Below are 144,179 nucleotides of genomic sequence, written 5' to 3' on the forward strand. Positions count from 1 at the left end.
GATTATCTTTAATATTTTTCTCTAAGCCACAGAAAATAAAAATATAGCTGCTTTCTCTAATTTAATTCCTCCAAATAGGATAATTTCTGTTCTTGAATTTAGTATGTACCAAAGCATCAAACTTCATCTATAATCACAGCTTAAGTCTAGTTACACTAAATAACTTGAAATCGTTTAATATAGTTTTCCTATGAAACCACGGCTACATACTAGCAGCAAGTATGTCACTATCAGGAGAAAAAAAATTATTTCTCACATAGAGTTCTCCACAGAAACTGGAATATATATATTCACACACAAATACGTATACATACACATATATTGTTGAAAACACACATACAAATAGCAATATTTACATTTAAATGAAGAAATATCACACAATTATCTGTGCCTCTGAATATATAAGGTTTGCATATATAGTGTACATATAATAAAGTGTTAATTCAACTGATGTAGTAAGTAAATGCAGTTCCTGCCAGTGTTCAAAGCCTCATTTCTGAGGGGGTTAAAAAAACAAAGCTCTTCTTTAAACTTGAATTTCAAAAGATCCTCTTGGTGTCTTTGTCAAATCTTTTCTTCTAGTGGCAAACAATTAATACTTCCTGACTAAGTCTGTTTATCGACATTTGTTCAAATATATCTGGTGTGAATCATACGGTATTTGGTCAAGGTTTTATAGTAGAATATTAATTTCCTTAGTTGTGATTCTTGACTTTCCAATGAAATTTAACTTGCTGTTTGTACCCATGAGAACACTATTATGCTTTCTTGTTGCTGCAATCAACGTTTCTTGTTATTTCACAAACCTTTCTTTAAAGGAATATATCCCTTCCACTTACCTATAGTGATTTTTAAAAGGTTGTCAATTTAAATGTTTGGATACAGTTTGAAAGATGAAATAATTTGATTGTGCCAGACCTACCCTTCAGTTCTAAGCAAGTCAAATGTAATCAACATTTAAAATGAAAACGTAAATTTAACTATGTGGGATATTTCTCTTTAAGTTTCTATTTTAGTACACATTGTAATTACCTTAAAAGCATTCTTAGGAATTGCTTACCTGGTTCACGAATAAGGTATACACACACACACAAGTACCCTTTTGTTTTGCTATGATATGCACATACAACTTCAAACAACAAATATAGTTAGATAAAACTCTATCATTGCTACTACATTATTTTATTAAGACAGTTGAATATTGTTTAGATTTGAGCAGACCTATCATTCTTTTGTTAATATTTAATCACTTCCTGACATGGGAGATCTGACAGATTACTTTTCAACTCATATTTATAGGAGTAAGCTACAGTTTAGATCAAACTCTTCCGGGAGAAAGACAACAGTCTGAATGATTAGCAAAGTATCCTCAGATACTCAGCATATCGTAAGACCTTGAACATGTCTGTTCAAAAAATATCTCATCTAATGAAAGAAGTCTTTTACATATTTTGGAAGTCTTACAGTATTTTGGTTTTGTTTGGCTGCAGATTAGTTAATGATATCAATTTTGCTAACAATAATGGATATTTATTACATTCCATTTACTACCAATTGACCAAAATATACCTATCAAAATGTAACACAATTTATTGTACACTTATATTTTTCCTTTTCTATATACAAGAAGTTCCCTTAAGAATGACTGTCATTAGCCATTAATATCAAGCGCTGTATTCTTCTTGTTGCTATTAAAGTTTTTTTATTTGTTCATTTCCAGAGGCTATTTTTAGCATTAGCAGACCCATTATTTGCTTCCAAAAACATTACCTCCAAACAAAAATAATTACTAAGTTTGTCATCTCAAATGAAAACCAAACGGTCTCTCAAATGAAACCAGAACTTTAGGAAAGATTGCAATGTTGAATTGTTTGAATGCTTGAAATGTTAAATTGAAACCTATAATCCCATAGTAACTTAACTGAAAAACACTCTCATCAAATTTACGTATCACATATCGTTGACAGGGAGTTTTGCTTCAAATAGTTCATCTGATGAGAAGGAAGCATTGTAAAGCTGATATTTTAAATTTAACAGCATGTTCTCATATGCATGAAGCTACAGTAAATAAAACAGTTACTGATGATATGCATCAATGGTGAGAATTGTAGTGATAGTTTTAAATGTCAAATGTAAATTTGAAGATTGAAAACAATTTTCCTACAGAGAAATTTAGCAAGCATTTTCCAACCAAAAGCATTGCAAAATGTACAAATCTGGTAGAAAACAGCAAAAGAGAAGACAATGTTATTTTTGTTGAAGAGTTTGATAGGATTATATGATCTTGTTATTAAATGTTCTTTTTCTCTAACATTTTTATGGTTGTCAGTTTTTCAAGCAAATTTTTTTAGCAAATAAATGTTTAGGTTTCAGGCTTCAATGGCTTTTCATTTTTTGTTGAAAATGAATATGGCAACTTTACTAAACCTTAAGTATAAAAAGTCTCCTCTTTTAGAATCTGAAGAAAGGAAGATCATGATTAGGTACTTCTATGCTGCAAACTGTTTTTATATTTATGGCATACTATGATTTTTATATTGAGAGGATAAAGAAAACATCTAATCACACATAGTGTCATGGAATGTAGAGTCTTGGTTTTAGTCAACATTTTTGTTATGGGGAAAATGTTTGGTTTTTAAGATGATCAAGAGGAGAGGAAGAGGAAGGTAAGTCTTCTATTCTTTTGCATCCACAAAAACCAGCTATATTGAATTCAACTGTTTCTAATGTAATTCTTCTTTGATTTGGCATTTCTGTATCATAGTCTAAAAATGGGAAACTACTCTGATCATATTGTTAATAAACAGTACTGCTATGTTAACCTCCTGTTAATCTATTGTTTACTAACACTACTCTTTAAATCTTTCAGCAGATAAATAAAAGACCAGCATAGACAAATTTGTGATGTCCTCCATAATTCACTTTGATTGAATACCTTTCCAATATATATTATTCACATAAACATTTGTTAGGGAGATTGACTACATAATTACCCTGTGTCAGCTGGAAATTTATTATTCATATATAAATTTGTTAGGGGGATTAGCTATATAATTATCATGTGTTAACTGGGTGACTACATTTTTTAGTTTACAAACATGGATTGTGTTCAAATTCCAGCTATGTGATCTTTGGCAAGTAATTTAACCATTCTTACAGATGAGTTTCCTTATCTGTAAAGTGGGAACAGAGATAGTACCTTCCCACAGGCATAAGTAGATCAATATATGTAAATTAATTGGTTCTTTTGTCATTAAACTAGTAAGAAATTTACTGTATAAGTTAATTAATATGAGAAAAATGACACCTAATAATTTCCTCTAGAAATTATCTGGGGTGATATAATATAGAGATACAGTTAAATCTGGTTGAAAATTACTGTTTTATTTTGGGTTTTGTTTTATGTTTTAATATAAAGTAAGCCTGTGAAATCAGAATGTTTGTGTTATTCACAAATCTGAAAATTTTCTTAGGAATAATAAAATGCAATTATTTCAAATGTTTTATAATAAGTGAAAAGATAATTTTCCATAGATTTAAGGCAAAATTTATCTTCAACCTCTATAAGAAATAGAAATAATGTTTAAGACATACCAAATAATGTGAATAATGTCAAATTGATCTTGTTGCTGGGCAAATAGGGCCTGAAATCTTCCTTTGTTGTTTATATTTTATTCTTAATTCTCCAGGTTTTTTTAGGGTTGTCTTCCTAGTATAAGTAGCTTTTAGAGTTAGTGACAGATTGCTGCAGATGGAGAGGCAAATTACTGCCACACTGTTGTTATCTCTTAATTGACCAGTAACAGGGGCTATATCGTCATGTTTCTAGACACATGGCTTCTTCTGTGACCAGAATACAGTTAGCAATTGCAGCAGTGCCCATACATGGAACATATCCAATTAACTTTTTCCATTCCATATCAGTTGTAAATTCTCTCTTCTGTTTGAATGCTTTTGTTTCAGTCCTACTTGACAATACTAGGGGGGAGAGGGGAGGTTGGGCAGGGCAAATGACAGGAATAACTGGGAAGCCTGCATCCTTGCTGAGATTGAAGCAGGCACTTAAAGGCACCTGGATTGCATGGTAATAGTCACCTTCTACACTGCACAATGGCTCAGGTTTCTTTCTAGATTAACAAAGCAAATAAAATTACTATTGGTTCTCTGATGCAGTTGAGAGGCTAAACTTGTGGAAATGATAATCTCACTAAGGTTCAGCTTTTTCTTCTACCTTTAGGCAGTGTCTTATCAATTTCCAAGGCTTTATTCCTCAGGCCCATAAGAAGGAGCATTTTCATTAAATTAGTTAAAAGGTCCTTTACTGAGAGCTCTAGGAATATGGTTTTAAATTTCACATTCATGAAACTTTTAATCTATTTTTCCAAAACAGGGCTGCAGTGATGGAATAATCATGCAGAGACTGTCAAGCCTCCACACTGGAGTCCCTGTTCTGAACTTGATTTATCAATCATTCATTTATAATTAACACAACTAATAACATTTAAATTGACAATTACAGGCTCACAATGATATTTTTGTATCTTTGATGCAATTTTTTTCTGAGAAGGGCTACAGTTGATCCACATATTGATGAAGCTAAAAACTGGTTCTTCTCTGGAATATCCAATTAAAAGAACAGCCAAAATAAGTCTCAAGCTGTCTGAAGTCTCTGGCATTAAGTCATGGGATAGTATTAAGGACTGTAAATCAACTTCATTCAGTAAAATGGAAAGCTATTTTTATATATGTTGCATTTTTTTGTTAGAACCAATGACACAATTTTAGTGAAATGGAGAACAAAATTGATTTGTTTCACAGGTATGATGACTAAGTTCCCAGGCAAAAACATTATTTATATTTGATTCTTTACTTCCATCAATTCATTAGATTATTTTCTATATTAGATTATACATAACTTTGAAAAAAATTTGAAAATACTGTTTAATGATTTTTATGATACAAAGTCCAAAATACATTTAATGAAAGTTTTGTATGCTAGTACCTATATTATGATAATATGTTAATTAATTTTAGGAAGAAAAAAGTGATCTCTGACATCTATGAGCTGTCCTGGTTATTGTATCAGCTAGGCTTTGGTGTGACTATGAAGTATTCTGGCACTCATAGCTAAGTGAATGTTTTCCTATTGAATGTAACTAATTTCAAAGAACATCAACATCAGACAGGTTACTCTGACTATGATGAATCAAAACAAAAACAATATCACTATGTAATCATGTCTGAATACAAATAAAATAAGAATATTATCAAGGCACATTTCCCAGTGCTTCCTGTTGATAAATTATACCATTACCCCCTTTCTGGTCTTCCCTGCCAATACTCAACATTCTAAAATACCCAATTATAGATTTATTTGGATTCTTGATAACATACAATCTGGAACAAGTTCCCGCTTCCTTAAACTTTCCCTTAATTCACCTAACATGCTCTTACTGAGACTTCCCACAGCTTCCCAGGAAGTATCTTGCTTGCTGCAGTGAATAATGAACCTGACTTGTTAATCTATAGGTGTGTTCCAGGTGGTCTTTGGCTGGAAGGCATTGCTATGATGTTATTTGGAACTTTGTATTTGTAACAGGATACCTATGTGGCACTACAACTTTTATCTGATCAAATAAACCTATGGATAAAACTGAAAGACTGAATTCAATAAGACAGTTTTCTGGGAGAAATAGTGATCTTAGATATTGCATAATTGGATTATTTTTTTGAAATGTGTTTTGAATTGGTTCTATATTTCCTGGGCCAAGCTGGATTATGCTCTAAGTGTCATGATCCACAGAAAACTTTCCCACATATAGTTTATTTACACTATAGTAAATTAAACAGGTGTACACAGATAGCACTATGATGATCAGCACAGTGTGAGCACTATATGAAAGTTTAAAGGAACATAGAGATGGTAAGAGTGAAATGAATGTGTTAAATCCATGAATCAAGATTTGCTAATATACATTCTGGCAATCATCACCACTCTCATTCCCTTAATCAAATACAAACTACTAGGTACTAAAGAATTGTGGAAAACCATAAAGTTCCAATGTAGTTTTTAAATTAAAAGATTCACAGTACAAAAAGAATATAAACAAAACAAATAAATATAATTTAGAATCAATTTCATAGAAGATTAAAAGTCCATCTGAAGATTTGTATGTAGTGAGGAAGAAATAAAATAACTAAAAGATTCAAGAAAAATAGGTATTTTTAGTCATTTCATTAATATCATCAATTTCCATTTTGTGATCTATTACAAAAACAAAACACAGAGATGAATAATTTTTGTGATTTTTTTTCCCCCAAATTTATGGAACCAAATTTTTGTATTTTTTCCAAAGTCATTAATGCATAACTCTTTTTAAATTTTATCTTCTAAATTACATTTTTTTTCCATTTAATTATGCAGCAAGTATACAAGAAAATTTTTTGGACAACCAGCACTGATCAGTAAGTATCCCAAAGTAGCTATTTTATAAGAGAATATAAAAATCCTCAATGAGCGAGCCAAATTTTAAGAATTTCCTTTTTCCAAATAATACAGAAATCCTGCGAAGGATAAGCCAACCTACTGAAAACTAGTTTGAGTATGTGTGTATTATAAAATCTGTTAATTGTGGCCAGTTTATGTTACATTTTAGTTACAAACAAAACAACTGTAGTGAATTTACATTAGTAAAACTGAAAGGGAAGTTAAGAATAACAATTACTTTGTCTACCAAGGACTGGAGAAAAGTAAACATTTTTCCTATTCTTTCTTATTTTTCACATATATATATATATATTTCATATATATTCAATGTTATATTTATATAAAATAAGAGTAATACATGAAATTTTATCTGTCACAACTGATACATTCCATATATACGAGACACACATACACACTCGGTAGACTTTACTTTTTGCTGGAGACTTTGTAAAGCTAGAAATAACATGTTGCAAGTACTTCGTTATCATTTTTTTCTGTAAATATTACTATTAGTAATTTTCAGAGTCTGTTCTTAGCAAGATAATCTATTGAAAATTAGGGGGTTTTTTTCCAGAGGAAGTTAAGATTTTGCAATTTCTACTCTTACCAATGAGCAGGCGTCACTGAAAGAGAAATACCTGAAAATGAAATATGAGAAGCTTCAAATAGATCAGCTGAATAAACTGTATTATTGATTTTTTTCAGCTTTTTTATTACCATTTTGGTCAGTTTATATGGTATTCTGAAACTCTGTTTTTGCTAATACTATAAAAATTCACTTCAAGAGCATGATAGAAAGTCAGTAATACTTTAAGACTTTTATTATATTAGTAACTTTATGATATTAGAAATTCAATAAAGGACAGAAAAGTCACTGTTCCTATAGCTAAATTGCTAATATAATGCAGCACTTACCACAACGACATGAAATATGCATTTTATTCTGATGTTTTAAAGCTTTCAGTTTTTTCTTTTCTAGTCCTTTGAGGGACCTTTCTTTTGTTGCATTTTTTTAACAATAAATATACAATAATGTGTAAAAGTTCACAAATAGTAAAACAGCAGGACATTGATTGTACTAAAAAGAAGAAAAAGGTCATCTAAGAATGAACTGTGCCTCTGGATTCATATAGCAGACAACTCATGTTATCTTAGAATACTTAAAAAGACAAAAAAAAAACCCATCAAAACATTAAAAACTAAAGTTGTGACAAGGTCATGTTTAAGGATATTATATTCACTAATTGAAGTAGGAAGTATTTACTAATTGAAACTCAGATGGGTATTTTGACTATAACTTAAACAATTATTATCACATTGTCAAAACTCTGAACACTTATCACGATTTCTGATACACACAGGTTTTGCTTATTAGAAAAATGGTGCATAATAGAGAAAATTCCACCTGGAGTGACAGTTGGAAATTTTCCATTTCTATTAAACCAATATTTTATTAAGTGCCTAATCTGTGCTGAGGTGGATACAAGTAATATGGCTTGTGCCAATAATCTATCCTTTTGTAATCACTCTTTAGTAACAAAAATCCTCAATATACAGAATGTCTCATGCATTCCTTTATTATTTCATTCATCAAATACCTATGGTACACTTACTGTATACCTTCAAACAGGCATTTTTCAATGTGTTTGGTATACAGTTTTGAGCAAGATCAATAAAAGAAATAAAATGTGTGAGATATAATGAATTGCTTTAGATACATTCTAGGAAATCAGTGTAAAAGCACAATACAATAGTAAGTGGTGGGGCTGGTGACATGATCAGGGAAGAGATCACTGAAAAAGTGACATTTGAATGGAGATCTGAAAGATGAGGAAGAGTCATTTATAAAGTAAAAGAAAACAATTAAGCAAACAAAAAATAAAACTTTGAAATTATGTCTTTTGCTACAAAGATACAATGTAAGTGCTGTTAAAAAAATTATTTTAAAATAGTTTGTGTCCACATGGTTATCAGAACCCTTCTTCATGGGTCCCTTTTAATATAATAGTCAATAATAAAAAAGCTTTAAACTGTGCCTGCAACATAAATACCCAAAGAAAGAATGCCAGCAAGAAGCAAACTGATCAGAGCAACAAAGCCAGGCACTGAAAACAACCTGAATAAGACTACAGGTTTAACATAAAAAAAAAAAATTTCAAAGTACAGAGTGGGACTGAGAGAAGATAATTGGTTGAAAGTGATTTTATGAAGCTGTTAGACCATAAGATTCTTTATCCTGCCCCCAAATCAGGTGAACCTCCCTCATTTCAGGAGAAGATTGAGGGTTTGCTCTCTGGCGAGGATGAACCAAAAACAATGTGGCCTTGGTGACACCTAGTATGGCTGAGGAAGGTGCAATGTAGTGAAAAGAATGGCACCAAAAGAAATATCTACACAAGGAACAGTAAGAGAAAATGTTACAAAGGAGTGACGCTTTGAGGATAAAAATAATATTTAGCCAGGGTGACACACAGGGAAAACTACCTATCAAGGGTAAGAGCACAATAAAACTTTTTTTCCAGATATTGAATATAAAAAAAAATTAGTTCCATGCATTTTTTCCCAAGAACTACTGGCTGCTATACTTCACAAACAGGAGACAGTAGATGAACAATCAGACAACTGAACAATAGCACTAACAATAAGAACGACAACACCAAGAAGAACAAAATTAAACATGAGAGGCAGAATGCATGATATCCAATTTGTACGGGTGGGGAAGAAATTTACCAGAAGAACTGAAAAGTAGAGTGATGGGTAAGTTACATGTGAAGCTTTAATAATGAGCAGGGAAGGTTAGTGAAGAATACCAATCCCCAGCTGGATGTCTTTAAGTAAAGGTAACTATTGGAAATATAAGACGCCTTATTTTTAAAGTTTATGTGATACTTTAACAAGAAATAAAACAAATAAAAAAGGTTAGAAAATATGACAAACTTTTTTCTCAAGAATATCAACAAGACTTTTCAAATGGGCAAAAATGATAAAATTCAAATGGTAAGCAGATCATATAAGAATAGCCTGGAAGCATTTTAAAAGAATAGTAGTGTCAGGACTAATGAGACAAACTTCAACTTTTTTATAATGATATGTTACATAAAATAAATTGAAATCAATGCAAGAATAAGTAGCAAATCCATGTAAAGAAAGGAACATTCAGAAATTTAGCCAAAGAAGGTAATAAATGATATACAGAAGTTAATATATGATAAAGAAGGCATATCAAAGCAATGGAGGAAAAAATACAGTGAAATAAAATGGAATAGTTTGCCAATTTGCTAGAAAAATATCTTCACCAAAAATTTTGAAGTCCACAGAATTTAAATAAAAAAATTAAACATAGGCAATTTAAAACATTTTAAAGAAAATAATGGAAATCTGAAAACAATTGAACTGTTTCTTGAATGTGTCAAATTCTATTAATATTCTATAAATAAATGAAAATAACTTTTAGTTAAAAAGATTTTAAAAATATAATTTCAGGCAAACAAAAATATGTAGTCTCATCACTGGTGAAATAAAAATGGATACTCTTTTGGCTATAAAAATTATGAAAAGTGAAAGCTCAGTTTTGTATGAAGCAGGTAGATATGTGGGTATATCTAAATATTAATATATACAAAACTTTAAAATTATTATTGTGAACTTTATATATACAGAAGTAAGTACACTAATCTTGCAGGTATATCAGGAATAGGGTAAATATATAAATATGTAATAACATGTTCAAATTTAAATTAGACTTTGGTAAGTCAAGAATGCATATTATAGTCTCTGAATTTCACTAAAGAAATAAAAGGGAAAGGCATTTAAAAAGTAAAATCAATTCAAAACAAGAAACAAAAATGTAAACAAAGTGGGCATAAAAAGAAAGTAAACAGTAAGATAATAAATTTAAAATTAAATATGTTAATGACGAGGTCCAGTGTAAATGAAGTACATGCTTCAACTAAAAGGGAAAGACTAGTGCTGGAAACAAAAAATGAACTTAATTATATATGTTTTTGAGACATACAGATAAAATGTTAAAATGCAGAAAGGTTACCATATGAAAGAAAGGAATAAATCATATTAAGCAAAACAAAGTTTGAAGATCACATTCGTATTATACAAACAGACTTTAAGGTGAAAAACACTATCAATGATAGAGACATTTCAAAATGATGACTGTCTGCCGGAAGGGTAAGACAGCTCTCTAAGGTGATGTCTACTACTGTATAGTCTGAAAATACATGAAGCAAAAAAAAAAAAAAAAGATTTATTTATGTGTAGAAGGAGAAATGCTCTAGATTACCCAAAATCTGTAGAGATTTTGATCTGAATCTATAGAGATAGTAATAAACATGTCTCAGTTTTTTAAAAGAACTTAAATTTTAGTAAGCATATAAGTGATTTGAACAATGTGCATGTCCATATTGACGTATGTGACATACTACACCAAAAGCTGCAGGATACACATTCTTTTCAAATTCACAGGTAATATCTCTTAAAATTCTATTTCAGAAAACTTTTTGCAAGTTGTTTTATTTACAATGTCAACTTTTAAAAGTCACTAAACTAAAGTTAACTGGACAATAAACTAGGCAGAAATCACTTTACAAAAAGAGAAAGCCCCAAATGCCACTTTCTATAGAGAACCCACAGTTGAAGGTAACTGAGAGCAAAGAAAAAAAAAAAAACAAACTTTTGATCATAGTAGAAAAAACTCAGCCATAGGTGTGGAATCTGTACTCAAGCTACACATGCAATAAGGACAATATTCTGCTAAAACAATTGATTTGCTGCTGCATTTGTCTACTGTTTTTCTATTATTAGCAATTATAAACAGAGCAGTGCAACTAGAATTTGAAATAATCCTTACAGTGTTACAGCATTAGGTACAATCACTGGCATTATACTGGGCGAAAAATAACTCTGTTTTCCATGAACATAAAGGAATTAAATTAAAAATCATAACCAAAAATCAATGTAGACAAAACTGAGCTATCATTTCCACTTAGGTATTTAAAGGGTTTGGAAGTTGTCACTCACGGTCTCACAAAAGGAAAAAAGCTGAAGAAATGAATACTAACAACTCTTTTCTGATCCATCAGAGAACTTAAGTGGTGGCAAACAACTGCCCCCAAATCTGGAAAGACAGGTAAATACAGACGTCTCAGCATAACAGGAACAGAGGCTGCTGAAGCTGGCAACTGGGTAGGAATGCTTAAATAGCAATTAATTAGTTGCTACAAGTTAAGTGAGAGCTAGCTTCAGAATTAAAACACCTGAGGTCCCAGGTATGTTCTCTCCCTTTATGTTAATTTTACCTCCAGGAGCTCCACCAGGTTCCCTCAGTGAAGGTCAGAGAGAAATTTCCTACTGCTTCTGGCAGGAGAAAGGGAAAAAGCAGCCACTTTGAAATATGCCCAGAGCATTCATACAAAGGCCTGCCCTCCAAGGGAACTATTTAACCAGGGTCTTAACCTACCCGAGGGAAAGGCAATTAGTAAACTCCATTCTCCTTTAGACTTCTTTGTATTACTAATGGGGAATGGGGGAAAAAAGTCTAAGAAGTGTTCTTGAAGGTCACATCCAAAGCACTCTAACTCACTGAGAAAAAAAAAGTCCTAATCATAAAATTATAGATTAATCGTTTACAACCACATCAGCTGGACTACAGTATAATGATATAAAAATACTGGATTAAAACTGAGGGAGCTGCTTGTCTCAGACTCCATTTAAAAAAGAGTTTCTAGGGAAACACAAAGGCAATAGGGGAGACAAAAATAAGGACATTAAAGGAAATTGAAACGTCTAACATATACAATGATAGCAAATCTTAAACATAGTATAATGCTTAGATAGAAAACAGAAAAACCTCACACTAAATGCACATTTACCTCATTTCTTATTACTCAATACATCATATCTGACTTTCAGCAAAAAATTATAAGACATACTAAAAGGTAAGTAAAACAGGGTATGAAGAAACAAAGGAAGAATCAAAAATCAGATATGGTAGAGATTTTGAAAATATTAGACAAGGAATTTAAAATAGCTGTGATAAATATGCCAAGGGCTCTGATGAAAGAAATAAACATGCAACAACAGATAAGAAGTGTAAGCAGAGAGCTGGGCAGTGTAGGAAAGAATCAAAAGAAAATGCTAGAAATTAGAATATATCTTACAGGTAATTTGAATTTTCTACAAGGACTAGTGAAATAAAATCTTATAAACAGCAACATGAAAACCTAACTAGCCACAATTCCCAGAATAACATACAAATCTGAAAACTAGTTCACATCTTTATCTACAACAACAACAAAAAATTACTATCAAGTACTTTTGTGAAAATTTACAAATGGATTCAACTTAACATACATTATAATTTTCCCAACTGTAGCAATTTACCTAAGAATTGGAGACACACTTTAAGCTGTATAATGTATTTAAAATAGTTTCCATTAAAGAAACTTGTTAAATTGAATTAACAATGTACAAGTATTTCCATAACTTGCAATGGTTGCATGTTTTTTGCCAAAGTTCATTAAGAAGTGGTTCACATTTTTGCTATGCAAATGTTATAAATATTATTTAAATTCCAATAACTCATGAGAATTTAGCTCATCAACGAGAGAATAAGCTTTAAGAGAATATGCGTGTTACCATTCAACCTATAGCTCCTGAGTGAGTGTTAAGCAGCTACATTGGAAGCCATCGCAGAAATGCTCCCCAACACCTTGAAACCCACCCCTGGCCTGGATTCTCAAAAGAGTAATTTTCAACCTTGGAAGCACATTAGACTCATCTGAGGTGATATTTTCCTTTTAAATCCGATAGCCATAATTTCAGACCAATTAGAACAAAATCTCTGGAGGAAAGACTGGGAATCAGATTTTTGTTTTTTAAATCCTTGTTGATTCCAATGTGCAATCAAGTTTGAAAGTGATGATCCTAAAAGGCATTCCTGTTTCACATGATTCCCTTCCTCACTTTCAGAAATCATTGATCTTCTGAAGACTAGTATTATTTTTTTTAACACACAGTATTCATAGAAAGAGACTCCCTGCTGTGATGACACAGTATACATTGTATGTATAAGTCTATGATTATTATTTTTAATCAATTGTACCTATAGGTCAATAGCTACATTTAACTATTGTACTTCAAAGGAATAAAACTGTTTGCAACAGTAATCTTAGCCTTGATAATAGTTAAATTAAGTTGTATTTCCCTTCAAACATGAAAATCATAGCATCAGAATATTCAAAACATGATCATAGTTGAAAAAAAGCATCTGCTTTATCTTGTGTTTGTCATGCTTTACAATAGTGGAGAACAGAATAGAAGAATAGAATTGGATCTAATAAACTAGGTCCAATTTTTGCACTAGCCTTCTTCTACTGATTTGTAAGGTCAAACTAGAATCTACACTTATTCATACAATTTGCACATTCCCACTCTGATAATACTCAGTAAGTCCTTTCACTTACATTATTTAAAAGTAATTACAGGCCTTTAATTCTCTACTAATATTAAAAGTGTTTAATCACTTTTCTTTATATCTTCCTATCATGTCACCTTTCCAACTTCTTTTGTCTCTATTAAATATCTTACATTCACACTGTCTAGCCTATATATCATTCCTCTACTTGTTTCTCTTGCTCATCTGATTGTTCCCTTTTCTCCACAGTTAAAACCACACTAAACATAATATGTTGATAAGGATCAGATTAAAGTAGAGTAACTATCAAACAAACTTCATGCTTGTTTCCTTCTAGAGATAAAGAGGAATCTGTGGAAAATCTGCCTCACAATAATATCTTTGTGATCATCTTTACAAAATATGAACATCGGCACCTGGAGGGGGGAAATCAAACTTTCAATAGTGCATAGAATAAATTAATTATAATTCATTTTGGTTGCAAATGATGAAGAAACTAAAGTCAGTTTGCTATATGTTAGATTATTGGCTACCATAAGCAAGATGTGTCAAAAAAAACCAAAGATGAACAGTAGTTAAAACAGTAAGGACAGATACTAATCACTAATACACTATTGCAATAGGGAAAATATTATAGAGTGAACTGAACTGAACTTTGATTTGTACAAAGTTGGCTGGGGGTTTTAAAGGGAGAATGAGAGAATAGGAAAGAGAGCCAGCAGAGCTCAGTAGAGTTAGGGAAATAAAAAATGACAAAAAGCAAGAAGAAACAGGAGGGGTCCATGTGAAATATAACTGGATTTGCTAACTGGTGTTATCTACACTAGGCTCCTATCCTCCCACAGAAACAAGAAGATAGGGACCCTGTTTTCAGGTGTTGGTTGGTTCTTTTGGCAACTTTGGGTTTTCTCAGAATACACTTTAAGGGGAACTAGGATCATCCTAGGGATGTGAGAAACTGAGCTGAGCTGTTAGACTGTTAATGTCTGTGTAAGTCTTCATAGACCTAGTTGAGAAAGGGATCATAGGAACCCGGCTATAGTTTGGTGAAGAGGAGAATCTGTCACAAAATAGGGAAAGAATTATCACCCATGCCTGGATCCAGTAGCTCAAGTGACTTCATCAATATTTATCTTTCTCCACCTCACAACTCTGTTTCCTTGTTTTGACTTTGCTCCTTCCCTAAGCAAAATGATTCCTCTTGGTGATGATTCCTTGCGCTCCAAGCTTTCCTAGTCCCTTCAGTAATTCCAATGCAAAAGAGCATCTGCATCCCTCCTAATCACTCAGATAAATGTTCCAAGAGTTTGACAATGCCTGAAACATGTTACTATGAGCCAAAATACTCTGGGTACGGAATGTAATGTTCTTGCCGGCCGGATCTCTGTCACATGACTATCCCTGGATTCATAAATGCAATCACCGTAGTAAACTATATGAGCTAAGAGTAGTGAGTAGTTGATCACCAAGAAAATGTGTTCTGTTTTCAAATCAAAGGGGAATTGATGCCTGTTAGCTAACAGAGAATGCCCTGTAAACCAAAAAGGTGCACCTTGATATTTTTTGACTCTTACATATTCAGTAAGCAGATTGTCTACTATGCACAAGACTCTGTGAGGCACTAGCCAGAGTCACAGAGACACTGCTTCATATATGACAGTGGCATAAATCTTACTAAGGAATTGTAACTAGGCTGCTGATGTTTTATAAAAATTATATTTTGATAGATTTTAAAGAACATGAGTGTAGTGAATTTTTTTCCTAAGTAATGTTCTTCGGTCCTGTGATTCATACTGCTTTTCATTCTTAAACTTAGATCTGAATGGCTATTAGTCTATAATCTTACCTAATTGCTTTTCTAGACTTGAAAAGAAATATTTATAAATGGTTGAGAAATCAAAATCCACATGACATCTGTTGCTCACAGCCAGAACATTACTCATTCACTTTTATTGTTCAAAATCATTTACATTTGATGTACGGACAATTAACTACACACATCATGAAAGATAATCACATAATTAAATATTCTTCACAGCACCAGACACTTTAAAATATTACTTCAGGAAGTTGGTTCACATTGGGAGGGTAATTTTAACAAAGTAGTACAAAAGACGGTTTTAATTTTTTTAAAAATGACTTTTTCCCCCAGATATGAGAATAAGATTAAAGTTAGAAGGAAAATAACAATATATTCTTAATTCCAACATCAGAATGTATTTTAAAATCTTATTTCCTATTTCTAAAGAATGTTTTTGAAAGAAAAATGTATTCTTGTTGAAATCCTAATGTGTGGAGGAATAAGGACAACATAAGTTATAGCCATGAATTGTATTAGTTCAACTTCTATGCTGTTTAGAAGCTTGATGTTCTGCTAGGAGACTGACATTCCAATGTGCTTTACAACATAGCTGTCATAAGAGACTATTTGGAAGAAAAATTTAAGACTCTTAGAGTGAATAGGATTGTGACTGTGGATAGGAGTGGGTGGGAGTGGTAGCAGTGTTCAAGGGGATAGTCATTGGACTGGTGACCATTGACATTGGCAGCATCAGTTTTGGAACAATCAAGGGCATCTGGTTTAATTTTCTGCTTGCAGTTAGAATTTTTCTCCATTTTATGCAAAAAAAAGAATGTTTTTATTAAAAAAAATCTTTAGAGAAAGTGACCCCATACTCTATACTGACAATATAACATCAGCATAGACTGTTTAACACCAGCATTTTCAAATATAAACCATATTCACTGTGGTCTTCAGAGGGAAAGGACAGAAGCCCAAAGAGTTTCAATCAATATTTATTATGAAGTTCGGCAACTATAATTAACTTACCGCTTCTCTTTTCTCTTAGTCCTTTTCCTTTCCTAATAAGACTTATTTCCAAGGCTTTTAACCATGGACCATGTTATTTTTCTTTGGATCTCCTTCAAGATTGTTATATCATATTTCAATTGTGGAGAGATAACAAAAACACCACATCATAATGTAAGCCTAAGGAGTCTCAAATATGGTTTTCAATAGTCAATAAATCACTGAAAATTTACTTCATAAGGAAGAAACATCCTATTTTTAATCTATAACAAAATACAGAGGAAGATACAGAGATTTCCCTTATACATCCTGTCAGCACACATGTGTAGTCTCCCCCATTATCAACAGTACTTACCAGAATGGTACTTTTACTTTTTTAACTAAGGATGAACCCATATTAACACATCATAATGACCCAAAACCCATAGTTTACCTTAGAGCTCACTATTGGTGCTACACATTTTATGGGTTTAAAAAACTGTGTAATGACATCCATCATTATAATATCATACAGAGTATTTTCACTGCCCTAAAAAACCCTCTGTGCTCTGTTTGGGTCTGTTGCTTTCAGTTTTGGAAGGTTACTAATTACTGACTCAATTCCTCTAATAGATGTAAGACTACTCATATCTTCTATTTCTCATTGTGTGAGTTTTGGCAGATCTTCTCTCTCAAGGATTTGGTGTACTTCATTTATATTATCAAATTTCTGGGCATAGAGTTGTTCATTGTATTTTTTCATTATCTTCTTCATTTCCATAGGATCTGTAGTGATATCCTCTCTTTCATTTCTAATATTAGTAATTTGTGTCCTCTCTCTTTTTCCTTAGTCTGGCTAGAGGCTTATCAACTTTTTCTTTTCAAAGAACCACCTTTCGATTTTGTTGGTTTTCTCTGTTGATTACCTGTTTTCAACTTTTACTGTTTCTACTCTAATTCTTATAATTTATTTTTCTTCTGCTTACTTTTAATTTAATTTGCTCTTCTTTTTCAAGTTTCCTAAGGTAGAAACTTAGGTGATCAATTTTAGATTGTTCTTCTTTTTCTAGTATATGCATTCAATGCTATAAATTTCCGGGATAGGTTTTTTTCACTTCAACCCACAAATTTTCATTTGGATAAAAATATTATTACAGTTTCTTGAGATTTCTTCTTTTATCTAAGTATAATTTAGAAGCGTTTGTATAATCTCCATGTATTTTGGAATTTTCCAGTTATCTTTCTGTTATCAATTTCTAGTTTAATTCCATAGTGATTTGAGAGTGTGCATTGTATAATTTCTGTTCTTTTAGATATGTTAAGGTGTGTTTTATGATCCAGAATGTGGTCTCTCTTAGTGAATGTTCCATGTGAGCTTGTAAAAAATGTGAATTCTGCAGTTGTTAGATGAAGTAGTCTATAGTTGACTGATGTTGTTGTAATTTTCCCACAGGGAATTTTTTAGGGCAAACTATTCCATATGACATTAGAATGATGAATATATGTCATACATTTATTAAAATCCATAGACTATATGAAAATGAGAATGAGCCCTAATATAAGTTATGCACTTCAGTTAATATAGCAATCATTACTCATCAACTGTAACAAATGTATCATGCTAGTGTAAGATATTAATGGGGAAGTTGGGGTGGTGTGAGGATGTATATGAGAACTCTATTTTCTGCTGAATTTTCCCCTAACTCTATTACTGCACAAAAAGTCTATTAATTTAAGAAATTATATTAAAAATATTTAAGAAAGAAAAAAATACATAGTTATATAAATTTACATGCTATTGAATCTCTTTATTTTGAAATTTAAGAGTCTAGATATGAAATTCCAATGTATAAAATTTGCAGATAATGGAATTTTTACATGTGAAATATGTTGCTTGGGGCTAAAAAAAAAAACTCTTAGTGTTAACATGTATTTCCAAATATTTGTTTTTAAATGCCTTTTCTTTTGAAAATGATTACTTTTTTGTATTTTTAAAACTGACTTTAAAATGCTGTATTTCAAGTTTATTTATTTTTAAAATGTTTTGTAGTTATCATTTTATTGGTCTACACATTCTATCATAGAAAACACTGGTAATTATGGGAGACTTCTCTTATAGTAGAAGAAGAATTCATCAAACCATAAGGTTGAAATTTATTAAATACTTTACCAAATATATCTTGGTTTTCCTGGAATAGTCTCAATTTGCACCTGTTGTCTCAAAATCTTGTCCACTTAGGGCCATCTTTTATGCTCAAATATGTTCCTTTTGGACAATAAATTATATGGTCATCCTCAATAAGAAGGAATAACAGAGTGACACATGAGAGATAATATCATCATTGATTATCATTAAGAAAAGCCTTGTCAACGGCCCTGGCTTGTATTTGACCCATGGTACTGTGGAAGGATATTCTGTGACTTAACATAGGATATATATGATTTTGTCATAAATAAGTTATATAAAATCTTTAGGAAATGTGATAGAAAGTTTGATTTTAACAAAGAGTATACTTAATTAATATGTTTGTCAGAATTTCTTATACTGCTTTCTAAATAGTATGTACCTTCTCACCTAGTTTCTCACTTTCTTGTGAGGGTTTTATGTGGGTCCAAACTTGAGACTAGGGAATCTCACAGATAAGAATCTGTGGGGTTGTTGGGGGTGGGAATGGATAAATTGGGAGTTTGAGGTTTGCAGATACTAACTGATATATATTAAATAGATAAACAGGTTCATACTGCATAGCACAGGGAACTATATTCCTTATCTTGTAGTAATTTATGGTGAAAAAGAATATGAAAATGAAGTCATATATGTATGTTCATGTATGACTGAAGTATTGTGCTGTACACCAGAAACTGATACAACACTGTTAACTGACTATACTTCAATAAACATATATACATATATAAGAATCTGGTATCTTGTGAAATAACAAGGTTCTGAATATTAACATGAATATATGTGATGAATGCAGGAATAATTATACACACACTTTTGCAGATTAACTTCTCGTTGTAATGGTAAGAAATTAAGAAATTGTTGAGAGTTGATTGACTAATCCAAGTGCCCCTAATAACGCTAAAGCCCAAAATTTCTGGGTCACCATGTGAACCACAGTTTTGCTAAGACAGTCGAATTTCTCTATTTAGATGAGTTTTAGATAAGGATCAATAAGCACGTAGGCAATTTAATGCAACTACTTGGCTATAAACTGCCTCAGCAGACATATGTTTCTTTAATGCATTCACTTTAATGTAGTGAGAGTAATTCTATTTGCATTCGTATGTATTAGATGCTGTTTTTATTTAGCAACAAATTTTAAGTATTGGGAATACTTTTATTTGGCCCTGGCTTTCCTCCATTCCCTGAACTTGTAACTACTTATTCATAAACACACAGGGAAGACAGCAGGTGAACAATGATCCATCCTCGATTAAACATTATACTTTTACATCAAGGATAAAGAGGGTCCAGGGAAATTAATCCTTTGCCCTAGGAAGTTTATTAAAAATGCTAAATCTGGATGTGGTGGCAGCTTAAATAGCTTGAAGTAATTCTCTAAGGGAAATCTTCTAAAATCCTATGTTAAGGTAGATTTGGTTCAAGAAGAGGCAAAGATCAAGTTAAGAAAATTATCGTTGTTATCAAACACTTCCAACCTTAAATGTTGAAGTTAAGAAACTGAAGAGAATATTTACACAATAAACATTATATGTCAATAAAACCCTATCTATTGAAGTCTTGAATTATTCTTGTTTACCTTATGTAGAGCTTAAGTATCTGAAACTACCTCTGAACAGAAAAAAAAAGTATCAAGATCAAAAAATTGGAGCTTAGTTAAACATTTATACTCAGGCATGATTGGAGCAAGCCTCCTACAAATGTCACGGCAAAAATTACACAGATTAAAATGCTTCTGTTAATATGACATGATCTCAGCTTTAGAACTTATTTATTAAGGAGTAAGGAGACGGCAAAAATAATCTTATCCATATATTGCAACTAATTCAGGTGTGCAGCAAGTGTCACAAAGTGTGATAAAAACAAAAATATATTGTACTCTGCAGTGAGTTTTAAATAAGGATCAGTTAATAAGCATTTCAAGACTAATATGAAGAGTAGGTTTTAAAAACTCTAAACTTTAAAAAGTTCAGTTTCTGCTACTTACAATAAAAAACAAATTAAACGAACTGATAATCAACAACTCTTATTGGATCCACCAGAGAACAGAGTTCATATTACAAACCACCGCACTGAAAACTGCAGACACAGACAAATAAAGAGAATTACAGCTTACAGGGAGCAGAAATCACTGGAGCAAATCTTAGTTGGAAACATTTAGCCAGTGTTTGGCAAATGACTGTAAACTGAATGTGGACTAGTTTGAGACTTAAAAAATCTCCTGGGGCCCAGTCTCAGGAAGGCCCTTGAACTTTCTTGAGTTTTACCTCTAGGACCTCTACCAGGTTCCCTTGATGAAGTTCAGGGAAAAATTACATACTACTTTCGGTGCGGGGTGGGGTGGGAAAACAATTTTGAAATATGTCGTGACCATTATGTTTTCCATAACAAACAGCCCTCAGGGCAAAATACTTTACCAGAGCCTTATCCAACCAAGGGGAAGAGGAATTAGAGAACTCCAGCACCCAGTAGCCTTTTGCTCTCACACAGAAAAGAAAAACTATAGTTAAAAAATGCTGCTAAGAGCCCCCAAAATGGATAATTAGTTATAAAATTATGAAATGGTTTTTCTCTCCCAATACTATACAACCACAGCAACAGTCCAGTATAGAACAGTAAATTATATCAGAGAGCTTCCAGACAGACTCCATTTGAGAGGAAGTTTCTAGGAATACTCAGACATCAGTGGAGGAAAAAAAAATAAGGGCTAAGAGGAAATTGAAGCCTCTGATGTTTTTAGGTACAGCAAATATTAAATGCAGCATAACCCCCTAGCCAAATAAACATATAGCCTCCCACAAAAGGCCTATTGACGTCAGTTCTTATTTCCTTATACATCACATTCAGGCTTCAAAAAAATTACAAGACACAGTAAAAAGGCAAGAAAATGCATAGTCTGGAGAGACAAAACAAGCATCAAGAAGCAGATAAGGGAGAGATTTTTGAATTATTAAACAGGGAATTTAAAATGATTCTGATCAATGTGATAAGGGCTTTAATGAAAAGAACTGACAACATGCAAGAACAGATGAGTAATGCAAAGATATGGAAACCTGAAGAAGGAATCAAAAAGAAATGGAAGGAATCAAAGATTCAATGAAAGAATTAAAGAATGCCTTTGAGGGATTCATCATTAAATTGGGCATAGCTGAGGAAAGAACCAGTGAACTTGAAGATATGTAAATATAAACTTTCCAAACTAAAAAGTAAAGAAAAATAAATTAAAAAAAATAGTACTCAGCCATAAAAAATAATAATGTAATTTGCCACAACATAGATGGACCTAGAGAATGTCATTCTAAGTGAAGTAAGCCCAAAAGAGAAAGAAAAATACCATATGATATCACTTATATGTGGAATCTTAAAAATAAAAAGACAAACAAACTTATTTACAAAACAGAATCAGACTCACAGATATAGAAAACAAACTTACGGTTACTGGGGGGAAGGGTGTGGGAAGGGATAAATTGGGAGTTCAAGTTTTGCAGATACTAATATATATAAAATAGATAAACAAGTTTATACTGTATAGCAGGGAAACTATATTCAATATCTTGTAGTAACTTATGGTGAAAAAGAATATGAAAACAAATCTATGTATGTTCATGTATTACTGAAGCATTATGCTGTACACCAGAAACTGACATAACATTGTAAACTGATTATACTTCAATTAAAATATACATACAAAAAAAAAAAAAAAACAGCAGGAAAAAAAAACAAAAACAGAATAGCCCCAAACCATGGAACTATTATAAAATTATAACATATACATAATGAGGAATACCAGAAGGAGAAGAAAAAGAGAAAATAGCAAGATAAATATTTAAACTAATAATTGCTGATAATTTTTCAAAATAAACAATTACATCAAGAAGCTTGAAGAATAGCAAACAGGGTAAATGCTATAATATCTACACCTAATCATATTATAGTCAAACTGCAGAAAATAAAAGATAAACTCTTGAAAGAAGTCAAAGAAATTGTTTTACTTATAGAAAAGCAAAGATGAGAATTACATCAGACTTCTCTTCAAAAACTACAAAAGCAAGAAGAAAGTGGAATAAATGTTTAAAGTATTGAAAACACAACAATGATCTAGAATTCTGTATCCTTTCAAATTATGCTCAAAAGTGAAGGACAAATTTAAAAAAAATGTTATCATGCAAACAAAAACTGAGGGAATTTGTTGCTGGCACATCTGCCTTGCAAGAATAATAAACAAATATTATATATTTCTTATTCTTAATTGATTTAATAGAGCTATTTGTTCAAAACAATCGCATCAACAATACTTTGGGTGACTGCAGCTTATGGCTAACTAAAATGAATGACAGCAGTGTTACAAAACATGGAGTGAGGAATTGGGAATACTCAGTTACAAGGAGAAAGATCAAACACAAATAAATAAGAATGTTAATTTGTGAAATCTAGGACTATGTCAAGGGAATAGGTTTGTATTTGGAGAGGAATTTTTTTCAGGCAGAAGAAGAAGGAAGCAAAGATGTGTGAATACTAGGGTAAACTACATTTGAAGAATGGTGAAATTGAGGAAGCTCCATCCTCAGTAAATTAGATGGGATGCCTTTCTGTTGAAAGAAAAGAATGACAGTGAAAATTGCACTAAAATAGGGTTCTGGGAAAGGATAGATAAATTTAAAATACTTCTACTTGGAGAGTATCAATATGAGTTAAATAAGCAGATGGCTACGTAGAGATTAAAGCCTAGGGGGGATTAAATGTCATATATTATACTGGATACTGCCACATGTTTCTATGAGCATTTCCAGCCATATCAGGCTGAACAGGAGCAAGAAATGAAGTAAATACACAGGCAGAATATTGGCTTAAAGAGCACTGTTTGTTTTTTTTAACCTGCCTAATTTGAATTTCTAAATTTCTTCTCTCTTTATTGGCACTTCTTCCTAACTATTTGTTTTCAGTGGTTACAATAAAATCAACAATCCTGTCTCTAGCCCCCTGGATGATGGATAGAAAACAAAGAAAAAAAAAAGTAGGGTCATAATGTGTCTAAATTTTGTTTGAGCTTTTAATGGTCTTTCTCTACTAAGCATGTAGGAGCTGCAAGAGAATACTGCCTCCACTCTAACCATGAGTAAACGCCAACTAATCTGCAAAATCAAAATTTTTCTGAAACTATCAGACACAAGATGGCATAAGGCAACCAAATAAATTGAACTCCAAACTGTGACAAGGCCCTCCTGTAAGAGATGAGGCATAGGAAGTATTTTACCTTTGACAGAACATGGAAAGGATTGGTTACTCTACAAAAGTATAAGAAGAAATTAGTGAAAATATTAACTGGTTCTTAAAGGCCAAATGTGAAACATTTGATTAGAAAATCTGGGACCTCCAAACCCGAGGCGAATTTATAGCCCTCTAAAGGGTGTTCATAAGAAGGATTAAGGGCAAGGCAAAAAACCAAAGAGAACCATTATCCATGATACAAGATGCAGAAGGTTGTTAGCTCCTGCTTGAGAAAGACACAAAGTCACACCTGTTACCCACAGAACCATCTCTCATTGAAGCAAAAATCTTAGGCTACTGGTGAAGAACAGCAAACTCTCCAGTTCTCAGAGACTAGGAAAAATCTATTGCTTCTGGGAGATTGGGTTTGGAAGAAGGAAAACACATCTGTATCTAGGGAAATATAAGAAAACCCTCACAATAGTATGCAAGTAAAGATCTAGTGTAGCTGGGAAAAGGATAGATGTGGGGTTGCTGGATTCAGCAAATAAAAATACAAGACTGCCAGTTATATTTAAATTTCAAATACAAAACAAATAATTTTTAGTATAAGTATTTTTTTTTTTAGTTACAAGGGACATACTTGCAGGGACAGTATATTCTATAAGACATACACTACAAAAGATTTAATGTTTTTCTGAAATTCATATTTAACAGTAAATTCTGTATTTTATCTGTCAGTCCTAGATAGAAGCAGAAGACCTCTCTTCATGAGGGAAGAGCAAGAAATCCTCTTGTGCTTAGATTTTATTTACTCTAGAGTCAAAATGCATGTAGTATCTAACCTGTTTAAGCAGCTAATCTGCCACTGTCATGTCTCACCTGAATTATTGGGAAAGGACTTTAACTAGTGTAACTGCTTTTTCCCTTGTCCACACATAGTCAGTTCTCAGTACAGCGGTCAGAATGTTGCTATTAAAATCTAAGTCACATCATGTTATCCTTAGCTCAAGTCCTCCAGTGGCTTCCAATAAGAAGAAAATCTCAGAATAAAAGCCAAACTTCCTGTGGCCGACAAGGTCTTAGAAAGTCTAACCTCTTCTCTGTTCTTTTTTTTTTCCACCCCAGCAATAGGACCTCTTGCTGTTTGTTGAATTTGCCAATCATATTCCCATTTTAGGGCTTTGTGCTTGCTCTTTTCTCTCCGTTGAAGGCTTTCCTCCCAGTTGTCAACATGTGTCTCTCTTCTCATCTTTCATAACTTTCCTGAAACAGTCTTCTGTAACAGTGCTTTCCAAATTACACCTCACATTCTCACCATCACTCTCTAGTCCCAACATGCTTTACTGTTAATCATCAAAGACATCATATATTTTATTTATTTTGCTTGTTTTCTATCTTCCCTCACTAAAGGGGATTGGAGGAACCTGTTTTATTCACAGCTGTGTCCCAGGACTTAGAAGAGTTCCTAGAAACATAACTGATGATCAATAAGTACGTATGCAATAAATAAAGAACACACAAATTAATGAATGAGTGAATTAGAGCATAAATGAGCAAATGTTGCTATCAAAATAAAAATACATTCCTTTAGAACATATAATACTGTTCTAGAGATGTTGATTAAAATATGGTACCTTTATACGTTGATTCTTCTGAATATTCATCACATTAGTGTATGACTTTTCTTGAGTTCTTAGGATACTGCAGGAACTCTCAATCTCATACTAAGTTTCTACGTTGATATAAAGTGCTGCCTCAAAAGGGATATACTGTAGCCTTTTAATACCGATGTTCACCATGCTAAAATATATGCATGGCCTATAACTTCTTTAGAATAGCCTACAATGTGGAATAGGAGTGATCCCGAGGCAGAGCTTAAAATAAGCAAATAGGTCAAATGTTCAACTTATCTGCAATATTTTTAATTACTTGGCATATCTTTTTAAATGAATGTTCAGGCCCTATCAAACCATCATGACACTAAACTTAAATGAGAGGAATACCAGGAGCCCCATGTGTTTCATCTTTTTTAATGCTCCAAGTAAAATGAATCTTTTGATTTTTTTTCATCCTGAAAATGTCTCTAAAGAGCCAATGGTTTAAATGCAAAGTTCTTCCCTTAAGGAAAAGGTTCGAAGTTTTCATTTTCCAAGAGTAAAATATTACTTTCTCACATGAAAGTTTTGTCTATTTTATTGCTGGAGTTGAAAAAAGAAAAAGTCTCAGAACTTCTTTAATATAGCCTAATTCATCAAACTGATTCTTTCTTGCTCTAGGTTATTTCTCATTGATATTCCCTTTGGTTGCTAGAAATTTCTAAATTAGTGTTTCATACATTTACGTGGCACACATTATTTAGCTAACTATTACCTTTCATTTGTATTCATTATGTGTGTATATGACTTTATCATTGCTCAGCATTATAATAACCATAAAGGAGTGATTTATATTGCTATAGATACAGAGATAAAAGTATTTCATTTAAAAATCAGCATCTTTTCTTATTTTAATCTGTTAAAGAAAAGTTCATCAAACATAAAATGTCACCATTTTAGTATTATATGAGTGTGTTTGTTTTATTATAATGTCAATGAACAACAGCTTTCAGCACCTTTTTGTTCAGTTGTTTGTTTAGATTATTTAAATCTGTATATCTTTTAAACCTTAAAATATTTTCATCATAGTTGAAAGAAAAATAAAGTAATAATGACAGTAATACCTGCATAGTCTAGATAAAAAAGTTTATTCTCTGCATAAATTAAATATGCTGCCAAATTAATTAAAGTGGGAATTTAGACCCTAGAATGGAAAATTTTTTCTTTTTCCTTTTTTTTTTTTTTTTTGGAGAATGTACATAATTGCTTTGAATTTTATCCAGTTATAAAGTATAAACATTCCCTAATCTTGTATCCATCTCTTTGGACCACAGATTCACTTTAAGAAGTATTTAAGAAGTAACTACAAGGCTCAGTTTAAGAAATATTTTCAATTCTGATTAATTTTTATGTGACTACATATTCCATATATATATATTGAAGGAACAATGGACTTAATCTCTATTGATTCTGCAGGTGACAGTTTGTAATCATTAAATAACATAAATCATTAGCATATAAATAATACGTCACTTATTATTAAAAACAACTGGAACTAAATTTCAAAAAGGTAATTGGTTAATTTTGTCTCCTATTTTTTACTTTGCAAAATTTAACTATATAAATGCTCTTATGCAATGATACCATTGCTTACTTTAAAACAAAAGTAATTATATTTACATTTAAATATTTAAGCCACAAACATTATTTTTACAGTTCTGGCAGGCAGTCTGTGATGGTAATTTTATGTGCCAACTTGACTAGGTTGAGATACCTATATATTTGGTCAGGCACTATCTAGTTATTACTGTTAAAGTATTTTTTTAAATGAGATTAACATTATACCAGTAGATTTTGAGTAAAACAGATTAACCTCCATAACCTCCAACCTCATCCAATCAGTTAAAGGCCTCAAGAGAATAAGACTGAGGTTCCTCAAAGAAGAAGGAATTCTGACTCCAGTTATGACATCAGTTCTTCCTTGGTCATATAGCCTGCCTTCCTGCCTTAAGATTTTGGATTTATCAGTCTTTCTGATTACATAAGCCAATTACTTAAAGTCTATCTCTCATATACCACCACCCCACCCACCACACACATAGACACAGGCATCTTATTGACTGTTTCTCTGGAGAACCCTGACTAAAACACCCTCTTACAATGATCTTTGTTGCAAACACCCTTCACTATGGACTGATACCAACTTTCCTATAGCTCTTTCCCTGGACTTCATTCCTCCTATCCTTCCCAAGCCACCACAGCTCACTGCTTTGGCTACAGAGGCTTCTGTGGAAGAGAAATATAAGACTTGGAATTGTGCTGGTCTTATAAGTTTAGAGGTGGAATAGTGGAAAAAACAGGAATGTTAAAACAAATAATACTCACACTAACCTAGAAAATAATCAGCTTTGGTGGAGATAAATTCAGGGACCAATTTCAAGAGAGGACTGCCTTCAGCTAGTCTGACTTTGGACTACGACACTCTTTGGAGCAGGAGGATGGATTGAGTTGACTGGAGATTACATGGAGATTACATCATAGAGGAAGGAAATTGGGTAAGAAAAGAGGACTGAAAACGAGAATAGCAGATAATAATAAATTATAATAAATAACACTTTTTTTGTTTAATGTTTAACGTATTCTCAGAAAAATAAGGAATCTCTGCTTGTTCCTTTTGATATTTCATTGTCTTCTCATTCTAGGATTCAGAATTGAGGCCAACAGTATCTGCATTTCATTTTTGCTACATTAGATTTTGTAGTTATTTAAGGACTAAGCTGAGAACTGAACAAATTTATTATTTTTTTCATTGAAGTATGTGCTCTGTGTTATAAGTAATCAACTTAAAACTCAACTCTAAAAACACAATGTATTTGTACTTTTGAGCCCTGCCAATATTATTGCATGTGTCATCAGTCATTCTTAAGACAATACAAAGTTTGAAATATTTTTTCAACATTTTTGTTTATCTTTTATGGATCTGGGTTCATAAAGACTTTCCATGATGATTTAATTATTCCAAACCATAAAAAGCTCTGCCAATATTTACCAATGGGGTTGTAAAACTGAAGAGTATTGCTTCTGCTTTGCGTTATTGAACGTTTAATTGCTATGGGAACACATTTTTCAGTTAGTTGATTGATGTGAGAAATTTTGAAATATGGTAACATTCCATTTAGACCACAAATTATTTCAAATTTTCCATTTATAAAGCAAATACAATTAAATATTTTTCAAAACAAGAAAGCATCTGGGGAAATTTTAAACTTTTTGAATGTACATAATTGAATGAAATAAATTACCAGTACTGAAGTACTAAATATCTATTCAGGAGAGGGGAATGAACACTGATAGGATAAAATATGAGAACAAAATGAAGAACCTTCATTTAAAAGCCAAGACACAGTATAAAAAAAGAAGGATTTAGGAATTAGCAGAATTGTTAGAATTTAGCATGTTCCACAAATTAGGTCCTCTTATTATCACTTTCTCATTTTTTATCACTTGGTAATTTCATTGTTATTAAATTAATATCTCCATTTAAATCTAATAATGCCTGTAATAACTACCAATTTTAGCTTCATCCTAGATAATAACGTCCTTGAAATCAGATTCATATGTTAACTGTATTTTACTACATATTAGCCTGATTGTTTTTTATGTACCACCTAAAGTTACCCTGTATATCTATTGTATACATGCCACACATTTTGAGAAAATATTTTGTAGGAATCCTGTCTGAAAAAAATTAAGGAGATAGCATCAAGCTTCTAGAATGTAAAATTTCATTGCCTAACATAATATTTTTTCCAATAGAACAGCTTTAGTTTTTTTAAAGCTCTTCCTTAATTTGAAGTAAAATCTGTCTCCTGATGATGCCACATGGAAACTATAGATACAAATTGGATTGTGCTACCTTATTTGGGAAATTATACTCAGAGTAAAATGACAAGGAATTTCAAGCAATTAAAATGACTTCTAACTTGGAAAAATTTTATTATTAATTACTTTGTAGATGTTGCTTTTTAATAAATTTATACAAATTTATAGTGATCATTGTTTTATTAATTTTCTTGACTTATATAATTAATCACATAGTCTAGAATTTTTTCATCATGTGTTTTGGAGCTTATCAGTTTTCCTTCCCTCTTAAAATGAGACTCCAAAAAGAACATATGAACCAGCAATTTTCTGAATTGTTTATACTTCTCTGTAATTTCACAAAGCTCTATAGTTTTACCTTTTATCTTACTGATTCTAGAATTTTATCTTGAAATACTCTTGCTATTTTCAGATAAAGGATAAGGAGACTTAATTTCATTCCTAGAAGCTGTCCTGCCCTTCCATGAGTGCAGGTTAGCAGGAAAACAAAAGAACCATTAGAAGAAATTTTCTTTAAAACATCATTCAGAGACAAGTAAAATGAAATTGGTAAAATCAAAAGATTATATTAGATTAGATTTGTTTAAATTGTCCTGGCTGAAAACATTCATAGTCTTAGTAAATATTCTATAATACATGTTGATGACCATGACTTTTAAACACATCTCATGATTGATCCTATGATTCTCCATAGACCGAAAGACATAAATTAATTCAGTGCAACAATATATGTATGTATACAGTATATGTAACCTTCCAAAGATAGGAAAATATGTACATGTGTATTTCCATCCATGGGAATTATAACACTTTCCAATTATAATTACCTAGGTCAAACAATATCCATTCAATGAATTAGCAGATATGGAAACTTGATTTAATAAGATGATAGATGTCAAGGACAATGTTTGGATGAAACCTCCTGGTTATAATGACTTTTCAGTTAATCAGAACTACATTCAAAATTACTTTTATTCAGAAATATTATATTAATTTGTCATAGGAAATTTCTGAATTTATATTTATGAGTTAATGTTCTCATTGACTTTTTAATTTTAGCAGTTTATATATATGTTTTAAACTGAAATATAGTTGACATACAATATTATGGTACTTTCAGGTATAAAACATAGTGATTCAAAATTTAAATATATTATGATAAGATCACCACAAGTCTAGAAACCATCTGTCACCATACAAAGTTATTATAGTATTATTGTCTATGTTCTCTATGCTGTATATTAATCCCCTGATTTACCTATTTTGTAACTTCAAGTTTGTACCTTTGAACCTTTTCACCAATTTTACCCAATGTTTCACTCTCATTGGGTAATCACCAGTTGGTTCTATGTATCTATGACTCTGTTTCTGTTTTATTTTTTAGTTTCCACATATAAATGAAATCATACAGTATTTGTCTTTCTCAGTCTGACTTATTTCACTGCTTAGCTTAATGCCATCGAGATCAATTCATTTTGCAGGGAATGGCAAGATCTCGTTGTTTTTCATGGCTGAGTAATTATCTATATATATATATTATTTTTTCTTTTTCTATTCATCTGTCAATGGATACGTGAACACTTAGGTTATTTCCTTATCTTGGCTATTGTAAATAGTGCTGTAACAAACATAGAGGTGCATATTCCTTTTCAATTTAGTTTTTTGGGTTTTTTTGTGTGTGAAAATACTCAAAATTGGAATTGCTTTATTAGCTGGTAGTTCTATATTTAGTTTTTGAAGGAATCTCCATACTGTTCTTCATAGTGACTTCATCAATTTACATTCCCATCAGCAGTGCACAAGAGTTCCATTTTCTCCACGTCTGTGCCAACACTTGTTCTATTTTGTGATTTTAACAGTCGTCATTCTAAGAGGTGTGAGGTGAGATCTCACTGTGTTTTTTTCTCACTTTCCTGATGATTAGTGATGTTGAACATCTTTTCATGTGCATGATGGTCTTCTGTAAGTCTTCCTTGGAAAAATGTCTATTCAGGTTCTTTGCTAGGTTTTAATAGGATTGTTTGTTTTTTTGATACTGAGTTGTATGAATTCTTTATATATTTTGGATATTGACCCCTTAAGGAGTATATGATTTGCAAATGTCTCCTACCATTCAGTAGGTTGCCTTTTTTTTTTTTTAGTTTAATGAATTCTCATTTGTTTATTTTTGCTTCTGTTGACCTTCTCTGTGAAAACAGATCCGAAAAAAAAATTAAGATGGACGCCCAAGAGTTTACTGCCTGTTTTCTTCCAGAAGTTTAATGATTTTAGATCTTACATTTAATCCTTTAATCCATGTTTTAGTTTATTTATGCATATGGTGTAAGAAAGTGGTCCAGTTTCACTCTTTTGCATGCGACTATCCAGTTTTCCCAACAGCATTTATTGAAGTGGCTATCCTTTCTCCACTGTATATTCTTGCCTCCTTTGTCATTAATTGACCATATGAACATGAGTTAAGTTTTGGACCCTTATATCATTTCATTGATCTATATGTCTATTTTTGTGACAGGGCAATGCTGTTTTGAATACTGTATCTTTGTAATATTGTTTGAAATCAGGGTACCTGATACCTCCATCTTTGTTCTTCTTTTTCAGGATTGCTTTGGCTATTTGGGGACTTTTGTAGGTCCATACAAATTTTAGGATTATTTGTTCCAGTTCTGTAAAGACAGTCAATGATATTTTTATATGGATTGCATTTTAATTACAGTGTGTCTTGGTATGAATCTCTTTGAGTTCATCATGTTTGGGACTTTTGTGCTTCCTTAACTTGGATGTTTGTCTCTGTCACCAGATTATTGAAGTCATAGCCATTATTTTTTCAAATGAGTTTTCTGTTCCTTTATCTATTTTTCTGTGACCCCTATGATGTAAATGTTAGTACACTCAATATTGTTTCAGAAGTCCTTAAACTATTTTTATTGTTTTTTAATTCTCTTTTTCTTTTTGCTGTTCCAATTGGATGATTTTCACTACCGGTCTTCCAGATGGCTAATTTGTTCTTCTTCATCATCTAATCTGCTATTGATTCCTTCTACTGTATTTTTCATTTCTTTTACTGTATTTTTCAGTTCTGATTGGTTCTTTTTTATGTTTTCTATCTCTTTGGTAAACTCTCACTCTGTTCCTCTATTCTTCTCCCAAGTTTGATGAGCATATTTACCACTTTAAACACTTTATTTGCTAAGTTGTTTATCTCTGTTCATTTAACTTTTTTCCTGAAGTTCTGTCTTGTTCTTTTGTGCAGAACATATTCCGTTTTCTCCTCTTTTGCCTTACTCTCTGTTTCTGTTTTTATGCATTAGGTAAATCAGCTACGTCTTCCAGTCTTGAAGGAGTGGCTTTATGTAGAAGCCTAGTAGCTTCTAGGGCCTAGTAGCATGGTTCCCCCAGTCATCAGAGCCAGGTGCTCCAGGAGTCTTCCTGGTGTGCTACATTTGTGCTCTGCTGTTGTGGCTAGCCTTCAATTATTACAGGCATGCTAGTTGAAGGACTGGCCTGATGTGGACTGATGCCATCTGCTGATGTGGGTGGGCAGGAGTCTGCTTTGGAGGGTCTCTGGTGCTGGCTAAGGCCACCTGCCAGATGTAGGGTGGCAGAAAGCAACTCTGGAGGAGTGTGGCCCTGGCAGTTTTGCAGTTTAGCATAATGGTGGGACAAGTCATGCTAATAACTCAGATGAGAAGAGTGAGAAATGGCACCCACCAGTGCTAGGTCAGCAAGGCAGGAGGTGAAAAAAAGAAATGTCACGTACCAGCACCTCCCCACCTGGAGAAAGTTCCAACAGATCCCTGACCTTCCAGTTCATGCTCTAAAAGTAGTCAATGAACTTCCTTTATTTATGACCCAGATGCTTTTGAAACTGCTGTTTCTGCACTGGGACTCACAGCAAGTGAGTTTTTGCACTTACACTTTTAAGAGCAGAGTCTTGGTTTCCTATCACCCTCCAGCTCTTCAGGATGTAAGTCCCACTGGCTTTCAAAATCAGAGGTTATGGGTGCTTGTCTTCTTGTGCAGGTCCCCCAGGCTGGGGAGCCCAATGTAGAGTTCTCATTCCTTGCTACTCAGGGAAGATATCTGCCACTGTGATATCCCTTCTGCCTGTGGGTCACCATGATGGATTCTTGCCAGATGGTGTCTCTGCCCTTCCTATCTGTCTTGATGTGGCTTTTTATTTATACCCCTAGTTATGGAAAATCTTTTTGGCTAATCTTCAGGTCATTCTCAGAGATAGTTGCTCTATACATAATTGTAGTTTTGGTGTGTCCTGAGAGGAGACAAGCCCAGGATTGTCCTACTCTGCCTTTTTCTCTCTTTCCTTCTTAAAAGTTAAGATGATTTTCAGAAAGATACTTACAGATTCATAAATCTCAAAAAAAGTTATTTACCATAGTATCATATAAGAATTATGATTACCTGGTATTATTTCTGAAATATGTATAGGAAAAGTGTCATTGTTGATCAGTTTAACAGGCCATTGAAGAATAAAAGCTTTATATCTATATCTCCTTTAGAAGCCATGATTTTTAATTGACTGTGTATATAGGGGAAAAAATACAAGAAGTGTTCTCATCACAGTGCCTCACTTAGATTGGGCTATCTTATATCTTATGACTTTCCAAAGAAAAGAGAGGCCTTTACGTGTAAACTTTTTAAGAGCTAGTATTACTAGTATCAAGTATGCTCACATTCTTAATTTCTTTGCTCCTGGTTTGTTTTTCCCAAGTCTCCTTTCTATGTAATTTGAATTCCATTTTATCTTCCTGCCTGTAGAATTTAGTCATTTTCCTCTTTCCTTAGTTTACTGCACATAATTTAAAACACAAACAAAAAGAAAACTAAAGCAAAACAAACATTAAAAACACTTTATCACTTAATATTTTTTATTTCTTTTCTTTCATTCTGTCATAATATGAGTTTTCCAAGGGCCTAGAGAGTACTGGTGATCAATAGTTGTGTGTTTAATGAACAAATAGGTGCTTTTCTTTAAGGTAATCTGTTTATCTTAGTAATGTCTTACATTAGAATTTCTAATAATTTAACCATACATATATGTCTAAATAGCATATGCAAAATAACTAATGTAAAATATTGATAAATTTATTATTAGAATATTAAAACAAATGCAATCAAAAGGGAATAAAAATTGCCTAAATAAGAAGAAAATATTTTACCATTTTACCCCACTATCCTCTCTTAACAGTGATAAGAATTCACCAGTGTTCATTTACTCATGTCTCTCCTGTCACTTGCAACAATTAAGAATAGAAAAAATGTTAAATTTAAAATGCTACTACATCTGTGAGATTTAGAGAAAAAACTCATTCCTGGTTGAAATTAAACTGTTCATATAAGAAAGAAATCACAAAATTGAAGGTACTATATGAATTATACTTAAAGCATTATATAATTTAACATGGTATCATATTTCTGAAAGTAATTTATATATATTTTTTACTGATGTATCATTATAATAAAATAAAATAACACAGAAATAAGAAGTTCAGTTTAAGAGTTTTGCCAGTTTTACATAGGTATATAACCACCACCTAAAGTATGATAAAAAATTTCCATTACCCCAAAAAGTTACTTCATGTATTTTTCAATAAATTCTCTCTCTGCCCCCAAATTATACTTGCATTTCGAATGCTATGGATAGATTTTGGCTGACTTTACATTTTATAAGTAGAACTACATAATATGTATTTTGTTGTGTCTGGCTATTTTCACTCACCATAAAGTGAGATTCATCACATTGCTATTGCATGTATTGTGATATTATTATTATTTTGTTAGTGCTGAGTAGCATTCAGCACTAACACATATCAGTTGTTTCCAGTTTTGGCTACTATAAATAAAGTTGCTATTAAGATATCTGTATGAGTCTTAAGATATCTGTATACATTTTTATTGGTGGTGGTAGTGGTGAATATCTAGCAATATAATTACTCTGCCACAAGGTAGATATATTTTTAACTTTATTAGAAGTTACCAAACACTATTCCAAAGATTATACAAGTTTGCAAACCTGCTTTACATTATACACTCACATACTCTGTGAGAGTTCCAGTTGCTTCACATTGATACCAAAATTTGGTATTGTCAATATATGCATTTTAAAATTTAGCTACTCTGCTGGGTGTAAGATTGTATATTTTTAGTATTTTACCTAGGATTTCCCTGAAAAATAATAATTTTGTGCCTTTCCTTATGAAGTATTCATTCAAGTTTTTGACCATATTTAACTGGGTTGTTTGGTATATGTTATTGTTTATTTGTAGAAGTTCCTTATACAAATACATTATTTGTCATACACATTCTTTTTCCAAATTGTAGCCTGACTATTCAATGTGTTAATGGTGACTTTTAGGGAGCAGACATTTTTAATTTTAACAAAGTCTAATTTATCATTTTTTCCTTTTATAGCAGATGCAGTTGAAATCTCTTCAAGTAGTCTTTCCCTATGCTAAGTTCCCATAGATATTTTAAAAATCTATTTTTCTCTACCTCAAATTAATTTTGCATAGGGATTGAGACAGTGAAGTTATTTTATTTCCATATAGATATCTAATTTTCTATTAGTTTTTGTTAAAAAGTTTCTTTTCTCTGTTGGATTGGCTTGGCACCTTACTTGAAAATCAATTGGCCATAAAAATGTGAATCTATTTTTAAACTTTATTATTCCTACTTGTTCTTGTTTTACAAGATCCTTCTGGATTCTCTAGAACCTTTAAATTATTATGTAAATTTTAGAGTCAGTCTGTCTATTTTTTCCAATAAACTGGCTGTAATTTTGGTAGGGATTGCATTGAATCCATAATCCATTTAGGGAAATCTACATCTGAAAATTGTGGAGTCTTCCAATCCATGAGCATAACATATTTTCCATTTTATTTAGTTATTCTTTATTTACGCTAATTATGGTTTTCAAAATTTAAAGTTAGTTGATGCTGTTGTGAAATTATTTAATATAATTTTTTAAACTGTTAAATTTTTGGTCAACAATATAGACTTGTCATTTCATTATCCTCCTTTTTACTTTATTTTGAATAGAAAGTCAACAACACTCATATTTTTGTTCGTATGATACAATTTGTTTTCTTTGACACCATTTAATATCTGCCTTATCTATTTACTTTTCACTAGTTTGAAATTATATTCTTTGGTGTACTTTTTCTTTATTAACCCTGCCTGGAATTTATTGAATTTATTAAATTTGCTTTCATCCTTTATCAGTTTTGGAAAGTTCTTAGCCATTTCCTTTGCAATAACGTTTTCTTCCCCATATTCTTCTCTTCTCTTTCTGGGACTTCAATTATAGTATGCTAAACTGATACTATTGCAAGGATCTAAGACTCTCTGGATTGTTTCTATAAATAGTTTGTCCTGTTTTTCTATTTATATATTTTTTTATTTCCTATCTTCAAGCTCTCTCATCTTCAGCTATGTGGAACCTGAATTTAAGTCTATCAAAGAAGTTTTATGCCCTCTGACATTACATTTTTTATTTTTAGTATTTCATTTATTTTACTTCTATAGTATCTATATTTCTGCTGAAAGTGTGTATCTCTTGACACATTTTTTGAACTGTTTCAAATACATAATTTTTTATACAAAATTACTTGAAACTCCCTGTTTGATAATTCTAATATTTGGACCATTTCTCAGACTGCTTCTATTGATCATTTTCTCTCTTGAATTTGAGTAATACTTTCTTGATTTCTTAAATATATTTTATAATATTTTATTTTTCTACTGAAAGTTGTTTTAAAAATAATAGTGGAGACTTGAGTAAATTATGTTAGTGTCAATCAAAAAACAGATCTCTTTCTTGTTGTCCCAAAACAATAGACTGAGTTGATCTAACCTCTACTTAATCTGGATCTGAATTTTGCTGCAGCCTTAATATGGTTCAGATCAAAGCTGTTTTTAAACATTTTGAGGGTAGAACCAGGACCAGAAATATGAAAACTAGAGAGATTCCAATGGTCTTCCTTGTTTCATAGTTAAAATAGTTATCAAATATGTGGAAAATCTTATGCTTCTTTACAGCTTCACTTCCAGGTTTTTGTCTTTCTGGGAAAGTCTTTGAATGTTAGTTCTGCCCTCTGTTTTATTGTTAGAGTACATTTCTTCCAGGCTAGTTATCCCTTCCTAGCATCTGTAAGATTAGAGCATTATGCTAAGAGAGTTCTTTTTCTTTCTCCACTTTTACTGAGATATAACTGACACATAACATTGTATGAGTTTGAGGTATACAATATTTTGTAGAAATATGTCTCTTAGTTTACTTGCCATCATCTAAGTATTTTGTCATTGAAAGCCCGGAGAGCTCAAGGTATTTCTCTCTGCTCCCTTACCCTGACTTACTCAGAACCTTTTTACAGCTGAAGATTTACATGGCTTTTTATGGATTTCTGTCAGTACTCCTGCCTCCTTCAACACCACCACATATACTGAAGAACAACAAGTGAGGAATAAATTATGCAATTTATTTTGTGCAGGATGCTTTGCATTTCATTCTGCCACACCAGTCTAGATACCATTGTTAAATGGGTGTTAAAATCCAACTAGTGTCTCTTCATCAATTTCTCTTACGGTTACCTCTTCCTGATGAGCTCTACAAAGGATAGGAAAAGTTACAAGTCTGTTCTTGCCTATGTAAAACCAGAGAATTTCTAGAATGTATTTGTATTTACTTGTATTTGTGTGTGCAATTAATTTTATAATGAATTTTTCAAAGTCTTAATTTTGTAGCTTATTTGGGTTATTTTTGGTTCTTAGTGTAGGAATGACCATCTCATGTGACCTCTTCATATTTCTCAAAGCTTACTGATGAAAAATACTTTATCCAAAATATAGTCACTACTATTACTGTTAATAAAATAAATAGAATGGAATAAAATACATAAAAACTATATATGATTCTATATTTAGGTGGATACATAAATAAAGGTGTATTTAGAAATACTGGTTCGATGTTGAATGGAAGAACTGTATATTTGACAACTATCCTACTTATCCTTTTGCAGATATCAGTATTTTTATCAATATATCTATTAAAATATTGATCTATGCATGATTAAACGTAATTGCCAGAATGGCAGAGTAGAAGGTCACAGCTCATCCTCTCCCATAAATACACCAAAAATTACACTTACAGACCAAACAATTCACACAGAAAACCTCTAAACTTTGGCAGTTATCTCTTACTTTGGAAATACAAGAAGATTACTCACAAAAATAGTTAAGAGAAAAAAAAAAGGAAATCAATGCTGGACCTGTCCCATGGGGATGGAGCTACAAAGAAGGAAAAGAGCCCTCACTCTGGGATACCCCATCTCTAGCAAGGAGGTCAGCAGGGACAGAAAGGGAGGTTCCAAGGCTCAGAGGAGAACGCAGCAGGTGTTTGGAAGACAGAACTGAAAGAAACCAGCACAGACATTCCCTGTGATCCCAAGCCTTAGTTGTGAGCTGGGGCAGGGGCAGGCTGGACTGGCTGATGGAGCTCAGGCTTCCATGGACAAGTCCAGGGAGAGAATATTTGCAAATGATGTGACTGACAAAGGCTTAATTTCCTGAATATATTAACAGCTCGTACAACTTAATAACAAAACAAACAAACAACTCAATCCAAAAACTAGACAGAAGACTTAAACAAGCAATTCGTCAATGAAGACATGCAAACGGCCAATAGGAACATGAAAAAATGCTCAATATTGCTAATTATCAGAGAAATGCAAATCAAAATTACTATGAGGTATCACTTCACACCAGTCAGAATGGCCATTATTAAAAAGTCCACAAATGATAAATGCTGGAGAGGGTGTGGAAAAAAAGGAACCCTCGTACACTGTTGGTTGGAATGTATTTTGGTGCAGCCATTATGGAAAACAGTATGGAGATTCCTCAGAAAACTGAAAATAGACTTATCATATGATCCAGCAATCCACTCCTGGGCATATCTGGAGGTAACCCAAGTTCAAAAAGATATATGCACCCCAATGTTCATAGCAGCACTATATATAATAGTCAAGAAATAGAAACCACCTAAAAGTCCATTGACAGAGGACTGGATAAAGAAGTTGTGGTATATTTATACAAAGCAATACTACTCAGCCATAAAAAAGAATAAACTAATGCCATTTGGAGTAACGTGGATGGACCTGGAGATCATCATTCTAAGTGAAATAAGCCAGAAAGAGAAATAAAAATACCATACGATTTCACTCATATGTGGAATCTAAAAAAAGAAAAAAAGAAGATACAAATGAACTTACCTACAAAACAGAAACAGACTCACAGACATAGTAAACAAACTTATGGTTACTAGGGAGAAAGGGGATGGGAAGGGATAAATTGGGAGTTTGAGATTTGCAAATATTAACTACTAAATATAAAATAGATAAACAAGTTTTTTCAGTATAGCACATGGAACTATATTAAATATCTTGTAGTAACCTATAATGAAAAATAACATGAAATTGAATATATGTATGGAAATGTATAACTGATGCATTATTCTTTACATAAGAAATTGACACATTGTAAACCAGCTATACTTCAATAAAAATAATAATAATGCTCAGAGTACTGAGGTATATTGGCTTAACATAGAATATCCCCATTGATAGTATATATAGTTATATGTCATTTGTATTTATTATTATATTTAAATCTCATGAAATTATATGAGATATGTACAATTGTTATTTTGATTTTTACAACTTAGAAAACTGAGAGAATTAGGAAAGCAATATTTAACATCTGATTTTATTACTGATCTTTCTCTTAAGTAGAATGCAGTATTTCCTCTAACACTAAGAAATAATTCTTCAGTGCATGATATAGTTAATTTAAAATAGATATACTTCAAAGAATAATAACAAATTGACTTGTCTAAATATAACATAGACATGAACAAAATTGTTCTTGGTAATTTTTTCTAGAAAATCATACATTAGATTAGAAGCATGGCCATTGTCATACAACATAATTTAGTAAACCGATTATGTTAAAAGATAATATGCTTATATCTACTCTGTCCCACTTTTCCAAAGGTTTATTTTCCACATCAAAGAATTATATTGAGCCACTAAGTATATTTCTTCTACCAGAACACTGACAGCACTGTGAAATTATAAGATCAGTTAAATTTCCTTTACACTTCAAATAAACTTGTATGTTTTAAAGACATAGACAAAGAATAAAATGTCTGGGAAACTCTGTATCAGTCATTATGTGAGTTAAATTTCAGTTGGGGAAGTCAATTGCCTCTTTAATGTTCTACATATATGTGTAGGCTTATAATACACAAAGTCACAGCTAGATTTGAAGCAAAAAAATGACTTCAATGATAGTCTAATGAGATGGAAAATTTATTAATCAGAATAATAAATTATTAATTTATTTCCATCATGGGATGGAAAATTTATTAATCAGAAATGTTCCACTTTTAATAATATAACATGCTATACAAATTTATATCTTCCCTTTTCCACCAGTTCACTTGGATCAGTGTTTCTAAAAATTTTGCAGCTGAGGCCAACACAATGTTTCTTATTATGGACTTGGAGCTCAACCACACTGCAGGTAAGTTTTAGTGCTAGAAAAATAGTTTTCCAGTCAAATGGATAAAATTATTTCTGTTAATATAATAATAAATATAATGATAAAACTAATTTTTTAATCTCTGGGAGAGATTATATAGCTGATTCAGTGAACTCTCAGGGATCACTTTGAGTCCTGGTGATTGACCCAGAATTTCAGTTCAGATTTTTCATCCAGTTAGTTTCTTTTCTTTCCCTATTTATAATTATTTTAAACTCTCAATTCACAGCTATAGGTTGGGAAATGGCAGCAAGTGCTTGGTGGCTTTACCATGTGAATCTGAATATTTGATATGGATTCAGAAAATAAGGAGAAGTTTATCCTTGAAATTCTTTAACAATCTTATGTAACATACCAACAATGTGCATATCAGATTTAAAATTTTTAATGTTGAGTATTTCAATTTGCAAGCCAGAGCCTAAAGAAGCATTAATCAATATTTAAACAGTGAAAACACTCTCCTCATTACTCTGGCATATTTAGAGTTTTTAAAAAATATACCCAATAATGCACCACTAATGTACTGTCTAATAAAAAAAAAGAAAGAATGAGCCAAACTCCTATTTTTCAAATTATTCATATCAGAGTTTATGCTTTAAAACAACTGGATATCTTATCTTCAATGTTAAAATGAATAATTTTTATCTGGGAAATTATAGGTTCTTTCTATATAATACATTAAATGTACTCCTGACTACACAATATAGCAGGCCATCTAAAATAACTGAAATGAACTTTCTTTTTGTATTATCAATATTAGTAGGACGAATTATGTTTGTTTTTTTTTTTTTAGCTTTGGGTTCTTGCCTGACATTAGTGACAAAAATTTACCAATTTTGTGCTGGAAAACATTTCATAATTTTTCAATAAAACACTCACAGAAAACAATTGATAATTTTAACAATGATTGCTGTGCTTTGTTCTAAAATGATGGGAATAGATAGTTGGTCTAATGCATACAACTTTAAAATACACTGTTTTCTCTTTTTACAACTTCTGATTGCTTGTGTAGAAATATTTCTTTCATATATTTCCTTATCCCAGGACATACACATTTACATTCTGCATTTCCTGAGTTTAATTTACTATTTTCCTCTATATTTTTCCATGAAATATTTTAAAAATATGATTATTAACATTATCATTTCAGCACAGCTTATGCTTTAATGAATAGTTTTGCAGTGATCTATACATTTTATAGATTACAACTACAACATAATATTTTTAAGAACCCACAAATTGAATGAAATGTGAGTAATGGCAAATGGTAAATAATATCAACTTAAATAGTCTCTTAATTGAATGTTAGTCATGACAAAATGACCTATATATAATTTGTACTGAGACTTAAATTAGAAAAAAAATAACTAAGCAAATAGTAGAATTTCTATAAAAATTAATCATTTACTAGCATTTCAAATTTGTTTAATAAATATGGAAAATAGTATTGTTTTCCTAACTGAGATGTATGTAAATCAAAGGTCCATTAATGACTTAGGAAAACACATGATTTTTATTGTTATTTTAACAATGAATTATTACTGGGAATTACTAACACATTTAATACTTTCTTCAAGTCTCCACATTTCCTCTACAACTTGATTCAAAACTGCTATTAACTGATTTGCTTCCAATTTTTGTTGCATTTATTTTAATCAATTCTCACTAATATTTTCCAAATTGTCTTGGTCATTTTATAGCATATTATTTTCAATCATGATTTAGCTGCATTAAATTCAAGAGTCTGTCAGGGAATCTTGTCTCTCATATTGCCAATAGTGGAAATTGACAGCATGCACAAGTTTATGTTAAATATTTTTATCTTATTTCATTCAAATGATTTCAGATATACAAAACAGAATATGTTAACATAGTTCACATTTTAGAAAGTTGTATATAATGTGGAATGACCTAGATATACCAGAAAAATGTAAAACTAAAATATATAAAACTAGTAATTAATAGAAAGCACTAGACATTTCTAAAGTCATATATGTCTGTGATGTAATCTAGTTAAGTCTTAATCTTGATAAATCCATCTGTAATTAGAAACAAATAATGCACATTACATTTTTCTTTTTTAAGAGTTTTCAACATCTTAAACATGAAAATAAAAAGCCAAATACTAAATATTAATACAAGTGAAAACATCAGTTTAATTTGTTTATTTAATTACTGGCAAAATGGCCAATTCTCAGGATACATTATTAACATTGTTCCAGTTCAAGATTATTTATCTCGAATTGTGTTATATACACATATAGCATTCATTAATATAAAATCTCCAGGGTCACTATGTAGGAGAGTAATGATAAAAAAGTGGATGAGAAAAAAGTGATAAAAAGCAATACTGTATTCAGTCAAATGACACTGTAAGTATATGCCTGCTTTCATTTACTTTCTTTATTCAAAACACTTTATTCAAAGTATAGTTTCTATACAACTGCCCGTCCAATTTTTATCCAAAAGAATACATTTCAATAAAAGCTCTTGCACAAGCATTTTGCACAAAGTTATACTTTAGTTTTCTTTTTCAAGATTACTCTTCATGTGCAACTGTATAGGAACAGATATTTGTGTAATGGCAGGCATTAAGCAACAAACCTTCCAGGTATAAACTCCCATTTCTCCTAAAATTCAGTTCAGTAAATTGTACTGAATGACTAATATGAGCAAGGCTGTTAGGACATTCCCTGTTCTCATGGCTTTTATGGTATTGTGGTTTCCATGGCAGCTTTCCTCCTACCTAAACAAATAGAGAACCAATCCTCGTGTTTCATTCCCAAGGAAAGCTACTTAATACCACATACTGAGCTTGATTTCTATGTAGGACTTTGGCCTAAGAAAAATAAAGCAAAGTTCTTCCTACAATCATGTCCCATAAATGAAATATCATTAAGCCAATAAAAGGTGCAATATTTTAAAATTTTGAAATCTAGTATGAAAGCTAAGATGTGGGCTGAAAGCCAACTTATTTTCCTACAATCGTTTTGTAAATAAAGTTAAATATGCTAGAAGACACACTAGAATTCTATTATTTTTTATAATTTAACAGTTACATGCACTTGTTAGTTTAGATATAGTTGTCTTTAGTCAGCTATCATTGTTTTCATTTAACAATCTAGTTTATAGTTTGTATGTTTAGCATGGCTTATAGAAACATCAATATTTTCTTGATACTAAATATTACAGAAAGGCAGACATCCTTACCTACATTCTAGAAATATGTAAAATAAAGCATAGGTTGTTGGTTTAGCTCTTTATTATGCAATAAACAAATTAAATAAAAAGAAATAAATAGTAATTGATTATACTTGAGACATACCTGTTGAAACAGTTGAACTAAAACACCATGGCTTACTTTTTATCTCTGCATGTGGTTGAGGATAGTAGACTACATACAAAAATATTGTCCTTTCTTTGATTACAAGGTGAATTTGTAGCAAAACAAAATCATATCTACAATTATTAAAGGGGAAATGTCTTCAGGTAAACTTGGCCCACCCCATTCCCAATATAGGAGGAAGAGAGGAAATATTCTTCCCTCTTATCCTTTCTACTCTAGCCAGATTCTCTTTGTATTATTTAGTATTGCTAGATATCTGTTTTTAAATTTAGATCCCCCATTTTATCTCAAAGTTCTTCTTTGTTCCTATTTTTATTTTACCTCATTATTTTTTGACACATTTTAATGCCCTAACAGGAGATTCGCTTTGGCCTTTTTTTTCCTTCTTTGTTCAATTAGCTCAAAGCAGCTAAGTTCCCAGTCACTTCCCCTATTCTGTAAGTGACTCAGTGGATGATATTTCGATTGAGAACATTCACATCTTTCACAATGGCAGTTTCTTCCTCTGTATAGTATCAGTGTGTGTGAGTGTTGTTATCCATTTAAAGCTTATCAAATAGGCCCCTTTGAAAGATTGCTTTCTGCTGCAATTGATGTTTCTCAGAAAGTATATTCAATGGAACTTTAAAGGAATTAGAGCATTTGAAGTAGCAATAGCTTTTCTTGTAAAAGATGATCCAGTATTGCCTATAATAAAATGTTCTAGGATTAAGTTTCTGAACAATTTCTATTTATTTTTTAATTTCTTATACTAAAAGAGAATCATCTTGCTATTTCTACCAAACAAGGGAAGAAAAATAAAATAATTTGCCAAGCTGACAAAACTATCTCAGCATTCATTTTGTAAGTTGGCTCCATTGTCAGAGGATTGCAGCAGGGAAAGCAGACGGGCTGAAATTGTAACAGAAATTAACAAAACATGTTGTTGCTTGAAGCACTGTGATGTTAATTTACTGCTCAATAAATACAACAAGCTTCCACTGAGGCTTACAAGCCTAGAGAGGGAGGCAACATGAAGGTACCTATGTGAATAGTTGCTTAGCTAATTACGAACAGTGGCTGATCAGAGATGTGCAGGATGATTCTTCTACCAAAGTTTTATTCCCAACACCTGTACCTCTGAGTCCAAATGTTGTCAGTGGTATAAAAACCCAATGATTTACAAGATAACTTCTGAATATATAATACATTCAAACTATGATTAGTGCCCATTAAAATGATAAATATATTACAATTTGACAGATGGGACTTTAATAAGCTGTGCTCTCATGCTCTCATAGGGTTTCTGATATTCTGCTATTAGTAGCTATGGATAGCATAAATCTCATGACACACTCCTCTTCTTAGAATTCTCCAGTGGCTTCCCATTGCAATGAGAATAAATATATCAATTTATATTCTGCTCTGCAAGGTACTACGCTTTCTGACCAATGCCTGTATCTCTGATCTCTTTTCTTTCCTTTTTTTCACTCAGTCATTACATTTCATTTTCACTGACCTTTACTGTGTCACTTAAACATGGTCAAGTATTTTCCCTGTGATATCTTCATCTTGGATTGACCTTTTTCTACTGGATCTTCCCAAACCTGGCTTCCTCTCATCTTTCAGGTCCCCACAGAGGCCTTCTCTAATCACTATGACTAAAACAATTCCTACATAAACTTCTTTCCTCATGCTATTCTTTGCTGCATTGCTCAGCTTTTATTTTATAGCACATAGCAATATCTAAAACTTTGTTTGTTAATATTTTTACTGTCTGTATTCCCCTTACCAGAATGTTAGCCTTAAGACCTAGGGAATCTATTTTGTTTACAAAGTAGATACACAAAAAATTTGTTCACATTTGATGGAAAATAAGCTACTACTAATTAATGTATCAATTTATAAAATTATCAAAAGTCTCATATATACTTAAGAAAATTCCCACTATTAAAATGAAAATTAGGGTGGAGGGTAGGACCATAGATAATAATAATGCCACTAAAAATTTTAATGGACTTATAGTTTATAAAAATGTTAACAATCTCTTATTTAATAGATTATATATTAAAAACACTAGTATAATAATTCTAATTCTTAAATATATTTTGTATCCTTTTTTTAACCACATTACAAGTGACAAGATGAAATGTGGTTTTGCTGGACAATTTTCGCAAGAGTTAGAGATTTCATCTCACAAAAAAAAAGTGCATTTAAATTTGAAACAAGTGATTTTCTTAAAGGTGATTAAATTATGTATTTATTTTTAATTGAAGTATAGTTTCTGAACGACTTTATGTTACAGGTGTAAAATATAGTGATTCACAACTTTTAAAGCTTATACTCCATTTATAGTTTTTATAAAATATTGGCTGTATTTCCTATGTTGTACAATATGTCCTTATAGCTTATTTTATACCTAATAGTTTGTACCCCTTACCTCTATATTGCCCCTCCTCCCTTCCCACTACTTATTGGTAACCACTAGTTTGTTCTATGTATCTGCAAGTCTGCTTCTTTTTTGCTATATTCACTAATGTGTTGTGTCTGCAGATTAAACATATTGATATTATATGATACTTGTCTTTCTCTGAAAGATTTCACATAACATCATGCCCTCCATGTTGTTACAAATGGCAAAACTTCATTCTTTTATATGGCTGAGTAGTATTCCACTGCATATATATAACACATCTTCTTTATCCATTCATCACTTGATGGACATTTAGGCTGCTTTCATATCTTGGCAATTGTAAATAATGCTGCTATGAACATTGGGATGCATGTTTCTTTTCAATTAGTATTCCTGTGTTTTTTAGACTTAAATCCAGGAGTGGAATTGTTGGGTCATTTACAGAATAGTCAACACCTATCCTTCTCAAACTATTCCAAAAAATAGCAGAGGATGGAACACTTCTGACCTCATTTTATGAGGCCAGCATCACCCTAATACTGAAATCAGACAAAGACATCACAAAAAAAGAAACTATAGGTCAGTATCATTGATGAACATAGGTGCTAAAATCCTCAACAAAATACCCCAACAATACATTAAAAGATCATACACCATGATCAAATTGGATTCATTGCAGAAAAACAAGGACTCTTCAATATTCCTAATTCAATCAGTGTAATACAAATTGAAGAATTAAAAATATGATCATCTCAATAGATGCAGAAAAGGCTTTTGATAAAATTCAACATCCATTTTTGATAAAAACTCTCCAGAAAGTGGAGTGGACAAAGAGGAAACATTCCTCAGCATTATAAAGGCCACATATGACAAACCCACAGCTAACGTTATACTCAATGGTGAAAAGCTGAAAGCATTTCCTCTAAGATCAGGAACAAGACAAGTATGTCTGCTCTCGCCAGTTTGACTCAATATAGTTTTGGAAGTCCTAGCCACAGCAATCACATAAGAAACAGAAAAGTCATCCAAATTGGAAAGGAAGAAGAAAAACTGTCACTGTTTACAGATGACATGACACTGTACATAGAAAATCCTAAGGATGCCACCAGAAAACTACTGAAGCTCATCAATGAATTCAGTGAAGTTGCAGTATACAAAATTAATATATAGAAATCTGTTGCCTTTCTATATACTAACAACAAAGTATCAAAAAGAGAAATTAAGGAAACAATCCTATTTACCACTGCAGCAAAAATATTTACTTAGGAATAAAACTACCCAAGGAGGCAAAAGACCTATATACACTCTGAAAGCTCTAAGACACTGATGAAAGAAACTGAAGACAACACAAACAGATGGAAAAATATACCGTGGTTTTTGATTGGAAGAATTAATATTGTTAAAATTACCATACTACCCAATGCAATCTACAGATTCAATGCAATCCCTATCAAAATACTAATGGCATTTTTCACAGAACTAGACTAAATAATTTTAGAATTTGTATGAAAACACAAAAGAACCCAAATAACCAAAACAATCATGAGAATGAAGAACAGAGCTGGAGGTATCATGCTCCCTGAAATAAGTGCTTTTGATGACATTCAAATGACAAAAAATAAAAAGACCTGGAATATGTGTACTTATGGGCAATAGTAATAAACACATACACATCTGCTGAGCTATGTGACAGGCACTCACTGTTCAACACTCATTGCAGATACAAATTTAGTTAATCATCACAGCAATTATGAGGCTAGTATTCTGTTTCCTATTTTATAGTATATAAAACCAAGACATTGTAAAGTAACATACTCATCTTTAAAAAGGCAATATGTGTTAGAACTGGTATCTGAAACTATGCAGGCTGATTTCAGAGGGTAAAATCTAATTTGAGAATAAGAAAAGTAAGAGAAAGTACCCCCCATGTCCTTGAAAGAATAAAAACTTTAAAAAGTTAGTTTACAGGCACTTAAATCCTAAAAAATCTCTGCTGTCTTTTTTTAATTCAAAATGCATGAAGTAATGCTTGCAATTAAGTAAAAAACAAAACTTAGCTTCTGTAGAACTTAAACACAATATAACCATAAACTCCTCTTCACTGATGGCATGTTTGGTGAACAGATCACTTTTCCTTTCTATAAGTCCCTTGAGTTTTTTTCACTTGTTGCACTGAGATGTTTAAATTAGACTAAATTAAAATCCTACATAAACAAGTAATAGATCAATGTCTATAATTAATAAATTATTGGTGGGTAACAGAGTTTATTCCAGCTCTAATTCTTCATCAGTTCTATAGCAATATCATACTTAAATGCATTATTTCTTCTAAATATTTTCCCTGATATGGAGCTGTGAATAAAGTTTAGCAACATAATTTACTCTTTATGTAATCATAAAATATTTTATTTTACAACATGCATTTCTAAATCCATAATTCACAGGGGCACATAACCATATAAAACTTGGATGTGTGTGTGTGTGTATTTCCTGTTCCTTTAGTTCAGTGGAAGCCACGAGTATGTACATTAGTGGACAGAAGTGTAACCACATCACAAGTAATTCTTTCTCTCCTATAATTCACTACACCTTATGTTTATTACATTTATTTAACAGAAGTCCCTCACTGATCTCTCAAAATGATTCCTTCCAATTTCCTTGAGAAGCTGCCTGAAAACAAAAACAAGAGGACCTCATTGTATGACAATTTATTTAAATTAATCCTAAATGCTTGTCTGTTAGATGAACAGTGATGACACTACTTCTGCCAAAAAATTACCAGAATAAAGAAAATTACAGATAAATACGTAAATATTTGAACACCAAATTTGCTCCAAGTATGTAATTTGTGCAGTAGATGAAAGTATAATGCAAGTAGACTAATCTAAATCATATACTCTCTCTCTCCCCTATTTATTACTCTATATGTTTTATTCCTAGACCTATGGCTAGAAAATATATTCAGTATCAAGCGTACATAGATGTATTCTATAGATTATATCTTCATTAAGTCAAGCTGATTTATTTTGAAAATATGAGCTTTAGCTTGTCTTACTTGCAAGATCTGTCAATAGAACTTACCTTTCAGTTCAACCTTGGGTAGGAAGAGAGGGGGTAGGTAGGGAAACAAAAAAGTCCAATAACAGAGGTTTTTCTCTGGCTCATTGGTAAACAGGTCTGAGCATCTGCTAATCCAAAATGTCAGCATTGATCCCAAAATAACAGTGGATTTATATTCTGGCCTCAATTTAACAAATCTGACAAGTCAAGGTAAGAATACTAACATGAAATCAAGACAATTTGGTTACAAAAACTGTTTAATTACTTTGAAGAAAAATAATTCTCTTGGTCTTTCTTAGGTTCATTTTGTAGAGACAGAGTCTGAGTCTGACTTCTAGCATATGATTTTTTGGGAGAGCGTGTTTTTGGAAAGTGAAGGAAGCAGTACAGTGAAGGGAAAAGAGTTGAACAAGATTGTGAAGACTTTTCTTGGTCTGATCCAAAGAGCCTTTTGAGCAAAAATCGTACTCAAGAATTGTTCTACATTTTTACCACCTGGGCCATTCCCTTATAGGAAGGCAAAGTGACCCAGGAATTTAATTTCCTTAAGGCTAGTACCTCTGATCAGCACAACCAGCAACGCAGGGAACTTGTTAGAAATGCAAATTCTAATTCCTCACTTAAGATCTAGAAGTGGAATGCGGCTCAGCAAACTGTGTTTTTTACACTCCCTCCAGAATCTTATGACATCCCCTAAAGGTTGAAAATCTTTGGCTTAGAGCAATTCCTGGGTAATTTTGCAGAAAAATAAAAGCTATTTTTGAGGCAGTAGCAACTCAATTTATAGCAAATATAGGAGAGATTAACTTGTCTGGTGAAAAGGATTTGCATGAGGCATCAAAAGCAGCCACTAAACTTTCTTCATACTGTCACCTATTTTTTTAACTAAAAGGAAAAAAATATTGAGGGAAGTGTGGATAAAGACAAGAAAAGAGAACTTCACAGAATAAGAACTGTATTATCAATAAGAACTACATCAACTGTATGGCATCTATATCAGCCACCATTGTCTATTACACTATTGTTTTTCTAAGAATGTTTAAAACATTTAACTGTTGAATTAGCCATTGGAGGAGAGACAAACTGCATTCAGTGATTACAGCGAAACATTTTTAAATTGAGAAGGAGTAATTGAAAATCAATTTTAGGCATAGGTAAACATCAACTAAAACGCTGTCTCCAGCCAGAACTAAGCTTTAGCCATATATATCCACATAAGGGCCTTACAAAATTGTAATCATTTGTGACTTTATTTATATAATGGGCTTAAAGAAAATAACTCTTAATTAATAACTCTCAGACTAATATTCTCCTTGAAATCAATACAAAGTTAGTTTGCTATACTAGCAGAAGGAAGGAAGGAAAGAGGGAGAGAGGAGGGAGAGATGGAGAGAGAGAGAGAATGAGAGAGAGAGAGAGAGTGAGTGAGAGAGAAAGAGAAAGGAAAGAAGGAAGGAAGGAAGGAAGGAAGGAAGGAAGGAAGGAAGAGAAATCAGTTTATCCTAGCTAATATTTTTACTCACACAGTAAACAGGATGGGCCTCACTACCTTGGCAATTTTCTTGATTGCTACGATATAATTAGTGTTAAGTAAGAAAACTTTAAAAGTTGGATATTCTTCCGGAAGATTTAAGATAAGCGTACACACACACACACACACAAAAGTGTGTTTCCTTCTTCCAAAGGGTCTTTGTACATGTTCTCTAGCTCATCTCAAGCATTATCTTTTGCCCACAACACTGTCATCTATTAATTCAGATCTCTCTTTAAGCAGTAATTCCACATGGAAGACATAACTCACCCTCCAGACTAAGCTAGGTCTCTTAAAGCTTGTGCTCACGGCACTATGGACCATTCATCTGGAGCATTTATATTTCCTAAATTTTAAATCAATTTGTGTGAATATTTTATTAACATCTACATTGTCTATTAGACACTAAACTCCAGGATGATAACAAGTATGACTCTTTTTGGCTCACGATTGTGTACCTAGTAAGGTCAGATTAAAGTTTATATATAATAAGTATGAAATCAGGAGTAAAAAGTAAACACAAACATTTTAAATTTTAAAAATAGAAAAAATAAGTACAAACATTTACTAGAGCATCACAAAATGAAAAGAAAAAAATCCACACCAGCTTCTGACACCATATATTTAAAGTCATGTTTACCTACCACTGACCATCAAATACATTCATATCAATGGCATGAATTGTGGGTAATTGATACCGGTTGTGAGAATTTTCCCAGGAAGCTATTCTTATACAAGTACAGCTAGAAATAACTTAACTGTGTATAGAAATGACAATGTATCACTTCAACTTTTGCCTTAGTTAATCCCAAAATGTTCCAGACCAATCCAATGTCACTCATAAAGAGAAGTATAATGAACAGAAAATCAGAGTGGTAAAAAGACAGCAGTCTTTACTGAGTGGAAATCAGAATGGAAAAATACAGCAGTCTTATCTCTGCAAAATTAACAAAGAATAATATGACCAAGTGAATCCATTGTTGGACCCACTCTCAGGGTCTTGGATAAGGTCTTGGACAGGTGAGGGACCCCAGTCATGTGAGAGGCCTGGAGACTTAAGCTTCTTTCTCTTCCCAATTAATCTGCCTCTCATCATCATCTCCATGTACAGTGCCCACTCCATAATAGATGATCAATAAATCTTTGCTAAATAAAAGTCAAGTGATAGCAATGTCTTCTTGCTCCATTCCTTCTCTAAAGCACCAATCAAATAATACAGACAGGGTTTAAGCACTAAAATTAAATTCACAACAATTATTATTTTGGATGCTATATTGTTTCCCAGTAGGGGTTTTATATTTCCTAGTGGGTAGTTTTAGAGTCTAATGACTCATGCAAAAATAGAAACAAACTCTGGAAAATATTTCTTTCTACCATAAGATTATTCAAGAATTCCGAGCAGTTGGTGCTATCTCTTTTTGAGAAATAAGAAAATTATGTAATTAGCTTTAAAAACTAATTAGGGTCTTTTGCCTCATAAAGCTTATATTATCAACTTATTCTGATATGTTTCATATTCTTATAACTTCCATATGTTAACAACCTGAAAATTAACCCAATATAGTTTCCTGTCATTACAAAAAAATGGAGCTGGCATCCATGTAAGGCTTCCTTAGCACTCATATTGAGGGACTTTTAACCTAGGCTCTATTTTAAGAGCTCCCACATAACAAACTAACTCAAATTATGTTTTTGAAGGGGGAAAATAAAGGAAGTAAATTTTGGAAAATGATACATGTGAATCTTATGTTTATTCATTTACTGTGAGTGAAGCACCAATTGGAATTTTTGTTCCAGATTACATTTTCAAGGATCTTTTTATAGCAAAGAACCTTGAAAGATAGAGATCATGACTCCTACCAAAGTAAATAACAGGCATGTTTACAGTCAATTATAAAAGATTCAGCCTCTCCATAAGCAGGGCTCTTTTACAATAATATAACCCAGGGTGTGGAGATCTAATGTAGCCTGGGTCACTTTGTCAAAGGAATCAAAGTGTCTTTTTTTTAATTTCAAAATAAGTCTTTTAATTGTTTAAAATGGCACAAAACAACATTGCACTATGGTAATATTAAGTCACAGGGGTTATTCTATAACAGATGAACAGGTATACTTCTAGGCTCTGACCTACAAGTCTTGAGTCCTCTAGCAACATATATGAAGCTGTGGCAAGCTAACATGCTCAGGCACTTCATAGTTTCTGACAGCAAATCAAAACCAAATTTTGAATAAGAGGATAATAGACACATATGTATAAACTTCAAGAACCCACTTATCTTATGGGATATGATTTCTATTAACTATAAAGAGTAGGGGTCAAGTGGTGGATAATCCTGAGCAAGAACATAATGAGTTCTCAAAGATCTGAATCCAGTGTTTCTAGAACAGTCATAAATTGGATTCCAGATGATAACATTTGCTAAGTTAAATAAGAGCGAAAATAACCTTCAAAATATAGTACTTATGAATGTTATTGAGAAGCCTGTATTCAACAAAGAGTTTAAATGAGAAAAATTAATTGTTTTCCCTCTAAGCCCCACACAATCAGAGAAACTGATATTTCATCATCATCATGTTGTTATGAGCTCAAGGAAAAGGAGAAGAAAGTAGCAGAGACTTTTACTTGTAAGATTTTACAAGGTCCTTGCAAAAATTCAATACATGCCAATGAACGTAAACATGCATATACACACATACGTGGACATGTGCACCCATGTGCGAACACATACACAGAGGGTGGAATCAGCCACTATGAACTTCTGGGCAGCCTGTTTCACTTCCGTTGATAATCAAGGCAATTCTCTACATTCTCAAGCAAAAGATAATAAACAACAACAACAACAACAGACTTTTCCATAAACTCATAAATACTTTTTTAATTTAAACATTTTAATTTCCATGTTTCTACTCCCACTCCCATTTGTGATGATAAGACGTATGCAGACAAACCAATACTATTCTATGTGCCAAAGTGTAGGTAATGGCTGATAACACTACGTGATTCTTGCTTACTGGCTACTGTGGTAATAATACATATGTTTAATTTAACAAGTGTTTGGACCTATGTGTCATGACAGCATTCTAGTTTTACAGAAATTATCACGTCATCTTAGGCAATTATACTGGGCTAGGAGGTCTGCATAAGCCAAGGAGTCTACTTTTCATTTGACCAGAAGATTCCCTACTTACTCAATCCATTGATTGGCTTTGTCTGGCACAGATATGCCAGATGACCAAATGGGAGCCCTTACACAGGAAAAGAGTGTGTACTAGAGCTACCATATGCTGGGCCCTATCTTTGATAACAAGTGTGTTCCTAGTCGAAAAGCATTCTTTGGTTATAAGGAATCAATATCTAATATCCCTCTTTTACGTAGCAGTTGTTTGAGCTCATTATTGTTGCATTTTGCTAAACTATAACAGGATAGAGAGTCGAGGTGGCTGGGGGGCAGGAAGCATGTAAAAAATTAAGAGTTAGGCCTATTCAATTAGCAAACAGACTGAATGAGGCAACTATTCTAGGACAAAAGAGATTTTTCCATATAAACCATAACAATAGAAATAGTATGTTTGCTTGTCCTTGACCTCTGTGCATATGTCTCCTCAAGAACATGTGCAAGTTATAAACATCTGTTCCTCACTTCATTATCTATATCCTGGCCATTTTGTTTTTAACCTCCTACCCTCAGCTATTCTAGGTAAAATCAACACAAAGAAAAAGATATGAGAGTGTCAAAAGAACAAATGGAGGAAGTTACCCAGTAAATCTTACCATCTTGATTTTCTGGTGGTTCCCTTCAGAGATGAAACAAATCGTAGATTAGATTTCTCTCTTCCCACTTTATTATTTTAAAGTGACATCTGTGTCCATGACATCTGTAGTAAGAAATGCTATAGAGAATTTAGACTAGGGAATGTAACTGAGCCTGTATATTTGATAACAGTAAAGTAATTCAATCTTCTTATTTTTGATTGAGTAGTTTGCAATTTGGGGACACTAGGGACTAAATCATTCCCAACTGAGAACTTCATCTTAATCAGAAATAATTCCATCAGGACATTTACTCACAATATGTCAAGTCTATCTTCGTGAATGCCAGCTAAAGAATGTCATTCACCATCTGGTTCTACAAGAATGAAGTCACTAGTCACTGCAGACATTGACACAATCTGAATTGAGTAGAGGGAGGAGATCAGGAAGGAGGCACTCCGTGTTTTGGGAAAAACTGGCAGAGCAGGACTTCATACAGGTAGATATTTTGAGGAGAAAATTTTATGAACCCATTTTTTTTAATCTTCTCATACCTAGAAAAGCACTAAAATCATTAATGGAGACATCTGCTCCTCATGACTAACAGTAACATCCTACAGAGATATGCACTCACTGGCATATACTCTCTTCATTAAAATCATATATATATTAACTCCCACCCCTGCTCACCTCTTGGGAGCAGTCCCTTAGAGCTATTTAAGAGGCTGTCTCCTAAGCTACAGTCCTCAGTAAACCCCAAACAATTGAACTCACAGCTCTGTTGTTGTGCTATTTTTTTTTTTTTAGTTGACATGTAATATCCCAGTAACCAAATTAAACTGCATGCCAGAACACATATTTAGAAAGAGAGAACACAAAAAATTGCATGGCAAAGAGATGTAAATAAGAAAATTTCTGTGGTTATGTTTCTAATCCACCACAGTAGGACACAGTGGACACAGGTTATGAGGTGGCTGCTAAAGACCAGTTAAATGACTCGTATTGGAGAGTGCCTAGTAGTTTTTCTCCTAGTCCTGAGAGATACTTAGAAAAAAAAGTAGTAGACAGAACTTGATGATTGGATTGAGAAGAGGGAGTAAGAGTAAATGAATATTAAGAAAAAATCCTACATTTATCTTTTGCACAACCAGAGACTTCATTGTACTACTCATGTGATGGAAAGATCTAGAAGACCATGTTTGTGATTGTAAATGCTTATTGAAATGAGGTGGCTTGATACTTCAAGGAGGACATATTAAATAAGCCTCTGGAGATCATTAAATATAGGTCTAAAACCCTTATTAAATGTCAGGCTTTTGACAAAAATGTTGTAATCCTTTAGTAGATAGGCTGTAATTGAAGCTTTCAGTGTGCTTGGCATCACTTAAGTTGCTAAGAGAGACAGAAAATAAGAGTGCCGAGGCTTTCGTCTTGCAGAAATTTCATGACAAGTAGGAAAGTTAATGCCAAACAAAGACTCAGAAAGACAGGAGGAAATCCAGGTGTTTTTGTTTTGGGAATCTCCTAAATAGAATATTGCAGAAGGAAAAGTGATCAACATCCTGAAAACTGCTGAAGAGATCAAATAAATGATAAATTTAAATTTCCTATTGGATTTAAGACTTGGAATCTGCTGGTGACTTTAGCACAAGCTGCTTTTGGTGAATTTGGAGGGAAGAAGTTAGATTGGAGAGCATTAAGAAATAGGGAAGTAAAGAAAGAGACAGTAACTTACAGGAAAATTTGGTTTATATGTATACAAACACATATCACATACAATATGGGATTTTACGGTTTTGTAGGATTACCGTAATGAGCATAAGGTTCAAGGGATATGATGAGAATGGATTCAGAGAGGTGATAAAAGAAGGGACCTAATAATAATAGATCATATTAACAGAGCTTTTAACATTTATAATGGACTTTTCCTAGATATAATGTAATTTATCCTTCCTCTTTTCAAATCTATTAGAAATGAAGCAAGAATTTCTTATATTCTTAATAATATTCACCTTTATTTACTGATACAGAAGCAGACTAATTGTTTTTGCCCAATATCATAACACAGATAAATTTCTGAAATGACCACAGTTCTTCAGACTAATAATACAGTTCTCTTTCCATCATACAGTGTTTTCTCCTATGGAAATGTATTGGCAAACAGACAAAAAAAAAAAGAGTATTTTAGAGAGGTATTCCCATTAGAAAAAGGTAAAAAATGTTAGCAGTGGAATGGCTACTTGTCTACTGGGAATAGAAGTATAGTAGTAAATAGCATGGGCATTGGAGTCAGACTGAACGGAAATCATAACTTTGCCAAATTACTAACGATGTGATCTTGGGGAAGATACTTTAATTTTCTCTGTATGTGAGTTTTTCCATTTGTAAGATAAGGTGGAGGAGAGGAAGGATGTTTGGGAAGATGGTGGTATGCCTGCCTTCAGAATAAAAGGACTTTAATTCCTCTAAATGAGTGCCAGCAAGGAAAAAAGAACTCAACAGCCACAACTGCACAGTAGTGATAAGGAACTAATGGGACATGACCCAATGCTCTTTGTAATATAATTACAAAATTATACCCACCATGGGTTTTACTGTGTGTATCATGGGTAAGCACATGTGCAAAATAGGACAAGCATGACTAAGCACTCCAGGGACAACAGCCATTAATCCATCAAGAGACCACCTTTGAGCAAGGGTAGAAGAGAAGGGGATAAGTAAAGCCCACTGCTGTCCTCCCTTGAGTCAGCTTGTCTCCCATTCTTGAAGGTGTACTTTCCCTTTGCTAAATAAAACCTTGAAAATCTTTCGCTACACAATGCTTCCATCTCCCATTTGAATTCCTTCAGGTAAGACAAGAACCAGGGTCTTTTTCCTTCCCCTTTTGGGGTAACAAACCACATAAGGACCACATAATTAAGGCTGTAGGGATTTGAATCTCATTTTCAGTTGATGAAATTCAAATTCTACCAGATTATGAACTGCTTCCATTTTCACAGAGAAGAGTCAGAATTTTAAAAGGACCTTCTGGACCTGAATGTGCGTCCTTCCTATGTTTCTTCTCACACAATTGTATGAGTATATTTTGGTTGATTTGTGTGTTTTTATTTGTTTTGTTAGATTTATTCTGATGCAGCCTGCCAGGTTACCATGTTATGATGCTAGGTTGTCATCAGAGGCAGGCCTGGATTCTCCATTCCACCTCTGCCATATACAGAGGAGTACTCCTTCTCTGGGAACAGGGTCACTAAGGGGGACATTGGACGGGAGACACTTCCATGTATGTTAAACAAATAAAACCCCAAAACACCATATGCTACAGTACTCATATTTTTTAGTGTATTAAAATTTTAGGTCAGTAAAGTAGCAAAAAATATCTAAGAGTTAATCTTGCTTTAGCATCAACTCTTTCTGTTCAAGCCTAATTCTCATACCTAAATGTCTTAGTTTAAATTATAAAGACCTACATTTTCTTACAGTCATTTGTTAAGGATATTACTGCTTTGATTCTCCTGACTATGAAAAGTACATTTGTTCACAGATCATTTCAAAGGCCCAGAGAAACCTAGAATCTGTAGGAAACACCATGAAATCCCTGGTCACCCGAGCAGTAAATAATCAGCTAGGATCCCACAAGGAGAGTGGGGACTCAAAACTCTAAAATGTGAATTCTGGGTCAGCCATTCTCTTTCTTGGTAGTATATGTAATGGAATGAAGAGATCGCCAGACAGCCCCAATCTCCAGTCCCCACTCTTGCTTTTAAGTATCAGAGTAAGGTCTGGCTCTTCACAGCATCTGCACTGATCTGTAACTAGCCAGATTTCAGATGTGCAAGAACCTTGCTCACTAGAACGTTGACATGGAAAAAACAGAAAGGAGGCAAAAGGAAATACCGCTTTAGCCATCTACTAAGAAAAGAGGGACAGAATTAATCTTGGATGCTATGGAATCTGAAAAGCAGGAATTGTTTTTGATTGCAGGCATCCCTTGTTTCTGCATGTAAGAAACCAAATGAAGCAACTGTAGGAGGAAAAAAAAAAAATTCCCTTCACAACTTGTTCTCCCAACGTAAAAAGTTAGCCAAATGGCTTGTTTCTGAGTCTACCTATATTCTGAAAGAATTTTTTCTTCTTGAAGCTTTTCTGTTTCCTGTCTTTTTATCCACACCAGCCACCCCATCAGTGTGTTTCTCTCCCTCTCTCCTTTTCTCTCTCTATAAACCATAACTCAGTTTATTTAAAGAAAGCAAAGTGCTTTGAAGTTCTCAGAAGTATGTCATGTAAATGGGAACAATAGCAAAAAAAAAGTATTTCTCCCTGGGAGCCTCAGTTGAACATAAGGCAGTGGGTTTTTATAATGAGCTGCAGAAATCTCTCTTAAATAATGTTAAGCATTTAATAGAAAGCTGCAAGAGCTTGGAAATAGGCAAGATTTCAGCAAATTTTCCACACTTAATGCAACACACCCATATAGAGAGGAGAAAGAGGTAGAGAGAAAAAAAAATCAAGAAAACAAACATTAAAACTGTTGCTAGTTCGTATTTTTCACAAGTTTTAATCTCTAATGGTAAAGACACAGTAGTAGAGGTTTTTGGTTTTTGGTTTTTGGTTTCTTTCTTTCCTTTTTTCTTTTTTTTTTTTTTTTAAGAAGAGAACCATATCATCTGATCTGACTGAGTGCAGAAATTTAAGATATACCCCAAACTAGAAAGGACCTAAGATAAATAAAGGATAAATAATCCTGAGTTTCAATTAATTGTCTTGAAGTCAATTTTGATAGTTTATAAGCTGGTAACTATAGTCACCACAAATTATTCCCCATAGGGCTACAAATTAGGGAGAATTACATTTGTTCTGGGGCCAAGTTTCAAAATTTACCCATAGGAAGGAAAATTCTTTTCTGTTAAAATACAGAAGCAATAAGGAAGCTGGAATACAACAATTTTTTTCATATTGTTTTTCATTAGTGATTATCACCAGAGCGATATTTAAGAATGACTGAAGACATATTTGATGGTCACAATTAGAGAGAGATGCTCTTCCTCTCTAGTGTCACTCACATCAACCATGGTGTTAGACATACTAAAATGTAAAGGACAGCCCTCTACAACATAATTAGTATCCAACCCCCAAATTTCAATAATACTACATTTGAAAATCTATGGCTAAAAGAGTTTAGGGACAATCCAGTTAGCTAAATGATCCATAATTTGTCAAGACTTTTTGAGAGTAAAAAGATTACCAGAAGGTTATAAGAACATAAATATGAATATGATTATTAAATAAGGTCCTAACACATGACATATCGCAGCACCCTTGAAAAGTAAAGATTGGACTGGAGCTCGGCAATCTCAATTTGGGAAAAGAGTAAATTATAGGGTGATGATCTGAGTTAGAATTTCAGAGCGCAATGGGAACTTAGAAGTCATCTAACATAACCTCTACATTTCATAGATAAGGAAAATGAAAGTCAAAAAGTTAAATAAGTATTATCACAAAATTAATAATTAGTAAAGGTAGTTTAATTAGAGGCCTCCTATTTGTCCAGCTCTTTCTTCAGTAGCCCAGGCATTACAATCAGATTCTTTCTAGAGAAATATGCTAAACTTTTTAAATTAAAGGGAACTAAAGAAAATTACTAAAAAAGAAAAACTTTGTCATGTGGACAAATTTTTGACAATGTGATTTTGGGAAGGTACTTATTACCTTTAATAATGATCTCATCTAAAAATGAGCATAAGAATATCTTGTTGAGAGAATTAAAAAAAAAAACTCTGTCATGTGAGGTTCAGACTATAGGTAACAACATTATTCATTTAGGTCCTTTACAAGTGTAGAATACACAACTTCAACATTATCTTAACTGCACAACTGCCACTGTGAATCTCAAAAGGCTCATTTATGTACATGTTCTACATTTAGATACCAGTATTCAAATCTGCTTTGTTATGACTCCAGGCATGTTGATTAACCTCTGATACATCAATAAAAACATAATCAAGTGTCTAATACTGACATGAACATTGACTATTACGTAGACTAAATTAGAGCCATTAACACTGCATACTGGAATAGTAATCAAATAGGATTTAAGAATTAGAAATAATCTGCAAGAGGGAATGAATGTAAAAGTAAATGTAGTGATAATTCTAAAAGCAATAAATTACTTTCAGAATAGGAAATGGACCAAAGTAGTAGGTAAAGGACTAGTGGAAAAAAATGTAAATAAAAATCAAAACCTACATATAGTACATATCAAATACTGAAAGAAGGATCATATCAAGTTTTTAGAAAACATTTATTGTCTGACAGAAAAGTCTGATTCTATAATTGGTCCTCAAACCATAGTGAACAGTTCAGTCAAGTAGAAGAGATGTCATTTCTACCTGCCAGCAACTGAGACACAGATTGAATCACAGTATCTGTAGTGACTTCGTCAGTGATCAGAGAAAAGGTAAGCTCAGCAGAGATCAATGATATCACGTGACAACAAAAAAATAACAACCACAAATCACTTACATTATTTTTTGGCAAATGTGTGTGTGTGTGCATATATTTCAAAGACCACATACTAACCGAGTTTTCTAGGAAAAAACATAATCATTTTAACTAATTTGATATTGACACTCCATAGATCTGGAATATCATTAGAGAATAATGATTTTGTGTTTATCTAGATATTTTCATCTATATATTTTCAGATTTATAAAACAGCACACTTTTAGGCAATTTTTTAAAGGAAAGATAGTTAGATTTGATAGCAGCAACAAAAACATGGGGAAAAAAATCCTTATTCTTCTCATTACTTCTCATCTAAGAAAAAGAAATGGAGAAGAAAACCTCAGAAAGTTACATTACTTCCCAAGCCACAGAACAAATATTTAAGCATAAAATTCTTCAGTTGTACGACTGATACAAGGTGTAAGGAGTGAAATGATGCTCTGCATAGGTTAAAAACAACACATACCTATGTGTGCTTTAGCTGTGTACTCTTCAATTTTTGATGTCACATAAGCTCATAGAGAACACAAAAAGCGCAATGATTCCAAGAATATTTTTGCTTCCTTCCTCCTTGTACACCTGCCATCACAACACCATCCTGAGATCACTGTTTTCAAATTGCAGTTTAAGCATGAATTTGTTAACTATTGTGCATAAGTAAAGTTGATTTGTGTCACAATGAAAATTTCAAGTTTATAAAGGGTAAGCATTGGTCAAGGAAAATTTTAATTATTTTAGTTACATAAAAATGGAATTGTTATATAATTCCTCATGTTAGGAAGATGCATTCGTATCTAGTCCTTAATATTCCAGGCACTGTGCTAAGCTATTTACCTGATGAAACAGCTTATTTAGTCCTTTTTGAAAATAGTAGTATTATCATTCTCTGTTTTCAGAAAGGAAAATTGAAGTGCAGAGAAGTTGAGTAAATTGTCCAAGACCACATGGTCTGTAAGAAGTGGTGATCAAATTCAGATTATATTGTCTCAAAAATTCAACCATGTTTCTTTTTACAAATCTTGTGAGGAATCCTCTCTGACATTTTCTATTGAATCCCTGACCTAGAGGAGATAGAAGTCAGACTAAAACTGATTTTGCTGTTATGATTGAATATTTTCACTCTCTATTCATATAGAAATTACTATTCTAAAGAAATCATCATAATTTACTGATTCCAATGTGAAGTGGAAGAGACAGTCTTTGTTAGACACACAAAAATTAACGAGGAGGTTATCAGAATGTGAGTTTAAAAATATGAAATAAAACCACATTTATTATCTTACCTCAGAAAATTGAGATTTCATAAAATAAAAGATTAATATATTTTCTCGTCTTTCCAAGCCATTAAGCTACCTTTCAATTTCATGAGTCAGTCCTGAAGGGGTTTTGTATTCTCCATCTTAAATGTTAATCTCTGGTATGTAATTTTGTGAAGTAAATGATAAAACTAAAAGAAGACATAGAATAAGTATTTTTTAAAAATTCAAATCAATGAATCCTGTCTTAGTAAAATTTCAAGACTGCTGTGAGTTCATCCACTAATATCCTCACCCAATTCCAGGGGGTAGTTGACAAAAGCTGGGAACTTGTCAGACTCCAAAATTTGTGCTCTTTTAACCTGAGTTCTCCTTCAATCAAATTATAATAGTTGGGAAAATAGAACTATTCCTAGAGTTTAAGTAACTATCTTGGAAATAAGGGTTATGATATTCTGATTTTTACAGAGGCAAAGTTGCAATTTCCAACATTCATCATAAAGCATATAATTTGCATATAAAAGAAAATTATAGAAATATAAATATATATTAAATGATCATATATATAAAATATAGAGACCCTCAGACATATTTCTATATGCACCATATAAATATAAAATGCATATAAAAATCTGTAAGGTCTTTGACTCAAATGAAATTTGTGGGTAAATTTTGGAATGTGTACTGCAAATTTTGGCTTTATTATTATTGTTTGATTGTTTATAAGGAGGCATCTATTGATGCCTTGTATACCTAAAAGTAAGTAAAATAGTGCATTAAAAATGTAATTCTATAAAGTGAACTTAGAGAATTCTCAGATAGGAAGACTAAGGACTTTGTAACAAGTGCCCTGAAGAATTAAGTGATACATCAGAGAAATATTTTTTAGACACGTTGAGTTAAAACCTTTCATGTGTTCCTTTGTGAATAATCCCTAGAGATGATACTAGGATCTACTGTAGGACTACTCATGGTCCTTAAATAGCTTATACTAAAATGGGAATTAGAGATAGCTACTTGGTTGCATAGTAGAATATAATCTGTAAAACAGGCTCTACCAGAAAAATCCATCCTCTTTTCCCAATGTTTGATGCTTTTAAAAATTTTGCCATCCCACCTACAGTGTGTAAACTACAATATTCTGTAGTATTTTATTGACACAGTGATTGGAATAGGTGACGCTCTGAACATAAATGGATGGGTCCACATAATAAACCAGGCCAATCAGGTTCTCATGTGGGAAGTTTGAGGTCATGTTAAGTCATGTGAATAAGAGGCATTAGCCACAAACACCTATCAAATTCTTTTTCTAATATTCTCTAATTGGCACATATCACAAGCTTTTTTACCCCTTCATATTTGTCTTGATTTTTGAGAGATCCATGTTCTTATAAGGAAGCCTGTCTCCTATCTTCACTGTTAAGCTACTTTGTCCCTTGCATCAGAATTACCATAAATTACAATTACTCTATGTTAGAACTCAACAAAATATTTTGAAATAGTATGAAATAAAGGTGGTGATATTTGAACTGGGAAATATAACTAATGGCTCTTTTTTTACTTCGATACACAACATTTTTTTACTTTAATACACAAAGGAGGATAGAATCTTGTTTTTGATAGTCAGATAACTATAACTACAACAACTTAAAGGAGCGAAAATTAGAAGACTATGTTTTTGTGGTGGAAGATTATTAGCTTGGAATACTTCATTTGCATTCCATTCATTTCATTTTTATCATTATGTCCAAGTCATGTGCTGCATTTACTTTCTAATTGTTACCTATACCAAAATTGGCTCAGAAGATCTGTGAAGTCTTGTTTTCTTCTTTAACTCTACACATCTTTGTTCAGCATATTATTGCTCTTGTTGCCCCTGCCTGATATAAAACAGTTTACATGGCTGCATACTGTGTTTCCGTGTCCCAAATATAAAATACCAAATGATGAAAATTAAGAAAAGAAAGTCTTTTGTGTTTAGTGAGCAGCATTCACACAGCCTCTGGATTAATATTAGCTTTGAAGCTGCATGATGAGCAAGAGAGGTTTCTCACCATGATACTCATTAGCATCTCTTTGTGATTTGCAAGAAATAATTTGCACAGTCCCAAGTTTAATGCTAACTGAAGCTGCCTTGTTCAGTGATAGCTTTCTAACCACAGTCAATTCATCTGCTTTTCTTTTGATTGACAGAGTGCAAAGGTGATGCCCATTTACTTCCTTTATTCTGTTTCTTCTTTCTAGACAATTAAGTAGAAACAGATTATAGTAACTTGATTGGTTCTTTATGTAGCACTTGAAAATATGTTTTTTAAGATTAGCTGTATAAACTAGACATGAGTTGTTTTGAAGTATAAGGATGAAATTATTTCACAATAGAGGCGTAGGACATCAGCCTCTGTCAGGTGGTGCTCATACTTATAGGACATCTCTGAAGATTACCCACATCTCTTTTTTTCCTCACCCCTCTTCATTTTTATCTTTTCTTTTTAGGTAAAACTATATAGACCTTTATGTCTCCAATTTTCCACTCCATATCGACTTTGAATTGATGAATTACTTGCATTTAATATGATTGTGTACATGGAGAGCCCAAAAGGGACAACAAAAATCTCTTCAGATAAAATGGAAGAATACAGTAGTTGTTATGTAGCAATATTAAGATGTAAAAATTAGTATATTTAGCATATAAACCATATACAGTTATAAAATATGTAAAAATAAAGTAGCAACAACAGTGATCACAATAAATCTAACAAGAAAAGTACAGGGACCATCTTATTTTGAGATAGTACACTGCACTTAGGGTGATCCATATATGATGGTTGGTGCAGGACAGTCTCAGTTTATGCCTCTTGTCACAGAATCCAGATTATTACATTTAAAACAATGTGTATTAAAAATAGTCAGCATCAAAATAGAGTGGAATAGGTTGGAAGCCCTTGTCTTACACTCTTAACATTTGCCGTGGCCTAGTGACCACATGCACACTGAACAGTTCTCTCTTTAACACGCAGTGAAATCTGAAAGAAGACCTGGGATAATCCATCTCACGTTCCTGACAGCCAACACCTTCCAGTCCCAGGTGGTGCTGGAGGAAGGATTTGACACTGCTGCCTACCAGTCACTGGTATAAGTGCCAGCTGTGCTGTGGCATGTTAAGAGATATGTGAAGCAGCTAGTCAGCCACTTGTTAGAGAACTCAAGGGCAGTTGTGGGAGTCTTATATTAGGTGTGAAATATGTGTGGGAACACAGAGTCTAAAAATTCCTGTCAAGGAAACTTTAAGAAGGAACAGTGTATCGATCCATGCTACACCATGGGTAAACATTGGGTAAACATTAAAATAGTGTCAACAAAAGAAGCCAGATATTACAGATCACATATTGTATGATTCCATTTACTAAGTGAAGTCTTAGAAAAGGCAAATTTTAGAAAGGAGTAGATTCACAGTTTTCCATGCCTAAGGGTGAGAACAGAGATTCACTGCAATTGGGCATGAAGTTTGGTTTTGAAAGGATGGAAATGTTCTAAAATTAGATTGTGATGATCATTACACAACTCTGTAAAATTTACTAAAATTAATTTAAACATTTAAAAATGACTATACTTCATGATACGTAAAATATACCTCAATAATGCTGTTATAAACCATCTAAATATTCTTGCCATGATGGTTTTGTCATTTATTGCATGTGATAATTGTACAATTATCTATTTATTTTACTACCTCACAACTGTATTTTATTTTGTAATAATTTCTTTCAACAGCAATGAGTTATAAAAGGGGGGTGTTGGAGTAAGTACATGTTAATGAATAGTTAACATATTTCCACTTCTCAAGAAAGTTGAAAATGAAGTATAAGTTGTGTAAAATATTGGTCAATATTTACTATCCCTTATGGATGTCATAGCAATATCACTGAATTATCACAACTGGAAGACAGAGATCCTTTGGAGACACGTTAACATCTGCTTCAAAAAGTTACAGTTAGTTTTTGAACTATATGTTTGAAGTGAACATTTTACACGTAAATCTGCAGAGTGTTTTTACATATCCTTTTGTAAAGCATAATTGTTCAGTTAGATTATTCTTCTAACTTAATTGCATTTAGTTTTGATTCCACATTTTCTCATTCAAGAATGAAAAGTGAAGCACTAGGTGTTAATACATTGATTACACTAGAGGCAGAGGAACTTCACAAACAATTAAATGATACCAGTTTTTCATCACTGTCAGACCCTGCAGATAGAAAAGCAGTCCATTTCAAGATAGTTTGATTTTGTTCATCGGACTCATGGAATCTAGGTCAAACTTTTAGAAGTTCATTCTGTTTAAGATAAAACATTTGGTACCATTATAAATGCTGGTCTAAATTTAGTTAAAAGTTAAACATAGGAGATAAAATTATTTGGCTTTTTTTCAATGATGATGCAATATAGATTTTGCTGAATCAAAGTACTGTAGTAAATAAAATTTATTTTTAAGGACCCTGTGGAAGGGAATATGCTAAGAAGTAACTGTTTCTGTTATGTAATTTACAAGTTAAACTAAATAATCAAACCAATTAAAATAAAATGTGAAATAGTTTATATATGTATAGTTTAATATGTACATAGTTTATACACAAATGTATATAGAGAAAATAGTTTGTATATATATAGTTAGTTAATTAGTAACTGTGTGGTAGCCATATGGTTTATATAGAGAGTATTTAAGCTACAAATTTTTATGACAAAACTGCAGTTGAATAAAAAATAAACATTACAGTATGATAATATGCATGCTTTTTTCGTCAATAATCTGATTGTATTAATATTTAGGCTTTTAAAGAATGACACTGAAAAAGCTGAAAAGGGAAAAACATCTACATCATTGAGAATAGGATATCAGAGACCCCATACACAAGGCATTTTTTTAAAATTTCTAGAAGACAGGAAGTAAATGGCAACTTTCAGACATATAAACTAAAACCAAAGAAACTATTTTCTGGAGCACAAAAAGGAGAATGCTGGAGCAGAAAAAGAATAGGTTTCCCAATAAAGACCTGCAGAGAAATTGCTAGTCATATATATATATATACACACATACATACACACACACACACACACAAAGAGTAGGATTAGCTGGCGATGAAAGAAAAAGAATGTTAACTTGGAGGACTATCTATGGAAAAGCTACCCCAGCTACCACTTTTTCTGCCTTTGGATCCGTGCATATAGTACTTGGCAGCCTAGTACCTATACTCAGGCATACAACAGAGAGCTCTTTCCTAAAGGACTTAAATAAACTTCCTGATTGAAACTGGGAGTTCCGATCTGGTAATAACTTTCTATATTGGGTGCTCTTTTGTACTCTTACTCTTGGACCTCGTACACAAGAAATATTTATTTCAGGGGGACATCTAAAAATCCTGCATCCACGTATATCGTAAAGAAAGATAAGAGCACTAGAAAGAGATCAGGAAGAAAAAAAGAGGAAGGAAATAATGAAAGTAAAATTGGAAGAAAATGTCACAGTGATAAAGTCAGACTAGAGTTTTCAAAGTAAAGGACCTATCAAGTTACATTCATAAAATGAAGTACTCAGCAATAAAAAGGTACAGAATACAAATATAAACAACAGTATAGACGAATCTCAGATGCATTATGTTAAGTGAAAGGAGCCAGTCTCAAAAAGTCAACGTATTGTATGGTTTCATTACACACAATTCTGGAATAAGTAAATGTATAGGGAGAAGAGACAGATCAGTCGTTACAAGGGATGGAGGGTGAGAGGAGGGCAGAAATACAAAAGGGCACAAGGGAAAAGGCAAAACAGACCTAGGTTATGTCAGGGATCCGCCTTAAGGCAGGCTTTAGTTTGCCAAGATAACAGACCTTTTCCAAAATGTCAGTAATAACTAAGACTTTTACGCTAGAAATCCAGTACTAGTCATTAGGGGCCCCCTAATGACGTTATCTTTGACCAAAATAACCTAGGGGCTTACCAAATAAAATTAAAATGCTTTGATGCCATTTAGCAAGTGTGGTTTGGCATCAAGTGATGATGTTTTTTGCATACAGACCATCAGGTAGATCTAAAGTAAATAAATTTAGGCCTGAGCCTGTAAAGTCTGTAAAAGTAAGACAGCCTTCAAATATACACCATTCATTCCCCAGGACATCCCCCAAATTCTATGTCTGTGAAGGCCTGCTATAAAAGCTAAATGCTACAATAGGCCCCTGAGTGTCGTACTGAAGAGAATATGACATGATAGTGTGTGGTTAGATTTCTGGTTGTCTGGATTATTGCAATGTATATCTTCTGAAAGCTATCCAAATGACTGAGTACAAATACTTAGGAAGCCAACTGATCTGTTATAAGAAATTGGTACCAAGGAAATTCTGTCACACCCAAAGGAAAAGCATTCGTCAGCTTAATTGTTATGTTTTAGCCAAATCATGACCAAATTGTAGGCAGATGTTTGCCTCATACCAAGAAGTGACCAGTGATGTAAAAAAACCAATGTTAAGTATTGAGGTCCTATGAGTAGCATACTTAAAAGTAGCCTTAAACCAGCAAAAGAAGAAAATTATAGCTATGAAACTAAAGAACAAAATAATGAAGATTAAAACACGACAATCTGTGGTTATGTGCTGTGGATCTTGAGTGGAAACTCCCAACATCCCATGCAGTCATATACTTGATTCAACCTTCTTGGATGGGGTTAGCTCTTTCCAAAGCTTGTCTGGCTAGGGGGAGGTGTGAGGTGGGGCAGTATATATAAGAACCCACAACTTGTGGTCTCTATCTAATAAGGAGGGTTTTAGGGTACAGTGACTTCAGTATGTTTTATATTGCTTTAATTGAAGGACATGAATCCAAGGATGAAACTCTAGAACACTCACTGATGTTCTGGTTGTTAATGGTACATGATGAAGTCCTTTTACATCAAGATTCAAGAACAGTCTTTTTCTGGTGTTGTTTACAGAAAATTATGTCTTCAGGTTTTAGGTTAGGCAAGAATTATTTAAGAGGATGTTGAGAAAAGGCTGCTCATAGCTTCTGATGATTAGACTGTCTGTTGTATGAATCCTTTGGGATATTTAACAATGTCAGTTTGTAATAAGGCACAGTCTAGGATTAGGGGAGATTTTCCTAGGCACATCTAACATACAATTATCATTATAAGGGAAAAGCTACCATGAACCCCTGAGAGAGTTGACTTCATTGTTATTAAAGCCAATGCATGAACAAACTGTGGAGTATCCAGGAATATCCATAGAAGGGTATATTTTGGTCATGGAAAGGAGTAAACTATAGATATACATTATAACATGGATAAAATCTCAACATGATTATACTGAATAATAAAATCCAGACAAAACAAAGTATGTATTGCATAATTCCATTTTTATAAAATTCTACACAATACAAATGAAACTGTAAACAGTAAATCGGTCTTTTCTGGAGGGGTAGATAAGAAGAAATTGGTGGGAGGGTTTACAATAGGGAGTAAGAAAATTTTGGAGATGATGGATATGTTTTTTACCTTGATAGTGCTTCATGGGTGTATACATATGTACAAATATATCAAATTGCATGCTTTAAATATATGCAGCTCATTGTCTACGATTATACCTTAACAAAGCTTTTATTAAAAAAAACTTTAAACAGACATCCATGATTGTAATATCATTTAGTTATTATTTTTTAGCTTATAATTATATATAATTACAATTATAAACTGTTTTTAGCAAGACTGAAAACATATTTAGAAACTCTGAATCATGAGAAGTTTAAATTTAGTCTTAAACAAGACTGCTATTTCAGATAATAAAAGGATAGAATAGGTATAGTTATCTTTAAAATATGATTACTAACTCATTTCAATTAGTCCATAATTTTATCCATCTATCAGAAATATTATATAAACTTCAAAAAATACAAAATACAAATCTGATATTCATGAACCAAATTTTTAAAAATCTTTAAATCTTTAAAGCTCCTCTTCTAGATTGAACCAAAGCCTTTTCTTCTTATCTTGTAACTATAGTAACAAAAGCTAGTCTTTAAATTTACCTGTTCACATTTCTTAAAGCTAAAGAATCACAGTTAATTAACTTTTTCTTACACATTTTAACTGTTTATCTGAACTAGATATTCCTACAGTGTTCACATAATGACAAAGTGATTGCTCTTTTCAGATCAATTTACCTTTTATATTTCTCAAGTGAGAGGGGAAAAAAATAGAGGAACAGAAAAAAATGGTGAGAGATGTTTTGGCTTTTGTCAAATATTAAATAAATTGTGGTTGCCTGGGTTTTCAGGATGTAGTTGAAGGGAAAAAAGACAAAGGGTCTGTGGGGACTGGTCTGGCCCTGGGATTTTGGGAGAAGGATAGGGAGGAGCTGAAGAGTCAGGAAAGGTAAGAGTTGAATAAAGACAAGGGGAGTAGAATTGAAGGATCCTGAAAAGAAGCAGTCTCAAATTTTTCTCATTTTTCATTTGCCTTTTGTATTAGTTTCCTAGGGCTTCCATAACCATTACCATTACCACACACCTGTGTGGCTTAAAAAACCCAAAAGTTTCAGAGTTCTGGAGGCTAGAATTCCAATATCAAGGTATCAGTAGGACCATGCTCCATCAAAAAGGCTGTACGAAAGAATATTTTTTTTGCTTCTTCCTGGGGCCTCAGTAATTCCAAATTGTCCTTGGTTAGGTTGTTCCATTTAGAGAGATAAGCAAATAAATTAACACAGTAGTATGTATACATGAAAAAGATGGGCTTCCAATCCAGTGAAGGGGCTGGTTGAGAGTAACAGGACCCCATGAATGATGTTCAGTTGGTAAGAATCATTCTAAGAATGCCATCAGCAAAGTTCTGACTAAACACTGAGCTAAACAAAGTTCTGACAGAACACTGAGATAAACAAAGAGGTTTCAGGGATACAAAAGCAGTAGAGAGAGAGCCCTTACATGGTTTTAAAAAGGTGACCCAAAGCAAACTTTTCCAAAGAGTGCCTAAAGAGACTCCGTGAACTCCTCAGCTCCCAAAGCCAGTTAAATATAGGTTTATTATGATAGGTTGGCCCCTTTCTATAGGTTCCTTCTAATGAGCAACAATAAGACATATAAAATGAAGTGAAATGCACTGAGTCAGGACTTAGAAGCCATGATTCACAAGAGAACACCAAAGTGTGATCAAATGCATATCTTAGGAAACAAATGTGACACTGAAAGGTTCAACAAACACATCAAAGCCCAAGTTCCAAGTCAAACTTAACCACATCACAGGGCACAAAAGGTCTTAGATATACACACTTTTACCTAGCTAAAAGCCCTGGTCCACAGCAATAAGTCTCAGACAAAGACAAATCTTGGTGTAATCTCCAAATTGTTCATGCCTACTCAGCCAAAGACTACCAAGAATCAGCCAGTAGTCAGACAAGATCAAATTCATTAACTCCCAAGAAGGAACTATAGAATTTCACTCAAGAAGAGGAAGGAGGGGGACCCTCAGCAAGTAGAGGAAGGAAACAAGTTTTGCAAAGCTGAGTTTCAGCTGAACGTTTTGAAGAGGGACTAAAAGGAGAATCTATTCTAAATTGATGCTCTTCCTGAAGTGGGCTTAGGAGAAGTGGGAATTAACTACTAATTGAGTGCTGTCATGAATTAAGGGCAATATAGCAATTGAGTATCTATAGTAATAAATAAAAATATGCCTGGGGCATTTTTGGTAAGAAAGCAGTAGTCACTCAGTAAGATGTTGCTAAGTCATTTTTTAAGTGCTTCATGAATTTAGGAGAAACGTTGTTTTCTGGTTTTTTTTTTGCAGCTAGCTAGCTTTATCTCTTTCTGTCTCCCCATAGTAATTATGGAAAGAGCTGTTTTTTCTCTTTTCAGTATGAGCTAATTTTCTCTCTTTCAATTTTAGATAAATTTAGCTTCTTCAAATTACAATATTATAAATACTTTATATTGGTTTGTTTTTAATTTTTTGAATCAATAAACAAAATACCAGAGTTTCAACAGTGATTGTGAAACAGAATCAATATGCTATAAACCTGATATAAAATGTTATTTTATAGTTAACAGAGATGAGGAGGCAGCAGACAAGAAAAGAAGCACAGGGGCATTAATTTTTTCTTTAAGAGACAAAGAAATAAAGTTTGATTCCTATTATTAAAAGTTATAGGGTTACTAAGAAGTGACATAAAGATAATAACATAAATGGTAAAAGGAGATTAGATAATGTATTTTACTTAATATAATTCACCATTTTGAGTATCTGCAATATTAAACATTAGATTAATTGAGAAACGCAGACATATTATGAAGATAACAACCAGAAGACTGATAGAAGAGATGCTTATAAATACTTTTAAGTGTTTGCCTTTGGAGCCTGCAACTTGTGGTGAAGTTTGTGTGGCGGGAGACCACTGTTGTTCTAAAGTTACAGTTTGTTGTTGTTGCTGATTTCTGTTTTTTAACCTAATGCATGTAAAATCTGATAATATTTTTTTAAAATGCAAGCGAATTATACAAAATATTTACCATTCTACTGAGGTACCTAAGTGGATATTTGCATAAATGGAAAGACATGATTGTTTTTAGATTTAAAGCATCAATATAATAAAGATGTCAAATTCTTCCTATACACAAACACTTGTGCATTTAGTTCCCCCACAAAATAACAGATTATTTCATTTGTAAATGAGAATGTGTTTATTATAAAAACCTAGCTCTATGAAGAAAAATAGATATTTAAAATTTGCCAGAAGAAATCGTGCAGGAAAGTTTTACTGGACAATTTTCCAAAGTCAATATTAAACATACACCAACTGAAGTTCTTTAGTGTAGTCAAAGGGATAGACAAAAAGATCAGCAGATCATAATAGAAAATCAGGGGGGATAAAATAGTAGCATATGTATATTTTTAACTTGCAATTCAAATCATTGCAGAAAAAAATGAATTGTTTATTAAATGGTGCTGCAATTCAAATCATTACAGAAAAAATTAAGTTTATTAAATTTAGAAATGGTGCTTTCTAAGTTATTAAATCAATAAGATTGTATCATTTTCTCATCTGTTATTTTTAAAAGATCAAATGGATCAATATTTTAAATTTAAAGAAATAAAAACCTAAAGTATACTAGAGGAATATAACAGATTCACACACACAGACACACACATACTTGACCTTAGAGAAGGAAAGACTTTTCTAGAGAAGAAAAGATTTTTCTAAACCTCAAATAAAACCCAAGATTAATCATTTTGCATATAAACTTTTTTACAATTTCTATAATAAAATTCACTGTGAAGAAAAGAAAATAATAGAAAGCTTAGGAAAAAATGCAACATTTGTGATAACAATTATTTTCATAAATTATTTATATATGATAAAAATGAGCAAACTAATAAAACAAAGGGAAACAACAGAAAAATATTCTAAGGATATAAAAGAAAAAAAAATCTTGGAAATATTTTTATTTTTACTATAGAAATTCAAAAAGTGATTCACTTAGAATTTTGGCAAAGATAAATGTTATAGTATTAAGTTGAATCTTGTTAAATAGTCAATCTTCAACCATTTTAAATGTATAAATTTACAATTTGATAGGGTTCAACTTATCATTAGTTTTGGGGTAGCATGAGAACACATACTCTTACACTTTTTAAGTTGGAAAAAACAGTTTAAAAATTCTGGTAATATCTATCAAAATTGAAATTTATATATTTACTAACATCAATTACAGCAGTTTTTTATAGCAAGAAAAACCAATTTTTCGAACAATTTAATAAATGTCTCTAATAGAAATATTTTGTCTAAAAGAATGAGGTAAATTTATATATATTGATATATAAAATCTGCAAAAAGTATTAATATAAAATGATACAGAAACTTTTGTATCATCTGTGTGCACATACCTGCTTGCCTGGAGAGGCTTTGAAATGGACTGAAATGATGTAAAATAAGCAGTTGATGATTTTTATTTGGGGTGCATAGGGTGATGGCTTGTATTCCGAGGAAGAACTATTTTTCATTCTAAGTTATTTTGCACTGTTTCATTTTTAATGTTTTGTATTATTTTCATATCTTTAAAGCTGGAATTTACAGTTATGTTCTTACTAAAATGAAATTGTTTGCAGTGCCTAAACTATCCATGTTATCCCTTAAATTTAACTCTTTGCCAATGCTGCATTCTCCAATTCTGCTGTTCTTACTTGCAGGCAACCCCTATTCCCTAACTCGTCTTTCAATTTTCAACTTCCATGTTATTTACTCTAGGAAGGCTTCTGCATCTCCCAAGTCTTACTTAGGTGCCCCCTATATCAAAGCATCCTATATGTGTGGACTTTATGGTAGTATCACATGATTTTGTAATTGTCTATTTTTCACATTTCCTCAACATTACCAAAATCTCCCTGAAGAAACCACATTGCCATATTTAGAATTGTAACTCTTACAATGTAAATAAATTTGAGGATATTACTTATACTCAATGAAGTATGTAGTGGTGTTAAAAGAATTCTGAATAAACTATAGATAAAATCTAGTGAATATAATTGGGATGAGGAAAAAAAAAGACAGAAAAAACCAAAAATTTCATTTGCCAAATTCATAAATTTGGCTATGATTTGACTTTGTCCTTGACTGACAAAGTAGAGCTTCTGCAGCTTTCAGATTCATAGATGGTTGTGACATAGTGTGAGAGTGTCTTCCAGGATGTGCTCCATGGAGGTACCTCATCAAATGAGACAACATAACACAACAATGATTGCTGACATTCTTTGTCTAAGAATGTTACAGCAATTCTACATGGAAATTAGAGAGTCTAGTTTGGTAAAAATCTAGGTTATCTTTAGAAACAATCCAGACTCTGCTGTTAAGAAATATACTCTGTAAAGGAGTGGGAAGTAGCTTTTAGTGTTTAACTTTAATGTCTTCAACTATAATTTATGTCACTTCACCAAGACCATTATTCCATAATAAAAAATTCTTCCTTTTTGTTTTACAGGAAGATTGAAATTGAAATTAATACCTAAATGTAGAAGCATGATGAACTGCCTGTCGGTGAGCTCTGCTTGTACTTTTATAAAAAGTTCTTCTTGGGTACTATGACTCATTTGCATTGAAATCATTTGTGGCATTATAAAAAGAAAAGGAATAGTATACTCTTAGTAGTATATGAAATTTCTTCTAGGTTCACATAATATCTGGTGCAACTTTACAGCCTAAGACAATTTTATGTTCACATTCATATCATTTATTACCCAGTAATAAGAAAGCTAAATGAAAATGAATGGATGCAACAAGCAAGCAAAAGGACAGTTTTGAGGCTAGAAGAAGTTCACTGCTAAACCTGGGTATAGGTACTCTGATGCTGCAAACCCATATCCCATTTAGTATTATTAAAGTCAATACCAAATATTTTATCACCATTTTCCTTTTCAAGATACTATAGCTGTTATCCAGAGACTTAAAAATGAAAATTGTATTATTATTCAATTTAGCAGGCTATGCTAAACTAAATAATCTTCCTTCTGAGATATTTACTTCACAGACGTTGTATCTCAGTCTTTTGATCAAATAAATGTGAAGACAGTAACTTCACAATGCTTTAGCTATGTTATCCTTAATATAGGGGTATAATTCCTAGTACTTTATTTTCTAGCTAGTCAGAAAATGTAAGGTGTTTTATGATTGGGAAGGAAATTAGGGGAAATAATTTAGGATTCCATTTTTTTTAATTAAAAAAATAAGTAGGTAACTCCTACCAAACCTATTTCAGGAAGGTTCTCTGAAGATAGAATGAGCTGAAGTATATGAAAATAGAGTATAAACTACAATCATAGAATACCAGCATGCACATAAACTTCAAAATTGTTAAGGATCATTACTACCATTTAGGCTAATGGTTTGCAGAAATGATGTCATCTTTGTTTGCTTTCCATCATCCTTCTCTTTCCTATTCATTCTCACTATAATTTTCTTTTCTTATCTTTCTCCTGAACCAAAAAAAAAAAAAAAAACCCCGACAAAGTACTCATTTATCCTATCCTTAGAATAGTACTATCACTTAACTGTCTTATTAATCCTTTGGTCCACTAATAACTTTTATTGGTAGATGGGTTTCAAACTTAGACTTTCCGCTTAGTAGTCTGTCCAAATCTCAGATTAAGTTTCCCAGAACCAAGCTACTATTGGCCTTTCTTCAAGATTTTCTTGAAATGTTCAAAAGAAGAAGGCACGAGGAAAGTATTAACATGAAACAGCAGCCAGGTGTGCCTTCTGTGATTTGCCACAGGCACACACCTCTGCTTGTAGCATCTCTGACAGTTCCAGCCTCCTCCGCAGGACTGAGACCAATCATCCTTGGCCTCCTTCTGAAGTGGTTCTTGTATTTACTATCCAGAATTTAGGAGCACAAAGAAAGAAAAGCATTTGCCTCTCAACCATTCCAATATTTTTTTCAAGATTAATCATTCACATCCTGCATCATAATCCTTCCAGGTGTTGATTTCCCAGTTCATACTGGGTAGCTACAGAAATAGGAGGGAATGTAAATTGGTGCAGTCACTATGGAAAACAGTATGGAGGTTCCTTTAAAAGTTAAAATAGAGCTATCATATGATCCAGTAACCTCACTCCTGGGCATATAACCAGAAAAGATGAAAACTCTACTTTGAAAAGATACATGCACCCCAGTGTTCACAGCAGGACTGGAAACAACACAAGTGTCCATCACAGACAATTGGTTTATGAAGATGTGATATATATGCAATCGAATATTACTCAGCCATTAAAAAGAATAAAATACCATCATTTTCAGGAACATGGATAGCTCTAGAGAATATCATACTAAATGAAGTAAAGTCAGACAGAGCAAAACAAATATTATGTATCATTTATATGTGTAATATGGAAAATAATACAAATGAATCTATGTATGAAATAGAAACAGACTCACAGACATACAAAACAAATTTATGGTTACCCAAGGGGACAGGGAATTGGGGGGGAAATATAAATTAGGAGTATGTGACCACCAGATACAGACTACTATACATAAAATAGATAAACAGCAAGGATTTACTCTATAGCACAGGGAAATATATTAGAAAGTCTACAATGGAAAATAATCTGGAAAAAACCTTAAATATGTGTGTATATACATACATACATACACATATATAAAACTGAATCACTTTGCTGTACACCTGAAGCTAATACAATATGGTAGATATTATAAATCAACTATATTTTAATAAAAATAATAAAATATAGTGATTAAGCAATAGCAATCGCAAAAAGAGAAACTTCATCAATGGCACAGAGTTACATCATACAGAAAATAATACATATTTTTGGTGAATATAGATGGAAACAATCTGTCTACACATTATTTTGCAATCACTCTCAACTATTTTCTTTCTCTGTTTAATGAAAATTAAAATATTAATAAATTAGCCTAATATGCTATCATTTATACCCAAATATCCTATCTCCTTAGCATATCAATCTCTTTCTCTTTACTTAAGGGAGGAATGAATTCAGCCTGTACTTAGGAAGCCAAGTCATTTGTTTTAATAAATGCTCTAGTGAGAGGAGGGCCCATGTGGATTTGAATGACTCAATAATAATGACTTTGTTCCATTAATTTCTCCAGAAGACTATTCTGCTAGATGACATCATCATTCAAACCTAAACTTTAGTGCCTTGCATAGATTTCAGGAATAAATCCTAGCTCACAGAAGCATATGGTGCATTCGATTAGTATTCTATACCAACCTGAAAAATCCTAAGGTTGCTGGTGATTGCTTTCCTCTCTATTATACCAAACATTATAGAAACCATGTTCAGGATGGTTGAGTAATGATGAAGACGTGGATTATCTTTGTACAGGGAAGTATATCATGCAGTTGGACTGTGGTACCATACTGAGAGGAAAACCAAGACAGTGAATGCTAGAAAGCATGTAAACAGCAGGGAGTCATAAGTACACTGCCAGTGAAGAGAAAATCAAAATAAGTAGATAAAAGCAGATATTGGCCTATGCTTTTTAGTCAGATGCTGGGAGCAAAACCTTGGCCAGAGTGATAAATCTGTGTCCATTTAATGACACGTGGGGATCTATGCATTGGGTCAGGTCAATGTTTATATTAACTGGTGGAAATCATTGAGCATTCACCTCTAACCTTGGAAAATGAACCAGCATGTTACAAAGTGTATTTAATTCGTTAGGTAGGATGTATTCACTTAAATAAAGCAGAAAGATAAACTGCCAACAACAAAAAAATTGTATCTAATTACTTCATGTTTTAGGTTGTTATTGAAATTCTACTCATATTTGGTAATAATATCTTAGATAAAACAAATCTAAAAAGTCACGTTACTATTTAAAACTGCATTTTTAAGACTACACAAAGAAACCTGCATTCTGCAAAGGGCATTAAATGCTGAGTCCAGATTGCATAGCAAGAGAGGTATTAGAGAGCACTTCCCCAGATACAAGGTACAAATTAAAGCCTTATCGGATCTCCTACTCTGCATTTCCTACAGGAAAAAAGAAAATACAAAATTAGAGCCGCAGGGTATCTAAGCATCCTACCCTCAGCATAAGACTTCAAACTTATTTTCTTCCAGAGCGTCCATGTTTTCTACTGCTCTTTGATCTATTAATATAACAAGTTTCTCCTCTCCTTTGAAGTTCCTTTAATCTGAAGTGGAAAGTTAAAAACAATAGTTTGAATTAAATTCTGTTAGGAAACTAGGTGATTATATAATTCAGTGGATTGTCAATGTCAATGACTTATTTGATTAAAAAAATGGGTTATTCATGAAGAAAGGCAGAGAGGGAAAAGATTAGAAAGGGAGAAAGAATAAAAACTGTACAACAGTCATTTTATAATCTCTTTCTATAGAGAGAATTATGCAGGTCATGTCTGTAAAGTACGGAGTAAGACTACATGTACACAAAGTACATGAAATGTAGTTTTATTGTTTTTATTGGCAAAAGTAAAATCTTGACCTTTGGTAAACTGTCCAGGGAATAAGCCCTACAGATCTGAACAATAAGTGAAAAACTTCACCATAACCTACTGACTTTAGCACTTGAAAGAGTGCAGATCCATTTAGAAAAATGCATTTACATTTCCAAATTTCAGCCAGCAACCTAGGTAACCTACCACTCATTTTAAGCATTTGTAAAAATAGGTGCAAACAAAGATGCAAACATTCATTTCCTGTTTGTAATCTAACTGTCCTGTACATATGGTTGGAGATAATTGAAGAAATTTTTGACGTTAACTATTCAACTAAACTGTCAGCTGTGCTTGAACATTAAAGAATTTATTGAATGATTAGAAGGCAGGCAAGTGCTGTTTGCCAATTTGCAGTGACAACTGAACACAGTTAAATGTAGCTGCATTGTTAGCAATATAAGTGTCTGGAAAAGGAAATTTAAGTATAACGAAAGTTCTCTTTCCCACCCTTCTTCTAAGCAAGTCCCCATTTTAACCAGTATTTGCAATTCTGCTGCTCATTGATATATTGATGCACAGGATATTGAATGCTTAAGGACAAAAGAGTAATCTCTAGCCACCCAGCAAAAGTGAACTGAAGTTTTAATACTTTTAATATGCTACCTTATTATTTAATTTTCTTTCGAAGTCATTTAACATTTTATCAAACTATCAAACCCAAATAGACAATAATTGTTTCTTATAGCCACGTTGGCAAATTTAGTTCTGAATTAGGTTGTGAACTCTATTAATGTTTTTACAAAGAACATGGCACAAACATACCCATGGTTCAATACACATTCTCTAAATAAATTATCGATATCCATCTTGTCTTTCTGTTGCTCCTCTTAATCCCTTTTCTCTGGGTATTCATCCTATTGGTGCTTTCCCTTCTTTATCCATAATTTATTCACACTCTTTCTACATTGAATGACTCTTGTTCCTTAAATATGACAAGAGTAGTTTCACCATAGGAACTTTTTCAAAACCTTTAACTGCTCTCCCACTTACCCTCTAGACCTTAGATTGTCAATGTATCCTCAGAAAATTTGACCACATTCTGCCATTAGGTCACTTCTTTTGCTTTATACTCTCATCTGTCCTTCAGAGTATCTTTCTTACAGCTATATAATTATTAATATAATTGTTTTTAAAAGTATCCCCCACTGGATACTGAGTCTATTTTTCACTCGTTGCCCTATCTATGCCTGGAAGACAGTGTACACTTCAAAATACAATTATCGAATGAAGCACATCAGTATAAGCCTGATACAATAAGTGTCTCGATTCTGAGAGAACTTTCCCATGTATCTTTAGATTGCTCACAAAAATGACAGTCAACAAAGTTCCCACCTCATTCACACACTTTCCCATGGCATTGCTTGTTTGAGGCATCCATTCCTATTTGAGGTATTTTTCTTTTCCCATGACCTCACCTGACACTGCTTCTTTGCCTGCTATTACAGAATCTTCTGGAATCAGACCAAGTAATATATAACTAAGTGTGTGTGAATATGAATATATTTATATATACACATATATGTACATATATACATATATATCTGCAATTTCTGTAGTAATTCTGATGCCATTGAAATAGTATTCTGAATCAGAATTGTAGTATTAGGTCCCCTGTTAATTGTCCTTATGAACCAAGAAGTCATCATTCTCTATGCCTTCATTTCCTTAACTGTAAAATGTAGAAATTATACAGCATTGACTATAATCCTACAAATAAATGTATAACACTTGGCAAAAACAAATGGTATAAAGATTGAAAATAAACTTTGTAGTACATCATTTACCCAAAAATCAATAAGCTAACAAATGAGTATCCAGATTATTTTTGTTATTTTGACAAGCATCTATGATATTGATGGCACCATGAGGTCTATTTTTTCCATATAAATACAGGCATATACTTCTTGAAACTTGCCTGTTCAACAGAGAGGAACATTGTAGTTTCTTAAATAAATAGCCTTGGCTTTTATGATACAGACTTAATCTAATATCCCAAAGTTGGAAAAATATTTATTATAACATTAAAGAAACATATAATGATTTATAGCAAAATAATAAATTCAAACTAGAATATAAGTCAAAGTTATTTGCCAGATGTTAATACCCAAGGCTAGATACCAGATTCATTCACTAGTTCCCAAGAGAGGAAGGCACTGACTTACGTGACTTTTCTACACATCCGCAGTCATTAAATGCAGGTAATAAACAAATATTCACCAAAGCACATATCAGAACTAGCAATCAAATTAGTGTCACTTGCATTCACAGCATGTTTTAAATGCCTTTAATTCTGTTAGAAACAGAAAGAAGAACATTTCACACTGGCATGAATGCCCCTTTATCAAGTAAAAAGCTGAAATAGAATTCCTGTGATGAGACAGGCTAGAATCTGACTAGATCTGTAGAGCTGACACAAACCATATTGAAATTGGGTTGACCTGTATTTCCTCATACTTAAATGCTCCTACTGAGAAAGTGTGAATTCTAGCATTGGGTGGTAATGCACTTTTGACACCAAATGGCGCTAAGGTCAAAGGAAAAAAAATACGTATAAATGAATTCTGAGCTTTCACATACTTGAAAAGTGAAATGCAATTTTTTTATGAAACAATGTTTCATGAATATAATTTTTACTTTCATTGACTAACTCTATCTTTACTAAAGTTAGTGCTGTCTTAAATCAAGAGATTTTTTTAAAAAAAGAGAAAAAAGAGATTATTTACCTTTAGACATTATAGTTTTCTTATACATAAAATAAATAAGATGTCTTTCAATATTTCCAAAAGAGTGAAGTAGCAAGATACATTGCCATGTCTTGCAAAAACTGAGGAAATATTACTAAGGGAATTTGAAGCAAGATAAAAGGAGGTTTCCTTCTGTCAAAAACTGTGTAGAGTCTGAGTTTGTACTGGGATTGCAAGCCAATAAATTAATCTATGATAGTTTCACACACACTGGCAGAAGATGCAAGGCACCTGGGTCAGAGACAAAAATGGTTTATTACTCACAGTAATAGTAGTAGTCAGAGTATCAGCATTTTGCTGTGCTGTTTCCTCAAGCCCAAATTCCCCAGGGAAATGTAAAGAAGACCAAATGATATTTGTACATGCAGTGGATTACTATGGACGGCAAGCACGTCTTGTCTTTTGCTCCAGAGAATATCAAGTGAACTCTCTGGGGAGTGAAATTATGTCTAGCTTCCAAGGATGTAAGCAAACCTGCCTTTTGCTTTAAAAGATGACAATATTTCTGTCTTCCAAGGCTCTTCACTGTATACAAATTCTTTAAAAAAAGATATTCCAGAACATAGTCAGTGCTTCTGGTCACAAGACATGCAGAAATGCAGGAGACCCATGGAAAACTGTCTTTCAACACCAATGTGCCAACGTCTCATATTTTGTAATGTAAGCTAAGGCTAAGGATGTGTAGTCCCTGATCACTTAAGAGAAAGCAGAACACAGGTAATCTGCAAACGAGGGACATACAAATTATCCAGAGCTCTTAAGGTGTCCTTCATGTATAAGCTTAACAGAGTTTCTCTTCATAGTTCTCCTTCTGCGACTCTCAGATGCTAGCCATCGATTCTGTCTCTGTCCAGAGCATTACTATTTGGCATAAACAACACACTGACTTCTCTATTGTTTTGTTACAGGTTTTAGGGTATAAATAGGTTACAATGGAAAATACAAGTTTCAGATCATTCCTCTCCACCTCTCCTATCAGTTTATCAGACATATTTGAATTAAAGTGTAAACCACTCTGCATAAAAGTTAATAAACTACAGCTTTTTCCTAAGTGTAGCAATCTGATTGACTTAGAAACAAAAGTTTACAATGTCCAGTATGGCTCAACACAGTCAATATATTTAACACTCTCATTAAATCACAATGAATGGTGTTAGGGCCATTCTTTCGGGCCATTCTTTCGTATGTCCAAAATTTGAATGTCGAGCTAAATAGGAGACTTTTACTTGAACTTCCAAATAAAAAATATCCAAGAAAAATGTTTAATGCCTAAGTAATGTTGATTTTCATGGAAATCTGATAACAACTGAAAAATGATTCTCAATTGCATGTGTTATGAAAAACTTACGGAGTTCTGAGTCACAAACTTTCATTTGTTATGCTGCCAGAAATTCCACTATTAAGCACACACAGGGTTACTAAAGTCTATCATGTTGCATAGAATAATACTAAAACCACCCATGCTAAAAAGCTCTGAAAATGCCCAGCAATTAGTATGACGTGAAAGAGGCATGAAAGACTATTCAGAATTTTGGTTGTGATGTAAGGAAGTATTGTTTTCAATTTTTCTTACAGATTCCTTTGTTTGAAATGACTAGAAAGCAAGATTAGTTTCAGTTTTTCTTGGGAACGTTATGCCAAGGATTCTTGGTCTTCTGATCTAACTGGTGTTTATTTCATTAGCAAAACATGTGACTATTCATTAACTTCAGAATATCCCAGATTTCAGACATTATGATGTAGCACAAGTATCAGTAAATGAATGAAGACAAGATTGTAGGTTTTACAGGTACATTTTATTAGTTTTCGAAACAGATCTACTGTAACAACATATCATCTGTGCGTGGTTAAGGGAAGTTGTTAAACTTTTATCTTTTCAGAGAGCAGCCAAATGCGTTTATTATGCTACCGACTCTTTATTCAATACTAATAGAATCAGTCATATTGTTTTGTTTTTAATATATACCACTGAATATTACTAAAATTTGTTAAAGTGAAGATTTTATTTCACAAAGGAAATTGGTAAATATATAACTAAAATTAGCCTTGTGAAGTGCCAAATGCTGCAAGTTTTAATTGTATCCCGTTTACTTACCATTCTTTTCCATAATTATTATAAAGAATAAAATAATACATAATGCAACTGTAAGAATGTTTGGCAAATATGGTAATGGCATGTTGTAGAGAGTATCTATATATTATCATATGGAAGTATGATGCACTGTATTTATTTTTATTCCTTTCTGATAACCCACAGAAACAATTTAAAAAGTTATAGAACCACAAGGACAATGAGAACAAAATATTAGACTAGAACTTAAACAAATGAAAGACACATAGTAAGCTACATTTCAGATTGGAGAACATCTAAGGCTGATTGTGTCAGGGTAAATACAGAGGCATTCTAATACAAAGAAGACAATGTCACAAAACCTCAGACAGACATTCTCAGGAATTTGGGGTCCCTAATATTGCTGTAGGACAGACTATAGGGATTGGTTGAAGATAGGAAAGTTAGTTAGAAGTTTGTGTCAGAGGAAGGTGGATAGGAAGTTAGGTTGCCTAACCCAGACTATGTAGGGAGGAAAATGGCCTCCCTCATTCCATCTGATGTGGGAGGCCGAGGGGAGGGTGGATACTGGACCTATTTTGAAAAGATTTGGTGAGAATAGACAAACTGAGTTGTGAGAACCCTAGCCCATTTCTTTTGCTCAAATCCCACAAATTCTGAGAACCAGGCTAAAACTAACCCATAACTCCCCTCACCAACTTTTCACAGAGGTAGGAGATTACCGTATTCTTCCCTGGGCAATGTAACCTAAAAGACAATACAAGAATCAAAGGACATTTGGTTGTTCTCCAGTGAAAGAACCTGATCTTCTATGATGCAGCCCCAACATCTGGGGAACCCTGAACATGAACTCCAAGTTTTAGTTGCTCATTCCTTTATATAGTCATTAGAATCTTGAATTAAGTTAATTTTTTAATTATTATTATCTGAGCAGCACACTAGAAAATAAAAGTAAACCTCCCAGGTAAGATACAGAATATCATGAAATATCAAGTATCTTGATTGTGGTGGTGGTTTCATAAGTGTGTACATCTATCAAAATTTATCAAATTTTGCACCTGAACTATATTTAGTTTGCCATACAGGAATTATACCACAATAAAAAATAAATTATACCACAATTAAACACAATAAAGTTGTTTAAAAAGAAAAAAAAAAGGAATGAAATACAAACAGTTGAGAGCTCCCATTCCATACTGGCCACTGGAAATCTACAGTTAACTAAAAATGTGTCACAATTATGTAAATTAAGACAGGTATAATTCATAGAAATATCTATGTAGTTATTAGACCATTAAACAGATCACTGAGGTTTTAAAAAATGTTTAAGTTCTTGTTATTGTGCTGTTATTTTTGTCATTTTAATATTTAGCACACACCCGTAGCAAAAGACAGTAAGAACCAGATTATACTATTTTTTTCATAAAAATAAAGCAGTTAATATTCTTTTTTAGGCAATATGTAAAAGAAAATAAATGGGTATTTAGTGCACAGTCTCTTAGGTAATTCTTCTATAAATTCTCCTAATTTGGAAAAAGAACCAAATGTGAGCAATCTGATAAGGCAATATTCTGTTCCACAAAGAGATTTCTGTCAGTCTACACAATTAATCAGATATGGTTGAGAAGTATTTTCAATTGTTAACAAAGATTGGTCTATACTCTATTAGTATTATAAGAATAGGATTGGAATGAATGCTTTTTTAAATTCAGATCCATTTGCAATCCACATTAATAATGCCTTCAATTGACTGAAACTAGCCAAAAAAAAAAAAAAAAACAATCTGCAATTAAGTGTCATTAGTTGAATTCAAACTAAGTCTTTGAAGAGGCTTTACCAAGATATTAGATTTCACTGAATATACTATATTATTCTGGTGTTTAATGTTCAAGTTTTAAATTACTTTGTCAACTGAAATGCAGTGGATTTAGTAGTTGGCAAGTTACCTATTTTGTCACAATTTCTACATAAAGAGATAAAAGTATATATAAATTAAGGTGATTTTGGCCCCAAGCAACAGAAAAATCTAACCTAGATTAGCTAAAAAAGCATGGAAATTTGAAATACTCTAAAAGGCTTAATTCAGGCCAGCTCCTATCATATTTGAACTTCAGTTGCAACAATTCCAGCTATCTCATCTAGACAATACAATATCCAGAGGGAGAAAAAGGACTATCTCTTCCAGTTTGCCAGTAGAACTTCTGGCAGACCTATAATTGTTTATCAATGCTCAGAAATTAGTCATATTCTCAGTCTTTGATCAATCACTGGAAAGAGAAATAATATTATTTGGAATATATATAAAGCCTATTTAATATAATATATGACTCAACAATTCAACTCCTGGAATTTATTTATTCAAATAAAAACATTAATTAGAAAAGATATATGCACCTCTCTGTTCATTACAGCATTATTCACAATAGCCAAGATATGGAAGCAAACTAAATGCCCATCAATAGATGAATGGATAAAGAACATGTGATGTGTATGTGTATATGTATATATATATGTGTATATTATATATATATATATATATATATGTGTGTGTGTATAAAATATAAAAGAATGAAATCTTGCCATCTGTGACAATATGGATGGACCAAGTTGTTAAGTGAAATAAATCAGAGAATGACAAATATTACATTATTTCACTTAAATGTGGAATCTACAAAAATAAGACAAATAATACAAAGATAACAAAACAGAAAGAGTTACAGATACAGGTGAACAAAGATAACAAAACAGAAACTGAGTTATAGATACAGAGAACAAATGTGTTAGAGGGGAGGGGCATTGAGGGAGGAAAGAAACAACTGAGGGAGATTAAGAGGTACAGACTTCTAGCTGAAAATAAATGAGTTAGCTATAAAAAGCACAGTGTGTTGAATATAGTCAATAACTCTGTAATATCTTTTTGGTGACATATTGTAACTAGACTTATTGTGGTGATCATTTTGAAATGTACTGAAGTATCAAATCACTATGCTGTGTAACAAGAACCAACTTAGTGTTTTAGGTCAATTAAACTTCAAAAACAAACAAACAAACAAACTCAGAAAAAGAGATCGGATCTGTGGTTAGCATAGGCGAGGAGTGGAGAAAAGTAGAATGAGATGAAGACTGTCAAAAGGTACAAACATCCAGTTATAAGGTAAATAAGTACTAGGGATGTAAGATACAATACGATAAATATAATTAACAATGCTGTATGTTGTATATGAACGTTGTTAAGAAAAAATCCAAAGAATTCTCATCACAAAGAAAAAAAACTTTCTGTCTTTAAGTTTGTATTTGTATAAGATGATGGATGTTCACTAAACTTGTGATAATTCTGTCACAATATATGTAAATCAGATCTTTGTGCTGTACACCTTCAACTTATACAGTGATGTATGTCAATATTATCTCAATCAAACTGGAAGAAAAAAAGGTTTTTGATTTGATTCTCAATTGATGAAAGAATAATAATTAGGCAATACATAAGGAAATGCCATGACATCTAAAAAATTATTTTGGTAAGAAATATTTATTTTTCTACTGAAAAAATTGATATTGATAAGTTGACTATATTTTAAAACTATTTTAATTATGAAATGTTTCATATATGCAAAAGATAATATACCATGAACCTATGTACATACCACCTAGATCTTTTAAACATCAATATTTTATAAATATCAATATTTATAACTAATAAAAATAATAATTGTCTTATACTTTTCATCATTAAATACTTGGAGAATTCTAGGTAAAACCTACTCCACCCATGTCTTATCCTTTCTTCCTATCCAAGAGGAAATTATATTTAGGTTGAAATATTTAATTCATTTGCATATTTATATACTACATAAATAATCATGTACACATATCAGTAGTAGGATTTGTTTTAATTTAACATTCTATTATAGTGTATACATTTTCTTGGAATATTTAAAAATTAACATCACTTTTTCCTAACATATTTAGGTTAATAGATTTAAATTTGGTTTATTCATTTTAATAGCTAAAGAGCATTTCAATTTTGACTGCAGAAGTCCTCATTTCTCTGATTTGTTTTTCATGAAACTTCCACTTTATCAATTACCAACAAGAATTACAGGCACCCTTTTGTACAATTCTATATTCTTTAGACCTTGTTAGTCAAAGTATGGGCCTTAGGCTAGCCGAAACTGTATAAGCTTGGAAACACAACTTTAAACAAAAATAAATTTTATTTCATACTAAAGAATTATATTTTCATAGCTATATAATAACCATTCAGGTTTCCTACATTTTTCAGCTTTTAATTAGATTGTTAATCTTCTTTTCAAGTAATATGGGAGAGACTCTTATAATTTAAACACTAATAGTTGGCTGTTTACTCCTACATTGTGTTCTAAAAGTTTTAAAGTTTTGCTTTTCACATTTATTTTATTAATTCATTTGGAATTTGCTTTGGAGTATTGTGTAACATAGAAACTGTTTGTTTGTATGTGTAGCCAAAGGTACCGATGACGTTTATTGACTAGACTAGCTTATCCATTCCTTATAAAAACACAACGCTATTTCTGTCATATATCAAGTTTCTATATGATTTGGATCTCCTTCTGAGCTATCAATTACATTCAATTCTTGAATCCCTTTACAAATACCATCTGATTGCTGTTAATAAATTTTTATACTGAGTCTACATATCTGGCAGTCCAAGTGTTCCTCTCTGCTCCCCACATAAATACAATTTTCTCTTCAAAATTGTCCATATGTATTTGACTTTTTATTCATCCAAAGGAACTACTAGATCAGATTCTCTAGCTCTGGGGAAAAAAAAATCCTACTGAGAATTTGATTAGAATTGCAAAGAACTTATAAATTAATTTGAGGAAGAACTGACATGGTTAATACATTCATTTTTCCCCATATATGCCTATAGAACGTACCTCAATTTAAAGATTTTTTTTGTTAAATAATATTTGTATAAGTACTAAAGTAAATGTTATGATAGTCTCCATAAAGTGCTAGTACATGCTGCTATACTGAAATACCTTACAGGTTTGTTTTTTTTTTTAATATTATGAATGAGGTTCTTAAATAGTACATTGTTGACTTTTTTAATAGGTATGTTTTGACTGTTGCATGATATATCCAACAATCATGCTGAGCTCTGTCTTTATATTTTTTTTTCCTGTAGGATATTCTGAATTCTCTATGTAACCATAATACCCTCAAAGACATGTTTTTTTTGTTGTTGCTGTTCCAATTTCTAAATGCCTTTTCTATGTGATTTCTATCACTGTTTTACTGGCTGAAGCCAATTATAATGTTCTGAATTACAGCAATGATAGCTTTCTTTTCTGTTTTTCTTGCCTTTAAAATGAATGATACTACCATTAAGTATGAAGTTCTTACAAGTTTTATATGAATAATTTTAATAGATTTAATAAGTTTCTTTCTCTTTTACTAAAATTTCTGTCAAATATGAATTTTAGCAAATATATTGTTCTTGATCTGTTGAGATAACCATTTGTGTTTTACCCTGGATAGGTTAATGTGACTAATTACTTTAAAGATTATTTAATACCAATGTTTTTCTGTTAATAAAAATTACTTTGTGTGATTTTTTCTCTTACATATAGCTTATTAATTTGATAAATATTTAATTCTGTTTTTTATATTTATCTTCCTAAACAAATATGCCCTAATTTTTTTTAACTGTACTTGCCATGTTTTGATTTCTCTCTTTTCCTCTTTTGTGAAACTGTCTGCATATGAAGGGAATTGTATTCCTTGAGAGTTTGATAGAAGTCTCCAACAAAAATCTGAAGATTATGGTTTTCATTTTATCAGTAAATTTTTATAGACTTCATTTTGGTAATTTTTATACTTCTAATAATGTTTGTTTTACATCTAAGTTTTATTTTCATTGGAAGTTAGCTGTTTACACATTCTAATATAATTTAATACCTACTTATATTGGTCTGTTAAGGTTGTTACAACAAAATTAACATAGACTGGGTAGCTCTAACAACAGAAATTTATTTTTAATAGTTCTGGAAAATGGAAGTGCAATATCAAGGTGCAAGGTGATTAGATTTCTTGTGAGGGCTCTCTTCATAGATTGCAGATGGCTACTTTCTCAATATGTCCTCACATGACCTTTATTTTGTGGGTACAAACAGAGAAAAAGAGAGATTGCTCTTCCTCTTTTTGTAAGGCCATTAATTCCATCGTGAGGACCTACACTCAAGACCCAATCTACTCCTAATTACCTCCCAAAGGCCCCATCTACAAATATCCTCATATTGAGTGTTAAAAGTTTCAACATAGGAGTATTAGGGGATACATAATTTATGTGTATATACAATGTATACATATGCATTTCAAAATGTATACATATATCAAATCACCATGATGAACACTTTAAATATCTTACAATTTTGTATGTCAATTATACCACAACAAAGCTGAAAGAAAAGAATATGGGGAGGGGTAAATATCCAGTTCGTAGCCCTAATGTTTCTTTCTTTTTCCATTCCTGAAAATTTTAACTTAAATTTCTTTGTCTCACACATGAATACTTTTTTCCTCCCCCAGGATTTATCTTTTGGCTTTGTTTAACCATTCTAATATGTTCTTATTTTATATTTAGGTATTTTCTACTGTAATTGCTATGATTTCTTTTCTCCCACTTTTCATTATCTTTTGTCTCTCTCTCTCTCTTTTTCCTCTCTTGTCTTTTTTCCTATTTATTGATTTGGAGTCTTAGATCATTAATTTTTCTTTTCAAATTTTGCACTTAGGACTATAACTGCCCCTCTGTACTTCTTTTGATGTATCTTGTATTTTGTATGGTTTTATACATTAGTGTTCAGACCTAAAGAATTATAATTTCAATTATAAATTCTGTTTAACTAATTCATTAAAGACTCATAGTCTTTAAAATTCAACTGCATGGAGTTCTCTTTTCAATGTCTAAAGGTGTGTCTCTGTATTCATATAATATTTTCTGTATTTTTTGTTGTTAATTTTTTTAATTTTATGGTTCATTTCATTAAATGTTCTCTGTGTACTTAAAAAGAATATGTAGTTTCTAATTGTTGAACAGGATCCTATATGTTCATTAACTCAAGCATAATTATTATCTGTGCTATTCAGTTCTTTATTTTTATTACTTCATTTTTGTTTTTTATCTCTTATTTTATCCTTTAGTTTTATTCTTTTAGTTGTATCTTGTTTAGTTGTCATTCCCCAAAAACTCACATATGCTTACTTGGTTTTACTTATCTTTTTACTTCTTATTTTCCCATCAGTTTTCCTTATATTCCAATCTATTCCTGAGTTCAATTTTCTTTTGTCTGAAATATGTAATATTTCTGTGTGTGTGTGTGTGTGTGTGTGTGTGTTGCTGAACATTCTGTGACTTGGGAATACATCAGCTTGGATCATTGTAGACAACAAATAATAACTATTGAGACATAAATCAAACTGAGTGAACTATTAAGGAAAGTTATAATATAGAGCCAAGTCTAAAAGTAATGCAGTCAGTACCTCAATTATGTTATCTATGTCTCACCTTTTATTTATTTTTTCATCATGCTACTCTGCTGGTGTAACTGCTGTTGGCAACCAAGACATCATTCTTTTTTGTTTACATTAAGTGGAAGAAATGAAGGACTTCCTCCTTAATCATGCATTTTAAGTTATTCTTTTTAATCTGATTGGGCTAACTGATAAAGCAAAAAAAATCCAGTAGCCAGACAGTAAGAACCCTCAGGTGGAACCTGGCTGTAGCTGAGGCTATCAAACCATTTATTGTAAATGGATTCACCTTGATTCCATACTGTTATCACTTCAGAGGCTTTAAATATACTAATGCCTAGACCTCAACCTCAGATAATTTGATTTTTATCTGTGTCAATGGAACAAATGCATTAGAATTCAGGTGATTACAGTGTGCTGGCAAGTTCAAAATCCACCTATACAATGGAAATGGGAATGGAAAAATCATGCTTTATTGAAACTAATTTTATAAAATGGATTTTGAGGTATCAGGCATGTATCCACTACAATAAAATTCTTTGTCTTAAAGATGTCTGTATTTTACCTCTATTCATGAATTAGAGCATTCCACATTGAAAGATGTTATCCCTGAGCACAAATAAAACAGTATTTCATTCCCTTCAGGACACTAGTGTTACAGAAAAGGAGTGTGCCTTTAATCAAATTATTGTTCATTTGTACCTATTTTTTCTCTTCCCTCTGTCAGACGCTTTAGGATATCTTTTTTTTTTCCTCTTTTTTTCCTGGAGTTCCACTGGTTTGTAGGTTTGGTTATCCTATCATACAATGTGCTTCTTCCATCTAAAGACGAATACCTTTCTGTATCTGTGGAATACTCTCAACAGTTATCATTTTATATAGCCTCTAATATTTATTTATATATTTATAAAGAAAGGGCAAGAATTACTGTTTTGATTTGTTTTAATCCTCTGTATGCAGTAGACACTGCAGGTTGTGCTTCAATATACAATATTTATTTTCTCATTCTGCCTTACTAAAACATCACAATTTATTGTATGAGGTAAAGGAAAAGTTGTGTAGTATAAGAGAAGGAATAGGAAACAAGAAAAAATCTACACCCTTGATTAGTTATCTAAATAATTCTGTTTGCTTATTTTTAACCTCCAGATTTCCTATGCATAAAATTAAATTTAAAAAATAAAACTCCTATTTGGTTAAGCTACCCAAATATGTGTGTGTGTGTGGTGGTGGGGTGAGTAGGTTCATTAGGGAGCCAAATTCAATTCAACAAGGCATCAAGGCAATAGGAGGTATTTTGCTTTTGGTGTTGGTGTCGGTGTTGCCTTTTAGAGTAAAGTAAATCATATAGTTTTGAATGATAAGCGATTAGCAGAACACAAATATAAGAACAGAAGATGATTATCATTCCATAGGAAAGAGATGGTAGAAAAGAAAATGGATAGTTTTCCAAAGTAGTGAAGATAAATATAACTTATTTTTGTCTACTTTTATTCATTCTCAAGATTACTGACAATGTAATTATAATTTTAGTTTCAATGCTAAGTCAATAATAAGCTCTATTTATATTGAATTACAATTTTAACTACTTACTCCAAAAACACTAGGTACATTTTAATTTTCTCAAATTATTAAACTCACCAAATACACACATTGTACACCACTCATTACAGATGGATAAACTACTGAGTCAGTAATGTTCGGTCAGTCTGAGTCCATAAGATTAGTTTGCATTTTACAAGTTTTCTTAGTAACTTTGTGATGTAAATTTAGATAAATTTAACATTTATTTTCATAAGATTCAAATACATACAATTCTCTCTTTTTTTTTTTTTTTAATATATTCAAGAAACTTTCTGTAGTTAAGATCCAAGCTTATGTCCTAAAAGTGAAACCTTCCGTCCTGAGAGATTCTTTAGTTTGGGGTTGAAAAGACAGATAAAAAGAGCCAAGTATAATGTGAATATTTTCCAAAACCCTGAAACATTCAGCGAACCTACAGCTTAACATTTTGCTCTCTGTTGATAGCCAGGGATATTTTGAGACCAATTTTTGTGGTTTCATTTGGGCTCAGTGTCTAACACGTATGCCAGTTGGTAAGAATGAAAAAATGAACTAAACCCTAGAGAAGTTTCCAAACCCACAGAGCTGAGCAAAGGGTATAAATTTTATTTTGAGTTTCAGGTTTCCCACGGTTTCAAATGAAAGGAAACCGAAGGCAAAATGCAATGGACATGACATTTGTGAACAAAAACCAATATAAAGTTTACTTTAACTGACTCACTGTGGTCGAAGTTACCTTCACCCTTCCTGCAGGAGAGTCTTATTTTCTTCACTTTTTCTGCTCTCCACAAGAATCAATGGAAATGATGTTTCATTTAGCCATTCTTAAGATTCAGTTTTTAAAATAAATGTTCTTTTAGCTTACTCTCATGTTTGTTCACCAAATTTTTTAATTATTAGTCTTCTATAATAAAAATCCTATTTTCTGTTTAATTTTTCCTCTCCATATTTAAAATTCTTAAGTAAAAAATAATTTTATGAAATTTTGTTATCTATAATTTTTCTGAATAATTAAAATATTATTTTATAATAGATTAGGAAAGCATTATAAAATAAAGTTTCAACATAATATTTATTTAATGCAAATAAGAGTTAAAGCAAATTTATGTTTGGCATGTAGATTTCAGGTGTTCATTTTACAGAAGATGCTGTCATGGATCCTTTGTCTTTGATTTCTGTGTTGTCTTTATGTCTGTTATTTTAATTAAAGTTAAGAGAGAAAAAAGACTGACAATATGCATACATATATATTATAGAAATAATATAATACATGATTAATTTTAAAATCAGTAAAATTATGATGTTAGATTCTTAAATATGAGAAAATTTTGTAATCTCATTTTAATCCAATTGGCTAAGAAAGGATACTTGTTTATGCATCTTGTATAAACTGCAAGAAACCTATTCTTATAAAGAAAAGAAAGAGACTTTCAGAAACTGACCCACGTAGAGTACCAGATTTTTATTTAAAACAACAGATCATTTAAAAAATACCCCAGATTATTTTAGCTTCTCTAAGAATCCAAGAGAAGAGAATGAGGTGAAATACTCTGTATTCTCTGACAACTGACATGCTCTTCTTGTCATTTTTTCAAATTTGTAATTTGTTTTCTGTTCTGTACATACTCTTCCTTTCATAAATATCAGCACAGCAGATTACTCAGATGCTGACATAATATTCAAAAATTTGTCTTAGATTAAAATAGTTCCAGATTTGCCTGGCTTATACTAGTTACTTGATAAGAATCCTTTGAATATAACTGTCTCCACTCAAATTGTATTCACCAGAAGTCTAATATTAAGTCATGGCAATTTAGATGTATTTAAAAAAAAATGTTTTTTACTCACATCAGAAATTTCCTGTCAACAAAGTATTTTTTTCTAGGTTCTTTGCAGCCCCCAAAGAAAGAATTTTAATTTTCAATAGAACTATGTAATATTTATCATTTGTTGTCACCACTGATGCACTGATATAAGAAATAATAGCTATGACTATCTGAGTGGAAGCTTTGTTTGTAGGGCTGGCTTTCAGAGTCAATATTTTCTTCAAAAAAGGTTATAATTAAGCGCCAATACCTTACTTTGTTTTTCCCTCTAGCTCCTAGCAGGGAAGTTTAACTTGTCTTTGAGATCTGTCAAACCAAAAACACTAACACTGTTTGCTTTAGTTTTTTTTTTTTTAATTAAAGGTCAGCTTGGCTGTTTAAGCCGTATCTTATCATGTATTCCTCACTGATAAAATAATCTGAAGATATCAAATGACATTTTTAAACCTTGCAAAATACACAGGTATTTTACAAAAAATACACAAATGTCAAATGCTAACAATGAAATACTGGAATCAAAAAACATTTTAAAGAAATTCCAGTATATTTACATCTTTCATATTTGACTACTATCCACTTTCTTACAAAGTTTTCCAAAGAAGGGTATTAAGCCTAATTTCTGTATTAGCACAATTAGCACATTTCATAATTCAATCTTGTTTGTATTTTAAATAACTAAGCTTGTATGTTATATCAGCCTTGAGTAAGTCTTAATTAAGTAAATACATTGAAAAGATTTATATGTCTATTTTAAAACACTTGTGAAAGTCAGGCAAACTTTGCAAATTTAAACATATTATTATTATATAAGAGCCACTAAAAATTATACAGAAGATACCATGATTATTTTACTGAAGGAAAATTTATATTTGAAAATAGAAATTTACAAGACTTCCTCAGTTAACTAATATTCACTTTCTAGTCATTGATAAAACTGAGAGATATAAAGAAGCTGTCAAAATCACTAGCATTTTCAAAGAAATGTGGGTTTTTATTGCTGTTGTTCAATTTCAGGCCACAACTTTAAAGCACAGGAGTCACATTTTGTCACGTATGCATAGACTGATTTTGAAAGGTCTAGGTGAATGAGGTATCACCTGGCAAATTAGCCTGATTGCTGTAGCAACTGAGCCCTGAATATGTGTCTTTCTTTACCTTTACTACACACCTAGTCTCGGATTCTCTAATTTCATTTTCTAGTAAAGTATGGCAACTGATCCTTTGACAATTTTTAATCATAGTGTGCCGGGCCTGTACTTTTTATTTATTTTATCTTTTTGTTTTGATATAATTTCACACTTACAGAAAAGTTGCAAGAAAAATATTGAAAATACATATGAAAAAATCCTGTATACCTTTCACCACTCAGAAACCCTCAACTTAAATATATATGTATTATATGTACCTATATGGAATGTATGTATACATATGTGTATATTGGTAATCGATATTTTATAATTTATATTCTCTCTGTATTATATATGTGTGTGTGTGTGTGTGTGTGTGTATCTTCCCTACACTCTTTGGCCAGTAGTTTTTCAGACATGATATCCATTTATCCTAATGACTTCAGTTTGCATTTCTAAGGGTCAAGGACATTCTCTTACTTAACTACAGTAAAATTACAAAAAGTCAGGGTAATTAATTTTATTTGATTCTCTAATTGGAAGCCAAAATTCAGATTTCATCCATTTCCCAATGATGTCCTTTATAAAAAAATAAAATCCCAGGTTGTGTATTGCATTCAGTTCTCATGTTTCTTTAGAATCCTTGATTCTGAAATGTATTTACAACCCTTGAGTTTCAGCATATTGAAATTTCTAAAGAGTATAGGACAATTATTTGGTAAAATGCCCCTTGCTTTGGGCTTTATTATTGTTTTTTCATGATAAGATTCAGGTTATGCAATTTGGACTTTGATATCAGAGGAATGATGTTGCTATTTTTTTCAGTGCATAGTATCCAATGGGGTGTGAGGCTATTTTTCCCATTATTGGTAATATTAATTCTGATACACTGGTTAGGGTAATTTTCTGCAAATTTCTTCAATATACACTTTTAATTAATTATAAAATTAATAAATATCATATATGGAAATATTTACAGATCATTAAATAAATCCCAGCTCTCAAACTTTCACCTATTAATTTTACCATTTATAATTCCTGATTGAACCAATTATGATGATTGTTGCCATCATAGTTTGATCATAATTTCTATAGTTACTACTTAGCCTTATACTACAAGGAAGAACTTTCCTATTTCCCTATTTGTTCACCTCACTTGCTTATTGACTTATTTATTAATCATTTATTATTTTTGAAATATTCTGTTTGGATTTTTCTTTAATCTTAGAATGGGTTATGATATTTTATTTGAAATATGAGTTGATTAATTTGTTTTTGGTAAAATTTCATTTCAACTTTCCCTCATACCTTTTGTTTTAAATATATGAAACATTATTAAAAGGTATACTTAGAGAAGTGTCACCTCCCCTCATTTCTCTTATTTTCATCTTTATTAAGGCATATATTTGTTACACAAAAAAGTGAATATAATTAATTTACACACTTCGGCGAATTTGGACATATGTATACACTTGTCTTATCATTACCATAATAAACAGCCATCACCTCTGAAAGTTCCCTTGCATCTTTGTGTGTGTGTGTGTGTGTGTGTGTGTGTGTGTGTGTGTGTGTGTGTGTGTGTGGTGAGAGCTGAAATTATAAAACTCCTAGAAGAAAACCTAGAGTAAAAGCTTCTTGAATTTGCTCTCAGCAATAATTTCTTGAATATAACACCAAAGGTATAAGCAACAAAAGTAAAAATAAACAAGTGGGACTGTATCAAATTAAAAACCTTCTGCATGGCAAATGAAAAAATCAATATAGTGAAAAAGCAACTTATGAAATGAGAAAAAAACAAAACTTGCAAACCATGTATATAATAAAGGGTTAACTTCCAAAATATATTCCATCTCAATAGCAAAATAGACAAACAAACAAACAAATAACCTAGTTTAAAACATGGGCAAAGGACTTGAATATTTAGTTCTCCAAAGAAGACATACAAATAGTCAACAGATACATGAAAAGATGCTCAACATCACTGATCATCAGGGAAATGTAAATCAAAGCAATTAGTATATCACTCCACCCCTGTTAGGATGGTTATTATAAAAAAAAAAAATCTTTTTTAGTGTTAGAGACATTGTAGAGAAATTGTCCACCTCTCAATTTCTTTTATCATTTCCACACCATTCCAATTATCCCTTGAAATTAACCAATTTCAGTAGTCACTAGTTTATGCTTCCTACAGTTCCTTTTGTGCCACTGAGTACTAAATTTATGTGTTTTTTTTTCAATTTCACAAACTTTCTCAATCAAAAGTAGAATGTTGAATAATATAGGCACTTTTCATTTTGTTTTGTTTTGTTTTTCACTTAAAATATAGTTTGGAAATCACTCCAAGTCTGTTCACAGAACTCTTTATCTTTTTTTTTTTTTTTTTGCATTATGAAGCTCTCCTTTGTGAGAATGTGTTAATTTTCAAACACTCTCCTACTTATAGACATATTGATTATTTTCAGTGTCTGTTGTTTAAAATATGCTACATTAAATATATGATATTTTTATTTAAAAAAATTGTGATTGGTGTATCTGCAGGGTTAATTCCTAGAAGTGAGATGGCTAGATCAAAAGGTAAATGTGTGTGTGTTTTTCACAAGCAGTATACTGATTTGCATTCCAACCCCAAAAGTATGAAAGTGTCTCATCACACAGCCTCAGCAATAGACTATGTTATTTAACTTTCTAAATTTTGTCAATCTGACAGATAAAAATGGTGTCTCAGTGTAGCTTTAATCTGTAATTCTCTGTTCAAGTGAGGTTGAATATCTTTTCATAAACAATGTACAGCATAAAAATGAACCGCCTACAAATGCACTCATAGACAGAAAGTTGAATCTCAAAAATATACCTTTGAATGAAAGAAGTCAGCCATAAAATAGTATACGCTGCATTATCTCATTTCCATAAGTAACAAAATGTGTCAAAACTAATCTACAGTATTATAAATCAAGATAGCAGTTATCCTTTCAGACTTGTAGTGACCATAAAGCATAACGATAAGGGTTGCTGAGACACTGGTAACTTCATGTTTCTTGATCTAGATGCTTGTTTTATGAGTGTGTTTAGATTATGAAGGATTCTTGAGTTGTAGAATTATGATGTGTGTACTTTTTTGTATGCATATTTCGCTTGTTAAAAAACACAGTGGGCTTAGAATGACATGACTACTAGATACAGAGTCAAATATATTATCAAATATGAAAGAAAAAGAAAGATCTTTTCTTATTCAAGTGTAGGCTAATTTATGGCAGTTGACTCTTATTCTAACTTGCTTCTGCTTCACAATTATAATAGAAGAACATGGCTTTATGGGTCATATTCATAGAGTTTTCAGACTGGAAAGCTTGTGTGTGTGTGTGTGTGTGTGTAATTGAAACATTTAAATTTTACATTCCTTCCTGAGATCAGAATATTGGGATTACCCAATGCTATTGGCATCAACCACGGATAACGCCACTGACGATCTGAAACTGGGTCACTTATGTGTGCAAGTGAATTCACAGAAGTTACAAGCATGAGGTAGACATGCAGTTTTTTGTTGTTCTTCCTGGTTGATAAATCCAAAGTCCAAGTTATTGTTTCATTTCTAATTCTTTTTTTGGTTAAGAAGAGAATAGAAGTTGAAACAGATTTCCCTCCCCCTATGCCTCACAGTAACATCTATTTGTGTGTGTATGTGTGTGTGTTCAGTAGTCTCAGTCTTGTATGAAAATAGAGACAGCTTCTAACTGATAGAGGAACCTGATGTATATGCAAGAGTGTGTGTGTCATCATACTGTTCAAAACAGTATTTCCCAAACGTCTGTCATCTGAGTGCCATCTTCAGGACTTTTACCATATCTAAGTACCAGCTCTAGTACATTAAAATTATTATTTACCTAATATTTCTCTTTAAATAAATTCATATTAAATATGCTTTAAATATGTTTAAAAGGAAAGTATATGTCGTTAAAATGGAAAATATAACTTGGCATAAATAGGAAGTGATTTGTGATGAAATATGATGAAAAGCACGTTATTTAAAGCCTCTGAATCAGAGACTATGTTTCCTTCTTATAAAAAAGAAATTATTGGAGAGTTATGAAAAATAAAGCTTACATTGAGAATTTTTCCTTGAAAAAGCTTGAAAGTAGTTAAAAATATAATAAAGTGATCACAATTTGATTCACTTTTATTGAATACTGGCTCTGAGCAAAGCCTAAAATCTCTCCTTCCTTCACTGTTATGGGTCTCACATTTTGCAGGAGCTCTGCTCTAAAATAGCCCCCAGAATCCAGGTGTCTGGAACTTTGGCTTACCAGCATGACTTCCAAGCCACTATTTCGTGGTGATCTTCAATTTAATTTGCCTCTAAATACCTGGTTCTCTGCCTATTGTGGATCCACTGCTTAGCCTTTGTTGCTCAGCTGCATTGAATTTCTGGCTCTTCTAGTCCTGGTGTCTCTTTTCTGCTTATAGGCCCAGTAGTTGCTGCCCAAAGTCCTTAAGCTGAAGGTTTGGATTGATATTTGACAGCTATTTTATCAAACTGAATTCCCAAAAGGCATAAGGGAACAAAAGATAGGCTTCTCAAATGTATGCATAACTCTCATTATGGTGAGATTTTGTTTTGACTGAGTCTTTAGCCTGAATATTTTCAGGCTTTACTTTTGCTTCTATCTTCCTAGTCCTTTGGTCTCAGGAACAAGAGGAATTTATACAAAGTGAAGATGAAAGAAGGGTCATGTATAATTCTTAGAATCAAGCCAGAATAACAGTGGGTAGCTATCATTTCATGCTTCACTTTGACTTTCTCTATGGAAAAGATCAGAATATGCTTCTTAGGTGTGTAGTCCCAAGTCCAGCAGAGCAGGGTCAACAGTAATAAGCAGTGAACACTCTGTTGTTGCCAACATGCCTGTCAGCATTACCAAGAGGAATTCATTCATAGCAAATGATTACTTAAGGGGAAAAGAGAAAACAGCTTTCTCATTCCCAATCTCAAACTGCTAAGAGAGTGAAGAGAAGGGAAGAAATGTTAGAAGACCACGTAACATGGACAATACTGCAGTCTGAACAGAGCCCACATTTTCTGAAGTTCAGTCAATTAGAGCCTATGCTCAAAAGGGATATCAACATGCATACGTTCTTGTTGTAACCCAAATGCGTATATGGATGAATGATATATTTTAGAAATGGCAAAAGTATGCAGCATGCCTGTTCCCATATAAAATTACCTTCCTCTGTGATTTATTAGACCTTGTTCTCCAACTGCAATTGGAGAACTTCCCATAATATACCTAAAAACTACATAAATGCAAAGCAGGATTGAGTCTCTTGAAGAAAAATATATATTATTCTGTATGTAACACACACAATATGACTATTAAGGAAAAAAAATACTAGAAAGTAGAGCACGCAATTAATATAGTGTAGCCCCAAAGCAACGGTTGCATAAAGCTTGTAAGAGCAAACATAGAACCGAGATTTCTTATACCTGTGTTTCTGGCTTTCAGAAGCTGGCATTATTAGTGGACTCTGCTATGCATCAGCTCTAGGCTTTTCTATACCTTTCAAAGGAAAATTATTTCTGTTTCCAGAAAATTCAAGTTATTTTTGTCTTTTTCCAATATTTTTTCTGTTTTATTTATTAAATAATATAGTATAAAAGAAATTATTAAAAATAATTTTAAAAAAGAAAATGAGTCAAGTAAAATAAAAAAATTATTTTTAAACTTACACTATCTCTCCACAGAGAGACTCTAATCTCTCCATCTATCTATCCCACATTGTCATGACTTTTTCAAAGAATTGAGGTATATGACCAGATAACTTTTGAGATATTTCTTTTTTGACCCTAAAATCTACCTATGTACAAGAAGTAGCATTTTAAGCCATTTATAATTCAGGGCAGTTTTGTTGTAGACCCAAGGGGAATAAAGAGGATGAAGGAGAAATGTTGCTCCACTGACTTAATATTTCTGGAAAGGGGAGAGATAGGCATGAGTCATGTGAGCAAATGGGGCTGGGCTAACTCTCTGGCAGTACCCTGGCAGGGAGTTAGGATATTCTCTGGGGGCAAGGCTGCTTGATGCATGAGAAGGTCAGATCCTACACCATAGGTCTACAGCCTAAGATTCTCAGTGCCCAAATGAGACAAAATAACAGATTGGAAAGGACCATGGAAGCCAGAACATAGCTGCCCATTGATAAACACTGCCTGTGAGTTACCTCCCTGGAACTCTTATCCAGCTCCTGGAAGCTGGATAAGAAAAGAGCATAGGTGGACACTGAGATAGGATTTTTCTTAAGTCCCCATGAAATGAAAGCTTGGAATCAAAATTAAGCTGACTTACAGTAGCTGAAGAAACGCTCTCAGTATGCCAATATTCCTCATATACCAGATTGTATAGTAGGATTTTTACTCAAAGTGGTGTCTATTTACTTATTAAGTAAGTGTTTCTTAAAAATCCATTATGTGGAAACACTTTGCTAAACATAAAGCAAAAAAGTAAATTTGTGGACAATTCTACTACTGTGAAATTTACAGTTTAATAAATAAAAATTTAGGTTATTTTTTTTAAGTCCCAGGTTACCTTTGGTTTTTCTCTCAGAGCTTTATTAACCTGGGATTACGCCAACGTAAGTGTAAGAGAGATGACATTAATTTCATTTTTCTTTTGTAATTAAAAAATATTGTTTGAGGCAATGTATTTGCATGTAAATAAATATAAGTGGAAAGGGAGTAGGTAGCAGAGTGGTAGAGTGCATGCCTAGCATGTATGAGGTCCTGGGTTCATTCCCCAGTACCACCATTAAATAAAGAAACAAACCAACCTAATTACTCCCCCCCCAAAAAAACAAAAACAAACAAAAAAAGTGAAAAATAAAGCTCCCTCCCTCATGTATCCTTCCAGAGGTATTCTATTCCTGTAAAAGCATGTCTGTGTGTCTATAAATGTGTATGTATATAACAAAAAAATAAAAAATAAAAGAGTCAAAATATGCTATTAGGAGCTAATTTCTGCTATCGAGTTATATAGGCTGCATTTTTGTTTTAAAATTTCAATGTAATTTCTTTAATTGTTTCAGGAATTAAATCCTCCTGCTCTAACCCACTTGTTATTTCTTCCTACCAAAAGAAAAAAAAAAAAAACCTGGTATATTAGGAGAAACTAAACTTAATTTTTAGGCAATACACAAGGTTCAACTTAAAAACTTACTCCTTGTAGAAGTAACCAGTCAACAATTATCATGCCAGGTACAGTGCCAAGTACCAGAAGGGAGATTGAAGGGGATAAGAGTACTCCTAATGAAATCTGGAGAAGCATAAAGTTAAAACTGCTCTCAGAAACTCCCATGTAACTCTTGAGAAAGCTACTTCCTATATTGGGACTCACAAACTAGAGGTCTCCCCAGCAGCCAGCTCATGTCACAAATCTAAACCTAAGTCAGCCTGCACTAATGGGAGCTGCCTCCCTGTCAAGGAAACCTAATATACACCAGTCATAATCCTCCAAACAGCCTTATCTAGCTTACCTTACCCTAGATAAGAGGACCTGCTAGCCTTATAGGGAAATGCCTGAACTTTTAGCCAATCACGCCCTATTTCCATGTTGCCTCTTCTAAGATCCTACAAAACTTGTTCTTGTCCAAAATCCTTGGGAAGAATGTCCACTGCTTGTGAAAAAGTGTACTTGCTCAATCCATGGATTGTTTTCCCTTGAATAAAGGACATCAAACTTGTTAACAAATTGTATTTTTTTTTTTTTTGCATTTTGATTATTTACTGGTATGTGTCTTCCAGATAATTATAAGCTCTCATGGAGCAAGGACCCTGTCTTTTTCATCTTTGTGTCTCCAGCATCCAGCACAGTATTTGGCATATCTGGGGCACTTGCTAAATACTTGTTGAAAAAACAAATAAATGAAAGAATGAAACTTATCATGTCAAAATAAAGTTCATACTGTTCTGAAAAAAAAAATTGGTTCTTTTAAGGGCCAAATTATAATTTATTTCATATTTATACAATATTCTGTTTAATCAACTTCATATTGACTTAGCATTTAGGCAACTCCTAACTTTCCCCTAGAATTAAAAAAAAAACTCAATTTAATAAACATTATACAAGAAGTATTCTTTTAGTAGAAAGGATGCTCAGTTGTTTAACAGGGTAAAGCCTATACCTATTATTTTCCTAGAAAACCTCATTATCAATGCTCTTTTCTTCCTCCATCTCCACTGAATTATCTCATATCTTTCTCAGTTTAAAACAAAACAAATTAAAACAAAACAAAACAAAACAAAACAGCAACAATAACCCCAAACTCCTTCCTTAACCCCACTTTTCTTTTCAATTACAAAACTAACTTCTTTTCTACCTTAATAGTGTTTCCATCACAGTGACTCCATTTTCACACATCTACTCATTTCTCAATTCATTCCAACATGGCTCTCTTCTCCCTAACACTATCAAAATAGTTATAATTGTTCTAGCTTACTAAATCCAGTCATTCCATGCCTTCATCTTTTTTTTTTGTTACAAATATTGATTATTTTTTGCTCATTGATACTCCCTTCATTGGCCATTAGCTTTTCTATCACCAGTGTTTTTTGGTTTTCTTTCTGTGTGACTGTTATTCTCAATTCCTGCTGCAGAACCACATACTACAGTTTATGTCAGAGTCCTCAAAAAATTCAAGTTCCTAGGCCTTCTTTTCTTCTTTTTCTTACTGTTTTTCATCATCCTACATATTTTCAGGAAAGTCTCACTCATGTTTGTAACTTCAGTAATTACCAAATACTCAGGAAACATACATTCATATATTGCCACTGGAAACCTTTCCTTAGAACTCTAGCCCTGAGTACTCATGTGAATTACTGACACAATCACTTAGACGTCCAGAACCAACTCCTTCACAAGAGCTGCAAAACTGAACTCTTGACATTTCCTCACCCTACAATCTACTAAAACTCTGCCCTCAGTCATAATTCTCCAACTTTTTCTGATTGGGCCCATTCATTGTCTTTTCAGTCATTTCAGCAAGCTTTAGAGTCATTTTTTAAAAATCCCTCCCTTTTCTCCCCCAAATACAACCCACAATATACCCTAAAGATTTCACATTTTATATTATGCTGGAGTTCATCTATTTCTCTCCATCTGCCCGGCACTACCTAGGTATAAGCCAGTCACCTCTAATTCTCAAGACAGCATTAGCCCACTAATTGGTTTTTTACCTTGACTCTCTCTAATCTGTTCTATACACTGCAGCTGGCCAGACACTTTTAAGATAAAAATTGGGTTCTATTATTTCCTATTATTAAGTCTGATCACTGGATTCCTGTTGTTTCTGGATTAAAAAAAAAAAAAACACCTATGAGATGGCTTGCCAAGTTTCCATTCTGCTTACCATTCTAGCCTCATCTTTGAACCCTCACCCTCTACTCTTCCACATAGACCATACTTCAATTTCTGGAACGGAACATATCTTTGCTAATCCTGGGCCTTGTGCATGTTCTTACTTCTCCCAAACTCTGCCTAATTTACCTACATTTTGTCCTTTAAATCATAGCTTAAATGTTATTTCCTTTACAAAAATAACCCTGAAAGGAAGTAGAGAAGTGTCTGATGATACCATGCTCTTTAACTTCATAGAACTTTCCTCTGTCTGTAGTCATGCACCTATTTGTGACCATTAAGTCAATTCTCGACTCCCCTGTTAGACTGTAAATGTCCTGGAAGCATGAGCTGTACCTGATTTTGCTTTAAAATATATATCCAGTGATCAAAACATTGCCTGATACACAGCAGATGCTCAATGTTTGTTGAATGAATAAATTTGTAAATGATTATATCGATAATCTGTTCAATTATATTCTTAGAAAAAAATTCTAAAAGTGGAATTACCACGTTACAGAGTATTAACATTTTAAGCCTTTTTACAAATTGCTAAACTGCCTTCTTGTAGATGTTTACTATCTTCCTAGCAAAGTCTCAGAGTTCCTTTTGTACATCCCAATAACTATCATAAAATTATTTTTTTAATTGGAAACCTGTTAGATAACAATATTTATTTTTATATCTTTGACTATACATAACCTTGAATAGGATTATTCCTCTCACAACTATGTTTTTCTCTTATTAATTATCTGTTTCTCATTGTACTATTGATGTCTTTGGGGTTTTTTTTAGTTGATTTGTGCCTACTGATGGAAGGGAGAGAAACATGAGATACGGGTAAATTTAAAGAAGACTCCATTTATTTTCCTAACAATTGCTGGTTGTAAATGACATGTTTAGTCTAAAATCTTCTAAGATATTATATCTATGTTGTTTCATTTTATTCATACATAGGTCTCATATAAATGCACATATTTAATACTTTCTTGTGAATTAAAGAAATTTGGAATCAAAAAGGGAAAGAGTTTATAAATTATAAACTTACAGTGCTAAAGTGCATTTTCAGGAGAGAATTAACCTTTCCCACTATCTGTTGGTTCTACTGCATGAAAACAAAAAACAAAAAGGCAAATAAATACAACAACAACAAAAACCACCAAAACTATCTCTATGGAAAAGGATTCTAAAGCCTCATCCAGTAACTTATTTTAGTTTATAACCATTCTTGTAAATTTTTCAAGTTCTGGTTTTAAATCTTAGTTTACCTCAAAAATGAAAATTTGTTGAAAGTTTCTGAATAGCTTGCTCTACTTTTCAAGAGTACATGAGGCAAAAACAATTCCTACTTCAAAATGCATTGCTCTTATGAGGTGTAGACTGGTGAATATCAAATAATACAAAGAATTGTGATGTTGCTTCACATGAGTCACACCCTAAATTAAAAGAGAAAGAGCTCTGGTTTAAAAGTTAGGAGATCTGGATTATTAACACAAGTCTGGCACGAACTGGTTTCAGTTTCCTTTCACTGTATGAGCTCTTGCAGTTCATTTGTTTGCTACACTGAGTCTCAAAGTTTGTAGCTCAAGGCAATAAAATGAAAGTATTTTTACAACTACATGATCAATAGAATCATTTAGACATTTGTTGAAAATGTGAATTTCTAGGGCATACTACAGATATTTTGATTCAGAATTTCCATGGAAGAGGTTCCCAAGTATCTCTTTTGCTCAGGCAAATTTGGAAATTACTGCATTTATTGATCCCTATGGCTTTCTCTAAGTTGAATCTTAAATTCTAATTATTGGTCAATAGCGGACAAAAATCCCCTAAAATAGTAAAAGGGTATTTACTTTGGAAATTTCTTAATTGCTAGACTATCAGGGCAGATGAGGAAATAAAAGGATCATCTAGTGAAGTCCTACACCTTTCCCCACATCCTAACCTCTCATTTTCAGTCTCAGAAGCCCACTTTCAAAGGCAGCATCCCACCTCCAGCCCAGCAGCCTTAACATTTCCTCCCAAAGTGACTTCTGTTTAAGAACCATGACTTCTATGATATGTCTTGTCATAAAAAGCCTCACTTCTTTTTTTTTTTTTTACAAATGTGGATGAATCTTCCTTATGCTCTTTCTTCTCTGAAAACAAGTTATTATCTAGAAAAAGTAAGCTTTTCCCTACATGATCTAAGTAAAACATGATGTGTCCTTTCCTATAAATTTACCTAATTATATCAACTACTTTAATCCACATTTCAGCTACTACCTTATTACTTACAGTAGAAAATAACCTGTATAACCTAAATAAAGGAAAGAAAGGAAAAAGGAAGAATGAAAGGAAAGAAAAAAGGAAGGAAGGCAGGGAGGAAGAAAAAGAAAGGAAATGAGATTGAGCAAATAAGTCAGGGAATAGGCTGTGCTTATTTTAGAAACTAAAAACTTGGGCAAATATTATGACTAATGTATCAGTTAAAAGAGATCAACATTTGATCATCTGGGTCATGATAGTTCAAGGGAAAATAGACAAATCTGTTTTCAGGAGCCTCAATAAGGAAAATAGAAGATTGAGAAACTGTTTCTGGAGCAAATGAAACGCCTCAATATTACTTGTAGTAGTAGTAGTAGTAGTAATAATAATAATAATAATAATAATAATAATAATAATAATATAGAATATGGTATCTCTAAAATGCTTTATAGCTCACGTGATTTTTACAAGTATAATTTGAACATCACATCTATCATGCTTTTTCTCTGGGTAACATTATACATATTTTCAAAAGAAATAGTTGAATTAAAGCATATAGAGAATGATTCATGCATCAGGAATCAGATCTAATATCCTGGCTTCAAATCTAAAGCTCTTTCGTTTCTACCATAAAGTCCCAAATCCCACATCTTCAGCCAAACTTTATTACCACACTAACACTACCCATATCCCCAAAGGCCTGGGCCTTGAAGGAAGCTGCCTCAGTGAGTTTGATCCCCCGTTTCCTAAGACAGGAAGAAAGGGCAAACTGCTGACCTCACCAACATAGTGACAGCTCATGCTCATTTAATGCCAAACCCGGTGCTAAGCATTTTACACGTATTGTCCCATTTGGTTCTCAAGCTTATACTAGAATATGGAAGATGTCATTGCCCAAATTTTATAGATGAGTAAAGTGTTTCAAGTAAGTTATCTAAGATCAAAGAGTGATTCCACCTAGTGCTTCCCCTCTTGTGATGGGGTATTATTTTGCCAAATTAAACTCTGAATGACTTTTTCCATTGCTTCCTTATATGTTTTGTACTATTATCTACTTAATTACTTATGTATCTTATCAGTTAAATAAGGTATTCTTAGAGGCTTTATGAAACTTGATCATTTCTAAATTTGTTTCTGTAGAAGGAAAAGGTTTCTGAGGTCCTATTTACAAATTGAAGTGAGGACTGTGTGCAATAGCCCTGACTGCAATGCTTATTATACATTCCTCTAAGAAACCTGGATTTGGAAAGGAATGGGGATCTAACTAGTCTTGGATACCTGGGCACTACCTCTACAAAAGTTTCACTGCATTTGTAAATATTAGGATGAAAGAAAAGATAAGTAAAACGGTAAGAGCAGGAGTAGGTAGCAGGTCGGGAGGAAACTTTTAAAACGTATATTATATACTACATATATATGTAGTGTGTGTGTGTGTATATATATATAACTATGTATATTCATATACTACATATATAAAATGCTGTATTTCATTGGTAAAAAGAGATCCTCTAAATGTCAATTGGATGCTATTTTTGCACTACTCAATTCACTGCAACATAATGAGACAAGGCAAAGAAAGATTAAAGAACAGATCTTTGCAGATGGAGTTTGTGAAAAAACAAAATAAACAAAGACACTGGGCAGAGACCTTACTTCTTCCTTTATTTTCAGTTTTTCTGTCTGCTTATACCTGGAACATTCGGTTATTTTCACATGAACACAGTTTACTGAAAATTAACATTGATTTTTATCCTCACCTGCTGTCACATCTATTTAGTTGGAAAGGGACAGAACCACCTCTATTAGGACAAATTTCCTTGGGATTAACATCTATCACAGGACAGGTGGTCAAAATGGTGAGGCATTGAGGAGACACACATGGAAGTGCAGTACTAGAACCTCCTACTTCTACATGTAGAGGATCATTCGAAGAGTTCATGAACAATTGAACTGTTAACATAGGACATTTTTCTAGACAAAATTCATACCATCATACAGAGATGGTTTTTATAAATTAGTATTTCCATCTGTTACCTGAAACTATTTTAAAATATTAAGTAAGGAGGACTTTGAACTATACCATCTCTTAAAATTGCTGGCTTATACTTTAATTTATAGTCAGAGCTCTTTTAAGTACAGTCTGTACAAATCCCCCTTATATTCTCATATTCTTATATTCTATGTGTAGACCTAGCAGGAACAGAGAATCACAGTCTGGAAGCACGCAGACTGTATAAGCTCCACAAGTGCAGAGACCCTAAATCTTGTGGACCCCTGGCCCACTGGCACCACACTGGATTACTGAGGATGAAAGCCTAAAAAATCCATGTAATGGCATGGCCAACTATGTCTCAGATAAAGTGGGCCAGTAAAAGCAATTACAAAAAGAGAAGGAAAAGAAAAAAAGATTATTAGTTCAATTTTAGACTTGGCCAGAATATGATAATAAAAATCTAGTTTTATTTTAGCATACCCATAAATTTTAGACATTATGATTTCATGTTTTATTATATATCAGGAGAAAGGGGCTTTGGAAAATTTAAACTGTTCTTAGAATCTCTAAATGCTTTATTTTAATCATCTATAACACTTAACAAAATTGTAGATGCTCAACATATACTTGTTGAATTAATCAGTATTGCACAATTACCAACTTAGAAGTACCTAAAGGGAGGCTTCAGAAATGGCCTATAGTGTACTGAGACTCTTGCATTCAATAAAAAGCATTCTTGTATTATGCACCAGTTGTGTAGTTTATCAAAAATTACTCTAGTCCCAAAAAGAAAGGAGAAATGAGGAGGGAGGGGAAAGTGTTCATTCTTACATATTATCTACTACATGTTCCTCTACATGAGTGTAAAGTGCCTCACTGTCCCTTAAACATATTTCTTATCATTGATTCAGGGTATTATAAATATCCTGAATCAAAATTTTAATTTTCCATGTTGTGCAGGTAACTATTAGGCTAGAATCTTTCAGCTCAAAAAACTCACCCATCTACATTAATGTAATGCTGGGGCTGAGAACTGACTTTGCAAATTACATTTCCCCTTTTCCCGCTGATTCTCTGTTATGTTCTTCCAGAAAGAGAACTCTGAGGAGATTGGAAGGCTGCAGGCAGATGAAGGTCCCTTCCCTTCTTGTTTACCTACTGTGCAGTAGAGTCACTCAGCCAATGGGTCTTAATTCCTACAGAAGCAGTTGCTTCCTGCTGTCAATTCTATTATTTTCTCCACTATCAGAACCAGTCTTACTACAACCCCTCAAAGGAACCAGTAGCAGCTGGACAGCACCCTCTCCATGGTGGTCTGCTAAGGACCCTCCTTCAAGTGCTCAGTTCCCTTTTATTTCCTCCCTGGGATGGTAGCTGCTCCCTGCTCTTGGCTGTGGGCCTTCTTTTGCTGGCTACAGTATTCTAATACCTTCATAACCAAATTCCTGCTTTAAATTATTTCTGTTAAAATAACTAATGTGGTTTCTACTTTGACTGGACTCTGATATACATAGTAACAATAATTTAAACTAATAGGAATTTCTAATTCTTGAATTTAAGTGTTTCAGAGTTAAGGATTTAGATTGCAAGGATACCAATTTTATTTGTGGTTGCCTGATTTTTAGCAAAATAAAATACATGTTTTGATTTTATATATGAACTGAAATGTAAAAAATGTTTATATGTATGTACATACATATATACATAGATAATCAGTATATAGTCCTCACAAAACTATTTTGTAGGTAAAATGTGATAATACATGCAAAAGGCATTTGAAAAGCCATATGTAGGCAAATGCTAGACACTATTATAAAATAAATCTTCTAAATTGACCAAAAATTTATATTCATCTTACTTTGCAAATGTCAGAAATTTATGTGTGTGTATATTACAAGAAAATAATCCCAATTGTTGATATGCATTATTTAAGTGGAAACTATTTAGAATGTTTATAACCAAGCAAATAAAAATAAATTAAATCTGAATTAATAAAATAGCTATACATTAGCAGGATTAGACTGGAACACATTTATTTTCTCTTTCTTTTAGCTCTAGATACTCTGGGAGCTTTCTATTCGGAAAGTAGGAGGAGCATAGGACATACTTTCATGGAGCTAGGATGAAATAAATATATAGTAAATATAAATATATATATATAGTAGTGAAAATAACTTCTTATGCATTTTGATACAGATTTCTCCAAGTTATTTTCAAAGAATAGATGTTCCTACTACTACAAAGATAGACATAAAATAACTAGCCCATTTCAAAGAAGTCTTCCCTTTTTGTTTTTTATTTTTTATTGAAGTATAGTTGACTTACAATATTACATTCATTGTAGGTATGTAACATTGTGATTCAATATTTTTATAGATTATATGCCATATAAAGTTATAAAATCCTGGGTATATTCACTGGGCTGTACATTGCATCCTTGTATCTTGTTTATTTTATGCCTAGTAGTTTGTACCCCTTAACCCCCTTCCCCTATCTTGCCCTTCCTCCCACCCCTCTTCTCACTGGTAACCACCAGTACTGTTCTCGTTATCTATGAGTCTGTTTCTCTTTTGTTATATTCATTCATTCATTTTTTTTTAGATTTCACATATAAGTTAAAATATACAGTATTTGTCTTTCTCTGTTTCACTAAGCATAATATCCTCTAGGCCCAACCATGTTGTCACAAATAGAAAAATTTCATTGTTTCTGGGCCTAAGTAATACATGCAGGTGGCCAACAAGCAGAGGAAAACCTGCTCAACATCACTAATCCTTAGGGAAATTAAAATCAAAATCACAGTGAGATATCACCTCACACCTGTCAGAATAGCTGTAGTCAAAATGACAAGAAATAACAAGTGTTGGCAAGGATGTGCAGAAAAGGGAACCCTAGAACACTGTTGGTGGGAATGTAAGCATAGTCACTATGGAAAACAGTATGGAGATTCTTCAAAAAATTAAAAATAGAACTAACATATGATCCAGTAATCCCACTCCTGGGTATATACCCAAAGAAAACTAAAACACGGGAGAGGGTATAGCTCAAGTGGTAGGCTGCATGCTTAGCAAGCATGAGGTTCTGGGTTCAATTCCCAGTATCTCCTTCATAAGTAAATGAGTAAATAAATAAACCTAATTATGTCCTTCCCCCCAAAAAAAATTTTTTTAAAAAAGAAAACTAAAACACTAGTCCAAAAAGATGCATGACCCCAATGTCTATATGAATGGAATATAGTTTCCTATTTTTATTTAAAATTTTGCTCTTACCTCTTAGCCACTCTTAGTTCCTTCAAAATTTTATGTTCTCACTGACCTCAGTGCCTTTACTTATGCTCTTTGTAATAGTTTGACCACATTTTTGATGTTTCACTGCTGACAGTTTTCAAACCCTACCATTTTCCCTTCCCTCTCTGGGTAAGTTGATTAAAAAATAAAAAAAAAAAAACCTGGATGCTTTCTCCTTTGATGCCTGTGGGGATTTCAAACCACACAAACGTTGACCTATGTTTGGGAATCTTAACTCCAGTTCACCTAATTACCCCAAGCTACCCTTTTTCCCCTGCCATTCTTTAATCTATGCAGGAGCCTACCTGCTCTCTTCAGATACTCTGGTTCTTTGAGCAGTAAACCCCATTTCATGCCCTCTTGATACTTTTGTTACATTATTAGTCTCAATGTCAGAACCAGATTTTGAGTGTCAGAGTCCATTTGCCTCTGCCAAGATAACACAACTACTGACATAGGGAACAGGGGGTCTAGGCAATGACCACCCTAATTGAGGATATTTCTTCTTTTGTTTTTACTTGCTAATTAGCTCCTATGCTTGCTAGTTTGCCTCCTTTTGAGTTGTGTTACTGCCTGGCAAGCTTGTACTTTGATCTGTGTTCTTCTGTGCTACATTTATGGGTTCTACCTTGCCTCTTTTATAGATTCGTCCCAACCTAAATGAGAAGTTACAGTTGGTGTTTAGGGACAAGAGTATGGGAATGAGGATATCCTCAAATCCTCATGTGATTCTATTTGTCTATCAATATTATTGAAAGTATTCACATCATCCAATCAGCAGCAGGCAAATACATTACAGTCATAGATTTGGCTAGTATGTTCTATTTGGTGCTTATTTCAACAGGTTTTTTGTTGCAGTTTGCCTTCCTCTTTGAAGGGACACAATATGCCTTTACCTTTGCCTCAGCGACCCTCTTATAATACATAACATTTACAGGAAAAATCTTAACCACATCAGATTTCTCTAAAAACACAGGTATGACATCACACTGAAGACATCTTCTACCAAGGAAATTCATTTGACACACTCATTCAGGACATACAAATACTCACAACGGAGTTCACCAAAAAGGGATGGATCTTTGCCCCACATATAATACAAGGTCCTAACACCTCAATTAAACTCCTGAAAATTATTTGGTGATCAAAGGATGCTCCATCCCTGACACTACTGATAAACAGTTATTGATCCTCTCAGCTCCCATAAAATTGAAACAAGTTCAATGTATTTAAGGTCTTTTTGGATTCTGGAAGCAATATGCTTATCAACTTTACTTATGCTTTTACTTAAATTTTACTTAAGCCTATTTAGGTTGTTACTTGAAAACTGACCCACTTGGACTGAATATCCCTACAACAAAGAGTCTAGAATTTGTCCAAGTTGCAATACAACAGCATTCCCATTAGTTCCCCCAAAGATTCCTTCCCTATATTGGCTTTAACTACCTTGTTTTATGAATTTTGGAATCTCTGGGACACTCACGATGGCCATAAATTGCTCAAGAACTTCTGGTAAAAGAAACTGCTCTCCTCAGCTCTACGTTACATTTCATTAGAGTGTAAATTGCAGGCTGCTACTGCTGTCTCCTCAAAACAGAGGTTCTCCTGGGCCCTGAGTCTATGACTCGGCTGCTTATTATGCCCTGCTGCACCTGCAAGCTTGGCATGGTCACCAAGATCTCCTTCCTACAAGACAGAGTCACGCATGGGCCCTCAGGCATATCCTGCCTGCAGGAAAATGTGGCCTCTTCTGTCTTCAGTCCCTTGCCAGATGCCATGATGCTGTATAATGAGGTCAGCCCTATCCTGGTCATCTTGGCTACCGAGTGAACAGCAAAGGGAATTCCTATACTTTAAGAAATGTGTTGCCACCATGCATGTAATTAAGCTTCTTGGACAGCTGCTGCTTTTCATCCATTAACCAGGCTGTGCCTAATCCAGGATGAGACAAAAAAAAAGTCAGCATAATTGACTAAACTTCAAATAGTCATCTTCGCACCAGATGCCCTGGCCAACAACTGGCCCTATCTGCACATTTTTGCAAACTCTTAAACTATTGCCAGTGACTTAGCTGTCTTGTGTGGTCAATAGCAGCAATTACAATTCTGTATCCAAGCTATTCCTCCTTGGGGTAAAGAACTCTAGGAGTCTGTCTTCACGTTTATCCTAAATACAAATAAATGTCACATATACTCATTGACATAAAAGCCACAATACAACACTATGCAAAACTTACAATGATGAGCTTATGAACAAGGTATTCAATGAAAATTCAACCCCACTCAAGGCTTCAAGGTTCTGAGCATCATAGAGGACCGCAGTGGCTTACTTAAACAAGCTCAAATATAACAAATGAAGCACAGCATATTTTAGTCATCAGCCAAACTTTGTAAATTGTAATAGTCTGTAAAAATCGTGAATTCTAACAGTTTGGCTCCACTTTATTGAACACTGATGGCTTTCAGTCCCCACTTATTTCCTTTCCCCTTCTGCCCCTCATCTGGAAATACTAAGAAAGTTTGGGTATTCCCTTCTTTGGTACTGTAGCAAAGTACAAACCACACAAGCCTCAACCCACCCCCTAGAATCCATAAAACCCCAAGCCAGTCTCTTTTTCTGTTCTCTCATATCATTATTGAGCATGTTTTGTAGTCTACCCTGCTCTCCTCAGAAAGTGTCATTATTACGTGAGTAATAAACTTCTTCATACCCTTCTAGTATATGTGTGATAAGTCAATCTCAACATCTGAATAAACTTTAGGTGAGAGGTTCCATCTCATTTCTGTAGATGGATAGCAAAACTCTTCCTCTTGGGTTGTTGGATTTTTTTTTGAAGGGTTGTTTTTTACTGTGGTAAAAAAAAAAAAAACACACATAGTAACATAAAATTTACCATCTTAACTATTTGTAAGTGTACAGTTCAATAATGTTAAGTATGTTCACACTATTGTAAAATATTTCCAGAATTTTTTCACCTTCAAATGTGTAACTCTGTAAATATTAAACAGCAATCCTCCTTTTTTTTTCCAAAACCCTGATAACCAGCATTTTGCTTTCTGGATCTATAAATTTAACTACTTTAGATATACCTCATATAAGTGGAACCATACAGCATTTGTATTTTTGTAACTGGCTTATTTCACTTAGCATAATGTCCTCAAAGTTCATCGATATTGTAGACTTTTCTTCCTTTCTAAGACTGAATACTATTTTATGGTATGCATATGCCACATTTTCTTTATCCATTCATCCATGGATGGACATTTGAGTTGCTTCCATCTCTTCATTATTGTGAAAAGTGTTACTATGAACATGAGTGTGTAAATATCTCTTTGAGGTCCTGCTTTAAATTCTTTTAGAGATACATCGAGAAATGAAAAAAATGGATCTTATGGTAGTTCTGTTTTGAATTTTTTTAAAAACTTCCATACTGTTTCCATAGTGGTTGCAGCATTTTATAATCTGACTAACAGTGCATAGAGGTTCCAATTTCTCCACAATGTCAAAAACATTTGTTATTTTCAGTTTGTGTATATGTGTGTATGGGTGTGTGTGTTTTGTAGAAGCCATCCGAATGGGCTTGAAATGATACCTCATTGTGGTTTTGATTTGCATTTTGCTGACAATGATTAGTGATGTTGAACATCTTTCCATACACTTCTTGGCTATATATCATCTTTGGTCTTTTTCCTGTTTTGAGCTCATTTATCCCTCTCTCTTCATTCAGTTTATTTATATTTATTCTTCTTAAACCACAGCTAATGTATTTATTCAAGCCATTGATGATTGCTGTGCATCCCCCAACACTCTCCATTTTAGTCCTACTGCTCATGCAAATAATTTATATCTGCTTTATCTTCCCTAATATATAACTAAATGAAGAAGACACAACTATTGCTTACTCACTACTGTGCCTGACACATTCTAGGTGGACTCCTAATACTCTTGACTTTTGAACCTGATTGTGTAAGTCAAGGGTTTTTTGTTGCTGCTTTACTGGAGGGAGAGTCTCCAAAAGAAATTATTAAAATTTCTTTAAATTTAAATTAACTTTAACTTTAATTACCATCATTTGCTTTTCCTGTGAGCATTCCTGTTATTGAGTCCAGAAGAAGAATAAATGGTACTGTGATAGTGCTAATTTTAACTTAACAGTTACTCTTTTTGAAGAACTATATTAAGTGACTTATTTATTATCAATGATTGTATGGAAGAAATACTACATCAAGTCTAGATTGCAAATGAGAAATGAAGCTTCAGAAGGCAAGCAGCTTGTCCAAGAGCACACTCAGAGCCTTGCACTAGGCAGTTTGGCTGCAGAGTCCTGTTGTGCTGCAAAGGAGAAAAGATAAGCCAGAAGCAATTGATGTTTTCCTTGAATTGGGTGTGGGACTATGCTATCATTTAAGAGCTGACAGAGTACAAGTGAGTTCAGTGTTTGTAAAGTGCTTAAGGGCCAGAATGACAGCTTCTCTGAAGGCATAACAGAGTAAAATAAGCTCTACACATCTCTTTTAAGGCTAAAACTAAATGCATGCATTACTTCTCCATTAACTCAGCAATTGAAGAGGAATATGTGAATTAGCATTTTCAGGGGGCACTTCTTAAACCGTGTGTGTAAGACTTTTCATGGTCTGTATATGAATTAAAATAATTTCTTGCCTCTTTGCTTATACTACATGTGAGCAAGCTCTGAGGCAGACTGGCTGTTTCTACATTTTACCATCTATTTTTGTCAATTTAGTAAGAAAACTATGTTCAACCACTCAAATGCGAATTCTTCAGGAAAGAGAAGGTAAGAAATTTATCATTCACAGGTCAGATTTGGCTCATTGCTTAATTTTATCAAGTGCTAGATAATATTATCATTTTTAATTAGTGCATTTTGTATGTGGTGTTGCTATTTATCTAAATTTGTTGGTGGACTGAGTTTGAAGCTATGAATATTTGTTACTGAATTCATTCACTTACTTATTTATTCATCTATGATTCACGGAGTCCCCAAACTAGTTTGAAGTAACATATAATAGTAAAACACATATGAAGCAGACCAATTAAAATATAAAGTTTGCTCAAAATCCAATTAGAGGGAAAGGTGAATGTGTTACATATCTGAAATGAATCATTTATTGTAACTGAACATGAAATTATCTCTCCATTTCTAGGTAGCCAGCTTAAAAGAAGAAACATTTTGTACACTAATAAAATCAGTGACTAATTAAAAAAAGCAAACAGGCTGTTGTAGATTTTCTTTTCCCTCTCTGGTAACATAATCAGGGGAATTTATCACATAGGTTTGTACTTAAAGAACATTGTCTTATTTGAATAGTAAAAGAGGAGTCATGTTCGCACACACACATACACACAAACCATCATCACCACCCAACACACAAGCTCATTCACTTATCAAACCTGTTTCTCCTACAGTAGTCTCTAGAATAAAGTTACCCCTAACTATTCAGATGTTCAGTTAAAAAACCCATTCTTGATTCTTCTCTTTCTTTCCTCCCTTGTATTATTTCATGAACTTACTTCTGTAATCTATCCTGAATCCATCATTCTCACTCTTAACACAGGCTCAAACCAACATTACGTCTAACTAGGACTATAGTTTTGGATTCTTAACTGGTCTTCTCCTTCCCACACATGAGCAAAGGGCAGCAAGAATCATATTTTAACCTCAAATCAGGTGACACAATTCCTCTTAAGACCTTCACTTGTTTCTCATTGTGATTGACTCACTCTCTTCCATGGCATATAATAATCTATAAATGTCTGACTTCATCCCCTACCTATTTCCTGGTGTACTATGTGTCAACTACACTTTTCTAAGCCTCTGAACATACTAATCTCTTTCCTTCCTTGCAGGCATTTCACTAAACATCACTCTACCTGAAACGCTCTTTCTCTAGAACTCTTGCAGGAACTTCTGCAGTTATTTCCCTTCATTTAGGTTTTAAGTTCAAATTTCAGCCCCTCACTGGAATTTTTTTTCTCACTATCTTAACTAAAGAACATCCCCGCCGATCCATTTTACCTGCTGTGTTTACTTCAAAGCATCAGTCTCCACACAAAATGATCTTATAATTGTTGTGTATATTTATGGTATGTATTTGCTAGTAGAAGAGTTGCTTAATACTAAAATATAGTCACCATTAATATTATTACTAGCTATAAGTTATTAAGTGCTTACTACATGTCAGGTACTCTTCTAAGAATCTTACTGTATTAACACATTTAATTCTTCATAGTTCAGAAGGTTTGATTCCTTCAACTCTGGGTCCAAAATGCATAGAATAGTGACTGGCACAATGTAGGAACAGAATAAAGATGTGTTTAGTAGACAAGCAAGTACAATGCATAATATCCTAAATTGCTGCTTTCCTAGGAATGTGAATGGAAACCATTTCAACCACAATAATATAAAATTAAAATGTCAACAGGTGTTGGAAGTGAGAAAATTGGATATAAAGTACTCAAAACAGGAAAAAAAATTTTAAAAATCCAAAGTATTGTAGCTCTAGCTGCCATTTATTCTTTGTATTATACTTTGCATCTAAAAATACATGCTCCAGGGGGAGGGTATAGCTCAAGTGGTAGGGTGCGTGCTTGGCATGCAAGAGGTCCTGGATTCAACCCCCCGTACCTCCATTAAAAATGAATAAATGTAAAATAAATAAATAAGTCTAATTACCTCCCCCAAAAATAATTAATTAAAAAAATAAAAATGTATGTCCCTTTTGTTGAAAAAGGTCAGTGACTGTGAGATGAACAGTTTCTGAGGAGTTTTGAATGTCTTGCTGGCTATAAGTCTACATGCACTATGTAATATAGCTAACCAATGATGAATTTATTTAGCACAAGAAATATGAATTTCTTAACATTTCTGATTCACATGAAGATGTTCATTATCAATGCAAATCTTATGACTAAGAATGTAAATGTATAATGTGAACCTTAGTATTCATAATGGAGTTAGTTAAACAAATAGTATGTCTTTTATTAGCAGCTATTTTAAGATTAATCGTGAGTACTCATTTATCAAACCGTATTTCCCCATACTGACATTAAAAATATCTATCTTAAATCAATATAGTTCTACACTCTTTCAGGGCAATTTCAAAATCCAAAAAGCTCAAAAATCTAAATTTCCTTTTTATTTTCTTTTTTTGGGTACATTTGGCAATAAAACTTATTTTGTGCAAAAATCTTATTTGAACTGATAGGAGGTGCTTGTTGAGATCTGGTATTCCTAGTAGTCATACATTTCTGTTCATCAGTATTTAGTTTATTGTTTTGTATTTTGTGCTATTGTGTTAACTAGTGAAATTGTCAAAAAGTGTTAAATACAACCCCATGGGTAATATCAAGAAATGAAAATTACAGCAAATTTTACCATCAATATTTCAGCAAATGCTGCTATTGTATAAATTTCATCAAGGTGTCTTTGTGAGGTAATTTAATGAGGAATGTGATGTAGAAAATCCCACATTACTTTAAGTCTTTACTATATGATTTAAAAAAACAGAAACATAAGTTGTTGAAGTTTCTACACAAGTCTGACAGTGGTTACAAGAACTAATGAAAAACAGCAAACATCCTATAATCAAACAAACAACAAATAAATAAAAAAGATAACAACTGGTACTGATTAAATATATTTGACAGTAAAGGAGTAAACTCATAAGGCTAACTGATTTGTTTGGTATGAAGTAAGCTAGAATACATCATAAAGAACTGAATATTAAAGATAAGTTTAAATAATCAGGGATTCAAGAGGCATCATTGTGTAAAATATCTGAAAACCTAAGCAAAAGTTTCTGCAAATCATAAAGCAGTTGAAAATTACATTGACAAATTTGATAATAACTGAAAAAAATCATAGTTCTTGGAGAAAACTGAAAGAATGAATGGTGAAAATTTATAACAATATTTCTGTTGGACAATCCCATAGATGATGAAGAAATTGCATAAATGATGGGCATGAGGAGAGCAGTGTTTATGAACACAGGTGGGAAAATCCCCATGGTAAAAAAAATTGTGATCAGCCAATTTCCTTCCTTGATCATGATCCATTTATTAATCAGCAGAAGGTTATAGCAGTTTTACTCGATTAGAGACTGCTTAGACAGGAGTCTACTTAATGAGGAAAGCAAACTGAAATCTCTCTTTAAAAGCAGCCTATCGAAGTTCAGCCTCATTACTTGAGAATCCTGTTTCTGTTCCCTCCACCACATATCTACCTCCAACCTGATGACAATAAAGGTGTTAACATTGGAGTGACCTGTTCACTAAGATTCCCAAACAACTTGACATAATATTTGTTACATGAGAGGGGGAAGAGTGGGAGAGAGAGAGAATGAATAGAAATATGAACATTTTCTTTGAATTAAGAAGTATTAGAATATTTGCAGTATGGATTTATCCACATCACTTATCAATCTATTACTATATGATTTGACTAGCTAAACACAAATATAATATTTGTTATCTATTCCTAAGTAGGGTGACTGTTTAACTTCAGTAATATTAATTTATGTAACTATAGGATGTCACTTTAGAAGTTGCTGGGAATATTATATAATCTAGTCTTTGCACATATTATCTTTCTAAAATTTGAATAATTATGAACTCCAAAATATGTGTGACCTCAAGGTTTTCAGACATGGGATTCTGGATCTATTTAACTTTGCATCATGTATGCCTCAGTCAGATAATAATTTTACTAGCTTTAACAGAAAAACATAATTTACCTTTTTCTTTTTGTTTTTAATCAGCAGACATTAGCAAATGTATGGCTCTTTTATTGACTTATCACTAAAGTACTGCCTTTATCCATAATGTAACTGGGATGTAGCCAAGCATACAGACATATACACATGCATACACAAACTAGGAAAAGAACAAGATATAGGAGAATAAAAAGGACCTGTAAGAAAATAGAAATGTTTGTGAAAGTGGAAGGAAAAATTTGAATGGAGAAAACACCCTGGAAGTTGAGAATGAGATTTTAACAGATCACTTAAGTTAGTGGAGTAGAGAAAATCTTTCTGTCAGTAAGAAATTCAGCATTTTTGAAATGCCTTGTACTAAATGAAAAAGTTAATCAAAAGTTTATTTAATGTTACATGGTAATTTCGCCCAGATCTGTGCATGTTCTGATCAACGGCAATTTAACTGGACAATTTCCAAGAAATAGTGCACTGCTTAGAATGATAAACAGAGAAAGCTTAGAGCCAGTCTAGAAGAAAGCTATCATTTCTTTGAACTCCTATGGCATGCATTGACCTATGGCTTGAGGAATGTATTATCATAAGCATTTATTTGCTTGTAATCTTCCTTGCTCTATCTAGGATTTTTGAAAGTTCCAGTATGCATGTCTACATATGTTAGCCGCTTGGTAACAAATGCAGAAACACAATTTTTTCCTATCCCACATAGAAGTGGTTTCTTGTACAAATCCATTAATTTTAAAATCTGTTCATAGCCCCTCAAAAAAGTCATGAAAGGAGAAAAGTATTGAAAATACAATTACATCAAAGAATGTCCATATGATATAATACAGTAAGTTCAAACAGAGGACTTGAGAATCTCCATTTGTCTCGTAACTCTTACTTCTGCCTTCAATTCTTCAGTATCAGTACTTTTTCTTAGCCAATGAGATCTCTAGATTCAAAAATATCTGAATTACTAGATAAGATGCTTCATTTCTTCTGTAAATTCAGCTTCATCTGCCTGGAAATTTCTAGGCATATTAATGTTGCTAATTTCATCACTGGTGCTGACCTATGCAAAGTAAAATGTTAGCCTGATTTTTTGATAGATTCATAATTTTATTTTGTTTTGAAGGAATCAGGCTACAATTCCATTCATCCGCCTTTCACCTTCATCACTCTATAATAATGACTTTCCCGAGGGTCTCCAATTCCAGTGGACATTTCAGAATGACTTTACTTGACTCTCAGCTGTAGTTAAGTGTTGACCCTCCCTCCTTACTGGAACACTTGATTTCTCTTGCTATTGCAGTGTTGCACTGATCTGTTTGTCTACTGGCCACTTCTCAGTCTGGTTTTGGCACTCTTCTATCTGACCTTGAACTGTTGTAACTCAGAGCTATTCTTTTCTCCTGGCCCTTTGGCCCATACTATTTATTCATGACTACATTCAACTAGCTTTTCTATCCTATAGATACTTTTTTTTTTTTTCAATTTAGTTTGTCGGGGGAAGGTGTAGCTCAGTGGTAGAGTGCACGCTTAGAATGCATAAGGTCCTGGGTTCAATCTCCAGTACCTCCGTTAAAAACAAACAAACAAACAAGCAAACAAACAAACCAAATTATCTTCCCTGCCCAAAAAATAAAATTAAAAAAGTAAATTTAGATGTGTCTCCTGGCTGTATACTCTTGCATAATTATATACAGAAAATGAAATGGAATTTCTACTGAACAAGGTGGAAAATAGAAATATCTTTTGACACGTCCTCCACACCCACCCATAATATAAGTTATCACTATTTTTTTTCAAAAATATCTCATCAAATACTTTCAAATGTGACCTCTCTTTACTGTCTCTATTTGCTTTTTGCTATTCTGAGTTACTGTCTTGTACATCATCTCTGATGACCACCTACCAGTTTTTTTCCCCATATTTACCTTCGTACATCTTTTATAAAGAAAAAGATACATATTGCTGTCTCATTGAAAATATTTTAGTAGTTTCTCATTGTCTTCTGGATAAAGTAGAATATCCTTCAGATCAATAAGGGCATTCAGATCAAGCCTGTGCTTCTATTTTCAGTCTATTATTCTCACCAGTCCCTGTGACAGAATCGCACTGGCCTTTGTGTGATCCCTCCCTGTGTCAAAATTCTGTTTATCTCAGTGAATCTGCATGTATGTTCTGACTATTCCAAAGCCTCCTCCACAGATTGCCTAATTTACTCTTACTCATTTTTCAGATTTTAGGAAAATCTTCCCAGGACACCCAGAAGCTTTATTTTTACAAAGTGCCCAGGATTTTCCCATTATACCACTTACCCTAGTAAGAACACTGTAAAATGCGATCTACACATGTAACGAATTTTTACAAGCAAAATATTTTACTGTTGACTCTACTTACAATGCTGGACAGCAGATCTCTAGAGCTTATTTACCTTGTTTAACTGAAATTTTATGTCCATTGATTTTCCTCTTCCCCCAGCACTTAGAAACCACCATTCCATGGTTTGAGTTTATAAATTTGACTATTTCAGATCTTCATATAAGTGGGATCACACAGTATTTGTCTTTTTGTAACTGGATTATTCCATTTAGCAACATTCCCTCAAAGTTCATCCTTGTTGTCACATACTATACAATTTACTTATTTTTTTACAGATGAGTAGTATTCAAATATACATATGTATACTACATTTTCTTTATCCATTCATCTTTTGACAAGCATTTACTTTGTTTTCACATCATGTCTTATGTGAAAAGTGCTGTAATGCACAAGAGTGTTAATACCTCTTCGAGAATCTGATTTCAATTGTTTTAGGTGAATATTCAAAGTGGGATTGTTGGACCATATGGTAGTTCTATTTTTAATTTTTTTAGGAAACACCATACTGTTTTTCATAGGAGCTGCACCATTTTGCATTCCCACCAACTGTGTGCAAGAATTCTAATTTCTCCACACTCTTACCAACATTTGCCATCTTTTGTATTTTTAATAATATCCATCCTGACAGGTGTGAAGTAACATTTCATTGTGGCTTTGATTTGCATTTCCCTGTTGATTAGTTTATATTTTCAGCCCACACCTTTCTTTGAGTTACATACTCCCATATTCAATTGTCAGACTTCTCTAGTTGAGATGCCCAGTATCTAGACCTTAATTTAACATTTTCCTCTATAAAACTGCTCTTTCTCAACATTTTCTATCTCAGTGATTATGATTACAATCAATGCATTAGTGGAGGCAAAAATACATTTTGAATATTTAGTGTTTGGTAGGCAATCTTTTTTCTAAGTATTTGTGATACAAGTTTATAAGGCACACAATTTTCCATCTTTACAGTATTACTGGGGATAGGGATAATCAAGTAAATACACAAATAAGCAACATAATTACAGATCATGATATATGAAATGAAGGGAATAAGGATGGTGATATGATTGATGTGGTACAGTAAAGGCACCCTTAAAGAGTTTGCATTTGAACTGAAATATGAATGATACATGCAGAGAGCCAATGAAAGATAATTCTATGCAAAAGAACCTTTAGAGGCAAATCTGTTGGGTTAGATGAGTTTCAAATACTGATTTGAGAAAAGTAGACAAAATGTCTAGAAGATAATAAGACAAGAAAAATGTAGTTTGAGATGATGTCTTTGGGATAAGATGGGACCAGGTCAAGTTGGGCAAAGAATTATAATAAGGAGTTAGAATATTGTTTTAAAAATAGTGGGAAGCCATGCAAGTATTTAAGAAGCAGTATATAAAGATACGATTCATTTTATTAGAAGGAAACTCTCTGTAATGTGGAGTATATGCCAAAGGTGTGTATGTGTGGAACATAGAAGATAAATCAATAGGCCATTGTAAAAGAATAGGGGAGAGACAATGATGGTAGATTGAAACAATGGTCATTGTAGACATGGAGGCTGACGTATATTTCGGAGGTAAAAATGATGTAAATTGATGATGATTTAACTTTGACTAGTCAAAGAATGGGAGAAATTATGAAATAGTCCAAGATACTGGGTTGAGCAACTGATAATGATGTTTTTTATTCAGCTGGATAATTCATTAGGAGCAAACTAGAGAAAAATGGCGTGGTAAGAATGAGATGTATGAAGCATCAAAATAGAGATATTACATAGTTTGTATGGAAGCTTAGGAGAGCAGTCATGGTTGGAGTTACCTTTATGTTATTATCAGAAACCCATATATAGTGGGCAGATTTATACTTCAAGATGCTTTTTCATGGAAGGACTTGTTGACTCAGTAGCTGGTAGTGCTCTACAGACAGACTCCAGTTGACAGCTCCTTCAGGGTCTGCCTCAACTACAGAAAGTTCCTTTCCAAATCACACATTTCTGGGGGATCAGGCATCAAATAACTGATCACAGTGAAATCATAAAAGTTTGACCTCTTTATGACAACTCTGGTCTTCTACTAACTGGTGTTTCCTAGGGGTTTTTATGGTCCATACTGCAGTTTGACTTCTTACTCTGGCCAATCCTGCTTTCTTCCCCTCTGATTCACAAATGTCAATCTCTAATAAATATCCTACATATTCCATTTCTGTGTCTAGTTCCAGAAAGACCAACCTGTGACAACATTAATATAATACTTTTATGGAGTGACTTAGAGAAAACAAGGAAAGAGAAAAGTCAAATATTAATGAGGAAAATGAGAGGAGAGGAGAGGATAGGAGAGGAGAGGGGAGGATAAAGGGTGAGAGGAAAAGGGAAGATAAGGTAGAGAAGAAAAGAAAATAGAGGAGAGGAGAGGAGAGAAAAGGGTGGAAGAGAAATGAACAGGAGGGAAGGGGACTGCTGGAAAGGAAATTCAGAATCCAGCCCTGGTCCAAGAATAAAAAATGAAATTTTAGAAAAAAGAGGATAATCAATGATGAAAATGGGACAATCCACACACCAAAAAGGAGTAGAAGCAATCAACTTCCCTATCAATGAAACAGTTGCTCATGACAATAACTTGAAAGACATTTTTGACACTTACTTTTATCAATCTAATATTCAGTCACTAAATCTTCTCAATTTGTATCTTCTAAAGTGCATTTAATCTCACCAATTCTACCTATTTCTGTCGTGTCCCTTAACCAAGTCACCATTGTCTCCACCTCAACTATGCAGTGGGTTTGTGACTGGTCTTCATACACCCACGTGTGTTCTCTTGAAGTTTAGTCTCTAAAACCCAGAAGCATATAGGCTTTATTTTGTTTTCTATAGACTTAATTTTTTTAGAGAAGTTTTAGGTTCACAGCAAAATTTAAGAAATTTTTACAGGAAAATTGGTATCAAGATTTTCTATATACTCCCTGACCCCACGCATACAACCACTCCTCCCTATTATCAATGTTCCTCACAGGAATGATGATACATTTGTTATAACTGATGAACCTACATTGACATCATTATCACCCAAAGTCTATAGTATATATAAAGGTTTACTCTTGGTGTTGTACATTCTCTGGGTTTGGGGAAATGTGCAATGGCATGTATCTACCATAAAAGCTGTTAGGCAGTTAGATAAGTCGGGGCACTGGGCAGATAGGTGGAAGAGAGGGAGGATGGTCAAGAAGACGGCAATATGCCCGCTTGCAGCATAAGGGACTTTCCTTTCTCTAAATGAGTGCCAGCACTGGTTCGGACTGGATGTCCACAACTGCACAGTAGTGACAGGGACATAACCAGACATGTTCCCCAAATATTTATTGAATAAGCAGATAAAAGATGGGCTGTAATACTCTGGTTATATTAGGAGATGATAATTACTGTATCAGATTGACACACAACTTTCTAACAGATGCCCATGTTGAGCCCAAATATTTTCTGCTCTTTATTCTTTTCTCTCACCTTTGTTCTTATAAGGATGATTTTAATTATTTAAACTTCTGTGATATAACTATTAGGTTCTTCATTCCACAATATTTTCCTTTGATTAGCTAAATCAGTCAAATTAACTGTGTGTGAGGATAAAACTTAAGGTAGTGATACAACATCCATTAACAAATTAGATTTGGAAAAGAAACTTTCAAAATACTACCTCCTTGTTATTTTTAAATAAGAGAGTCACTCGACCTTGTCAGAAATGGCAGATAAAGTTTAGTACTCATGAAATACAGTCAACCCTTCCCCCTGTTTATCCTAACATTAATATTTAAATTTTCAATCTAGATTGTTTTCTGAGAATAAATATTGCTTCCCCAAATTTCCAGCAAAACAAGGTTCTATTTGATAATATTAGTTTGAAAGTGATGATGCCACAACACAAATAAATTAAATGAATAGAAACAGTCATTTTTCACATGACTTTCTTACTAAGGTTTAATGACAGTGCTGGTCTCAGAGAAACCTAAAAGCTGAAATGGGCCTGGAATGAGTTTTCACTCATTATTAAATAGATCCCCAAAGATATTAAAATATGCAATTAGTGGAGTTAGTTTTGCTAGTAACATATTTTTCAGGCAATTGGGTACAAAGTATTACAGTCTAAATTGAAGCATTTCTTCTACTTCTGGAAATACTATTTAATGACTTTCTAAATTCCTCTATTTGTGAGGGACTTTCCAAATTATGCATAATTTTAAGAGCACACAACCAAAGTTATCATGAAAATATATCTTTTTCATGTGATATATTTAACACGAGAAAATGTCAAGCAATGCACTTGAACCTCTTCTTGATTTTTATCATTTTATCATTGATTTTTGAATAAATACCAAGTGGTATTAAATACTCTATTCATTGGGCACACTATTTCCTTAATGAATGTGAACTTATAGTCAAAATTTTGTCACACATTAAGACTTATTTTATGGAGAATCATTTATTTACTGTTTAATTGGAGAAAACTTTAAAGGAGTATCGGGGTCTAGATGTTTAGATAAGCAGCCAGGGCTATAACTGTCAGAAACAGCACACCGGATGGGGCTGATTTAGGATTTCTGAAGTGATTTAACTTACACTGAATATTAACCATCACGTTTGCATTTGGGTGAGCTGCTGAACTATTCTTTAACAAATATTAGCATGATGTGCTTCATAAAAATCAGAAATTTCCAAGAAACAATAGAGAAATGAGAGAGAGATTTAGCAATCAAGAGGAGACCGGCTGAGTTAGAAGTGAATGTCATGAAACACAAGGTATTACTTTCATCCTTAGTGGAAGCAGATGTAACTCATTGGTAGAGAATGATAAGTAATTATCTTTTTTCTTATAAATATTTTCTTATAAGTAATGTTCTATCTTGATAGCTTTAGTCAACATTTCCCTCATTTTTTTCTAAATGTTCCAATGCACACAAATTGCTGAGATGAAGTGCATTCTATTTCATTTGATAAAAAATGTTGACTCTTTGAAGGAGGAAAGGAAATCCATCTTCACAAAGAACAAAAATTTTGCTTGTAAAATAGTCTCTTTCCCATCAATGTAAGATTGCTTTCCTATTATATTGCCTTGCTATTATATTTTTCGACATTATTGAAAACCACAAAAAGTTATGTCTAAAATGTTATCCTAAATATGGGAGAAAATCAATATTAATTCTCAGATAATATGCCCAACGTATTGAACAGTCTGATGTTGCCAATGTGATTTCACAAAATGTGTTTGTTATGGTGTTTGTTTTGATTTTCTAAGTAGGCTATTTAATCCAGCTATTCTAGAATCTCTCCCTCCTCATTACCATCATCTGTCATCTCTGGCAAATCCCATGCCTGATAAACACACACACACAGAGAAACATACACACATACACATAGTACAGTACAATTTAGAACAATTAAAAACTCACTCTTCACTCTCACTTCCAAGACTCCACATTGATATACTTTGGGGAAAGAATAGGCCCCTAAACTTATACAGCATCCAGGTCAAAGGTATAAATGAAACACTACATTCTATGAATCCATATGTTTAAAAGTAATAAATCAAGCTAACTGTTAAATAAAACATAAACCTTGACAAATAGTTTATTACAACATAGAAAAATATATGTAAAGTTGTGTTTCTTTATCTAAAAGTAAGCAAACTGTCAAAGGCAATCTAATAATTACACATGTATGGGTATTGGGTTTATAATCATGACGTTTGGATAAGAAACAGAAAAATATATAACCTATAAATTAGTTATTCCATAAAAATTTGATAATTATGTTGTTATGGTCAAGATTTTCACACAATTGGCACTCAATTGACAGTGATAACTTAAAGTATTAAATGACTGTATTTGTATTCAAAACATTCAAAAATTGAATAAGATTTTACACAAATGTAATTTAATGCTAATGTTAATGTAAAAACAATATTTTCATGTTTTTAAAATAGATATATTCTCAAAATTTAAATATATCTATTAAAATTAAATGGCAAATATAAATTATATTAATTTATACTGAAATTTTAAAACAAAATTCTTTAACTGACACCTTTCTTTACATTTTAATATACTTTATTCAGTTTTGTTTTTGTTTTCACAAAAACAATAGTATTGTAATCTCAGTATTTAGGGTCCATGCAGTTGCTAATGTAAATAATTGCTATCATGTTTCATGCATTTACAACTAGACCTACATATGTACAAATATAGCTCAAAGTTAGTTATTTAATTCTGCAAAATTATCCTCAGCCAACTAGTATAACCATTATAAAAATCATGCTAATGACTGATTCCGTAAAATAAATTAGTACATGGGATATAAAAAACAAAAACAAGAAAATAAATGCCCTGAAATTACTGAGAAAGTTGAAGATAATTGTTTTTTATATAATAATCTGTTGACATTTATGGGGAAAATGATTTAACAAGTTAACTAATATCTCTTTTCCACAATCACTCTGTTACTCAAATTCCTCCTTCACTTCAAAACAGTGCCATTTCCAAAAACGTTAGCAGTGGCATAGATTGTTTACCTGCTGTTTTGTTAACATAAGACAAGAGAAATGGAGACATGTTTCTCTGGGGTCTTAAAGGTTTTAGTCACTAAGGCGATTGAATTGCACTATGCCACCCTTGAGCCCTGGAACTGAGTTAAAAAGCACTTATGTATTCTTAAATTTTTATAATACACTAAATACTATTGTTACATTTGTAATATGCAGTGCCCTTTGAATCATGGAGCCTGTGACAGGGTTGTCTTGTCCTCAGGCCTAAAACCAAAGGATAGGGAAGTGGTGAGGGGGCAGAGCTCATACACCCTACTTGTATACCTCTCTTCTGCCAAAAGAATTCCACACAAAACAAGATAGTGCTTTTTAAAAATTTCAGTAAAAAATTAAATGTTCTCTATAGCATGGCCAGTAAATAGCAGACAGGGCTCTAAACTATCTGGACAGTTCGAAAGCCTACATACTATAGCTTCAGAGAAAGCAGTTACGGTCATAAAATACCCCAAATGTCCAGCATAGGGAGTGGCTAAAGTAGAATAGTGTAGAGGGTCATTCCCTCAACCATGGATTATAGGGGCATGGCAGAGGGTGAGGACTGGCGTTAGAGGCTAGAGGGGAAACATTTTCCCCTGAGAAGGGCCTGAATTTCACTTGAGGCAGGGGCTGTGATATAGCGTGAATGTTTATGTTCCCAAAATTCGTATGTTGAAACCTATTCCCCTATGTGTTCCCCATGACCCCACTATTACACCGTATAGAGTAATATATATTCATGGGCTAATGTATTTGCAATTTTACACCAAGAACAAATGTGATATTACAAATGAACTCAAGAGATAGAAATTATACAACAGTTATGTAAGTGTACAGTGTGTATAATGAACATCTAAATACTTTTAAACTGATTCCTGACTAACATTATATCTGGGTATAGAAGCTGATCAACAACATGGTGTGTTTTGAAGGAAATCACTTTCCTCCTACTTGCCTAAAATGTTTTTCCCTTTGTATGTTTCAAAGGATGCCTGTAACTTTAGTGTTATCTTTTCCTTTAGGGCAGTGCTTCTCAAACTTTTTTGTGTACTTCAGAATCACCTACAGAGTTTATTTTAAAAAACAAACAAACAAACAAAAAACCCTGGACCTCACTTGAAAATTTTATTTCAGTGGGGCCACATTATAAGAAACACTGATTTAAACACTTTCTCAAGAACTACTTTTGCTAAAGAGAATGTATGAAGCTGGTGTCAATATGTCGGATCAATAGCTGAAATCTCGTTCAAGAACAAATGGATTTTTACTGAAGAGTATAAAATCAGAAATGGTTCAAGCATGGAAAACTGCCAGGCAAAGCCAGAATGGAGTGGTTCTGAGTCAGATGTCCAATATAAAGCCCAGCAGATCAAGTCAAGGAGGATGGTGAATTCACAATTCAGCCAAATCAGGACTGTCTTTCCTTCCACTTCTGTAATAATCTTGTTAAATAGTGAGATAACACTTTCAGGTAAATAAGGTAAATAGAACACATTGTATATTTTGCCAAGCTTTTCTGTAAGGGTTTTGCTGCTTCATAGCCAATATGATACTCATAGTACTCATATGTTTCAAATCTGTGGGAAAGCATGCATTCAGGAGCAATTTATCATGCACATCTGTAATAGTGCGACAATTTAAAATAAGCAGCTTATATTATTGATGAAAAAATTCTTGACTGGTAAAAAATCTCTTTGCTTTAAAAATACCTTTTATCATGAAATTCAATCCAGACTGTACTTTACTATTTTCCTTGATTTGGGGTGTGTATTTTATATCAGAGTGAAATGGTGTAGAATAAAAGATATTAACTAGATTTGGGGTGGGGAGACAGACAAACAACAATAACAAAAGCAAGAAGAAAAATATAATCTATTGATTGTTTAATGCCTAACACATCAGCTTAAATCCAATTACATAGTAAGTAAAAAGAGAGACATTCAATATCACTCAGTGAAGATGAGTTTATCAGTTCTGAGCCAAAATGGACAAGAAAACGAACAATTCTAAAAAGATAAAAGCAAAACAGATGCCCTTGCTGTCGGGATGGTACATGAGGTCAGGATGCTGCCTCTTTGCCCTAGTACAACCTTAGCAATGCCTCAGAAGGAAAACAATCTTGAATGGATAGGAATAATCCTATAATATAAAGTCTTCATAAGTAAAGACTACATGAACTCCCTGGAGAGAGAGAGGACAGGCCAGGGTGTAAGAGGGTAAGCAAACACTGCCAGAGAATTGTTTCAGAACAGATTTTTGAAAGGAGGCCTTGCTCTTTGCCCTGGTGCTCTTGATGCATTGCATAATATGATAACAGCAGACTGAACCCAATCCTATGGGGGTGAATGGATAGATAACATGAGTGCTGCTCCAGAGCTCTTCTGGGGAAAGAAGTAGACCCAACAAAAGCATGATTTGGGGCTTCCCACAGGTATCCTGACCTCCTTTCCCTCTCCCAAGGCCTTACACACTCAAAGCAGTGGGCAACGGCAGAAAAGAGAAAAATCTAACAGAAGATGGTTACTTTCAATCTCTCCATCTTTTGATTTTTGGGGTGTGCTTTGTAAATAAATGTGCCTGAGATGTCAGTTGTGTTATCCAACCTGATATTTCTTTATATTTACATTTACGTTTGAGTCTTTCTTATGTATTGTTTACTGATATACTGGACTTGTGTCTGTATGGAGACAATTCTTCATGGGTCTCTCCCATATTTGAATGCTCTGAGAGAAAAGGCACTGACTGCTTTGGTTCTGTATTATCTTACAAGAATATACAGTAAACAGCTCTGGAAGGCAGAGATCGTATTATGCTCTAGAGCAAAGGGCAGGAATGTTTACTGTCCCATTTCCCATTTTCTCAGCTGGGGAAACTCTCCCATAAATATCCACTGTATATCAGGTGTTACTTGACTCTCTTCACACTGTACTGTGGGATTAGGAATTCATGATGTTGGCAAAAGTGCTGTTACTCTGGCTGCTGCTACTGTTGAAAAAATAATGGCCTTTTATTTTTTGAGCCAGGAGTGTTTTGTTTTGTTTCTGATAGAATCCATGAAATTGTGACAAAGGAACACGTTACCTTATAAGTAGGGCAAAATCTCAGTTCTTGACAGTTGATAAAGATTAGATGGTGCAGTGACAAGACTTGGTGGAAGATGAAGGATGAGGACCTCCTGTGCCAATTAATGGGGAATGAGGAAAGTCCATAGGATCAGTAGCAAACATACTGACCCAGTTACATAGGCCACTAGGAATGGGCCTCCATTTTATTGCCTATTCATGAGCAAAAAATTGAGAAGGTAGTTGCAGGCCAACTAACCCAAAGTAGGTTCAAAGACAGCTCCATGGACAATGCCTTGGTTGATGCTGACTCACTCCCAGCAGGTGAGTTACCTGGTGGTCAGCCTCAGATCCACCCATATATAACACATAGAAACAAAATTTTAATTTGCCCCAGAAAGTTCTGCCTCCGTTCAGATAAACGCTGCAGAAATGCTTTTTCACACTGAGTATGAAAAGAGAAACATTTACGACAGCTATGGGTAGAAGCAAGGTGGATTTTTAGAACAATGGTTTGTTCACTTGGAGGGTAAGGCAGGTAGAACATTACTCTTTATTAATGAAGGATGGCAAAAGCTGTTTTGTCTTAAGGCTGAGCCCCACATTCCCAACCCTGATTCCCTGGAGTCTATTATGTTAAACTTAGATCCTTTTGGAGATAACAGTAAAAGGACTCAGAGTTTTTTTAAGTTTGTCCTGGCTATTATAAGAGAGTTTTGACTATTTTAGGGAAATCCCTGTGACACCCCATTTTCCACGGGAAACAATATATGAAGTACTATTTGGGATACTACTGCTCTAGACAGGATTTACAAGCTGATAAATGTTGTCCAAGGGAGAATGTTAAAGTGGCCCAAAGAAATCGAGATCAAATTTGTGGTCCTCTCTTCCACCTTGAAAACTCCCTTAGCCCTTATATTGAAACTGGGTGAGAACTTAAATCTTATTCTAGTAAGGGGACAGCAGATCCCCCAGACTCTTGTGAACTTCATAAAAAAGAACCGGCCCTCTGTTAGTCAAACCCAAATCAGCCAAGGAGTATAAACCCCATGGATACAGCTGGAAGTCAGTGGGGCTATGGCTATCGAATCCTGGTGTATCCAAAGCTTAAAATGTATGATGTCATTAATGAAGATGTTGCTGCCCAGTATAGGATTTGGGATGAACAGAAGATACGGATGCTTCATTTGATAGCTACTTGCTGCCACCACACTGCTTGAAACCAAAGCCAAATGTGTATTGCTTACTGAAACAGAAGTTATTTCACCCTTCACCTAGACCTTTCCCAGTCTCTTTGCCCCAAACTCAACTGTTACAAAGGCGAATAGGGTGGGACTGATGTCCTCCTGTCTCCTGGAAGTCCCGAAGGGCAATATGCACTCATGCAATTAGGTTAGGAAAACTTGAAGAAAGAAGGGACTCAAATTTTTATGGCACTGTTGCATATATATACCCAAGTCACATCCTACCTAGACTCATGTGCAATGGGGGCACCCAGATTCAACTAAGAGCATTTGAGAAATGCTTACACAGAGAGAGAAAAACTAATATTACCAGTGGATGAGGCCCTTTTGGCCAGTTCAGTGTACTGTTTTTGTAGCTTCTACTATCAAATTTTCAGGCGGTGTTGTTGTTTTATATACTTGTACTTCCTCATCCTGTAAGTGTAGAGGGGATTCTCTTGATCGTGAAGAGCTGCTATAGGAAAGTGCTATTATTCGGGGACCCCACAATCTTAATGACTCCTTTGAACCAGAAGTCCATGACTGAGGATTTTAATGATTGGTGTCTCTGGCAAAGGAAGGCAGCCTCTGCCTGGAGGTTTAGGACTTGCTGCCTGGAGTGTTCCTGGAGGTTTAGGACTTGCTGCCTCCCAGGCATGGCTACCAAGGATGCACTTAGAAAGCAGCTATTGTCTTGCAGCTGGCCTCTTGTTTAAGTTGAATGAATAACCCCTGGAGGCCATGGGAAACTGCAGGCTGATATCTCCATTCTGGGGTCAGTCAACTTAGACTTAATGGTGGAATGAATTTTCCGCACTTTGAGTTTGCATTTTGCAATGCAACACATTGTGTGTATGTGCTTCAGATAGCTCACTTAATGTCACCCATTGGGCTGGGGAATCTAAAATCTAAATCCATAATGAATTTTGCTCTTTCTTATATACCATGTGACAGGTTTAGAAAGAAAGTAACTTTTTAGAAAAAAAAAGGCAAAGATTTTAGAAACACATGCTTTTATTTTTATCCAATAAAGTGTAAGTGAATCTGTTTTTGTGAAACTACATAAGGATAGCCATAGTGGGAGACATAAAATTAATTAATTAATTAAAGTCCAGTAATGTAAGTAAATATGACAGGTGCTATATAACCTTGATACTCGAGTTTTGGTCTGAGTACCAAGAGCATCAGCATAACCTAAAAACTTGCTGGAAATGCTGACTCTCTGCCCTCACTCCAGTCATACTAAATCAAAATCTGCATTTTGATGAGGCCCTCAGGTTAACTGTGTGAACATTAGTAATCTATGAGAAGCACTGGTATGTGAGACAATAGGCATCTGCAAAAACTATGGTGAGTAGGAGAAAGCATAACCCATTTATAGCTAAAGATCTTCATCTATTTAGGTCCAGAATTGTACAGATTTTGTAACTTGTGCAGAGAAACCTGCGGGCTAACTTTTAAAGCACAATTTCCAATGGTTATATTTTTAGTAATTTACAGAAAAATACTCAATACCTTCCGCATTTCACAAAACATGTCTATTCATTAGATGCTGCTGGAGACAAAAAATTTTTACATTCTTCTCTAGGTTTTCCATATTTTACGTGTTCCTAAAGAAGTGGTGACAATCCCCCTGAATCATAACATATGGCACCTTTGGGCCAGAAGGGGCAGAGGGAAAAAACCAAGGATATTCTATCATTACAACCTAGATGCAGAAATTAGATAGTGATGATGCTGAGGAGAACAGGCTTTGAATTCATACAGTCTTAGTTTGAGTCTTTGCTTCAACATTTCCAAACTATACTGTTTTGGGTAATTTATTTAATCTTTGTACTTGTTCCATCAGCAAAATGAGGGGAGTAATTTCTGCACTGTAGGATTGCCGGAAGGATTAAATGAGATGATGCAAGTAAAGAGCTTACCACAATGCCCAGCATGGAATAAACTAATAGGATCACCATTCCCTCCATTTAATGCGATGATTCCCAACACTTTCTGCACATTAGAATCATGTGGGGTGCTGTTAAAAAATTACCAACCTCCGAGCCCCATTCCAAAACAATTATATCAGAATCTCCATGGGTTAGGCTTGGACTGGGGTATTAAAAGTCTAGGAATTTCTAATGTGCAGCCAGACTTAATTACTACTTTTCTAATGGAATGGAGCATATTGGTGTAAACTTGTTTTATGACTACAAAAGGAGGTGACTTCTCTGAGCCTATGGCTGCTGTGGTTTTTCTACATCAGTCTTTTAAAATTCCATGCAAAAAAAAAAGGCATATTATCTTTTATTTTTGCATTTTTATTGAGATTATTTCAAATGAAAGCTTTCTTATTTATTTCTCCTTATGATTCAGATACTTTCCCAATTCACACATAGGATTTTGTCATTTGTTCTTAAATAATCACAGGATCATGTAATTATGGAATCACTGCTTATATTTCTTCGTCTTTATGGAAGATGATGTGCAGGAGTAACAGATTTCTGCTCCTCTATACCTGGGCATTGACTGTTTCTGATAATAAAATAAGTAGATTTTATTTGTTTTTCTCAGGTTGACCTTGTTTTGATCCTTGTTTACAAGGCAGTTTTAGCAGTAGCACTTCATATTTGCATAGTTCATTGCAAATTTTCTACAGGTAATTATTCTTTCAAATAAATCAAAGGTAACTTTCTAAAAAATCTATAAATTCCCTTAAAATAATGAATTGATAAAATTGTGAGATATTCTTATTTTTTTAAAAAATACAACAAAGTGTTTTCTTTGTATAAGAAGGTCTGAATCACATTTCATAAGAGCATTACTCCTGTAATGTTTTATAATTACTCAATATCAATAAGGGGTCTATGAAATAATAATAAATGCTGTTTGAGAGACTTAAAGAAGCTAGGGCAGGCTGAAAATCAAATTTCAAAATATTTTAGAATTATAGGAAAGTACATGGTTGAAGAACAGTGGGCCAGAAGGAGCTAGCTCTTCTAGATTCCATCAGTACCAGTTGGGTACACTAGGGCACACACAGAGGAAGACAGTGGGGCTCTGACTGGACTTAGACTTTTCTTGTCATGTTGTTTCTTATATTACCAAAAGATATGATTAAACAACTGGCATTACTTTTTACTTTTCTCTTCCTTGGGTTCAAAACCTTTAAAATAGCTGACCATAATTACTTAAGCAAAAATTAGACAGAAGCTAAGGAAATCTAGGCAGAGCCTTGACACAAGCAATGAATCATGTGAACTACAAACCCTCAAATGTCAATTCTTTGATGAAATTCCCAGATAAAGATAATTAGCACATTTTCCTTTGTTTAACTTTTCTTTTGCTTCAGACGAGAACTTATCTTCATATCACTTGCTTTCTTTGGGGAGAAAAAATTGCAATTTCTTAGCATATCTTGTGGTATTTTTCTTTTGATATATTTTACTACTGAATTCAAAAACTGTAACATTCTCGTGTTTGTTTGTGGCATTCCTCAATATAAGATCTTAAGGTATCAACAGCTATTTAGTTTCAGGTAATGTCCATGTAGATTGGATTTGTTGGATCTGGATGCTGGTACTGAAAAAAAAAAAATACTAATGCCCTTTTTTTTCACTTCATTCAGGTTCCTTTCTTCCACTCTCTTTGTTTGGGCAACTTCTCCTCCTTCTCCTCCTCTTCCTTCTTTTTTTTCCATTAGTGATTAATTTAGCCTAACTCTCAACTCTCCTGACCTATTGTTAAACTTTGATATGTCAACTCTACTTGATTCTCCAGATTTTTCTTTTATAACCAGAATTTTAACCATTTATTAACTTTGAACTTCAGCAGCAAAATGTAGCTGTATACTCAACCATAACCTGAATCCAATATTCTAGATTTGAAAAGAATAACTAATTTAGCTTATTCTCCTGTTTATATCCACCCAACTCTTTTAACGGAGAGTAAGGTAAAAAGATTCATAGATGAGTAAATTAAATTCTAAAAAATTAAGCATATGTTTTAGAATACACTATTCTAATCTTCTTTATGTACATATATCAAAGAAAATTTTGTAAATTCATGCTCTCAGAAAAAGAGGATGATATTTCAGTTCAAGAATAAAAAATAGTTCTCTAAATTCAGATTTGTGGAATTACAGAGCAAAAGAGCTAAATTTACTGGTATTTTTATTTCATGAACACTGATGCTGAATGACAACAATGTGGTCTCCTACCTCTAAGTTCTGCTTAAACCCTTTATGGGTATGGGTGATATAAATCTTCCTAAATCATAAGTCTAATCATACCTATCCTCCACTCAATCATCTACCATGATTTGCATTGTCTGTCAGAGAGAGAGACTCTTCTCTTTCATTGACACTTAGAGATCTGTAGTATGACTTCCAAATAGTTCTCCTTACACTCTCCGTATGTCAATGACTCCAGTAGTCTTCTGTATATACTATACTCTCCAGATTCTTCTCCCCACCTCACATACATTCTGTCTTTACTCAATATGTTCTTTCAGCCTGTTTAAGAGTAAGTTTATTACATTTATATCACTTTCTTTTATATGGAATTGCATTCTAATCAATATCACTTTAAAAAGAATTTGAGATTCAATATTCATTTATTATTAATTACATTTTCAGAAATTTTTTTAAAGTATGTGATCTGTTTCAGAGAGATACACATATATGCATATGTATAAACAGAAATAAGAGTAAAAACCATTTAATGATTAGAAAGCTATAAGCATAATGCAAACAGAATGAATACAGCACAGATCAGAAGTAGTAAGGAAGCATGCTGGCTAAACATCAAATATGTGTGTGTCTGTATGTCTAACAGTTTACAGATATGATTGGAAGAAATGGTGGCAGGGTTGCATTTCTGAGAGAGGTATCTTTTTTTATAGAACTTTTAATCTGGTTTTCAAGCTAGAGTAATTGTCTGTCAGTTCTTTGATGCTAACTCGAAGTTGTCACCAATTTATTTTCATTTAACTAGCAAAATGAACCTTGGACTCCCTAACTAAGCTCTTGTCCTTGAGAGAAAATATCATTTGTAATGTAATTAAGCTATACTGAAGTAAAGATCATTTTTTAATAGACTGCATATATAAAATCCCTTTTTTAAAAGACATCTTTTATGTCTGTTAACTTGTTCAACTATTCACCTTAAACAATGGTTGGAAAATATAATTTCTTAAAAATGAATGTAAAGCTAAAGCTATCACCACTTTAAATATGTCAGTGATATTGCTTATCCGGAATGCTATGGAATAATTTTCCCAATTTATTGAACTACTGTTATAATTCTCTTAAATTTAGGTAAGCATTTTACTGATAGAACATCAATACCATTTAAAGTAAGTAACTACAAATTTTACATTGCTAATGCAAAGGTAAAATTTGATTGAAGTGTGAATTATAAAATTTTATTACATAATTATACTACAAAAAATTAAAGCAAGGAAATCAAAACTACAATGAAGTGTCACTTCACACCAATCAGGATGGCCATCATTCAAAAGTCCATGAACAATAAATAATGGAGAGGGTGTGGAGAAAAGGGAACCCTCCTACACTGCTGGAGGGAATGTAGTCTGGTGCAGCTATTATGGAAAACAGTATGGAGATTCCTCAAAAACTAAAAATAGACTTTCCGTATGATCTAGCAATCACACTTCTGGATATATATCCAGAGGTAACACTAATTCGAAAAGATACATGTACCCCAATGTTTACAGCAGCATTATATACAATAGTCAAGACATGGAAACAACCTAAATGTCCATTGACAAATGACTGGATAAAGAAGCTGTGGTATATGTATATACAATGGAATACTACTCATCCATAAAAAAAAGAAAAAATAATGCCATTTTCAGCAACATGAATGAAACTAGAGATCATCATTCTAAGTGAAGTAAGCCAGAAAGAGAAAGAAAAATACCATATGATATCACGAATATGTGGGATCAGAAAAAAAAAAGACACTATGGACTCATTTACAAAACAGAAATAGACTTTCAGCCATAGTAGACAATCTTATGGTTACCCTGGAAAGGGGATGGGAAGGGATAAATTTGGGAGTTTGAAATTTGCAAATGTTAGCCACTATGTATAAAAATAGATTAAAAAAAAACAAGTTTCTTCTGTATATCACAGGGAACTATATATTTAGTATCTTGTAATAAGCTTTAATGGAAAAGAATATGAAAAAGGAATATATGTATGTATATGCATGACTGGGACATTGTGCTGTATACCAGAAATTGACATTGTAACTGACTTTTCTTCAGTTGAAAAAAAAAAAGGAACAGGGAGAGGAAATGAAGAAGTTTGTGATGGCAGGGGGTACATAGCCCTCTTTAAGGTGGAAAATAATCCCCCCAAAAAAAAATTGGAGCAAGGAGAAAATAAATTTATCTTCCATTAGAGCTAAAAGCTATCAACAATCTTTTCAGTACATTTTCTGCTCATTAATGTCATACAGGAAGTCTCCAATAAAACAGTGTAATAGGTGGATTTTTTTCCTGACTTAGCTAGGTTTAAATTTTGAAAAATAATGTATATTATTAATAATGAAAACCTAGATGCTATGGCAGCCTGCTAGAGAAGAAAATGTTGACAAATGAAACCTAGTACAATACTTGAATCACATTTTATATTATTTTTAGGTAAGCATTTAGATTTATTCTATGATTAGTCATTCTTGAAAACCTTGTGAGGTTTTCAAATTATATAAATTAAAATACAATGAACAGTAAATGCATACTTTTTAATCAAATAATCATTTATGTTACTCTTGGGGGAAAAAAGAGGCTTTAGCTGGCAAATAAGTATAAAATTGAGTTTAGCTTCTTATTAAGGTGATTTTTTTTTCTGATTATCTAGAAATAGTGTCCTTTCTCCATTTTATATAATTTTTATTTGTACACCAAAGAGGATGATTAATTTCACTCATATAAAAACTTTATGCATTTTTCTGGTCATACGCTGTTTCCATGTGAAGTCACAATAAATATTTTAGGAAAGAAATAAAAGACAAATATAGAAAAGCCCTATCAAGTTTCTTGTATTGAGAAGGAGATACTTAATTGAGTTTTTTAAAGTTCATGAAAAAGACTTTAATTTTATGGAATCAACAAATGTTTTTGGTTTCCCTTTGGCACACATCATCTATAAACATCAGTTTTAATTATGGATTATATTTATTATATTCACATTATATTTTAAAGGCTTTTTCAACTTATATTTAAAAAACTTCTTATTGAGAAATTAAATAGATCAAGCACTAATAAAAGTTATATTTCTTGTGAAATATTCTTTTATTAATTGTAATGATTTTGTGTGCAAAATTTTGTAACCTTACTTCTAAACAACTGAATCAAGACACACTATCCTACTTTGTAACTATTATACTAAATATTCTATGTAGTAGTGAAATGTACAAAAATCTTGTAGAGCTCAAGTATAAATATTCATAGTCACAATTATAAATAAGAACTATCATGAGACTATACTTAAAGGGAAATACCATCAAGCAGAAGCTTTAAACAGAAATAATTAGAGAATAATAGAAAAAAAATATTGGTAGCCAACAATAGATTCAACTTGTTTTAGGTTTAGCAGAAAATGTATATGTATACTAGGAAATATTTATTAGAAATTTATTTGTCATTCCTTTTTCTACCTATTAATTAGGAGATTATTTTAGTGTGTATAAGGTATAATGTTGCTTTTAGGTTTTTTATGTCACTAGGATACACAAGTAATAAACACATAAAAACTACTCAAATTCTCAAATTAATGTTAAAAAGTATCTATATTATCTTAGTCCAAAATTGGAGAGTTTTAAAGCTGATCCTTCTATATGAAAGAGAATTTCAAAAGTTTAAACTCTGTAAGAAATATTTATCTTCTGATCCAAGCAGTTGATTGAGTACAGAAATTTAGATATAATTTCTAAATCTAGTTGGCATTTATAAACTTCTGAATATAAATGCACAAAAATTATTTTTAAGTTGCTGATGAACTTCTCTTAGGGTGAGCTTCAATAGAGATTTTGGTGAAGGGATTTAGATCAAGGAACTCTAATGGCTATAAATAAGAAATTTCTGAAATACAGTTCATAACAATTTATATTACTCACTGAGCTGTAACAAATATGTCTGAAACCATAATGTAAGTACTAAACTCCCTTTATGGAGGTTAGGAAATGGAACTGAGTCTAAGTAGTTTGACCAAGATCACAAAATTAGAGATAGATCTAGGTATAAAAACTTAGAACTCTCTAACACCAAAATTGGTGTCCACTTTGTTACTCTTCAGCTCTTGAAATTTTTCCATAGTGCTGAGATAACAGAATAAATCTGCAGTTGTTTCCAATGGATGGTTAATTTTCTACATGCACACTCCAAATCCCTTAATGTAGTGAACTGTCTTGGGTATTAT

The sequence above is a fragment of the Camelus bactrianus genome, chromosome 3 (assembly GCF_048773025.1).
Source record: "Camelus bactrianus isolate YW-2024 breed Bactrian camel chromosome 3, ASM4877302v1, whole genome shotgun sequence".
In the NCBI taxonomy this organism is placed as follows: Eukaryota; Metazoa; Chordata; class Mammalia; order Artiodactyla; family Camelidae; genus Camelus; species Camelus bactrianus.